Source organism: Limanda limanda, chromosome 12 (assembly GCF_963576545.1).
Source record: "Limanda limanda chromosome 12, fLimLim1.1, whole genome shotgun sequence".
Lineage (NCBI taxonomy): Eukaryota > Metazoa > Chordata > Actinopteri > Pleuronectiformes > Pleuronectidae > Limanda > Limanda limanda.
This window is the reverse complement of record NC_083647.1, coordinates 5,558,956-5,703,134: the sequence shown is the minus strand read 5'-3', so window position 1 is coordinate 5,703,134 and position 144,179 is coordinate 5,558,956. Positions and strand designations below refer to the sequence as shown.

Genomic DNA, 144,179 nt, shown 5'->3' with positions numbered 1-144,179 from the left:
CCATTTCACCTACAACTTACACACGGAACCTTTAATTAACTGACTCCAATGTCCTTCTGTATTTCAGCAGATCCTAATGATGGAAACCAGGCCAGTGTTGAACACCCTGAGGCAGCACCTTTTGGAGCCTGAGGCAAGACAGCCACGGGTTATGTTGACAGCTACAATAATTTCTCATGCTATAGAAATAATACATGAACATACTAAAAAAATATTTATAATCTATAATTCTAAATGTGGATAAGATATGTAACATAACTGTGCCTTCTGTGTTTTAATGGAGGACATTGTTCTGTCCCACAAATGTCTGCTATGTGTAGCTAAGCAACAGCGCCCCCTTGGGGCAGTTCAGATGTATGTTGAGCCGGGGGTCAGTGAGTGATTAACCCGGAAGTGACGCAATTTACCTCTATGTGTTGTTTACAGACGGCAGCTCCACTCAAGTTGTATCACCCTCCTGCGGCTAACGCATCGTCTTTTTACAAAATTCATTAAAGTTCATGAAAATACCCACCGTGGACTTCTTTGAGTGTTTAAGCTGGCTGGATAGCTAGCCCCCGCGCTAGCGAGACCTGCACAGTAAAAAGACGGCATCACAGCCGGTACGGGAAGGACCACATGCAGCTTCGAGAGCTACGCCAGGAGCTAAGTGGCTAACACGCTACGGAGACCAGGCCATCCAGCTTCGGGAGCCACGCCAGGAGCTAAGCGGCTAACACGGAGCCAAACGGCTAACACGGAGCTAGCGGCTAACACGGAGCAGAGTGGCTAACACGGAGCTAGCGGCTAACACGGAGCCACGCGGCTAACACGGAGCTAAGTGGCTAACACGGGGGAAGTGGACAGCCTTCACGCCACCCATCACGCCAGCTTACCCTCCTCATCTGATATCGCCATATCAACACACTTTCACCATAATGGACGACATGGACAACGCAAGTAAAGTGAGCTCAGCGGCAAGCTCCGTGTGCACGCACGCATCACGTGCATCATCCAGCTCAAAGGCAAGTTTAGTGGTGGCCATGGCCAGAGCAAAAGCTGACGGTGCTCAAGCCAGAGCAGCACACTCCAAGAGGGAAATCGAGCTGAAAGTCGAGCAGGCACGCATTCAAGCTACTCTGGAAGCATTAAAGGAAGAAAAGGAAAGGGATGCTGCCATAGCTGAAGCAAACACGTTACAAGCTGGTCTATTAGAACTTGATGTTAATGTGCCCAGCAGAGGCCCTGGTCCAGTGTCTCAAGAAATTAAATACCAGCGCACTGTTGATTATGTTGAATGGCAAACTGGCACAAGCACAGGTGAATTACCTATGAAAATAAATGACATTGTTGCCCCTCATCAAAGCAAATCACAAGTAAACAATGAAGATGATGACATTAAGCCAACACTGCATTCCCAACGCAAAGGTTTTTCCAGAACACAACCTGCTGCTCCTGCCTACACCACGCCTCATCACACATCACAGGCCCCTCAGGATCGTGGATCACCACCACAACAGAACATCGATGATCATTCCCCACTTCCTGAGCAGAGAACCTCTTACGGATCCAGCTATAATCAGCCCCAAACAACTATGGACCTGGCAAAATATCTTGCATGCAGCAACCTAGTAACCTCAGGCCTCACCAAATTTGATGATCAACCAATGAACTATTGGGCGTGGAAAGCATCTTTTCTGACTGCTATTGCTGGTTTAGACTTATCTTCTGGTGAAGAGCTCGACCTGCTATACAAATAACCGGGGAAAGAGTCAGCAGAACATGCAAGAAGAATCAAAGCAGTCAACATCAGAAACCCAAATGCTGGACAGTTAATGGCGTGGGAGAGACTTGAGGAAATCTACGGTTCACCAGAAGCTATTGAACAAGCCCTCTTCAACAAGCTGGAAAGCTTTCCCAAGTTTACCACAAGAGAACCACAGAAACTCAGAGAACTAGCAGACCTGTTGTTAGAGCTGGAAGCCGCAAAGAGAGACGGCTCCCTCCCAGGCCTGCTGTACTTGGACACCTCCAGGGGGGTAAATCCAATCATCGAAAAACTCCCACAACATTCAAGAAAAGTGGATGTCCTTTGGTTCAAAGTTCAAACGTGATCATCGTGTCAGTTTCCCACCGTTCTCTGTACTTTGTTCGCACAGAAGCAAAAACTCGCAATGATCCCAGCTTTAATCTATTCACGCCAGTCTCTATGGAGAGAAAGAATAAATGGGACAGACCTGTGAGAATGCCTGTATATGTGCACAAGACACAAGTTTCACCTTCAGAAAGATCTGAGTTCAGAGATGACAAATCAGCAGATCCAAACAAACATTGTCCCCTGCATAAAAAACCACATCCTTTAAGGAAATGCAGAAGCTTTAGAGAGAAGAGTCTAGAGGAACGCAAACAGCTTTTAAAGGAAAACTATGTATGCTTCCGCTGCTGCTCATCCACAGATCATCTCGCCAGGAACTGCCCAGCTGAAGTCCAATGTATGGAGTGTGGCAGCACCGGTCACGTGACAGCGCTCCACCCAGGACCACCTGCCTGGAAATCCAAGACGTCTCCTCCCTCTTCAGAGTACGGCGGGGAGGAAGACAAAGCGGACATCCAGGAGGTCACATCAAGGTGCACACAAGTGTGTGGTGAAGGAGTAAGCTCCAGAGCGTGCTCCAAGATATGCCTTGTAAGCGTGTATCCAGCCGGACAAAGAGGAGAGGCCAAGAAAATGTATGCAATGCTGGATGAGCAAAGCAACCACTCCTTGGCAAGCTCCAAGTTCTTTGACATTTTCAAAATCTCAGGGTCCTCCTACCCGTACACATTGAAAACATGCGCTGGACAAAAAGAGACAACGGGCAGGAGAGCCTGTGGGTTCACCGTGGAGTCAGCAGATGAGAAACTTAGTTTTCCTCTACCTACACTTCTAGAGTGCAACCAAATTCCTAACAACCGCTCAGAGATACCTACCCCGACTGCAGCTCGCCACCATACTCACCTGAAGCACATCGTCAACATGATACCACCCCTCGATCCGGATGCTGACATACTCCTCCTACTAGGCAGAGACATTCTCAGTGTCCACAAGGCCCGTGAACAGATAAGTGGTCCAGGAAACGCTCCGTTCGCTCAAAGGCTGGACCTGGGATGGGTTGTCGTCGGTGACGTGTGCATTGCAGGAGCCCACAGACCATCAGAGGTGAGCAGCTACAAGACATCAATTTTAGATAATGGTCGGGCCAGCCATCTGCAGCCATGCAACAGCCAAATCAAGGTAAAAGAGATCTTCAGCCAAGCACCTAAGCATCATGCTGCACTGACCCCCACGTACTGATCAACGACACGTCATGATGACAGCTTAGGACAAACGATCTTCACTCTAACTGCTGATGACAATAAACTTGCACCATCAGCGGAGGACACGATGTTTCTCCAGACCATAGAAGCTGAACTCCATCAAGACAGCTCGAACAGCTGGGTGGAGCCATTACCCTTAGGTCAAAGGTCACGAAGAAAGAGACTGCCTCATAAGAAAAAACAGACACACAACCGCCTTGTGTCACTGCGGCGCACAGTCGAAAAACGGCCGCAGATGAAGGCCCATTTCATCGAGTCCATGGAAAACATGCTCAGCAAAGGACACACAGAAGTTGCTCCACCTCTGAAACAAGGACAAGAGTGCTGGTATCTACACCCGTTTGGCGTATATCACCCTAAAGGCCGGCGCATGCTTCTGCGTCGTCAGGGGCCCGCAGGCACGCAGCTGTAACGCAGGACTCGTCATTCATGGTTCTCCAACAGTTGCCCGTGTTGCCATGCAATTCCCCGCCAGAACACTAGGCGCAGTAATGTTTTTTGTCGAAGTCGGCTCTTCTTTGTGTGTTGCACGAAGAAGAGCGATTTATTTACATCGCCACGGCGGCTCCACAGAGCCTTTTTCTGGCGGAAAAATCCGCCGGTTAGTGACGGGTTATACTAGTGGACATAGTGTCGGATCTCTTCTGCCAAGTGCTCTTCTATCTGGTCCATATTCGTTTTTCTAAATCTTCCGTGGTTTCCGGGCATGAACCGGAAATGCGACTCCGGAGATGATGTAGTCAGCAGACCAATCACAGCCCTCGCGGACGGGTGACGCTTGCGGGGCTTTGCCGTCTAGTTAGAAAAATTGGCCGACGCACGTAAGGACGTAGGAAGGGCCGTGAGGGGCCCGGAAGGGCTCTTGCGTCTCCGTTCCCGTGAAAACGCAGAAGCATGCGCCGGCCTTAAGAAGCCAGATAAGATCCGTGTGGGATACATCCACAATAGGACCCAACGCATCCGTCAGTCACCATGTCCTGGCCAATGGAAGTGCATCCATACGGATCAAGATCGGTTCTCTTAAAGCGAAACTGACTCTTGTTAAGTTATATGGGATCTTTAAAGACCCCAGACGGGGAGTGTTCTGTCCCACAAATGTCTGCTTTGTGTAGCTAGGCAACAGCGCCCCCTTGGGGCAGTTCAGATGTATGTTGAGCCAGGGGTCAGTGAGTGATTCCCCCGGAAGTGACGCAATTTACCTCTATGTGTTGTTTACAGACAGCAGCTCCACTCAAGTTGTATCACCCTCCTGCGGCTAACGCATCGTCTTTTTACAAAATTCATTAAAGTTCATGAAAATACCCACCGTGGACTTCTTTGAGTGTTGGCTGGATAGCTAGCCCCCGCGCTAGCGAGACCTGCACAGACATATATAAGGGGCTTTCACATCAGAGACCAGAGACCTGGGCCTACATCTAAGTACACTTAGTGAGTCCAGTTTATTTGATTAGTAGGAACACTCACTACGTTTACATGATGGCATAAACCCGATTTCGGCTGAAGCCCGGTTTCTCTATCCATGGGGGGTTAACTGCTCTATCTCAGGGTACATGGCAGTGAGAAATCCGACTCTTGTCCGAAAGCATTTCATACCCCGCTACGATAGGTGGCACTGTTTTCATTACAGCTAGTGGTGATACAGCCATTTCCGCTTGACCTTGTCACCACTACCAACAAAAAACAACAACGGCCTTCAACTCAGCATGCGAGAAAGATGACGAACGGAGAGCAAGGTGAGGCTACGTCCCTCTACATGATGTTGTGCATGTTTACTCTAGGAGTACTGCGAATGCGAACGGCGCATTTGATTAGAATGGTTTGTTTGTTTGTTTTTGCCGGCCGGCACCGGGCAGCGACATTTTATCTGCCTGTCGACTTCCGGGTCACGGCCAGGGAGGGAGGGAGGGGGGGGGCAGGATCTCAAGCATGCGCAAAGACGTCATCTCCAGTTGTTGTCTAGCTTCCAGAGTTACATGCGCGCGTTGTCCGATATACAGCCAAATCCGATCCACTTATCTGGGGGTGGTTATCCGACTTCAGTCAGACACAAGAAATCTAGATTTGTGGAGTTACATGACATGGATCTTCGATTGAAACCCGACAACGCCAGAAATCGGGTTTCAATCGGACACATGTAACCGCAGTGACTGTTACTATACCTGGGTGTGGATCGAATAACCATGGCCAGGTTGTAGGACAGGTCATGTGTCCTTTGGTACAGTTTACAACAGACATGGAACCGACTGCAACAAAACTCAGGACTGCTAGCTTATAAAGTTAGCACATGTAGTCTTTTCTTTCTATCTACTAGCAGATTGCAAACCACCTCGGTTCTACCACTTATTGTATTGGAATTGTATCTCGTTGGGGACAACTATGTTAACGTGAAAGCTGAGTCACTGTGTTACACATATGTGATTCTTATAGAGTGTTCAATGATATGTTGTTTAACAATGTCAGGGCTGAACAACGGAGATGGAAAGGGTGAAATCATTTAACAATATGTCCTCCTTCTCTTTGGTGCCCTTCGAGCTGGTGGCACATTGTGTGACAGCTCAGCTCTGCCTTAAAACTGTTCTGGCTCTAATGCAGACAGCTCCATCATCCAAATGTGTTCATTTGAATTAATTTAAACCGGTTGTCATTTAATTCATTTGATTATATAAAGCATTACTGCTTTAATGCACTGGGACTAATGTTTATTTATGTTTGTTATATGGCAGTATAAAATCTAATATAAATCTTCTATTCCGACAATTTATCCATGAACCTACTGATATGCTTGGTTTGGTAACTTCCAGCACAACATCTTCCTCTGTTATACTCACACTTACGGCATATTGACTCAGTGTAGTCTTCATATAACAATAGACGCAGAGGTTTTTCCATTGTTTCCCACTGAATGCCACCTCTATACCAACAGTCTCTGTAATCTCCAGCTGCAGGAGCCATCTGGGAATCTATTTGCTTTTGTAGACAGACTTGTTGATGGACTTTTGCATCTGGCTAATCCTAGTTGCAAAGGCCAAGCTGTGCACGCCACAGTTCAAAACGTTGGGAGGTGCACAACTTGCCTAAACATCACAGAGTGCAGGGACAGGAGCGACAGGCTAACTGTTTCGAAAAAATGCACAGTCGGTCTGAGAGGCAGTCGGCCAAATTTCAAACCTTCTGGCATGGTAATCACATGTATTTGGGGATGGATTTGTAGTGTTGACAGAAATATTTTTTAATTATCAAAATTAGAGCTGTCAATAGATTAAAAAAAATTAACTAATTAATCTCACATTTTGAAATTCATTAATCTAGATTAATCACGATTAAAAGTTTGTTTTTCTTCTAAAGACTAAATCTTATAAATTAATGAGTAATCAGTTCAGACAGCCTGTATTTTACACAATGTTGTGTTTTCAAAGAGGCTCAGGCCTATAAAACCTACCTATAAAGTGGCAGCCAGGTCGTTAAATATCATGTATGATAAATTGTGTAAAAAATTTTTTTTAAAAACCAGCTGGAAATATTCTCAATGTCCTTGGAAACAATAACACTGCTTCTTTCTTCATTAAAACATCCAGATTAGTAAAAGGTAAAAAAAAAGAGGTGTATTTGAGACACCGTTGGTACTGTCATCTTTAACAATGAACGACACACACACCAGCATAACAAGTGGCCTTGGTAAACTAAACTGACATTCAAATCTGTCATGTTAAAGTGCAAAAACTTAAAGTGCAAACAAACATGAAAATGTAAAACAGGAAGATCTCTGCTACTTCAAAGGTCCCATCGTATGCCCATTTTACCACAGTTGATATGATTCCTTGGGGTCTTAATGAAATGTCTGAAACATATTTTGGTCAAAATACCACAAGGATCATTTTAAACAGCACCCTTTTTACCCTGTCTAAAACAGCCCTCCTCAGATTGACCTGTTTTGAGTGCTGAAGACGAAGATACAATCTTGCAACCATATTGTTTTGAACCAGAGTCAGGTGGGCCGAAGCCTGGCTGCTAGAGCCCCAGCGCAGGCCCGCAGTGGGAACAGTGGGGGCTGGAGCAGTTAGCTCCAGCTCCACTGCCCATAGCTCCAGTTAGCAGCCCGGTTAGGGTTAGCCGCGCAGACGAACATGCGCACACACACACACACACAGTTCGAGGAAGATAAAAAAAGTGCACATGAGAGGACGGAAAGAGTGGAGTTGCCTGCCTGGTTCAAGTAGCTTCTCCAACTTCTCCAGTTCAGCCAGCTCCGGTGAAATCAACATCGAGATGTTGGTCTTGTGCTGAGCGAGGGCAGCAGCAAGCAACCCTTGTTTCGCTGGATCCGTTTGATAACCTCCAAGGCAGAATTCCACCGGGTGGCAACATCTTGAACTAGCGACTCGTCCTGCTGTCCTTGTCTGCTGTGCTTTCATTCTGACGGGACTTATCTTTTGACGGGCTGTGTTTGAAGTGCGTCGAGGAATTCCTCCGCACAGCTCTCCGCTGTATAACGCGACTGTTTTTTTTTACTTCCAACGCAAAATATCTAGTTTTCCATACATTGTCAATAAAATGAGCTGTGACACCCAGGTGATTGTCATTGCTGAGTGCTGACTGACATACAGTGGTCACCGTTGAGGGCGACGCTGGCAGCTTGCTCGAGAAGCTGAATTTGCTTCCGCACACCGGAAGTAAACAAAGTTGCCTCAACTGCATTAAAATATTTTATCGCATTAATCTCGGGCACAATAATCTCACAGATTAACGCGTTAATTTTGACAGCCTTAATCAAAATACAACTGACAGTATGAGCACAGAAAGGGAAGAAAGGAAGTTTTGGATAACTGAAAGAGGAGGCTAAGGAGGATAAAAAGAAAATATAGCTGGATGTGGGAAGGTCAAATAAATAAAGGAAGTAGGGAGACAGAAGAGATGACGACGGGAAAAGCGAGTGAGGAATTCTTTCTCTCTCCCTGCCTTTCGCAGTCCTGCCAAGGCTTTAAGTTTCCTTTCTACCCTTCTGCTTTTCAATCTCTCCCCTTCCTTCCATCTTAGTCTTCCTCCCTCCAGACCCCTTTGCATTAGAGCTAAACCGTTCATTGATCCCTCTCTAAACAAACACAGATATGTATTCAGCACAGCAATACACCACTGGGACAAGAAGACACAGCTTAAGTTCTTGTGTGTGTGTGTGTGTGTATGTGTGTGGGTGTGGGTGTGTGTGTGCCTTGAGACAGAAAACAGGGGGATCAGTGAACCACGCTTAATAGTTTGTGTGTGTGTTTGTGTGTGTGTGTGAGTGAGAATAAAACAGGCCAAGGATAAATCACTCTTATTTAGTAGTCCCCACAGTGTGTGAGAGTGTTTGTGAGTGTGTGTGACAGCCTCAATGTGAGCAGCTTCTCTCTGGTACGCCTGAAGTCAGAGGGGACGTCTTAGCATTTGGAAAGGTCCACAATCAAAGCACACAATCTCTCTCTCTCTTACTTACTTACTTACTTACACACACACACACACAAACACACACACACACACACACACACACACACACACACACAAACACACACACAAGTATGTGGTACAACTAAATAAGCTCCTCTCAGGATGCACTGATCGTATTTTCCCTGCCTGGTGCTCACACTTACAGAGGAAGCTTCTCCACTCGACCACTGTCTTATTTCTTATTTTCATTTACTGTGGCTTCTAAACACACACATGCATACTCACAGGGGCAGTATGAAATAACTTTGTTTATGAACAAATCCACTCTCAGCAGTATGCATGAGCTCATAACTGTAGGAGCTGCACCGAGTGATTTATGGTTTGCTGTTGAAGTGTTTTTTTAGCATATAAACAGCAGTGACTGATGGGTTGTTTTTTTATTTGGTTCCGTTGAATCTCACATCATTAATTCCCAGTTATTGTCTTTTTCTTTCCTCTGAATATGAGAACTGAACGTATCCGGCTGACTGACTGACTTGCTACTGATGGAAATTGTATGTATGAGGTGAATTAGAAGCAGAAAGGAGACACAAATATCTGCCAGCAGAGTAATAACTACATGTCATCTTGTGAAGAGACCACTTCACCTGTAAAGTCGATCAACATGCTTATTTTCCAACCTATAAGTACTCATTACTACATTATACAGGAGGACTCAGTATGACACCTTTACTTTTACTTGATAAAATACTCACAACGTGAAAAGCATCCTTTATTATTCTGTCAAGAAGTTTATAGCATTTCAAACTTGATGATTCAATAACTACAAAAACATTGATTTGGGATATGATGAACTTCTTCTTTCTGTTGCATTGATTGTTGGTGATTTGGAGTGGAATAAGTACATCAAACACTAAGATCTAAAAAGATGCCAACGTTCACTTGCTTTAATTGCTAGCTGTAATTTGCAAAATGTCACAGAATATCAAACAAGTGAGAGTGTTATCACCAGAAAAGAAGGGGTGTTAATTTTCACTGAAATCCTGCAGAAAGGAAATTGTTTACTTCAGTTATCGGGAAGGACTTTGGTCTAAATAACGGTGCACAAATACACATTCGTACGTATACATATTTACCTCTGAATAAACAAAGAGTTTACTCCAGGGTGTTAAAATCTGAGATATTATGAATTTCTGACCTAACGATATCGCCCACATGGTGAAAAGAACTGAAAGCCTTGTTTAAACTTGAGCGAAACACCATATCATGGGCCTCTGTAGATGGTGCTTGAACTACAAGTATTGACGGGTCAATATGCTCGACACCACTAGTGGCCGTATACAGAAAATAGTCAAGAAAAAAGTAGGTTGTTTAGCAACAATAGTAAACACTGCCAAACATCCCTTTCCAAGAATTAGGCACCATTTGATTGTCATTGCAGGATGAGTTATAGAGATGCTTGTTAAAGAAAACCTGCTCGAACGAGTCTCCCCTCGAAGGCAACTATGTTGAATGATCAATGTTGAAAAATGTTGATGTGAAAGACACCAATGGCGTCACTCCTGGTGCATGCACCTTCACTGTGGCAACTATACACCAACCTTTAGTCATCTACATATTGATGGCTGCAAACGCACCATGCACTGCTGGTAGTTGCACTGAAATAGAAGCCAATGTTAACATTGACCTTCAGTTTGACTTTCCTTAGTTGGTAACTTCATAGTCAATCCTCTCAACACTTTACACATAATGGGTTTCCTGGTTTTATTTGAAGGCATAATAATATAATGATTCTGTTTGCTTTGGAATATCCATGATCTTTTAACCAATTACCAATTTTTCCACCTCAACCTGAAAAGATCCTTTTTTAAAATAATATTTCAGTGGAAAAGGAGGAAATCGAACATGCACAAGAAAACAGTCGAGTGAAAACCCACCTATTATTTCCTTATGTTTCTTTCAGTGGATTTGTCAGTTTGCTAGATGAATTATTCAGCCTTGTTTTACGCATTCTCCCTATCTGAGCTCCCTGTGGCATCTCTTCATCTGTCTTTACCTCTCCTTTTTCCTCATATGTCACTGTCACTTCATATGGTGCATGTCCTTATATTCTTATCACACATTCTATGCGTGACATGTTTTATGCTTCTTTGAATGATTAATCTCCAATGATGTGTGAAATGCCTTCGCTTACAGGATATGTATAAAAATATCTATCGTTTTAGGAGCATTTTTTTTTTAATGTGATCAAGTATTAGACGTGGACTTTCAGAGCTCAGTTATTTAAATAGCTCAGGTAACCTCCATTCAAAGTTGTGCTGAATGAAGAGTGTCAAAGACCAAGTTCCTTCATGATGAACAAATCTTAAACAAGCTTCTGACTTTTCATAAATTGACATGTTCACACATTTAGATGAATACATTTATTTATTATTTTGGTTTCTATTTTGCATGCTGTCAAAGTTACTGAGCATCATTTTTAAAAGCTCACACGCATCTTAACACTTTTTGATCCCATCTTCCTCCTTAAAGGGCTTTCATGATGCATTCCACATGAAACATAAGAATAGAAACATTTCCAGGGGAATCTGTGCAGTTTATACATGAAAGAGAAGATTTTGATTTCCCCCCAGCACATTCCTTGTAGCTTCTAAAAGGCGATGATGCATGGGGAGAAAAATACATGAAGACATCCTTATATTACCCAAATACCCTTGATCCAAATTGAATTTGTCCATTGCAGAATTTTCGCGGTTTTTGCTGCTCTATGCAAGATTTGCTCTTTGCTATCTTATGTGGCCGACTGATCTGATGATAAACAAGCGAGTTGACAACTTCACTTCCAGCCCACCGTCAAGCAAGCAGAACAGAAAAATAAAAGTTATGACTCAAAGCTACATAGCTCTAGGTTGGGAAATGACACACATGTCATTTTCCCTAATATAAGTGTGCGTGCAATCAAAAATATTTGAGGCTCTTATTTATGGGTAAAAAATCTGGTGTCAAAATAAGTTTCATTTTTTTTCACCATATCAGATGTAAGACTAGAATCTATTCCATATACCATTTTATAATAGTTACCTCTCTATAGTAGCTTGCACAGTGACATAGTCTGTATGTGTACACAGGATATTATCCTGGTCTGGATATCATTTAGAGAATTTAGAGCCATTCAAACACACTTATGCAAATTGCATACGCTGTTATTATGTAAGCCAGAGTGCATTACTAGAACAGCTGGAAGAAGGGTTAAAAATTGACCCAGTGAGGGCTGATGTAGCACCCCCACACTGGGTTGATTGTACCTAGTACCGATGAGTCATTTTGGTCTTGTGTCAGTATTATTTTTATATCAATTCAGTGGGATGTTAATGGATCAAAACAACTTATTGTCTCGGGAAGTTTTCTTTCCTTGAGTACAGGATACATTTGACGCTTTATTGTCACAGTTCAATAGGGGCCCATGCATGATCTATTTTTTACTTTTTTTGTTGAGACATAGGAAATAGACAAAAGACACAGCATCTTCATCAAACAATTGGTGAAAAGTAGGCAGGTTTCTCCCAACAACCAATAAAAATGTAATTTGGAAAGCAACTCTGTGACTTAAGACTTTAAAAAATAAATGGAATCTGAGCCTTTTTAAAAAAAAAAACATAGGCCATGATGGTGAATATCCCTTGAATATGTTTAAAGGTCTAGCAGATGTTAACAGCCACCAGCAGATGTTCACAAACACCAGCAGATGTTAACAACCACCAGCAGAAGTTCACAACCACCAGCAGATGTTCACAACCACCAGCAGATGTTACCAACCACCAGCAGGTGTTTACAATCATCAGCAAATGTTAACTAAATAATTTTTAGTTTCGAAATGATTTTTTCGTAGTAGCATGTTTGGAATTGGTTCATACATTTCCAAACACTCACGACTCCACGCTATGATGAAATGAGCACCACCAGACTTTAATCTCATCTCTCTGTTTGCTTGACATTTATTTTGGTCCAGACCTTTTGTCTGACTGACATCAAGGTAATATCCAAACCAGAACATTTCATCTCTGGAATTTCTCCCAGGATAGATGCTTCATTCCCTTATACGAAACTAGAAATACCTATCTGTGTCTAATAATTCTAAAGTCCTCAAAGAAGTGGGTTTTTTTGCACACAATATTACGCTATCTGCAGCGGCCAGAGCACTCAGTACATCACAATGGTCTAAAAGCTGTGTAGCTCAGCTCCATAGATTATTCTCATAATGCCAAAGTTGTAAGAAATGTGGCGATGCCGGCTAGCTAGTTCTGGCAGGCAACTCGAGCTGCGCTGCGCCATCTTGTTACATACATCATGTGACATACATCATGTGACATACCTCACTCTACACAACCATCTATAATACACACCCACCTTATCAGGTGATCTATTTAACCAGATAGACATTTACCATCAACCCCTTTGCTCGCACTGGAGCTGCAGTATTGCCACCAATTTCTTCAGCCCCTCCACCACCCCAGCATCCACCTGTAGGCTCCAACGGGGGGTTACAAGTATTTGCTCATCACTCCCATCATTCCTGTGTAATCATGTTGGGGAGTACTTAAGTTGGAGCCCAGACGCCAAACACCAAATCTGTTGTAATGCTGCACTACATGTTCGAACGTGAGTTGTCTGACTGAAATGGATTTTATCAATATTTTTACTTTCTTTTTTGGTGTTTTCTTTAATCCAAAGTTCAACTCAAATAATTGCGGCAATTGTAGACCCTGTAATTCATAATGGTTATATATTGTCTGACATACTCCTATGGAGCCGCATTCAAGTTCACACTCACAAACCGCACACACCGTACACAAGCTCTTGCCCAAGGGGACATGCAGGCTGCGCTGTAGCATCGCTACTTCCGGTAGCTGATATTACTGCTAAAAACTTCACCTACCTCCCACTGGAAAGTGAACTATCCATTTAAGGTGTGAGGTTCCATATTATTAAGGGCCTGTTATGAGAGGATGGTAATTATAAATTATTTTTCAAGTTTAACAGGAAACCATTGTAGTGAGGCTAATACAGGAGAAGTGTGGTCTCTTTTCCTGTTTCTTGTCAGGACCCGTGAAGCAGCATTTTAGACAATCTGCAGAGTCTTTAACAACTCACTTCTGGAGCCTGGCTATACGAAATTACAATAAACAAGTCTGGATGTAGCAAGGCGTGGACTAATTATTGCTGCATTTTTTTGAGACAGGACATGTCAGATTTTTTAAATGTTACATAAGTGAAAGAAGGCAGTCCTAAAATGTGTTTCAAATTACAATCAAAGGACAAATCTGTATCAAAGATAACTCCCAACTTCCTGACTGTTTCACTGGAAGCAAGAGCAATGCCATATATAACAGCTATATCATAAGATAATGCATCTCTAAGGTGTTTAGGGCCGAGAATAAGAACCTCTGTTTTATCTGTTTAGTAGGAGAAAATTCATGGTCATCCAGGTTTTTCTGTCCTTGAGCGGTTATCGACACTGGAGAAGCGCTATATCATTACAGACCATTTATTAAAAAATCAACTAAAGCTGTAAACTGAAACTGAAAAGACAGAAAGAGAGTTAATGAGTTTCATGATAAGTTGCATGAAGGTTCTCCCCTCAGTCGGATATTGAGTTTTCATAACATTTTTGAAGCACCAATTGAAGAGTGTACACTTTAAGGTTTTAATTGAAAGTGAAACATTTCTCTGTCCATGTAGAATAACAGTGGTGAGTCCGCACAGCTGTCTGTGCAGGTCAGGGACACCATCAGGCTGCAGGATAATTAACCCATTAAAATACGGTCTCCAATCCTCTCTGGCCTTGGTATGAATCTGGCCTTGGTAATTAGAGAGGTAAATAACAGCTACCAAAGCCTGATAGTTGAGCTGTAATTATCTCCTTCAGGGATGATAACAAAGAAAGGTACACATAAGTCAGTGGTAATATTATAGTATTGATTTATATACTTATTCTGCATGGAGCCTCATCGTCAAATGTCCATCTGTTACTACAGCATCTGTTACTATTATAAAACCGCTTGATTTGATTTGACCCATACTTTGGCCAATTACCTACAAATTGGCACAACTAAGAATGTCTTTTTGACTTTTTAGTGGGTTTGTTTGTTTCAAATATGAGAATCTGTACAACGTCCTTGGTTTTCTCATATATAAACACCTGTGATGTCACTGCCAGCTCTCTAATTCTGTCTCTATTTCTGTGCTGTTTCCAGTGACTTTCATGACAAGAGACAAGAGAGGGTCACGGCCATATTATTGTACACCTTGGCCTGTGATCCACACATAATGATGAACTGTTCAGAGTCAAGCTCCTCATTGACATTCAAATGCCTTCCAGACTTATCACAATACAAGGAAATAATTGGAAGTTGAAGAGAGAATGGTGCCTACCAAGGGGGAAACTACAATGACTCGATATAAAGGAGAAGCATTTTGTGTTGGCTGGTTTAAGTAATTTCTACCGTATTAATTTTACCGTATACATTTCTCACACCAAGTCTACATGGACTGTCTTATGTTGCATGTGTTAAACCATGTGACAGGATACCATATATGTGGAAAATTTCTAAACTACCTAGACATGATAAGCATGAAATGAGGAACTTGCAGTATCTACAGGAAAAACAAGATATGGTGTCCCAACCTGACAGCAAATTCCCTCTGGAGAGAAGAGTGGATGGACATGGGGAGGTGTCAGTGCTTCACAAACAATCCAGCAGTTTGTTGAGAGGCAGTGCAAAGGAGAGGGAAGAAGGGGCTGGACAAAGGCAGTCAAAGACAGCCGAAGACCCAAGAGCATGAGTGGGGTTGACCCGCTAATGAAGTATCATTCCATCTACTGAAGAAGAGCTCACTAGTACCACACATTCACTGCGGTTACATGTGTCCGATTGAAACCCGATTTCTGGCGTTGTCCGGTTTCAATCGAAGATCCATTTCATGTAACTCCACAAATCTAGATTTCTTGTGTCCGACTGAAGTCGGATAACCACCCCCAGATAAGTAGATGGGATCGGCCGTATATCGGACAACGCGCGCATGTAACTCTGGAAGCTAGACAACAACTGGAGAAGACGTCTTTGCGCATGCTTGAGATCCTGCCCCCCCTCCCTCCCTGGCCGTGACCCGGAAGTCGACACGTAGATAAAATGTCGCTGCCCGGTGCCGGCCGGCACTCGCCATTACCATTCTAATCAAATGCGCCGTTCGCATTCGCAGTACTCCAAGAGTAAACATGCACAACATCATGTAGAGGGACGTAGCTTCACCTTGCTCTCCGTTCGTCATCTTTCTCGCATGCTGAGTTGAAGGCTGTTGTTGTTTATGGTTGCTAGTGGTGACGAGGTCAAGCGGAAATGGCTGTATCACCACTAGCTGTAATGAAAACAGCGCCACCTATCGTAGCGGGGTATGAAATGCTTTCGGACAAGAGTCGGATTTCTCAGTGCCATGTACCCTGAGATAGAGCAGTTAACCCCCCATGGATAGAGAAACCCGATTTCGGCCGAAATCGGGTTTCTGCCATCATGTAAACGTAGTGATTGTTCCTTCATTTAGTGGACATGGCCACATCAAATGCCTCTATCCTGCACTTTGAAATCTCACAATAGGTACAACACATGACAAACAAGGACCTCTTGGCTAAGCTGGTGTCCCAGCTTTGTGGAGTGGACAAGCTCCCGTCACCAGTAGCACTGACCATCTTCCTGTTGTCATTGCCAATTACAAACGGCAGCGGGAAAGCCAGAGAAGATCACGGGATCTGCCAACACTTTCACCTAGTGGATACAACAAGAAACCTCTTAAGGCTCTTATATACTACTACGTGTCCGTTTCTCGGAGAGTTCTCAGCAGGGGGCAAAGACTCTTTTTGATTTTTACTTCTCCGTCAGTCTACGTCCGGAAAAAATTCACCGCCAAACCCATAGGTGGCGCAACGGAAGACGAGCTCAGAGAAGCCTACCCCATTTGGGAAGAAGAAGTCCACGTGTCTCTGTTGACATGTTAGCTTGCCTCCCACACACTGAACCATGGCAACTAACAGAACTAAATAAAGTGACACCCAGCGGGTCAAAATGCTGACGTAATCGTTTCTTAGCGCAGCGGTTCCCCGGTCTTGTTTCCGAACTGTGTTGCTGATTCCACAGCTTGAATCTGATTGAGGCTACATGTAGCTAGAAGCTACACGGACCTAGCTCCCCCCAGCTTCCACACACAGTCAGCAGGGACTCCCGACACTAACGACTACTATCCAGTGTTTGCTTCTAACCTGACGGTATTATAGAAACAGTGTCATGATAGAAGTGAAATTAAAGTCGTGACGGCGGGTTCTTGCACTGTTACCACCGCAGTTAGCATGGTGGCTAGCCTAGCCCGCTAGCCTAGCCTGCTAGCGCCGTTTTGAAAGCTCGTTATAACCGTCTGTGACCGTGCACACATGCCCTCAGTGCTCGAACGAGCCACCGTCAGCCGGACAACTCCGCTGGCTTAACACACACGTCACATTAATCGTAGAATCATAGTTGTGTTTGGGTTTGATGCTACATGGAAGTAAACAGGAAGTAAACAGGAAGTTTGAGGTCCGGAAATACGGATATGACGTCATACGGAAATTATGTAGTTCGCGGACCAATCACAGCCAAGAGCGGTCCGTCGGGTCTCAAACATGAAGACGGATAGTTAGAAAAATCAGACGTGTACGAAAAGCTGTACGAAGCATTCGGAGAGGGCGTTTCACGACGGATAGGGCGGTCTTATCTGTCCGTAATAGAAGAAACGGAGAGGCATAAATTGGCCTTTACTGTTGAAATGCAATCCGATGATTAAGTCATTGTTTACAGACCATTTTGGGGAGTGGCATTGTTAAAAGAAAAAGAAAAACATGATGATACCCGATTTTTATTGTAAATAGTTTGACAAGTTTTTGAAAGTGACCCCTAATCACAACCAAAGATAGATAGATAGATAGATAGATAGAGTACTTTATTCATCCCCGAAGGGGATATTTGAATACGGTATATTTGAATACAATAAAATACAATACAATACAATAGAATAAAATTAAAAATATTGAGGTAGAAAGAATAAAAAACAGAAGCACAAGATAAAATACAATAAAATAGGTAGATAAGGTGCAGTGTCAAGATGATGGTAATACTGATGATATGATGGTAATGGTATTGTTAGAATACAATAAAATAGGTAGATAAGGTGCATTGGCAAGATGATGGTAAAAAGTACTGATGATATGATGGTATTGTTAGACAGTATATAAGAATAGTACAGTATATATAGTATATAATATAACATAATATATATTTATATATGATAGTAATTATACCAATATAAAAGCAGTATATGGTAATAATGGCAGCAACAGTATATATAATAGTAATGGTGGTATAATAATAGTAATTATAACATGTACACATGTATAAATATGTGTATATAGACTTACGTAAACAAGAATATACAGAGAGTATGATATGATATATAGTAGAAGTATGAATATGAATATATTTTTGACTATACAATAGGTAATATAATATACTAAGAGTCTAAGAATATGTAGACAGAGTGTGCAAAAGACAATATTATTGTATAAAATGATATATAATATCAATATGGTGTATATGTACACATATCACATATGATGTGAAGTAAGTGTATATGGAGTGTTGTACAGGATCCACAGTGCAAGGAGACAGGTTTAGTGCAGTTCAGTGATGGTGGCTCTGACAGAGGGGGAGGAGTTGAACAGTCTTATTGCGGTTGGGAGGAACGATTTCCTGTATCGTTCCTTAGAGCAGCGGGGTTGAATGAGTCTGTGGCTGAAGCTGCTCCTTAGCTTGTCCAGGGTTTTGTAGAGGGGGTGAGAGGGATGGTCCATGATTGCCAGCAGTTTTGCCAGCATCCTGTCCTCCACCACCTCCTCCAGGGTGACAAGCTTAGAGCCAACCACAGACTCTGCCTTCCTGATGAGTTTTCTCAGTTTGTTGGCGTCCTTTGCCTTGATGCCCGCACCCCAGGACACCACAGCAAAGAAGATGGTGCTCGCCACAACAGACTGATAGAACATCTGCAGCATCTTGTTGCAGACGTGGAAGGACCTGAGCCTCCTCAGGAAGCAAAGCCGGCTCAGGCCCTTCTTGTAGACGGCCTGTGTGTTGGTGGACCAGTCCAGTTTATTGTCCAGTGTGACACCCAGGTACTTGTATGCCGACTCCACATCCGTCCCACCGATGCAGACAGAAGAGGGCAGGGGCTTGTTCCTCCTGAAGTCCACCACCATCTCCCTCGTCTTCGCCACGTTGAGCTGCATGCAGTTCTCCCCACACCACTTCACAAAGCGGTCAACCAGGTCCCTGTACTCAGCCTCCCCCCCGCCCTCAACACACCCCACAATGGCCGTGTCATCAGAGAACTTCTGTAGATGACACGACTCAGTGCAGTGCTGAAAGTCAGCAGTGTATGTGGTGAAGAGGAAGGGGGACAGTACAGTTCCCTGGGGGGCCCCGATGTTACTGATCAGACGACCAGACACACAGTTCTGTAATCTCACAAACTGCGGTCTGCCCGTCAGATAGTCATCGACCCAAGTGATGAGGGGAGCACTCACCTGCGTGCCCTCCAGTTTGGCCTTCAGCAGTCTGGGCTGGATGGTGTTGAAGGCGCTGGAGAAGTCGAAGAACATGATCCGGACTGAGGTGTTGGGTCTGTCCAGGGAGGAATAAGCCTTCTGCAGCAGGTAGATGATTGCATCATCAACCCCCACATGGGGCTGATATGCAAACTGCAGGGGGTCTTGTGATGGGAACACCAGCGGCCTGAGGTGTGCCAGGACCAGTCTCTCCATGACCTTCATGATGTGAGAGGTCAGTGCCACCGGCCTGTAGTACTCCAGTGCAGCAGGACGTCCTTTTTTGGGCACTGGGACCAGGCAGGATGTTTTCCAGAGCACTGGCACTCTCTGAAGTTGTAGGCTCAGGTTGAAGAGGTGCTGGAGAACTCCACAGAGCTGGCTGGAGCATCCCTTCAGCACACGAGGGCTGATGCGGTCAGGTCCTGCAGATTTCCTCAGTTTGAGCTTCTCCAGCTCTCTCCTCACCTGGCTGGCTGTGAAGTGGAGTCCAGACTGGGGGGTGGGGGATGTCAGTGGTGGGTTTGAGGGTGGAAGGGATGAGGGTGGTGCAGAGAGGTGTGTGTTGTAGGAGGTGGTGGGGGGCTGTGGGTGATGTGAGGATGTCCTGGGGGTGGGAGGTGTGGGAAGGTCTGTGGTGAAGGCCAGCGGGGGGGTGGGGGGAGGTGATGACGGGGGTGGTGGGGGGCAGGGGGTGATGGGGGGAGGTGGGGGGTTGTTGTTCGGAGAAGCAGAGGAGGCAGTTACACTCAGTCTTGCAGCCCGGATGGGTTTGATGTGTGTTTGAGTTATTTATTTGGTCCATGTCCATTTACTTACATTGAGGAGGCGGGGTTTATCTTTGGGAAGCCATCATGTCAGCCATCTTCATATACAGTCTGTGATCGGATCTGAGACTTGTTAGAGGTTGAGAAAATATTATTTCAACTGCTGCGTTAATGTCAGGTAGACAGAATGCTATGAACAGGAAGAACACCACTAATTTAGGAAAGTGTTCACACATTATTTCCAGGCCATTAGCCCTAGAGCTTGTCTGGTAGCCTAAATTAGTACTAATTACTAGTGCTGTGTTCTGCTTTGGCAGAAGTTAATTATGAAGTGAAACCAGATACAAACAAACAAACCAATGATTGCTGAGAACTGGAAGAGTAACTCGAGGCAGAGAAGTAAAACTGCTTATACTCTTGAGAAAACTCTCAAGATCAACATGAGTGCCCTGCTCAACTTAATCCATATGTTCATTGCATCGGTCATGGTGACAGCTCTCTATACCAGAGAATTGTTAATACCTTTATTTATGCCCCCTTGCCTCAAGGCAAACCTTACATAACCACACACGCACACACATACACAGGATGAAGGATATTAAGACGTGTCTGGACATTGCCGACGGCGTTAGGAGGAAGAGGTTGAGAGACAGGAGCGAGTGAGAGAGACGTTGACAGCAAGAGAATGAGAGAGATATATGAGAAAGATCAGCTTCAAAATAAACTCCCATTCTTCTTCTTTTTAAATTTCTTCTCCGTGGCCTCTGCTGTGCTTCCGCTTTCCCTCGCCCCTTCTTTCTGTCTTTGCTGTCAGTGGTAAAAGGTGCGCCACCTACGCTTGCCATAACAACATCAGTGCCTGCAGCGAGAAGAGAGGGAGGGCGGCGAGGAAGGGGGCAATGAAATGAACGAGATTGAGGTGATCATTCCAGAAGGAAAGGTGGATGAAGAGGCAGGGGGACAACACAGGCTCTGCAGTCGCATCACATGGCTCCCAGAAACAACAGATGGTGCCATTCTGTGGCTACATAGGAGAATATGTTGTGGCTGTTATATCATAAACAACAAACCAAAATGTATATGTGAAACGGTTGGAATGAGTGTGGAAGTATCAAGTGACTGGAGCGAATAATCTTTCCATTTCACACATAACATAATTTGTCTGTATGCACATATATTTATGCATTCAATAGGGATACTGATAATATATGAGTTGAGAGACCAGAATTTAACAAGCCAAGAAATAGTCCTGTACATAATCAATTATCATGTGTCATTTTTTACAACTGCGGTTTATAGATTCATAAAAATGTATACAAGAAACATATTTTGGTTTTGGAGGGAATTAAACTGTAATGAGGGTAGAAAGCAGTGATTTCACACTTAACTTTATTTACAATACTAATTGCTACAGAGTAAACAAGTCACATGTTGACATAATAAATAATGTGGTGAGTCTGCACCATTAATGTCTGTGGCTGCTGCAGAGCAGTTTTACCTATTAAACTGCCAACTGACTGTAAAGGCCAATTTATGCTTGAGCGTATTTTGTAAAACGGATAGATAAGACCGCCCTATCCGTCGTGAAACGCCCTCTCCGAGGGCTTCGGACAGCTTTTCGTACACCTCTGATTTTTCTAACTGTCCGTGTTGTGTCGGAGAGCCCGCGGACAGCTCTTGGCTGTGATTGGTCCGCGAACGACATCATTTCCGTATGACGTCATTTCCGTACGACGTCATTTCTGTTCGATGCATTTCCGGACCTGTAACTTCCTGATTCACAATAAACACATACACAACTACGATTCTACGATTAATGTGACGTGTGTGTTAAGCCAGCAGAGTTGTCCGGCTGACGGTGGCTCGTTAGAGCACTGACGGCATGTGTGCACGGTCACATACGGTTAGAACGAGCTTTCAAAACGGCGCTAGCAGGCTAGCCACCATGCTAACTGCGGTGGTAACAGTGCAAGAACCCGCCGTCACGTCTTTAATTCCACTTCTATCATGACACTGTTTCTATAATACCGCCAGGTTAGAAGTAAATACTGGGTAGTAGTTAGTGTCGGGAGTCCCTGCTGACTTTGTGTGGAAGCTGGGGGAAGCTAGCTGGGAGGGGAGCTAGCTCCGTGTAGCTGCTAGCTCCGTCTAGCTTCAAGCTACAAGCTGTGGAATCAGCAACACAGTTCGGAAACAAGACCGGGGAACCGCTGCGCTAAGAAACGATAACATCAGCATCTTGACACGCTGGGTGTCACTTTATTTAGTTCTGTTAGTTGCCATGGTTCAGTGTGTGGGAGGCAAGCTAACAGAGATAAACAGACACACGTGGACTTCTTCTTCCCAAAATTGGGGTAGGCTTCTCTGAGCTCATCTTCCGTTGCGCCACCTATGGGTTTGGCGGTGAATTTTATCCGACGTACAGTGGTCGGACAAGTAAAAATCAAAAAGACTCTTTGTCTCCCGCTGAGCCCTCTCCGAGAAACGGATACGTAGAAGTATATAAGGGCCTTAAATGTGTAGTTAAAAGCAAAGCAAAATTTTTCTTTGGTGTGATTCTTAGCTGAACAAGTGTATATGCATTAAAGTACCTATATCTGGTCGCCTGAAGATGTTTTTTTGGTTTGGGATTAAAACCATATATTTTAATCCCGTGATATAATAGATTTTATCCATCCTGCCTATAAAGTTTACTGTATGACTAAAATATACTATACAGTTACTAAACTATACAGTTAATCTATTCACAGTTGTTACTCAAGAAAAAGTTACAGCAAGTAAATTGACATCTTGTTTCTGTTCATGCTCAGAAAAAGGAAATAAACACAAAGTTTTATCATCATTTAGCTACACTGGCTGTTGGCTCCACTACAAACAATAAGGTACTCTGATTATCTCCCGACTCAAACACATATTTAAAATGTATATGACAATGATAATATATATATATATATTGATCTGACTCAATAATAAAGCAAATAATCTTATTTCTCAGAGAGCCGAATTGTTCCTGTTAAAACTCACTCACATTTAGATTTCCATTAACGGTTGATAGTTGCTATTTTTTTGGGTACTTATTTTGGCATGGTAGTAGCTTACAAGGTGAAAATGTTCCATTCACTATGCTGTGGATGTTATAATGAAAGTGTATTATGTAACCTAAAGCGCCCATTGGAAGATAATCACTGAAAAATAAATCTTTTTTTGAATTTGATCTCTATTTTAAATTATATATTTATTTATAACAACGAATAAACTCACACCCGAGCTGCTTTCAGACATGCACTTAACTCCTGGCAATTTCACATAATAATTTCAATTGTGTGTAAAAACGCAAAATGTGTGATTCAGTTGTGGCTGTTTCCTGTGAGCCTCTTAGTAGAAACTCTGGATAATGTCCAAAGAGCTCATGTGAGAAAACAGCAGAGGATTAGTCTTAAGATTCACAGCAAGCGAGTGGGTGCGTTAATGATGATTGTAACACAAATGAAAAAGAGGAGCCACGCACTTATATGACACTGATGAAGATGTCAGTTTGGAAAGTCAACGGAAAATGTATTTGTTTGTGTCTGAAAGCAGCTGAGGTCAAAGGGCCCTGGTCCCTGTTCCAAGATAAACAGGTGGTTTTATTTGCCCTGTGTTTTCCATACGTACAGTTCAATATACCTGACTCAGGTTAAAAGTAGGTACTGAATAAGTTATGTTCTCTGCACCAGTGTTAATTTCGTTGACGATAACGATAACGAAATATATTCGTTAACGCCCCTTTTCCCATGACTAAGACGAGACGAAGACGTAACGAAATGGATATTTGAAAATAAAAACTATGACGAAATCTATTTTAATTTTCGTTAACGAGACGAGACGAAACGAAAATGTTGGCGGTTGACTAAGTCACAACAATTTTTAAAAACATAATCGTATCAGGCCGTCATGAAGTACCCGGAGCGGCGAGTGTGTGTGTCTGTGTGTGTGTGTGTGCGTGTGTGTGTGTGTGCTGCCACACAGCGCACCGGTCCCGAGGCTCCGCCCCCGCGCACTCGCTCAGAGAGACAGTGAGATCAGAGCTCGTTCATGTGAAGCAGGCCGGTCACTGACTTCTTAACTATGGAAACAGTGAAAACACAGAGTTTCTCTGGTCTCAGCTGCTCTGAGATCAGCGCCGCAGCTTCTGGATCAGAGCAGAAGCTGCAGCTGGTTTCTACACTTACTTCTGTTTCCTCCTCCGGTCTGATCTGCTTTCACTTTTTGTTTTCACATTTCGCCAAGCCAACTAAAATATATAGGCTGCAGCTATATGTTTTTATTTATTTCAAAATAGGGTACTTCTTATTTCATACATTTCCCACAAATATGGGGATGACTCAAATAACCCTACATAGTTCTGCGTTTAATTTATTTCAAAGTAGGCCTACACTTGCCTGTGTATTTTCTTCTCCTCTTCATAAGCATTTGGTGTTTCCCTTTGTTGTAACAGGTAAAAATAAATAAAATGTCAACAGCTTTCTTTATTGTTGTTCTATAATTTCATAAATGCAATAATCTACAGATTAGTATAGTATAACTTTATATAAAATTTTATCAGCTTTGTTATCAAATATGTTTTGCGGCTCCAGACAAATTTTTGTTGGGGGAAGAGGGGGCAAAATGGCTCTTTTGATAGTAAAGGTTGCCGACCGCTGCTATAGACCTATAGGAGGGACATCTAATGGACAACCTAAGTACTGAAAGCTAGACTAGTACGCAGTTGTAGACACAACACAGGGGGTCCCTGGACCTGAGAAGGGAAGATAAGGAGTTTAATGTGGCTATTAAATGTGACTAAAACTAGACTAAAATGTAATTGTTTTCGTCGACTAAAACTAGACTAAAATGTAATTTGTTTTCGTCGACTAAAACTAGACTAAAACTAAGAAGGATAAAAATGACTAAAACTAGACTAAAACTAATATGCATTTTCGTCAAAAGACTAAGACTAAATCAAAAATAGCTGCCAAAATTAACACTGCTCTGCACCTTGTCCTGTGAATGGACTCAGTTTAAAGCCAGCACCAGGCACCAGTCTGAACTGGATGTGAAACTGATTCATGAGCATGTCACCGACCTCGCCTGTGCCTGCCTCCTCTCCATCATCCCCTTCTGACATCAAGGCAAGCCGGTTGGCTGCTGCTATAATAAACAGAGTTTTTTCTTTTAATACACGTACACAGGATTAATGTGTTTGATAATTAGGTCGCTGATAAATGGACACATCACAGTGTGCTCTGCTTGTTTGCACCCACTGTATTCATGCTTTAATATGCCACTTATAATAGGTGCAGTGATGTGTTCATTCTTCATCCCTATCATTATGAAACATTCAGCGTGTGCTGTGGCTGAACGTGTGTTATCTATCAAACAAATTATGCTTTTAGCCGGTGAGTTTACGCTCTGTGAATCTGTAGATTTCAGGGAGATACTTCTCTGAGATGATGGTTTTTAGATCATTCAGTCACAACACAAAGCTTTGAAAAAAATGTAATCAGAGCAGCTCACTGCATTTGAACTTTATACTCAATTATTCACTTTTCTTTCTAGAGACAATCTTCTCCACACTGAACATAAGCAAATAGCTCCACACAGTTGTAACTTGAGACGGATTGTCAGTCCCATATTGAAGAGAAGAAATCTGAGATTTTGAAGATAAATTCACAATATTATGAGAATAAAGTAGTAATTCAATTTTCTATAACAGAAAAAGGAAAACTTTAAAAAATATATAAATAACAAGTAAGGAGACTTGCTTGAGTTTGACTAAAACCACTGTTATTGTTTCTTGAGAAATTATGTAATCTGTTTATTGATGACCTCAATACTGAGATAACCTCTCAGGCAACACTTACTTAACATTTCCTCCAAGTCTCTGTGGCTCTTTCTTCAGAATAGAAGGAGTTACTTGCACAATCTTCCCAAAGTCCTGATACGTATAATAATATGGTGCTGATAAGCCAAAAGAAGACGAAGTTTTCATTCTCTGTGCACTCTATACCAACTATAACTAAACAAGACTCCTCATTTTAACATAGGCGACAGATCCTCTCATCTTCTGTTAAAATTGATCTATTTGGGGAACGTCTTTATTTCGGATGTACCAGAACACCTCGAACAGACAACGATCAAACAGTGGCTGGCTTTGACTGGCTTTTCACAGACCACAGCTCACTTGACTACAGTAAGTGTCAGTCAACATCCATCGCTAACTTCTGTTTTGATCAGGTTGTGTTGCTTTTGCTTTTGTGTTGTCACTTTTGCATTTTGTTGTTGAGATTTTCACACACATAGAAGAATTTTAAGCTGGTTCAATGTGTATGTCTCAGTGCTAGCAACGGAATTATTCTAGCTCCATTTCTGTATATTATATAATATATTTAATTATCAGTGTTTGGTTTCCATCACAACAAATCAGCAACCGATTTAAGTTTGACTCCTGTCGTTGTAAGTGGGGCTGTGTTTATGTGTTTTTTGTCTTTGCACTCCAAGTGAAAAACTCCAGGCAGCACGTTGCCTGCAGCACGGTGGTGCAGAGTGCGTGTATGTGAAACAAAACACTCCGAAGCCAGATAAGCAACAAAAAACAAAATCCTTCCTGAGGATATTTGTCACCGTGTGTTTCACCATGCACCCCCCCCCCACTTTCCCTCTGTCCCTGCCGCCCCGTGGTCCTCTCTGTCCCTCAACTGCATTATCTGCTAACCAGATAATTTACTGTCTGCAGATGGCCTCCGCTGCTGTCAGTGTGTGTGCTTGTGTGTGTGTGTGAGATTGTGAGTGCGTCAAGGTTATTACAGCCAATTTAAACTAAAATGCAACTCATTCCATACACTTGGGCAGCTGACATGAAACAAGCATTTGACTGTATACCTGTTTTCAGATATTAACTCTAGGACATGTCCACGCAGTTGGGTTCTGTCTCTGGGAGCGGTCACATATAGGCAAATATGTGAGGCAAAATTGCAGGTCAGAGTTCAACAAAGTGGAATTCCATGCTACAAATTGCCTCACCACTCTTCAGTCAGACTCATTAACAACATTGCAGAAAACTCTGTAGTGTTTAGGTGAGGGGTTGCGAAGGAGGAAGGACTAACGTATAAATGTATATGCCGTGTCTTTGTTTACGGCATATCAACACAGGCATAGGCCCCATCATCAAAAGCTCTCGAATCAGGTCAAGTTTCCACCTTGATTTTTTGATCTTTGTTGGCATCTTCTACATGTTTGACACCTCTTTTTCATTTGGAGATTGTTTTATCCTTTTTAAGTTTCTTTCTGTACTGCGTCTGTCCTGTGGTAGAAACATCATCAACATGCCCACTCTATGCCTGTGAATCGTCCAGGGAATCAGACTCTTTACGGCATTATTCAGAGTTCTCAGTAGGGAGCTGGCTGGAGAATGTCTTGGGAATTTGCATTCTCACATTTAGCCCCATTGCATGTATGAAAGCACCTTTGTGTCAATGGTCAAATATCTTTGTGTAAAATGACCTGTGTCAGCTGATAAACATTCCATTACTGGGAAAACAATGCCACTCCGTCATCATTTAACTGTTAAGCCAATAATCTTATCGGCTTGTCAATCAATCTGTTGGTGAACCTTCCACCTTCCATGAAACTTCAGCCAGTAGCTCACGAACATGAACCTTCAACACATGAAGGCAGAAAACAGTGGCGGCGTCGAAAAACAAATGCATCGAGTCCGAATTTCTCACGTGAACACAGACAGCAAAGTGTGTGTGTGTGTGTGTGTGTGTGTGTGTGTGTGTGTGTGTGTGTGTGTGTGTGTGTGTGTGTGTGTGTGTGTGTGTGTGTGTGTGTGTGTGTGTGTGTGTGTGTGTGTGTGTGTGTGTGTGTGTGTGTGTGTGTGTGTGTGTGTGTGTGTGTGTGTGTGTGTGTGTGTGGGGGGTGTATGTTGTAGGGTGGGCAAGCAGGGAGAGACAGCAGGGAAAATACACATAAAAAGATACCAAGCACAGTTGGTAACAGAGAAAGAAACATAAAAACTTAGAGCACGAATCAAAGACAGTTTGTTTCACTTTGTTGTGTATATGTGTGTAACCTCTGGTAGATAAATAAATTGTTCCAGCTATGACTGCAGATATGTTCCATCTGTCAGAGCACAACAGACACTTAGTATTAAAATCATTCAAATTACTTTGGAGAAAAATGCAAGATGAGATAAAACTACTAGAACAGCATTCAAACAGTATTTCTACTCTTGCATATTTTGAAATAAAAGGGAGGACGAAGATGACCTTCTCATGCCTATTATTACAGTCAGTTTGAGTGTCTTTAAGCTTTCCGGAAAAAGGATTGACTACACGATTGAAAATTATATATTTTATATTCTTGCTTTATAACAGCAATTGTGCTCATATGCAAAAGCAGGATGCCCTTTAGATTGAGGAAAAAGTAGCATTCGTAATGAGACACCACAGATATGGTGCTCATGAGATGACCACAGATATTTCAAAAGATAAAATGTTCCAGCACATTTGATGTCAGCTCATTAACCATTCTTTTGATTAAAAGCTTTTTTGCTGTTTATGTATTCATATTCTCTCTCTCAAACAAATATCACGCAGAGAAGTGGGTGTTTTGCTTGCTTATGTACTGTACATTTAGTTTTTCTTGCCCCGTTAAAGCTGCGGTAATCAATATTAAACAATTACTTTGCTAATTTCCCCACTGTCAGCTCATCACTTTGATTCCACCGCTCTCATCGTCCTAATTTCCAGCAACTGCAGGCAATGGTTTGATGTAAAAACAACAATCCGCCCAACTCCATATGGAAGACAGTCAAAAGTTTCTACTAGCTGCTGATATTTGACTGATGAGTTGGTTATTTTTCTGTGTTGAGTATGCATGTTCTCCCTGTGTCTGCGTGTTTAAGGGAACTCCAGCACCCCCCTGCAGTCCAAATACATGCAGACTCTAAATTGACTGTGTGGATGTAAGTGTGAATGGTTGTGTGACTCTAGTTAATCTAGAAATTAGTACATAAAGCATTAAGTACTCAAAAGGCACGTCTGGCAAGAATGAGAGTTATAATATGGGAAATATATTTAAGTGTGTTAGCACTGTCCACTGGGTTTGGTCCCAGCTCCCCATGCGGCTCTCAAAGGATAAACAGTGTAGATAATGGTTGGATGGATGTTCACCATGATAGGATGATGCCAGTGTTGTGCTCATAGTGTTTTCCGTTGCCCTCCAGAGGGTCAGAGGTGAAAGGAAAAACCGACATGATTTCTTGGTGATATTTGTCATCACACAGCTTGTATCAATCGTATAGCTGGAGGTTATGGCCTGTGGTACTTCTTAACCCCTCACACCAGTACCAGCTCTTTTCCGAAGACACGTATCCAAAAGTAAAGGCTGTAGTCACCTGCAGTCTAACTGGAAAAGAACATCTAGTCTACTCCGTGCTCTGTACAGTTGCACATTGCAGTGGTGGAAGTGGTACATGGGTCCTTCCCGTCATAATAACTATTTACTCATGCAGAATTTGGGTGCAAAGTCTGGAGACAGAGACAGTCAGAGGAGAAGTAAACATTAAATGAGAGTTAATGAGACGACATTTACGGCAGCATTACGCTAAGGAAGATTTATCTTTCAGCAGGCCTGTTGCAAACTTAATGTTGCTATTATGGTATGACAATTTGGAGATGAGCTTTGGGATTTTAGTCAGCAACGCAGACTTTGAATGCCATGCAAATTTCCCTGCATGAAACCCATTGCTTAATCACATGATGTTCCCGACTCTGCTGCTGCAACTGAGCATGACAGCGTCACGATAAAGAAAGTGTTAACTTCTTGCTTTGACGGACAAAGTGTTTGACTGTGCTGCTGTCGTAAGAAGACAAATTATAGAGTCCATCTGGTATCTTTCCTTTTCTTTCCACCGACTGATGCAATGAATGACCCCAAAAATGTGTTTTTGAATTTTTAATGAGAAGCCAGAAATGAATAGCCTCTTGCTTCATCCTTGCTTTTGCATGTTTCTACAGCATATCTGAATGAAAGAGAAAATGATTGCAACCTGCTCGGTTTCATTTCCCGACCTGAGGCAATAAAGGAAGGAATTTTCAAAGTGGAGAGACGTTTGATATTGCTTTACATACAACACAATACTTTACACAGGTGCCTAAATTGTCCTGTCTGCAAAATAAAGGAAATCCAATTTTATCCACAGTGCATTCTCTCAAACGTTTTCTCCATCTCTGTGTGTTTTTTCTCTTTCTTGCTCTCGCTGTTACACACATTACACTCACCAACACACACACACACAGAAAAACACAGACACACACATCCAGACAGCAATTACTGTGCAGCAGATGTTGGCTTGCGAGAGGCGCAGCTGATGCACACATGCACATTCACACACCTGTACACGGTGAAAGACCAAGTCAGGATTATAGCCCTTTTCAGCTCTTGTTGGACCCGTAACTCACTGTGTGTAATTGGACTCTTTTACAGGATTTTTATTATCTGATGTCCTATGTCTCTCGACCCCTGCTTCCCCTGTGTCCTTGACCTGCAGGCTAGGAAGGGGTGCTTCAAAATGAAAAGTGTCCTCCAAGCTGCACAGGTGCCAAACTTTCATCCTGCAACACACTGAGCCCTCTGAAGCATGTGACACCTTCTGAGAATGAAATCCCATTATGTAGCACAGCGGGGAAATGTCATCACCTGCCTTGACTGCTGTAAAGATGAAAGCTGGTCATATTTTAATGATGGGGACATCATTATGTAATTGCATCATGGTGATTTGTATTATGGTAATACGATATGGAGCAATCACATTCTCTTTATGTATTATAGTGTGCTAGGATTACTCTGATGACCTTGTCATATATTCTAATTTATGACTATCTGATCTTTTTAGTGAGGGTATGAACTGTAAATTCAGACTTAGAGTCAAGGGCAATGGATTATTGATGAACATTAGATGTGGTGGCTCTCTGGATATTAACATTACCACAAGGTGTCACTCTAGAGCATAATGAAATTCAAATGATTTGTAGATCACACCCCCAACCTCCCTTGGGCCACAATTAGCTTTGACCTTTGTGATAGTATTGCGATAGGACAGCCACAACCATGAGCCTGTGCTTGCATTGCTGTCATACTCCATGGCAATGCTGGCAGTAAGCCTCCTAGCACCAGTAAGCCTCGGAGCACCAGTAAGTCAACATAAGTTAGTGTGTGGCCAGTCATTTACTTGCAGATTGTGCAGAATAAAAGCCAGTTCCAAGTCACAGTTAAGACTTTTAGCAACTTGGAGCTAATTCCATATTGGAAAACGTTCCCCAACCGATCGAGGCAGATGGCCCCCCACACTGAGTCTGTACCTGCTGAGGTTTTTTTCTCTCCACAGTCGCCAAAGGGCTTGCTCATAGTGGAACTGTTTGGTTTCTCTGTCATTTTTAAGGTATCCACCTTATTATATAAAGTGCCTTGAGATAATGTGCAGTAGGTCTAAATTATATATTGAATGTCTTTTTTAGTTGCAGTTTTTTAGCAGAAGAACATGGTTACTTCAGTGAAGGAATGCCTTGCAACTGAGGGCTTTCGACTTTGCAATCTAACTTTACAAGATGACGGTCAAACGTTTCCCAACTGTACCAAGAAGGACGACATGACAGCTCCCCAAAGGTGACAACAACTGAAATCCCCATTGGAGGCTGTCAACCCCCCCTTCACATTAGCAGACAGGACATTACTTAAATAAAGCAATTTGCAAATTCTTTGTCCAAGATGGTCTCTGTCATTTCAGGTGGATCTTATCACACTGATGTATGTTAATGTGCTCATGTTTCAGATAAGTTTGGTTTTGCTTAGGTCAGCAACAACTAACAATGTGTCTATGGGTTTGTTGCAGTGATATAGAGAGCTGTTAAAAAAAAACAACTTCTGGATTATACTCCTCTTAATGCAGTTAACCCATAGGTTGCCGTTATCCATAATCGGTTCTGATTAAATCTATGGAACCAAGTGTTCTCTGAACTGTGGCTCTAGTTCATAGAGAGGAGAGTCTATCTCTCTTTAACTATTCCTTTTTTCTAGTAGGGATGTGTTTTATTCACATTAGCTGCCTTTCAAATTAGTACTGTAATCTATGCATTTCATCTTTCTCTTTATGTGTCACGCCTGCAGTTTAAGTAGAAATCTTGTCTTTATCTCTTAAATGTCGAAGCACAATGCTGATACAATCAGCCGAGTCAATTAAGTTGCTTTCTAAAATCAAGATCCAAAACGTTATCAGAGGACAGATGATACAGTACATGGTAAATCCGAATGAATACTTGTATTAAAATGATGTTAATAGTTAGTGAACTATGTTTTTAGAGAGTGATGATCTGCTCTGGGGGACAGAGGCACGCAGTGGGATCTCACATAGAATTTGCTGTATTGCACTCAAAAGAGCGACAAGGTTTAATTACAGCCTTTAACAATTCATTTGTGTTGGTGTTGCAGTAACCAGGTTATACCCTCTCTCTCTTTTTATAACACACTCACACTCACTTAATTACAACAGAGGCCACCTGAACTTCTGAGTGAGTTTTCATAGCAACACAAAGGAAATGAGTGACTGGACTGCTGACGGCTATCGGCACGGGAGGGCACAGGGCGATGCTCAGCTTGTGGTTTGTGTGAACATGTGTGTTGGCACAAATTTACATTTGCACAGCATCATGTTGCTTATTAGATTTTTTTGTGAAATGCACATGGAATGTCAAGTGAGATGGGTACAAAACATGTAAAACAAGGCATTTTCAGGATTATTTTCTATTATTCATACAACTCTTCTGCCATTGTAACCTTTTTTTAAATTGAGTAACACATTTTTAAAAAGTTAAAAATTTAAGTTAAAAATTTAAGTAAGTGGTTTATTGCAGTGTTACTGATTAGAGTGAAGTTTAAATAAAGAAATGAGTGACCAAAATTATAATATTAATTGGTATAACAGAAAACAAATTGTTGTTACTTTTTCCCTTTAAAGTGAAAAATACAGCTACATTTAAAACATTAATACATTACTTTGCTTGACTGCCCACAACCATGTATTAAATGTTCTAAAGATGCACAGTGGTCTTTACATATCACATGTAAGGATCAAGCAACTAATTCAAGCTCTATAGCCTCCTCCAACTGACTTATTTTATTAAAACTACACCAGATTAATAAATGTGGTCCTGTGACCTGTGTCCATCAGATTCTATTCAGTGCTGCTCTGTTGAATTGGTTTCTGTGGTGATTGAAACGTGGCCCATTGAGTCTCTATGCTATCTAGCAGTCCCCTCCAAGACATCTACAAGTTGCTGCTCTGTTTCCTGATGTTATAACCATCATACAAAATCATCTCTCATCTTACAAAATCACCATAAACACAAGTTAAAGACGTTCAAAGGTTGTGATCTGATTTCAACTTTATTTATTTTTAAATTGATCCCTCAGAGAGAAAGCTATAATATAGATGTTCATGTCTATGTCAACTGATGTTTGGTGACTGAATGAGACTCAGACAGATTAGTCTGTCACTTGTCATGAAATTCTTCTATGGGAAGAAGCTACGATTTGCTTCTAAAGATGTGTTACTTGTGTTCAAAGGGAGGGCCCAGCTGTTGCAAAAGTATCACATTTTTTGTGAGACAAAAAACACATCAAAAAGAAGAGGGATTAGTGGACTTACATTTGTTGAGTGCCTAAACATTCCAGCTGCACGCTGTCCTAGATGTTTTATATCTGTCAAACATGTCACAAACATAAATATTTCCAACAATTCCTGAACAAAGTAAAGCAAGGTAAAAGGAGAAGACATACAGGTTAGTGTTTAATGAATATTTATATAATATTTTAATAAACGAATTATAGCAAATCTAAAATCATACTGGGATTGCAATAGCAACTCTTTAGAAGACATGTTCCCTGTGTAAACAACAGACCTGCACAAGATGCAGCATATTAGTGATACAGCCATCACATGTTGCACAAACACCCCTGGGCCTGGGCCTAAGGTTACAGGCTGTGAACTCAGTGGCCAGACAGGTGCTGGAAGAACACCAGCTCAGATGAATGGATGGTGTTTCAAGAGCTGAGGTCTCTGAGCAGAGTGGGGTACTTTGAAACTCACATGATGGCTAAGTGATGAGATACAGACATCATCATATGTCAAGATAGGTTCCACAGGAATAGACCACAAGACGGGACTGAGTCAAGAGTTTGGCCCTTCACATGGGCAAAAAAGGGAAGCGTCTTAGTACTCATACCTTGTGAGGGGCAGTAAATAAAGTCTGTTGTGAAATTTTAATCACCCTTAAAAAGGTTTTACTGAAAGGGATTTACTGCCTCCCATAAAACCTGATCATTAAAAAGATGAACTGGCGATAATGAGGACAGATCAGCTCTTAATATTAACGACAATAGATGTTTGGAAACTCCTCTAATGTCTGACTAATGTGTTGAAGGGAAATGTGTTTTCGGACTTGACAGTCATCGCAGCACGATCATTACTTTTGAATCCTGTAGAGCGCCGTTATACTGCACATCTAACTGATGGACATCTGATTATCTCTTTGCTTCAGTCCGTCTCGCTCTGTGTTCCCAGGGTCAGTCACAGACAAAACTTTTTGGGGTTTGGCGCTAGTCAGTGGCAGCTGTGACGTTTAACCATAACTTACCAGCTGATCCCCTGTGTGAGTGACTGTGTGCACTTTTCTATCTTTGAAGTCTGTGTCGGTCACTTCCTCCCTGTTATTTCAGGCCAAACAACATCAAACTAGCTACTGGCGAAACAACCTGAATTGTGTATATGTGTGTGTGTGTTTGTGTCACACACACACACACACACACACACACACACACACACACACACACACACACACACACACACACACACACACACACACACACACACACACACACCCACCATGTACCCTGCATGCATGTCACAATTCCTTTTCATCTGGACAATTTGCATATCACAATGTATTTTCCACTTTTTCAACCCAGCAGTTATTACCAGTGATGTCAGTCAGTGTTTCCATAGCAACTGCCTCTCCTTTTACCTGAATTGAATGCAAGTGTCAGTCCGACAGGAATTGCGTATTTGCATATTTGTGTTCGGCTGTTCTGACATTTCATCACACTTTCACTACATCCACTCAGCTAGTAGCAAACTACGTACAGAACAGATACAGAACAATACAAGAAGTAAATATTCACATATTCACATTGATAAGGAAGAAAAAAACGTTCCTCGATTCAAGTCCACAGGTCAGACTCAGCTACAGAGCAGCCGGTTGGTTTTTCAGCTGTCTGGATGTCTGCTTGTTAAATTCTGAGTGCTTCCTCAGAGCTGATGTAATTAATTACCATCAACATTAATGACATACAGTTTTAGTATTTGGGTGGATGACATGACTCATGATTTTTCTGTAATTAAGTGTGAATGTTTATTAAGATGCATTTTATGTTACTTTGTTTTAAACTTATGATTTTGTATAAAATATCTGTTATGTTTTGATTATATTTTCAGGTGAATACGCAAAATGTCCTGCGGTGTGACCATAACATACGTGAAGCATTAAACTTACATATTAACAAAATAAACCAGAAATATCTGGAGCAGGTAATAACTGCCTTGGCATTATATTGTATATAATGACTATATTAATATTAGGTTTTAATATGCACAAAACAAGTATATTAGTTTTTACAGCAAAATAACTTTCGTAACACAAATGGTGTCCTGAGGCGTGACATGGAAAATCAGATTTTTGAAACGGCAGTTACATGGACAACTATAGGGGCCCTTAGTTTATTCCACTACCAGGAAGCCCCCCAGATGTTGGAATGTACTTTGTATGTTGAAAGGTGACTGTTAACCTCTGATTAATTTAATAAATGTCGGTCTTTCTGTCAGACAATGCATGTGTCATTTTTAGAGAGTCCTGTAGTGTGACGGCTGTAGTTAAAAATTTGTAAAAAGAAAATTGTAAAAAAAAAAATTCAAATTTTTTTTTTTTTTAAATTGAATTAAACATATTAAGGTTAAACTGTGTTATTCTTCAGTAAGCATAATAGCTAAGGTCAGTCTTGTATAGCAATGACTCACAAGGATGAAAATCCACGGAACACTAGCAGTTTAAAAAAATTCAGCATTTGAACATTATAATTCCATACAACTGTAATCCTAATTAGAACTTTATTAAAAAAATACTGTTTCACCCTTATTTGTCAACTACCCACTTAATATTTAAGCTTCAATTACCATCAATGTTTTTTGGTTGGTACAGTTTTATCCTATTTTTTGTTTATCATCTTTGAGTTTTATTCACAAATATTAATGCACAACAATGTAAAGATAACACAAATGTTGTGTGTGTGTGTGTGTGTGTGTGTGTGTGTGTGTGTGCATGTGTGTGTGTGTGTGCATGTTGGCGAACATCTCCTATAGAGTTATCAACACCAGGTTGCCTCACCTTTGTTTGGCTTTATTGGAATAAGTTGTTGTTAGCAGATGAGCTTTGTGCTTATTGATACAAATCAATAACCAATTACTGGTCTTTATGCCTGGTGAAGTTACATCGAGCTTGCACCTCTGCCCACAGGGAAAAATATGCACTGATAAGAGAGGGAGTGAGAGGCCTCTGCACTCTCTCACATATCAGAGAGAAAATATACAGACATTACAGAATAATTACGAATACTTCGGGGAAAAGCTTTTGAGGAAGATAAATCGACTCCTGAATTAAATTTAATGTGAATTTTTTAAAATGGTACGCTCTGTGTTAAATGAAATAAGACTATTCAGGCAGAATGTGTTACGTTGAAAAGGTGCAGTGCCTCATCAGGTAGATCATCAGTTTTGACATATTTAAAGGCTTCGAATCATTTGGATCATTGGATATGAAAAGGTCAAAAGGTAAATATGTCTATTTTCAGTTCGGTTTTACTGATTAGTCTAATAAAGGAGTCATATAAAGTCACATGATGGTGGTTGTTCAGTTGTATGGTCACAGATTAGTTCAACTTTGTGCATTTAGTTGCACCTGGTGACTACATAAGGAAGGAGAAAGAGTTTGAAATTGGTTGAGGTGAACATGGGTAACACATTTTCAGCTCTGGAAAAGTTTATTGGAGGAACCACTCCATAATTACCCACTGACATGGTACACATGTGTGGTACACCCTGGAAAGCTTCCTGGTGTATCGCAGGGCTGACATACGGACTCTTCAATTAACTTAACCCCAGGTTTCATGTCTAGGTGGGGAGGCCCCTTTAAGAACAATCTGATCATTTCACACAGGGCTGGAGTGTAGTGTAGTGGAGCGATTGTTTGTCAGGAGCTGAGAGAGCACTCAGTGGTTTTAGACTGCAGACACTGCAGCAGCAGAGACACTGTGTAATCATTAAACATGCCTACTGACACTGGACCATGTGAAAGCTGCTGCTGTGTTGAGCTAACTGGTCCTGAGAGAATAGAGATGGTAGTGATGCTGGTGTGAGGCAATTATACAAGCTGCGTCAGCCACGGTATTATTAGCTGCCTCACTCACACTGTGCCTCTCACTGCCACTGTTAACTGCTGCTGGCTTGGTTGGACTCTAGTTCATACAGAGTTTGGGAGTTACACTCACATGTTCTCTGACAAGTACATATGTTTACCCAACCAAACAGGCCTTGACTCACACACAGACACACACACCACATTGAAATACTGTCAGACTTGCGATGTGATGACGGAATTCTTCCATTATCTCCATTCATATGTGATCATTACTAAGTTCTCTGGTGTCTATGTGAGTTCATAGTTGTGTGACTTATATTCGTGGAGGGCAGGGCTTAAATGCACCATGTTCCACAGTACAGTAATAATTTAATGGGTTGTTATGTGACATGTTTGCAATATATCTGCAGCATGCATGTTTTCTTTTTATAAACTCAATGAAATGAAAGGAATTGAGGTTATAAAAAGGACTGAATTGCAATTGGAAATCTGGCTACACTTAATACATTCAACATGGTTTGCAAATATTATGTCATTTAATCTAATGGTGACCCTCAAAAGTGCTTTCAAAAAATAACGTTGATATGTTATGCTGTGTCGGCAGACAAGACAGAAATACAACAAAACATAGTAATTTCGAGCTATTTACCCTTGAAAGCTCAAAGCCCAAAGACACACTCAGCGCATGACATTGTACTGGGTGGTAGTGCGTAAATATTCTTTTGACAATTTTAATTTCAGGGTTTTTCATCTCAGTCATGTATTGTATTTGTTGGAACCGTAGCCTCTCGTGAAGTCTCTGTTCACTCGATACACTGTGAGAGGAAACAGTGCTGCATCAAGCCCTGAGCGATTTCATTAAATGATTTAATCAGTCACAACCTGGTGTCACAAACAGACTAGCATGAAGTTAGCATACACAAGCAATGCTGAAGTAGATAATGTTGAATAACTCTACTCACTAGACACTGGTTAAAATCACTGCAGATTTGCCCGGCCACTCAGCACCTTGCCCTGTTGTTTCTCACCACCGCTGCCTTTCCCAATCTCCCTAACAACTCACAGGCTCCTGAATGAGGGGACATTTATTATGCTCATTGTGCTAATCAAGACTTTGATTTGAGCGTGACAAGTCATCAGACGGGTTCTGTTCCGGTCTGGCTCAATTTGTGCAGCAGATAAAAACATCCAGTGCATAATATGTGAAGTCTCAATAAGATACTTACAAAACTGTAAATATCAAACAACTATTACTGAAGTTACCTTCAATTTACAGTTTTCACTCATCTCCAATTCCCTTTTTTGAAGGAAGCAGAATTCCCTATGCCTCTCTGTCCGCATGTCCCAAGCCCTGAGCTTTTTTTTTTAACTCCTTTAGACTTTACAGAGGTAAAATAACTGCAGCTAAACTGGTTGTGGAAAATTAAAGTTTGGGTACAAGAACATATTACAGTTTCCAGCAGGATTTGCAGGATGTCTACTACCAGGACTGCAGATATTGCTATCTTGTGCATTTACTGCAGTTTATAATCATTCCTGCCTGGTTTTAGAGTCTGGAGCAAGAATCTGAGTAAGGTGGTGAAAATAGCCTTTATTTAGATTCCATAGCCCACCTTACAGACAGTTTTTAAATTCTCTTGCATTCAAGCTTTTTGTACAGGCAGTGAATTCTCTACATTTTTCCGTTTTCACGTTTGTTCCAGGGATTCATCTTAATTATTCCTCCACTTGAACTCCTTCGCCCCCCTCCTTCATGATGGAATGTTCCTTTTTCTCTGTTTAGAGGTGGGTTTACCAAACTGCCGTACAAAAATTGGATGGCCCATTACATTCCCATCCAGCAGCCAGACTACAAGATACAGAGCCACAGTCGAGAGTGTACTGACTCAATGCATCACTGTTTGGAACTTGTACAGATTCTTGCAAGGCCACATAATGAGGACAGTGGAAACATTATTTAGACCTCCTGACCTATATATTTCACAAAAGTCTGGAAATCGTGATGAAGGACTCACTTTATCCTTCTCTCCACCCTCAGCTTTCCGCTCAGACGGCCCAGACTGAGCAACAGCCAATGTCTTCAAGACAGTTCATGAACCTGAACTGTCCCTATTGAGTCCCTACCCACCCCACCTATGACTGTCCTTGGCAAAGCGCCAGAAGGGTTGAGTGTGCTTCAAACAAACCAGTTTTTATGAAATGCAGTCCTAACATGTCCTTGGCCCAAGTAGTTTATACGCCTGTTGTCATAGAGTCCACTCAGACTTAGTATTAACATCAGTCCTGAGTGATCCTGTGACAAATGGTCAGTGCTAAGTACAACTCAGCACGACCGCTCAGGCCACATTAAGACTTATGTGGCCACATTTTTTTGCTGTTTGAACACAAAAATATCTCGGGCCACATATGAACACTCGTCTTCTCAGCTGACGTCTCTGACCTGCCATACAGTTTCATAATGAATCAAAAGTATTCTTATGCTTTGCAGTGACAATAGTGTGGACAACACGACAATATCAACACAAATATGATTGATACTTTTCTTAAATTGGTAAAATGGTTCTTCATAGCAGAACTGTGTACAGTTCATGGTTTCTCTCAGCTCCTCCGGACTCCTCATGCTGTTTCTCTCTTGCTCACTCGAAACAGATACACACAGACACAATGACATTGGACACATCCGCAAACTCAGACTTTGTAAGAACAAAGTCGTTGGGATCACCAATGACACACATGACTTTTTACATATAAAGCGTGGAAGTGAGATGCGATCACAAGTGGTCACAGGAGACACATTCATGACGCACTTTAATACCAGGTGTAAACAGATGAACTCAACACTAACCTCTTGTGATTGGCTCTATCAGGACAGATGATAATACTGAACAGGGCTGTTGAGTGAGAGATCCTGAATATGTGAATGCAAAGAACATCTGTTTTCAGATCTCTTACCAGCTGACCATTATTCAACTTCTTCTGGGTTTGATATTGTAATAATTAGTTTACACTTTTTTAATTTGAACAATTTGGTATTTCTTTATTTCACTGCTGATCTGTCAGCCACTTCCTTTAGACCAAATTGCCTTTGATGACCGCCTTACCTTCCTCATGCTGATTTTGATTTCACTCTTTGCTTTTATTAACCATCCAGTCTCATATTTACTACCCGTTTGTAAATTTGTATTGTATTTCTATGTGGGTCTTTTTATTTTAGTATGAATACTCTGGGGAAATAAACCCATTATAAACATGAATGAAACACAAGTAAATCGCTAAACTGGTCAAAGTTATGCCAAGATAGTTAAAAAACAGTTGAACCATACCGGACCCAAAGGGGCTCTGGGTCATAGAGACAGAAAGATTGAGGTCCAAAGGTGGAGACCTGGAGAACAAGGTTCGACTTTGGTTTTTGTTTAGAATAAGGATTGAACTATCATGTTAAGCTTTAGGTTAGGAAATGCATTATGTCAATGAGTGAACCAAGTTTATGTTTGTGGATACATTTTTTAAATTCCACATTCAGAAGTCATTTTGGCCCCGTCAATAAAAGACAGGCAAGAGAAGAGTGATAGGATCCTGATCAGCTTTAACTCAGCTACATTCTGTAATGCACATGTCACATTATTGAATGTTGTAAATGTAAAATAATAATGATATTAAAACACTTCACTTTTAGCAATAATTAAGTTTGACTTTGTTAGGCATTTATACTTGGTGAAGATGAAGCCCTGCCACGGGGGTTGAGATACCATGAGAGCACAGAGGAAGGAGATTGAAGTGGATTTATGGCTCTGAGCAAACTGAGCAAATGTTTTTTACCATGACACGAGCCTTCTCCAACCATAATCATTTTGTGTCAACACCAGAGAGCTGATTGATCGTGGATTTTCTCTGACTTGGTCAGGTTTTGGCACTCAAGTCTACATTTAACTGAACATGATCACACTCACAGCCTGGTTTTTACTAAGCAGCAGTGATTTGAAACAGTTTTTTAGGCCATTACAATTGGTTTCATCCAATATGGCATCAATCAGAAAATCACATTTGTTAGAATCAGGCTCATATCCTGTGAACATATGCCAAGCTATGCAAAGGTAAACACTATTTTGAAAATAATCATTTGGAAGTTCGGTGATTGCTAAATAACCAACTGTAGCAATACAACTGTTTTCTTATCAGTCAAAACCATAGCTTCAGCCATTGTTGTATTTACAACACGAGATGTTCTTAAACGTCCTCTTCTGAGATGATTCAGTGGGGCACAAAGTTGGGAAAATATGGGTCAAAGTTCTAGCTAAGGAACTGGATATCCATTGTTTTCAGCAGAATAATGACAAATTCTCTTGTCAATGAAATGGCAAGTATCCATCAAATTGTAATCAGCCGCGTTCTCCATCGAACGAAAAAACTAAAACAACGCAATGAATATTACACAGCTCTCATCCTGTCCCTATCTGGACTCCAGCAAAAACGTCTCTGACAGAAAAAGAAAGGAAAAACATTCAGATTCTGTTTTGGCTGAACTTATCCCATTCTTTTCTTGGCTTCGCTTACTGTTCATTTACACTGGGATTGGCTTCTTATGAGTTCTGCCAGCTCAACGATCCATTTAACGTTTTGAAATGTGCTGCATGATTGAAATATAATGCAAAAAAGTGGGTTTTCGTACTGTTTACTGTTACGGCTGACAGACATCCAACAATACTAACTGGTTTTTCTGTGACTGGAGTGAAACACTTGCAAAGTACAGACACACAGACACACACAGACACAGACACACACACACACACACACACACACACACAACACACACACACACATAAAGGTCTGAGAACTATAACTTTCATTTGGTAATTATATGTTTCAGGCGTGGCATAATTTTCTGTCACAGACGCTAAGCAGCTTCTGGTGTGTGGAAGTGATGTTGGCCTCCCCACACAGCGGTTTCTTTCCCCTGAAACAATTTCCTCTGTCACACACACTCAGCCAAGGTGGCTGTTTTTCAGATCTACATGTAACAGCTAATCCTTTCTGAGTTATCTCTCCTGCACAGACACACCATTACGAGTGTCTGCATATGTGTGTGTGTGTGTATGTGTGTTTGTGAGAGAGAGACAAATTAATGATTGTTCCATTTGCAGTTAGGGGTTTGATCGTTCCTCCCCAAAAAGCTCTGACATTTCTGTATAGGAGCATGAGCTCAGATGGTGAGGGTGTGTGTGTTCTCCGTGTGCGTGTGCACTCTGATGTGAACTCCGAATGTGTTCAAGTGTAATGAATGTGGAGGCCAAACAAAAAAACATTCTAACATTTGAAGAAAAGCTGTATTGAAGCATTTTTGAACAGATTGTGACACTTTTCCTCACTTGGATATTTCTACTGCTCTAACAATAGCCATGTAAGTGGATTTTTGTTTGGAATGTGATTATGGAATTTCTGCAAAAGATAACAATGGACTTTCAATGGCTTCTTTCAATGAGGAAGTGCAACTCAGGATCTCGCCGTTTCTCTCACGCATACACAGAGTCTCGCTCTGTTTCCTCTGTTGCAGTCCCACAGCAACAATAAGTTCACACGCACACACGCACACGCACACGCACACGCACACACACACACACACACACACACACACACACACACACACACACACACACACACACACACACACAGACAGGATGGAGGATGGAATCTGAAAAGCTGATGTGACAGTGGGATTTATTGCATCTTAATTATTCAAAAGTGGGTGCACAGTGAGAGAGAGAGAGAGAGTGAACGAGTGCAAAGTTAAGAGGCAGAGAAGATGAAAAATAAAGGAAGGAGATGTAGAGAGCAAGATGCCACGTTTCTCAGTCAAGTGAAAATTGTTTTATCTTTTGTTTTACTCTTTATCAATCCTGTCAAAATAAGAGTCAAGCAAAAAAAGAATCACATAAACCCATGAAGTATTTAACTTGAGGTTTTCTCACGGAGACGGAGCGCGTTTAGAGCCTGGTGTGACATGAGGGCATTTCCATCTACTATTAATATGTCTCTCTTGCTATTTATCATTCTTGCACATGGGGATTGTTTTGTTCACATTAAGATTCTAATTATTCAGCATTTACACCTTACATTAACATGTCTCTTTATCCATAAGAGATACACACACACACACACACACGCACACACACACACACACACACACACAATAATACCAGAGTGAAATCAACAGTTGGGCCTGTGCTCAACCCTAGTATTGCTTCTAAATTCAAACTTTTGTTGGAAAACATGGTAATAATGTAACATTGTTCAATTTACTGTGAGACAATACTGTTTCCTACCCTGTCGTCCTTTCAGTGAATACAACAGATAAAATGAGTAGTGCTGATTATATCATCACAATACACAGGCTTCGTGGAAGGATTTTGGGCTCTATACTACATGGCTATCAACAAAGTTAAGGCAGTTTGTTGACTTTATACAACATCCTCCTTGCTTTACAACAGTGAAAAGCATTGAGGGGCATTGCACACCCTTGTCTGCGTTGTGTTCTGCACTGTGTTTTCATTAACAACCGAGAGTGTGGCCCCAGTTTCACAATGATTGGAAAATGTTTTACACAACACAAAAAGGTCTGAAACATAGTGTTTGTGCCATTGCTTCATTGTCGCTATGTGCAGCACTTTTTGCCCTATTGTCTCTCTCTCTCTCTCTCTCTCTCTCTCTTCTATTCTTCAGGCTGGCAGGATTCAACATAAACTCTGTTTATACCACTTCCACTGTACTTGCACTGTCTTCAGCAGGAGGACCTCTAGATCAACAGAACCCTGACCCTGTTCTGAAAGAGCAAACACGTGTCCAACTGACTGTTAAGCTCCGAAAGTTATTTATCTAGAGGAACCCTCCTAAGTGATATCCACCATGTTTGCTGAAGATGTGTCCATTGTTGAGTTATCTCATACACATACACCTACAGACAGTGGTGGAGACAACATCCTGCAGGGTAATAAATCTGAGGACCCATCTGCCTGCTTGCAGCCTACCTTAGGCAGCAGCAGCACCCGAACGAGCAACATCAACCAGACAACCTTCTTTTCACCACAATATAAGGTTTTCTGAATAATATTAGAAAATAAAATTTCATGAAGGAAAATATGGTAGACTGTAGTGAAAATCTAAAAACACTGAATACCGATGGATAGATATCATACAGGTGGTTTGAGAAAGAGCATCATGTTATACATCCTAAAACCAGAATAAATGAACATTTTAATTTTTTTATTTCTTGACATAAATCATGTGTCCAGACACTGAATCCAATAACACACTACTCAGGAGTAGCTTTTTTACTTTATTGATAACATTTCTGGCTCATGCAGAATTATCTTTATCTGCCCGAATGCGTTTGTATTCAACATTTTTTTAAAACAATTGTGTTAAACCCCATGGACACCTGGACATCTTTATATTCTTACACTGGAAATCGTCTTTTCAACTGGAGGGTTGAACATATTAGGGAGAAAAACCTACAGGTTATTTAGGTGTCACATTCACAGTGGAAATGGTGAATGAGAAAACTAACCTTTATCAAAAAGTACAGGATGTGGTATAATTTTTCTAACATACTTAAAACAATTCTGTAAATTTGTGAAACCACTCAGAAACTGATTCGGGGTTTAACCATTGTGACAGTGTTTCCAGAATGGCTGTTTGAGTATTGTTGTGATTAATCATGTGACTGTGACCTTCGCGTTGGTGTTTTTTATTTTTCAAATCTTCTTTTTTATTACCATGACTGTAGTGAATGTGTTTTGGCCCCTGAGTGCTGCCAAAATACATTTTTCTTTCACTGTTTGACTGAAGCTCCTGTTATTGTGACCACAGTCCTACAAAATATGACACAGTGGTCCAACCTGACAGTTTCCAGCCATACATTTTTAACTAAGTTCTTTAATTTGCTCCTGGAAGAATCTGCTCTGCTGCCAACAGGCTTTAAAAATCCCTCAGAGACGCAGTGATGTCACTTCCTCTCAATTTATGAAGCAACACACAAAGAATATTGATTTCTGACTCACGGAACGTTGTTGGAGCATCAGAGCAGACGTTGGTGGGAGATATGAGGGAGAGAGAACAGAGAGGGGTTGGGGGTTGAGGGGAAGAAAGGTTTGGACACGCTACGGTTTCAAGTGTGGACTTTGATGATAACAGAGAGCGATTTGGCGGTATGTCTTTGTACTGTTGAGAAAGCTTCCGCCTCTGTGTGTATTTGTGTGCGTGAGGGACCGAGAGGCAAGCACGGAACCAGCAACTACATGGGTCCCACGGGTAATTCAAAATTGATAATGATTGCGATAAATGTCTTCAGACAAACACGCTACCCTCTCTCTCACTGATACACCCACCATAAATGTCTCCACGTCCTCACGGCAGACTAATGTGTCTCTGACAGCTGTGCGTGTCTGTGTGTTGACATGTAACCATGTTTAAGAGCCACACTCCTCTAATGAATGTATACAGTACATGCTCTCAGGCCTTAATGACTGCCGCATCAGATTAAGTCAAAATGAAGGAAAACGTCGATGAACTATGAATAGATGTAGCACTTATATAAATCTAGGGTTAAAGGGAGGCTAAACCAAAAAGGGGGGTTATACGTAGGTAAAAAGTTTGCTCAGTGCAGGGTTGAAACTGCATTTTTGTTCTGTTTTTTGGACTCTTTGGTTTTTGGACATTTTCCTGTTTCCTTGGGTTTAGGTCTGTGTTCAGTTGTTTAATTGAAACTGAGTTCTTTGTTTCCTGTTTTATTTTGTAGTGTTTGCTCCTCGTGATTTTCCACCTGTCTATCATGTTTCACCTCCCCTGTGTACACGTTTCTGTGCTTCCCTTTGACTTAGTCAATCTGTCGTCGTTTGCCATTCAAGCGTTTTCTTCCTAGCAGATCTGATTTGATTCTATTTGATCTTATGTAATGGAAAATGTTACCCTTATAACGCACTATATATTATCTCTGCTTATGCATACTATTTCTCCTTGTGAAACTGTTAAGATGACATTAGAGCCACAAATCTGACCAGGTTTGTTTCCCACCACCAAGACCTCGAGGAAGCATTCAACCTGTGTCCAGGAAGCCTTCAGCATGTGTCTGTGTCCTATCTCCTGGGATTTTAATATTCATTCAGTTCACACAGGTAGTTCTCACAACACATACGTAGTTCACACACACACACACACACACATACACACACGCTCATTGCACACTTTATGACTGTCTGACCTTCCTAGCAAGGAATAAAGTATACTTAAAAGACTATGATTCTCTAGTCTCTTTATTTGTCACCAGGTCAAATGTCCATCACACTGATCTTATTTGTACTATTGGTATTTTGATGTATTGCGTGTTGCCGTCTTATTATTCTACCTTTTATTTTGTAAAGCACTTCGGTCAACAAAGTTGTTTTAAATGTACTATATAAATAAAATCACATTGACAAAGTCATTGGTTCTCCCCTTTTTGCAAATTTTTTATTGCTTGATTAGTTGTGCAACATATTGTTGTCCCACACTAATTTGGTAAATATTAGGGTCCAATTCAACCTTCCCAAATTGAGTCATTAACTGCCCACATGAATTGGTGTGCAAGACACCAGTATTCAGTAATAGGGGAAATCTCTGTGATCAAAGAGATGCAGACTGAAGATGAGGAACTTGCATCCAAAGCTTTTTGTAACCATGTCTCACTCATGGCCGAAGTAGCTCTCCAGGGGCTTGGGCATTAGTTTCCAGTTCACACATCAACACAACAGCATAGTTTTGGCCCCTTTGGAAAACTTTCTCCACTTTTTCTTTCAGCCTCCATTTATTAATATATCTGGACTACTTTTATTTCTTAAATGTATCCTCAGTTGTTCACCGTACCACCCTCACTTGGCCTCCCCAAGATAAACACATTTGGATGAGGTATAGGTACAGATTGAGGATTAAGATTTTTTGGAGCTGAGCCCAGTCAGATAATTCTGGGTTCCAACACTTGGCTAAGAAACACAATTGGTGATCTTTCTGTCTCATTTGGGCATTACACAACGATGTGTGTCAACTATGTTTACAATGGACTCACCTGGAAGCAAATAAAAAGACAAGATCCTCAGGAAGGCATTTTTAAGACACATTTAATCCCTCTGAATCTCTTGCTTCTCTTTCTGTCCAAGCCAACTCCCGAAAGGTCTTAGTGAAGACTTAGTCTGACAGTCTTTGGCTTTACTCACACATGGTGACAGTAAATTTAAAGTGTCCTCAAATTAAAAAGTTTGCAGATCAACTATTAAGAGAATACATTTTATTTTGGAAGTAACAGCAGTCTTATGATACTTTTGATTGTTTCTTTAAAAATTACATAAATGATCTATTGTGCCCTAAAAAGTAACAAGATTGTTAAGTTATTATAGATCCTCACCCCAACAGTGAGTGCCCACTTTTAGAACGGCTAAGGTGCCAGGAGAACCACGAGTTTCTGACATCACAGCAAAGCCCTATAAAACCTTATAATAACTCCTGCGCTGTACATCATTATTTTTTAGTGTAAAGGAACTATGCATTCCATAAACCCCTTGCGAATGATCGTTGAACTAACTCCAGCACACCTCCTCTTGAATTTAACCTAGTTGTGTGTGTATAGTGTTGCAATACATTTTAGTTTGTGTTATGCCAACATGATTTTGGCTGTGGTAAACCTTTCCATGGTAACAGCGAGCTCCACCAATCGAGACATCGCTATTACACCTGAGGATTGTGGGTAGATTTGAACTCCTTGACATAAGAATTGAAACGCCGAATGTTTTTCTTAAAACGTGGTTGGAATAAGTCGAACTTGTGGCTTCTGAAGGAGAATATAACTTTGTTTTACAATCTCATAGCTTGTGCTTATCTACATTGGGAGCGATAGAGGGGGAGAGAGGAAAAGAGTGTCCTTTGTGGGTGAGGGTTATATCTGTGTGTTTGTGAGTATTTACTGTTGGACAATAACTGGTGCTTGTATTGAGGCAACCTGATTAAACAGTGGTGTGTGTGTGTGTGGCCTTTTAAAACCATCACTTCTCACCAGCACAGGGGAAGCTACACAACTACAGTTTTTTTGTTCTTGTCCACCTCTCTCCCACTGCTTGCCTTTGTTCCCTCTTCTATGAGCATAAGTGATCAATTTTGAACTGCAATAAATTTCACTGAATTCTTAATTCACCTAATTTACTTCTGCTTGGTGTCGTTTAATCTGCTGCAGCAAAAGTGTGTTTTATGCATCTCTTTTTACTGACCCTGATTAAATGAATGACTGGCTTTTATGTCAAGTTGTTTTGTCATCTGGAGACGCTCTGCTCTCAAAGTTTATTAATACAGTATTAGTTTTTATGTGCACAGTCTTTCTGTGCGAGTCTCTGTCAAACTGTCTCACTCCAGCTCTCTCCAGCACAATTACCTGCACACACTCTCCCACACGCCGACAGATGCTTGGTTAATGTAGCTGCGAATCCACAGTGTTGCTGACCGTTTACCTCCTCAGATGCTCAGACGATGTGGCTGGCTGACCTTGAGACTGACACCATCACTACACACCAACGCACGCACACACCTTGTCTAAACAAAAGCTGCACTTTGACTTCTTCAACACAAGTCACAGCCAATTATCTGTTGGTGTTTGGAAGGCATCTCTCCGCTGCCCAGTCCTGTAATTACACTGAACGACGGAAAGAAAACTCCCAGGAGACAGGACTGGGGGAAAGTAGCTCTAATTTAAGCCTGTTTTTCCAAGTAGATGAGTCAATACGCAGACATTGTGTTGTTCATAATAGGGCCACTCCAGGAATAGGATCGGTTTCTCACACTAGCGCTCTAAGAAAAGTATATCTAACAACTCTGAATCTGAAAGTTAAAACTTTCGATGAACACTTACAGACTGAAAACATAAAAGGAATTTAAGAAAATCACAGAAATCCTACACAACAGTGTACTCTGCATCTTCTGTAATACAAATCGAACGTATAAATACCTATAATTTTTAAATCCAATTGATGCATGTTAATCCAGTCATATCACCGAGAGTATTACCATCTATCTCGTTCTTTGTCACTGGTCATTTCTTGTTACTGTATAAAAACACAAGAATAATAAAGCAAGTGTTAACATATTTTTAAGGGGAAGGTCATGAGTTTGTAAAAGTTAGCAAGAGCAGGCTACAATTAAAAAATATGCAAATGATACATTGCACCCCCTTGTCCTTTGGCCCTCTCATCAATGCTAAGCCCCCAACACATATGAACGTTCACTGACAACTGCAAGTGGACAACTTTTTCATGACTTGCTCACAAACTCCTGGCTATCGTCTCTTCTTCAGTGGTGTCTCAGCATCTGCAGACTCTGGTCATGTGCAGGGTTTGTACAGGTAGACAGGGAGGTTAGAGTAAGATGGGTACGCCGACCATCATTTAATTCGGTCCTGTGCGAGAGGCACAGACACGGCTTCTTTTCTTTTTCTTGGGACTATTCATTGAAGGCTATCAGGACAATTTCAACAAATAAAATAAAGAGTGTATTGAAAATAAATGATCAACCCGACATTTAATCTCAACCTTATGGAGGAGCTCGAGGAAATGTCAGAGGATCAGCGAAGGATTTCTCCTCTGGGGATTATGAATACCAACTTTCATGGAAATAGTTCTTGAAATATTTCACTCTGGAAGAAGGTGGTGGACCGACTAACCAAAATTGACTTATATAAAGCTGCTGGCCTGAAAGAAACAAATATAAACTTTTTATTTCTGAATTCTTCTAACATGTTGATGAACTTCAAGCTGCTGTCATGGCCACGCTATACTTGCTCAAAGAGAGAGAGAGAGATCTGTCTACTTTTAATTGCTTCTTGTAAAAAGAATTTCATAAAAAAGTATGTATAATTATGCTTTTTGTACAAATTATGCAGTGAGCTGTTGAGGTTGCAGCATATGAGCGGTACAGGGAGAGGAACGAAGTAGACCAGATGGGAGATGTCTAGGGCACAAATTCACAGTTCTGCTTCCATTGTAGTAAAAGCGCTGCTCCCACAACATTTTGTGCTGATTTGAGCTGCTTTGTTTTGATCCATCTCACTCAGCAAACAGTACTTTTAACTCTCTACCAATAAACTCTGCAATATAAGCCACTCTTGCTCCAGAGTTCCACTGTTTTCTTTTAGGTTGTCTTCTTGTACCAGAGCCACTGCCAAGACGTGCCTTTTCAGGGCCTGTACATGTGAAATCCTCAAAGAGCAGCGTGTGTTTCAAACCAGTCGGTACCCGTCCATCTTCAAGCTGCTCCCCATCAACTGTAGGGAACGGGAGGGGAAAAAAGACATGCTGGCAATTTCAACAAAATCTAATGGTGTGAGCACTGCCCCGAAGCGTGAGCTGGTCAGCGTTCATGGTGAGACAGCGTCTGATTTGACAGCTTCTGTGGAGAGAATACCTGCAAGATCAGGATTTGGCTGCAGCATGAGGCCCGCAGCAACAGCATGGCTTTCTAGAATAAGTGCAAGTTCCTGGGCAGCCTGGGCAAGAGTCCCTGCTGCTTTGTCAATTGTGGTAGAGAAAATCATGCAGAAAGTGATGCGTGCTAGGTAGGACGGTCTGATGCAGGGCTGTCGGTGTCAAGCTTTTCAGAGGCTGAGGGCAAATAACCAGCTGAGGGTCTTAGCCGGGGAAACAGCAGAAAGCAACCTCCCCCTCAAAGAAGCGTGACCATGGAGCTGCAGGGTTAGCGACGGCTAAATGAAAAGCCAGCTGAATGCTCAACACAGAATGATACAAACCAAAGAGCATACCTGCAGAGTTAGGATGAACTGTCAATTCCCTTATCAGGTAGGGAACAGATCATATTGGATGTTGCCGTGATCTTGTAAAAAGTAGTGTACAACAGATGGTCAGTAACCAGGCAATATATACCATCATGCATTGCGCTGGGGGCTGAGAGATAATGTGAGGGACAATGTCAATACGAGCAGAGCATCAAGATTCAAGAGTTTATTGTCATATGCACAATAATTACATTTAGCAGTCGCTGGCAATGAAATGCTGGGGTCAAAGGCTCTCTTCTAGTAATGCTCAGAATATTACAAGCAAAAAAGTATAAAACAAAATAATTAAAATAGAATATCAAAAAAATTTAAAATAAAAATATTTAACTAAACTATTTATTCATCAAAAAAACAAGAGTGCAAAAACTGCGTCAATGTTTATTGATACATTCAAAGCTGTCACTCACCTTTTATTTTACCAAAAAGTATTGATACATTTGTCACTATCAAACATTTCAAATTTATGTTGGAATTTTCCAGTTTGTTTTCTAACGGCCGACGTTGCTGTTGTTGTTGTAGGTCATAAACCCACGACAATGACGTAAATACCGGCAGAGTCATCTACATAGAAGTTGATATATAGTAAAGTAGTGGTAAGTGAATGAGTGGGTGATTTCTGACACAGGCTTTGTTAATGGAATGATGTCATGCATACTGGGGTTTTGTACGTGTCAGTTAAAATCCCAACAGAATCTGATCTGACGTCAGCAAATAACAATCATAAAAACAGTCCTTGTGGTACCCGCACTGTGCACTTGTAACTGATGCTATTTCTGTCTTTATAGGGTTTGGTTGTAGCAGTGATCCCTGGATAAACCCTATTCCACTCCACCACTGGTGAGGCTGCAGTGTTAATTGGACTCTTGAGGCATATACACTGTATATGTGAGCAAACTAAATGTGCAGCTGGATGGCTCACAGGAGCCCGAGGTATTCCTACTCAATCACAAAAACAGCTGCTGCTGCTGCAGGTAGTGGAGTCATGATTTTAAAGGTTGCTTGTTGTGTGTCCGTGTGAGGTCTCTTTGGGTGTATGTGTGTGTTAAAGTGTTGCAAGTGTGTACTGTTACCATTGTCTGGGTTTATGTATGATGATAGTTATTTAATTCAAAATTGCTGAAAATTGCACTGCAAGTATTAGGGAAAGATTAAAGAAAGAATCAGAGATTTGGAGAATAATGTTTTAATATTAAAAGAATAAAGTTTTAATTTAAAGTAAACAAATTATGTTATAAAGTCATAATATAATCAATCCTAATTTAACAGTTTGAGAGTTGTAATATTTTCAGATGGTCATCATTCAATGAGAAAAACACAATATATTAGGGGGATAACGTTGTTATTAAACAAACAAATATATTTAATATTAGAAGATAAAATCACAATATTAGAATAATATATAACAAAAATATTTAAAAAATTTAGGAAATCAGCAGCAGGGAGAACCTGTGCTTGCAAGAGGTTCAATCCTTAACAAGTTGACACATTGCCTAAACGATGACTTTAGGTCTGTAAAGTTAGGTTCACTTTTTTCCTTGTTATATTATGGCTTTATTTTGATACACACACTCGTGAGCCACCACCACTTCAGCCTCTTGTGGGCTTACTCCAGCTAAGAAGTGTTATGGCTGCAGTTTCCAAATAGTTGAAAAGCCCTTGGCATACTTTAAAAAGTGTCCCAGTGACACATGGCTGAAGGGAGGCGCTGTTTTAACTTAGTGTTTGGTCACAGTCTGACAACACAGCTCTGGGTGACGGCATAGGGAAACCAACTGTGTCAACAAGTCTTCCAGTTAGACCAGGGGGGACTTATTAATCTGGAACATGTAACGGTTCAGTCACAGGATCAGTGCAATTAACACTGGTGAGATATTTGGAGATTGGGAGTTTCGTGGGAGGATTCTGCAGGGATGTTGTAAAAGGCAATCTGTTCTTATCTGAGCAGGTTCAGAGACTTTTCTAGATGTGGGACAGGTTGAAGGAGTGAAACAGCATCTTGTTTGATCAAGACCTACGGCGGTGGTCTCAGTCAAGATCATGCTGCTTTTGCAGTATGAACTTTTTTTTTTATAGTTCAGACTTTGAAACGAAATAAACCGGTTTATACATTTTATCCATCCAAATGGAAAAACTATTACTCTGACACCAGAACCACACACATCTACAAACTCGGTATAGATGCAGCCCACTTAAGTGTTGATGACAGGACATATGTGTGTCAACAAAAAGTCTTAAGTGCGCTCCCTAAATTTGAGAGCATGACATTCACCATGGTGTCTCCAGGCGCTTGTCACATGTGCTCTGTGTGAACCTGCTCTCATCTGTGAAGAGAACAGGGCGCCAGTGGCAGACCTGCCAATTCTGGTGTTCTCTGGCGAATGCCAATTGAGCTGCACGGTGCTCGTCCCACTCTTCAAAGCTACACCCCCAACTCACATTATAGTGCACTGACAACTGCTAGACACTGACTTTTCTGTGACTCACTCGCTAACGTCATCTCCTTTGCCGTATGTCTCTCTGGCGGAAGACAAGTCATGAGCAGTAAGGCAGGTCGGTGACTGACGGACAGGTATGTCAGCCAATCATTTTGGCCAAAAAAATGATTGGTCATATTCATTACAGTCCTGCGAGGGCCACAGACACAGGCTCCTTCCTCCTTTTTTGTTCTCAGACGACGTTATTTACTGATGGCTATCGGGACGTGAAGAGGACGAGTGTTTCAGAAACAACTTTAATCTTTATAATGAGTAGTGTTTCCTCATTATGCTGATTAGGCTGGGTGGCATAGAATCAGGTTCCCAGATTCAGTGGATTGATTTTCTGTGTTCTGGTGCATGAAATAGACATTAAAAACGAATACTTTAAGTTAATATTAACAGTTATTGAATCAAACAAATATTACACAAGGCCTAATAGACTTGGTATGTTACATAACTCATTCTTGATCATTGTTGTGGAAAATCTGCAGATCAATGTTCAATTCCTCAGTGAAGAAAGCATTCAGGAGGCCTTTGACGTCTTATGCGGAAATATTTATTGAAGCTTGTTCAAGGAGAAAATCTGAATTCATCAATAAAACAACTTCGCATGATGTCCTCTCATATTGTGAACTCTGCTTTCCTGCAGTCACTCTTTAAACCCCTACAGATCATTCAATCTATGGGTCTGCTATTTCCTAAACAATCAAATGCATTTTGTAGTTCAGGAGACAGTATTGCCTGCTGACGCAGTCTCATATCTGTGGTGTCTAGGGAGGGAAGCCTTTGACCTTCGCCAAGCTCTCGCACTTCCCCAAACACGACAGCCAGCTGCACTATGCCCTAGAGAGAGGACAGGAGAAATTCCATAACAATAACCTTTTAAGAAATTGTCTTTACTGCACTTATTATATTACATGAAAAAAAAACGGCATTGTACCAAAGCAGCATGGATGTCACCCTGGATAAACAGCAGAGACATGGACATCAGAAGTCACAAATCACCTCATAGTTGCAAGTGTGCATGTGTTTGTCAACGTGGACGGAGGTAAATACAAGTGAATGAGTAAAGGGTCGGCTCCGATTTGTAGCTTGAAGCTCGCACAAATACGTGTAGGATGATGATTTTAATTGAAATATATCAAGGTCAAATCGCACGTGCGCGCTGACAGTTTTTTGTTCACGGCTGCCTGGTCTGCTGGAATGTGAAGACGTCTGTGTGTGTGTGTGTGTGTGTGTGTGTGTGTGTGTGTGTGTGTGTCCCAGCAGACCATTTTTTCTGAACTAACAGCAATGAAAAGTGGAGCTTGTCATTCGCTGGCCTACTTTTCTCTCTCACACACGTAAAGCCTTGTCAGCAAGAAAGGCAAGTTTCAGGTGATCTCACACAGGAGCACACACACACATACACACACACATACACAAACAGGTCTGCAGAATGTGTTCAAAAATGCATTATGTGTGTTAATTCATAAGGTCCTTCATGTCCACAATTTAATTTAATCTTTTTGCTGTGTTTGTGTCGGTCTTGTCAACTTGATGCATGCAAGCCGAGTGTGTGGGCCTGGTAAAACATTGTGTATGTGTGTATAAGTTTGACAGGACATGTGTGTATGAGAACCCAGCGTGTTGTGTGACCACATGCAGGGTGGCCTGCCACCTTGCATGGATACTCTTTATGAAGCATGTCGGCATTGTGTACTTTTTCCATGACTCTATACGTGTATATAAATGTGTGTACAGTATGTGTGTATGTATGTGTGTGTGTACAAAGAGCTGCTGTGACAGTGAGACAGCTTGCCACTGTGGGGCTGAGTGTGTGTGTGTCTGTGCATTAATGTTCCTGCTGTCAGCACGTCAGGTGCCTTCCTCCCTCACTTAAGAGTCATTTAAACTGTGTCTTGGCATGACTAGTGTGAATGCATGCTGATGTTGTAAATTCATGAGGTGTGTGTTTGTGTGTGTGTGTGTGTGTGTGTGTGTGTGTGTGTGTGTGTGGTCTCCATGCCGAGTGACATGGTGGATGATCAGCACTTAGGGTGGAAGTGTGTGTGTGTCTATACAAGTGTGGGTTTGCTGTGGTTAACAGCTGTCTCACACCAGCCCTTGGCCACTTTATTAAACAGCAGAGTGTGTGCTTGGGGCAAAGCACCCATCCATCACGGCAGGTGCAGATTTCAGTTTATCGGTGGCAGGGACACCGTGCCGTGGAATTTTCCAAAATATCCATTTTTCAAACAGCACTCACACTTTTAGTGGCTGCTCTTCTTCTCCAATGGTTTGCTCGCTTCCCCTGAATAACCTCAGCACTACCAACTGTTCATCGGGACAAACCACCTCCTAATATTTAGATAAGACTTATTAATCCTTTGTGCTAACTTTGGCCGGACTCATGCCTGCTTCTTTAACTGAATGACATGTCTTCTGAATATGCCTTTCGATATTTATGAGTATGTGGTGCCTTTTAATGTGGAGACACAATCAATGGGTTATTTAATTTGTTTTTCCCAAACACTAAATGGGGAAGAAGAAGAAGTAGGATATTTAAACACACAGTGGATGGTGGGAATGCATCTTGACATTGGTTGCCAGCTGCATATAAACTAAACGAAGAAGAAGAAGTCCCCCCCCCCCCCCCCATTGTTGATTATTTTAAATATAGATACATACAGTATATAGTGTCTTGCATGGATCAGCTGTTTGCCGTCTCCTCTTTGTGTTGGTTGTCCTTTTTTTCACTGGCAACATGCACCATACATTGATCACTGCAGCCATTCACTTTCACTGGTTCAAACAACCACATCTCATTTGAGTCATTTGCCTTTACTTACAACACATTTCAGTGTGTGAGGCTGTGTTCATCTCCCTCCTTTGTTGTGGCCCATGAGCTGGCCTGACTTTAACGTGTCACATACACAACTTGTATTGTTTTCTTTCTCCTAAAAAAGATCCATTGTTTCAACTATCGCAGTCTGGACTCTCGGCCTAATTTTCACTTATTTCAGTCCAGGAGCCACAACAACATTCCAGTCACTAGTCTGCAGCTCGAACTCTAAAGTCTCCCTCTGCAGTATGGAGTTTGAGAGTGCTCGAGTACACAGTGTGCACTCCTTTACTGAGCCTCATGAAAAACATTTCCATATGCTCACCCTAAGCTTTTTAAATTAAGAATTCACTTAAGTACAAGTGTGCCACATTGGAGAATTGCATACATTAGTTTTTGATTGCTGGAACTTGATCGTTGCCGCCTGCACACAAGTAGTTGCCTGATGTAAAGAGTTGATCATTAGCATAATTAATTCCCTCAGATCGCTGTTATATCAGTACAAGTATCCTGCTCATTTTGTATCCTTCATGAAGCACTTTAGGGTAAAAAGTGCAACCTCACAAGTTCTAAACTTAATGTGGAGGATATTAATTAATTCTAAGCGCAGATTTTCATTTTAACTCTAACACACACTCACACACTGTGACTGATTTGATGTCCTCTTCTCGTCCACGATCATCAGTCAGGAGATGAGTGTACAGTGAGTGGTGACAGTGACAGAGTCAATGTCATGATAGAAAATAATGAGGTAATAAAGAGCTGCAACTGATGTTTTTTTCTGATTGGATGAAACATTTTAGATTTAAAAAAAGGTTAAAAAAAAGGACTTTTGTCTGTGCTTTGTTTTTGCTGTTCAGGTCTGTGGATCCACTCCCTCTCTCAGTGCTTTTAGCAGAGCCGTATATAGGATTATTTTCAATCAGGGGTCATAAGGGGCCCTCAATTTTCACTTACATTTGCAATAACTAATTCAGTAAGGTTCAGTTAATTAATTACCTCTTTTACTCTGTCTCTTTTTTTTCAAAGACAACTGACAGGACAGGGGCACCTCAGGGGCCAATCAGGTTTCAGCTTGGGCCTCTGGCAATTTTGTCTTCCTTTCTGTTCTCTCTCTCTCTCTCTCTCTCTCTCTCTCTCTCTCTCTCTCTCTCTCTCTCTCTCTCTCTCTCTCTCTCTCTCTCTCTCTCTCTCTCTCTCTCTCTCTCTCTCTCTCTCTCTCTCTCTCTCTCTCTCTCTCTCTCTCTCTCTCTCTCTCTCTCTCTCTCTCTCTCTCTCTCTCTCTCTCTCTCTCTCTCTCTCTCTCTCTCTCTCTCTCTCTCTCTCTCTCTCTCTCTCTCTCTCTCTCTCTCTCTCTCTCTCTCTCTCTCTCTCTCTCTCTTCAGCCATTGCTGTGCAACACAAGCTATTCCCCATGCACCACAGCTCCTGTTAAACCTAAGTGAAACTGATCAGGCAGATACAGATAGCAGTTCTCTTCCCTTTCCCTCCATCTCTCTCCGTTCCGGTTCTGTATTTCTCTTCACCAACCACTCACCATCCTCTCCTCTCTCTCTCTCTCTCTCCCTCTCACGCATGGAATTTAAATTCTCCACCAGTCCTGCCCTAACCCCATGTTCTTCTAACTGAAAGTGATAGGGCAGAACTGCATAGCGTGTGGGAAACGCCATGTTGTTTGGTGAAAATGGACAGATGATATATTCATCACGGCACATGCAACCGCAGCCCTGTGTTACATAGAGAGTCTAATTTTGCTCCGTTCGTTTTGTGGGATGGTTTGTGTGGGTGGACGGATTTGTGTGTGTACGTGTGTGTGTGTGTGTGTGTCACATCATTCAACTCCCTGCTTCCTCAACTGTGACACCTTCCATAAAAGCCCATTGCGTGCCAGAGAGCAGAAACAAAACACACTGCTGCTAATGCACACTCCACGTCTGCCTCTCGCTCTGTCTGTCTTGTTGTTCTCCACGAGTTTCATCATAACAGCCTTTGTTATGGAAAATGTCCCAAATCTAATTTTTGTGTCGTCGAAACATCATAGTAACTATTGCTTACCTTTTAAAATGTATTAATGGCAACATAGTTAAGTGTATAATAATGAGTGACCGTTGGAGAATGCACTGGTAAGAGGGCAGAGGGGGACTCAGTGTGGGGGCTCCTTCCCGGACATCATTCCACTCAAGCTTGACTCTCCCCAAACAGGTGGATCGGGTTTATGTTGGCTTGCCAGGTGATAGAAGGTGTGGTTTGGGTGTGGCCCTACTCCCAATCCTAGTGAAACCTGAAATTGTTACTGTTGTGTAACAATTCACTTTTGAATTGTGACTGTTAATATGTAGACTCCTTGATCAGTCTCAATGTACTTTGAACTAGTCACTTTTTTACAGTAATGGCGCTACATTCACATACCACATCTTCAAACCAAGTGTGAAGGTTGAAGCAAGATCATCTTCTTATAAGACTCGCCACAATAATATTAGCATGCCTTTGTCAGCCAGTTAAAAATATCCTGCAGCCTAAATGATTTGCAGAGATTTGGATTTTTTAAGAATAATGGAAACTAACACAAAAGTCCAGCAATAGATCAGCACCGGTGAAAAGAGATTAACTACAGTGGTTGCATGATAAACATTAGCACCTGGTGAGTAGAAAGGTGAAACTAACTAACTGCCAGAGAAAAGCACCTGTGAGCTCACTTTATTTATAACGTGGAAAATGTGTTTTTATGCAAAGGCCTAAAGTCTTTTGTCTGTTTGTGACTATTCAAGTAGTAAACACAATGACACGCAGTTCAGAACTGATACATTCATATGTACACACAGGCTTGTTTGTAGTGAAATATCTATTTGAATAAAGGCAATGACTTATAGGTAATTAAACAAAGAATAATATCAGTTTGCATCATTTCGCAGCAACTAATTCCACATTAACAAAAATCTTCTCTGAATCATGGCTCATGCATCTTGATACATAATGGATTATCTCAGGGAGAGATGCTGAACCCTGGTAGAGGATGATATAACTGCTCCTGACCAAGACTGAAACTCTTCTTCCACTTTACTGAACTGAACTGAATTAGCTTCATGACTCTTCTTTATGGAGTACAGAAGTCATTATTTTACAGTCTTATTAAGTCTTTCATTATATGCCGCTCCCAGTCACTATCTATGCAGAATAAAACCATATGATTGTTAGCACGTCAATGGAGGTGGGTCGTCAAAGTCAGAGGTTCTCTGTGTTTCTTTTCAATCCAATCACATGAGCTCAAGACTTCATCAAGCAAACCATGGGACGGCCTTTCAGGAGGGGAACAAGACTGTGATTACAAATGCAGATGTACCAAATCAACGCTCTATTAGGTGAGTTGACAGATATCTTGTGATTTTTCTCATGCCACCATGTGCATTCTACATAATAAATAGAGCTATTTTTATTTTCTCTATCCCTTCGTGTCTCACTGTCAGCATGTTTCCCTCTCTCTCTTTCAAAGCTCTCACTGATGGCTCTTAACTTTCTTCCATCTTAATGAGATCATAATTAAGTAATTGCAATTACCTATCAGGGCCAATGTGCCTGTGAGAGCATTGCTTGTCATATTTGTAAGTGTGCTGTGTGTTTGTGTGTTAGACAGTATTTTTTTATGAGGCCTTACATCAGGGAGGATGTGAGCGATACAGACATTCATCATCTCCCCGCTCTCCCTTCTACCTTGAAAGTCAGTCACCATCACAAAAGCTCTGGTGCAAGTGCAACACTTTGTCTAATGTCAGCGAATGAAGCTGCAGCTCAGGCCGACCACCCATGTCGGAAATGTTTATTACAACAGCAGAGCATAGTTTGGGCGACCTCATCACTTCCCGCAGATATGTTTACATAAAGATATTATAGAGTGATGAACAAATATCTCAAACCACCAGCCGGCGCCTGCGGGTGGATGCTGGGGAGGTGGTCGGGCTGAAAGAACAGGCAAGAATACTAATGCAGAGGCACTGACAGGAAGAGGGTAACATGGGAGATATCTGCTGCTGTAAACAGAGGACAGACTTGCAGTGCAGATAGTCAACATGCACAAGCACAACCTGTATGCTGCAGATGTCATCCACCACCAAGATGTGGGAGGGAAAGGTAATAGATGTTTTGAAAGTGCTCTCGTACTCAATCACAACCTCCAACCGGAATACGGACAGTTACTCATATATGCATCAGCCAATAAGGAGATTTGCCCTAACCTGCCCAAAGCGCGTATGGCCACTTCCTCGCCTGATGAGAAATTAAGCCAAAGTATGGTGCATGTGAACAACAATTGTTGTTTTGAAAGCATCAAAACATCATTCAAAGAGTAACTTTACCCCTGCGTTTTGGCTGCAGTGGCTGTCACTGGAAATTTACAAAATACCTTTAGAAAACAGTGCTGGGAGGCGGGGCAAAGAGGATTTAACTATTTGCACAGGTGGCTGTGTGAGCCAGCGGTTCAACATGTGTGAGAGACAGCCTAGGAGCGGGAGAAGATGGGGGACGTCTCTAGACAATGTGGTTTGTTTAGGAGTTTAGTTTCAGCATAGATTTGAAAATCAAGCGCAGCCTTCCAGACTCCCACCCACGAGTGATTACTGGTGACAGGGGCCCGCCCACCTATGCTTAAAAGATGTGAACCTTGTAAAATATATAAATGATATCACATAGACACGTCCCAAGGTTGACACTAAGCCAATAATGGCCATTCAAGTTCCAAAATGGTTTAAAATATAACATTATATAAATTAAGTAAGAAATTTGATTTCAAAACCCCTACTGATGTATTTAATGAAATAACAGTCATATCATTTGCAGCTCAAAATATTTATTTAACATAAAAAGAGCACTTCATTATACATCAGTGTGATAAGAACAAGTCAGCAAAAGGCTAAAATTGTTATTATGGGTAAAGGAGTCTGGCAACTCTGGCAATTCCAATTCATTTTTATAGCCCCAAATCACAACATACATTATCTCAAGGCACCTTACATACAAGGTCAAGGCCTTGACAATTATAGAGAAACAGTTCCCACAATGAGCAGCACTCTGGCAACTGTGGAGAGAAAAAACTTCAACCTCAAATTTACAAAACATTTCAAATGCACATGCATTAGTGTTTAACCTCACGGGTTAAGCTGCACGCATAATGGATGGATTCAAAACTAAAACAAATCTAGAAACCTGCAGCGCGGGATAGTGTATGGCAATATTACTGATCAAAAAAAGGGAATTAATTAATAGTGTACATCACTGTTACAACAGAACAGTATGTTATGGATTCATTCCATAAAGCTTTGGATTTGTCACAGTAACATGTCTGACTTATGTTATGTCTCTGCCTACACTTTACTTTCCCTTATACCATAGTGTATTTTTCAAACTGGCATTGCATCAGCTTCACAGATGTTCGTGGAAACATTGAGAGTTTGAAAGTTCCTCCAACAGTTCTTTCCTGCAAAGCTTTGAGAGGGAGCAGTAGCATGTATGTGACACTGTGACTTATCATTTAAAATCAGTATAAATTTTTCTACTGATCATCTTGGTCAATGTTACTGCCGAGGAGGACTTACCGTGTATTCTGGTGTAGCAAAGAATACTTTCAGATTGTATTCATCGACTTTACATATTTTAAGTTTACCATGTAATCTAAAACCCACGCTTTGCATCTCAGTTTTGCTATTTTCTCATCACATTATTATATTGTCCTTACTGTTGAACACGTTGTAGGGTTCTCTCTACAAAACCTGCAAGAAGTTTGAGAAGTTCAGGAAAATACATGAGTCTACAGCGTGGCCACTGTTTCATACCTCCTGTCAACTTACTGTCTTGTTAGCATGGTGAGGTTCCACTGTTCCTCCTCTCTTTCTCTTCTATTGAAGGAAACTACAAAGAGCATCAAGGCCTGTGTCCACAGGCATCTGTTTTTGCACGGGCAGCATCTATTTTCTATAAGAACCCTATGAAGTTCAGCATTGACAGCGCTCATCTTCCTATAGGCACAAAAACGCCCTTGGTGTACATTTTCCTGTCCAGCAGGCTCATAGTACGTTTGGATGAAAAAGTTCATCTTTCAGAATAACTTCTCGCTCATCAATATCAGTTCTCTCACACCGACCAATCAAATGTAGAAGGGGGTGGGACACTCAATAGTTATTACCGCTGCCAAGGTTGTCATGTTTTCATCTGCATTTGTTTGTTTGTTACCAGGATTATGCAAAGACTACTCTAACTTATTTCCATACGATGTTGTGGAGTGGTGCATGGGGCATCACACAAGGAAGAACCTATTACATTTAGAGCAGGTCTGTATAAATGGGCGGATCCAGGATTTTCTTTTCACTTTCTTTAACATTTTGAGACTGGATCTTTTACAACACTGTCCCTCATTTCTCAGAGAATAGTTCATGGATCATGATGAGAAATCCGACATGTTCAGGGGACTCATATTTATGAGTGTGTGCATCTTGGTGCAGATCCAAATAAATAACCAGATCTACTGAATTTACATGTGGTTTTACAAGGTGACTGTTAGTCTGTAGTTGTTAAAATGTCTGATTGGTGTCCTCTTCTTTGTTAACTGCAGAGACGCTGGAATGATGGAGTTGTATGTTTTGCAAATAAGTGCCTTTCTATAGAGATGGGACTAATACTGCATTAGTGCTTTGTGTCATCTTTCAACTAAAAAATATTTTCGCAATTGGTATCATGATGTTTGGCACGATTTTGGCACTGAATTTATTGGAACTTCAAATATCAAAGGCAGCACCAGTGCCTCATGTAAATGCACCACCCCAGGCAGCATGCTGGAACTCACTGTCTGAGCTGGGATTTGAAGATATGCAGCATCTGAAGTATCTGGATGTCCCCCCCCCCCATCCCATCTCAGTGGGCTCTCTTCAGCTCGCACACCAAACTGTCTATCTTCCCTGTGACTCATTAAAAACAAGTGTGCGCTCGTCCGTCCCACTTTGAGTTGTGTCCCGTAGTTTTAGCAAAGCTGCAACGCTCCGCTACCTTTTAAAGAAATGTTCAAATTGTGACAATACACACCGAAGGAGCGTCTCATGCGTCCTTGCCTGCTGGGCCATCTGGATGGCCTGTACTTATCTGGTAAAACAGGAGGTAACTGTAGGAAAATGACTGGTTTCTCTCATCTCCCACAGTCACCTTCAGGCGAGCATGTGTGGGTGTGTGCATGTGTCTAAGTCTAGTGTGGGACACTAAAAAGCACTGCCTCTGTATGTCGTTGTCCTAGTTTGTTAGGGAGCGGCCAAGCCAGCGCAAGAGAGAGAGAGAGAGTGAGACAGAGAGACAGAAAGACAGAAAAGGGAGCAGCAGGAAACATTGTCATGACCTGCCACTGGGAGCAAGACGTCTCTGAGGCAACGTGACACACGCATGTGCTGATTATTACTGAGGTGTCAGTGTGAAGACAGGTTCATGTCTGGTAACATCTCCAGTATAACCTTCACCTTGTCATCTGAATGTGGTCAGCATGGGATAATAAGAACAGGCTGCAGTTACTCATATAGAGGTTCTGATTTACAGAAAGAAGAAAAAAAATGTATGTCTTGAGCTTTCTGTTTCAAAGTGTGGAAATTACAGTTCTTAGGAAGTCACTGTCCTAAAAGCACATTAGGACACAGTGTCTACAGGCAGATGATTTTGTCCCTGCAGTGTCCATGTCCTCATTTTCAGGGTAACGATGTCAAGTACTTGTTGTTATAGGTGAAAAAAAACTTGTTAACTAACTTAAACTTTGATTAACTGTTTATACATACAACTATGACTGATTTAACCTTTTGACACACAAGCTAATCAAACCCCCTCTAAGGCACAACATGGGTAAAAAATGACCCGTATTGACCTACAATGGTATTTAAATCGAGGCTGGGTGTTTCTACGCTATATTTTTGGAAATCAATTTATTTCATCATTTAATATTCAAAGTATTCATTAAATATCTTGTTTTTGATTACCACAAACCATTATTTTCATTTTATCTTCCTCAATTTATGAACTAAACTATTTTTTGTATTTTTACTTCAAGTTTACACACATGGGTCAAAAATGACCCGATGGAGTTTTAATTGTAAATATCTTTGCAATAAATTTATTTCATCATTCAGAATTCCAGGAATTCCTCAATTAACTTGTTTTTGATCATCACAAATTCTTATTTTCATTTGTCCTTTTTTACTTTTTCAATAAAAATCATTTTTGTATCACTACCCTTCTAAGGCACAACATGGGTCAAAAATGACCCGTATTCATTTTGCATGTTATTTCATGCATGGCTGTGCTTCTTTGCTATATCTTTTAAAATCTATTTATTTAATCATTTAATATTACAGAGTATTCATTAACATATCTTTTTTTTGATTACCACAAATCATTTTTTTCATTTTTTCTGTCTTTATTTTTTAACTAAAATAGTTATTGTATTACTACATCAAGTTTACACACATGGGTCATTCCTGTAAGACCCCTTTTTACTCAGTCTATTGGCCTGGGTCTGAGTTTCCTCTTCAGAGGACTCATCAGACGAGTCTTCGATCTCTTCCAAGGAGTCTTCTTCATCTATGAGAGCTTGATTTCTAGACACGCCCACAACTCCAGCTTGACCCTGTGGCACATAGTCTAGGTCATCAGCATCAGAGATGTCAGACTCAGAATCAGGATCAAGAATTACTTCATCTTCATCCTGTTCTTCATTTAGCATCTCTCTGACCATTTCAGCTGTAAATCTGGAATGACTGTGACGAGCCAAACTAACTGTGGATAAAGAAAATCAATATAGCTAGGTCATGTTGACCTAGCTATCGTTAGCTAGAATTGACCTAGCTAACACAAGCTAACATTAGCTAGCTAAAAGAGAATATGTTAACAGCTAGCTAATAATATTGGACATATTTCTCTTTCCCACCAGTAGAGGGAAGTAGTGTTCAAATGTTATGTGCAGTTATCTTTTCTCAAGATATCAAATATTTTCTTAGGTAAATCAATTGTGAAATAAGACGTACATGAATCAGATGTGCAAAAGCATCCCGTTTAGTTCTGACAAGTAGTTCTGACAAGTGTGGCATGTTAAAAGTTGTCCACAGTAAACATGTTCCTAACTACAAACATTTACAAATCAAAGGTTCCGATCAAATTCACACTTGATGTAGTAATACAAAAACTATTTTAGTTAAAAAATTAAGACAGAGAAAATGAAAATATTAATTTGTGGTAATCAAATACAATATATTTTAATGAATACTTTGTAACATTAAATGATTAAATAAATAAATTTTAAAGATTAAAGATAAGATATACAAAGAAGCACAGCCATGCATGAAATAACATGTGAAATGAATACGGGTCATTTTTGACCAATGTTGTGCCTTAGAAGGGAAGTGATACAAAAATTATTTTAAAGGAGACATATTATGCCCATTTTACCACAAGTTGATATGGTTCCTTGGGGTCTTAATGAAATGTCTGTAACATTTTTTGGACTAAATACCACAAGGATCATTTAAAACAGCAGCCTTCTTACCCTGTCTAAAACAGCCCTCCTCAGATTGACCTGTTTTGAGTGCCCCGCCCCGCCCCCCTCTCACCGCCCCGCCCCCCGTCACTCACACACACACACATCCACTTTTATGTCTTAAATCTCTCCTTAGCATATTTAAGGTTGTTAAAATCATTTTAAGTCACTGTCCTACACACATATTTCTGTATTCGTTTGATGTGTTTCTTCATTGAAGCTACAATTTTCAAACTACTACACCTTCTGATAAAGATGTACATTTATTTAAATACATGCATTAGATATGTGTGCAGTGGCGTTTCTACCTAAGGGGCAGGTGGGGCAGTGCCCCCCCTGGTGGCGCTGGTGTGCACAAAGCTAAATACTGCATATCTGAACTTTGTGGCAAAAATATATTTTATTTTATTTTATATGCAAAAAGAGTGAATGTGTGTGTGAGCTATGTGTCTGTCTAATCTTTTTACTTTGTTGCAATCATTTTACTTTAATGCTGTATTATAGGCAACATCTTTGTGTCGGGCTGAGCGCTAAAGCATGTGAAATGTATTTGAAATAGGATTTCTGCTGCCTGCTGGCACTCAAAATGCAGCCCATAATATATCTTACTAGTGGCCTATATAGGCCTACTGCTTATAATAATCAGCTACCTCTATTTTTGTGATGGTGACATGACGTCATACAAAATTGCCCCACCAGAAATTTCAGGCTAAAATCGCCACTGTATGTGTGTATAGAGTATATAATTGTATGTGTATATTTATTCATACAGGGCATATATTCTGAGCGCGCGCACACACACACAGACACACACACAGACAAAGGGATGTGGGGGCTAGCTTTGGAGGCTAACACTGCTGCAACTTTTGCGGCGAAATGCACTTAAAACCCCAGGTATGAGTCTATTTTAAAGCGAGCGACGGAGGCGGCAACGAGCTGCTGGTGACCGGCACCGGTTCGTGCAGCTCAGTGTGCGTGGAGGAAATCTGTACAAGCCACAAAAGTTATAAGGGGCAGCTCTCTCCCCCCCTCCTCCTACTCCGCTTCGCCACCCGGGCATCACAGGAGAGGCTTTACCGCTGAGCGAGCGCCCAAGCACGGGTGGGTCCTGGAACAAGTTTCGGTGCTATTTTCTAACAAAGACAGACACCCGGGGCTCCCGGGCTCGCGGCCGGGGTCGTCTCCGGGCCGCCGGGCTCGCCGACGCACTCTTGCGTAGTGTTTCTGACAGAGAGGAACCACAACAAATCGCGGGAGTTGTTTTTTCCAGAGTTTTTAGGACGGTAGACATGCCAGATACCCAAATTACCTGTAGAAGCATTACAAAAGTGGAATTTTCATAATATGTCCCCTTTAATTAAAAAAGTACAAAAGGACAAATAAAAATAAGAATTTGTAATGATCAAAAACAAGTTAATTGAGGAATTCCTGGAATTCTGAATGATGAAATAAATTTATTGCAAAGATATTTTCAATTAAAACTCCATCGGGTCACTTTTGACCCATGTCGTGTATCAAAGGGTTAAAATATTGACCATGGCAAACTTTTAATATTTGATCATAAAACCTCCGCCAAGGCCCATTAAACCACACTGAAATTCATTTGATCCAGCTTTTTATTTGGATCTGCATCAAATTTCACACAATAATATCAGTATAATCAAGATAATGAGTTTTCCCTAATCCATACCTCATGCATCCTTCTGCCAGGTTTTGTTGTAATCCATCGCCAGACTTTGCGTCTTATAAACAAACCAAGCAATTAACAAACAGACAGGGGTGAGAACATGGCCCCCTCTTTGTAAGTTATATTGACCGACAATAACTAAAGAATATGAACACTGACTCTTTGTTGCAATACAAAGCTACATAACTTATATAGCTGCCCGACACAGACAAAATTTACAATTTATACTCTACAACAGCCACAAACACACATGTAAATGAGAGGCTGCACAGTTTTTGGCACAATGGAGACTCGTCAGTCTGTTCTCTTCTGCTTCTCCATCCAATCCACATCCATGATTCAGTTCTGTGTGGCTGCACTCCCTCAGATTTTATAACATTGATCTGAATGAGCGCTGCAGTCACAACATGAAAGGAATGGCTTAAAAAAGCACAAAGCGTACATAGAAGTGAGAGCAGGGGATCTACCGCTTCTACTTCTACTGCTTCTACCGCTACCCAGAAATGAAGCCCAAATATCTTGAAAAGAAATATCCCCATGTTTCCCATTTTGAGCAAAGGTCTGAACAGTATAGGGAATACGATCCCAGTGATATGCGCAGTCCACCATCGCCAGTCAGACTCAGCTTTAATTAAGTTTCGTTGATGTTTTTATAGCATCAAATAGATAATTAATACCAAAAAAAAAAAATTTTTTGACTTTTTAGTTTGTTGCATGTCCCCTCTGTTAACATGGAAGATTTATGACCTATACTGCAGCCAGCCACTAGGTTGTAATTCGTCATGTGAGCCATCTTTATATAAAGTATATGAATTCAGCATTTATCACAGATTTTTTTAGCTTGTTTCCTCCATTACAGTCATCACAGTCCATCTGCCGACCAGATGCCCTCACACTTTTTTCCTCTATATTCACCTGTTTCCACTTAAACACATTTTCTTCACACAAGACCTTTTTCCACCGTCAGATTGTCTGCCTGCGTCTCTGTGCATCTCCCCACTGTCGGCCTCCTGTGTGCAGTAACCTGTTGTCTGTAGCTGCTCGTCCAATATTGAGGTTCCTTCACTGCCCTCGCCTGCCTGTGCAGCTTCCACCACTCTCGACAGTGATAAATTAAGTTTTATGCAACCTTTCCTTTTCTTTAACCTATGTCAAGGTAATGCTAATCTCACCATGACCTCCTGACACAACACCACTCTTGATTTTATTGCATCATTGTGCTTTTTTGGTGCTGGTCACACACTGTTTGGCCTGGCTCAAGAGCTGATGTATCCCTCGCACTTACCGAAATAGATTTCTGTCATTGTAATCAGTGGAGGGTTTTTGTGGAGGCAAAGTAAATTGATTCTTCTTGAAGTTATACAACTGGAATCCAACTTCCTGCTATTGAGGAAACAGACTGAACAGGGGAGTCTAGAATGAGCAGGCAAGCTCATTTTAAGTGTTGGTCACACTCTCCAATTTTAAAAATTCTGCTGTGTTAAATAAACCAGTATTTGGTTCTTTCTTGTAACCGTTTGGCATTGAAAGAAAATGTCCTCAGGCTTAAGTATCCACTGTGTGACTTGTTAGTAGTCGCTACACCGGTGGTGCAAATTCAGGGGCGAAGGCCGAACCGAAATGAGACAGTCTGGCTTACAGAGGTTTTCCTTGATTGGTGTCACCAGCTCATCCCGCCATTGTAGCAGAAGCTAAACAAGACAAGAAGGTTTTAGTGCCACTTGGTTTTTCACATACGTACCATTAGCTGTTAAGTTGAGTTGAAGTGTGCCACTCGAGCATTGGACGTCTCCTTGCTGGCAGGTGCCATTACCTCTTTGAAATGCAATGAATCCTGGGCTAAATTGGGCTAGAACCAATCCACCAATTGGAGCTTTCCTTTCTCAGAACTGAAAAGACGCAGTTGTTGGCCACATTTGAAGGAGCCTTAGAAATGGGAGTAGTGTAGCGATTCTGTGACACATTTGATCTTGAAATGCGTCTGTAGAGGTGAGGGGGCTGGGAGAGAACCCTCATCTGCACCAGAGAGGATCAATCAGCGCAGGTGAGAGCTGTTAGCTGATTGGTCCTCCCACTTTAAAAAGGCAGCCACTTCGCTGCCTCAGGGCGACTCAGAGACCTGAGAGGAGCTGGACTGATGCTGCAAAGCTTGTCACTTTGAGTGCGTTAAAGTTTATATGTTTTGATCACGTGTGTGGTGTCGAATAAATATGTTAAAAGTGAATCATTCCGTCTCTGGCTGTGTGTTGGAGAGCCCCGTGGCATGCACCACTGCCACAGCGTCCTAGAAGGATATGGTCTAACGTCCAACATCTAACGTCCGGTAATATGTGATTTGGATAAATGTATTTTCTTTGTGCCACTCTCTGGCATGATTGGCTGCTTGGATTGCTGTGGTTTAACTAGTGATGGTGGATGGTTTTTTATTTGTGAAAATCAACAATTTTAGGGCGTTTACTCCTGAAAAACCAGAACATCAATGCAACACACATAAATGTTCATCAAATCAAATACAGTAAGACTTTTGATCCATTTCTGATAGAGACAAGCTTTAAATTGTGTCGGAAAAATTTGATTATTTTCTTTCCAAGGCAACTAAGGGTGCTTCTATGACAACCAGGGTCAATTTACTCATGGTACGGGAAAATAAACTTTCTGGCTCTCTGGAAAGGACATTTTCCTGCACCCATCACTGTGTTGGTAAGTGTACTGGGACTGAGCCTCCTTTTGTCATTACCCAGAAGTCTCTGAGCTGCACCTATGGAAGATCTGCATTTATAACCATCCCATAGAGTTCCTTGATACAACTTTTCACGTTGAAAAATGTGGTTGTCTATGTACCTATAAGATTTTTTTTGTTTTATAGCGTCCTTACTTTGTCACATACAGTGCTTAGACAAAGTTCAAGCATAATGGTGACTTTACCATGAACCAGATGGACAAGGTAGGTCCCCATGCGATGAACCATATGATGTGATCGAAATGATGAGACATGATGCAGACTGAAACAATAGAATCAGAATTGGCAAAAGTGTAAAACTTTACAGTGACGTGATATCTGGTATCTATTTAACATGCTTAAGGTCATCGTGGGCAAGTCAGGAGATTTATAGTCCTTTAATAATATTAAAAATATAGGCAGTGTCCATTAAATGTATTACAGAAGTATGGAGATAATTTAGCTTTGGACAGATACTTTCTTGTAAAAGAATGTAATAGCAAAGTAGTACTGCCCTACCCATACATTTGGTGGACTCAAGAGGGAGTTAAGAAAAGAAATTCCCAGAGTAATGGAAACTTTTTATTGTAGACTGATATTAGTCAAATTGGTGAGTTTACATTTCATCATAAATAAAACGTTGCAGACAGATTACATTACAAACCCCTTTAATACCCAGGTGCTTTTCCCCAATGTAGCTTAACTGGAACATACAGGACTAGAAGTACACAGTGAATCAAACCTAGCAGTTAATTAAAAGTAGTCAGACTGGACTGTCTCAATGATAGCACGCTCTCACAGCTCAACCAATCAGGGAGTAGATTCTCATTCCTCGGTTAACCAGCTCTGTAATTGGGAAAGATCAACCGTCACTCATAGCAACCATTCACTCCAAATTAAACTGCACTAGCTGACTGAGTGTGTGTGTGTGTGTGAGAGAGAGAGAGAGAGAGAGAAAGAGACAGAGAAAGTCAGGGAGAGAGAAGCTGTCACATCAATTAGTTTGTCTTTGTAGCTGCCAAAAGAACTGTGTGTGTGTGTGTGCGTGTGTGTGATTGTGTGTATGTGTGTCTCCTACTGAAGTAAATATACACGTGTAGGTCAATCAGCTGATACTGAGGAGTCATGACATGGCTGGTGGATGACTGCCATCTCTCTGCTCGCATCATTCACTCTCATTTCAGTCTCTCCCTCTCCACATCTCTTTTTGCTCTCATCTTCCTCTTCATCACCTGTCTACATTCTCCTTCCTTTTCATTCTGTGATCCCTTTACTTTCACCTCATACCTTGCGCTCTCTCCCTCTTAATCAATGTCACACATAATTAACGCTTACAGCTTTAGCTTGGCAGGCCAATTTTAGTCAACTGTGGGATCCAGTGGTTGATGGCCACATACCTGGAAAGAACACGCTTAGACCAAATATGATAACTGGGAGGTTAAACCCCATCCTGACTTGAATACTCATCATTTCCAGGCTAGCGAATGCACTTTGGAGGCCAACAAAAAAAGTCGTAGTTAATATTTGTATAAAAACAACTGATCACACCAAAATATAAATATGAAGATGGATGAAAAAGCCAAATGCTTTGAACTAAACCACCTCCATTGCCCACTGGCAGTGGTGGAGGAAGTACTGAAGTTTGGTACTTTAGTAAAAGTACAAGTACCCAGGAAAATATATACTAAAGTAAAAGTACTACATCAACAATCCTACTTTAGTAAGAGTAAAAAGTACTTACTTTTAAATTTACTTTAAGTATTAAAAGTAAAAGTACTCACGCAATGGGTTGTCTCTCAATGTCTAGTCTGTACCATTTTGGCTGTCTCCTCCTCCTTCACGGAGTGGTCCGGACGCCGTCGGCCCAGTGCTAAACAGAGTAGCTGATGGTTAGATAGTGTCGAGCCCGGTCCCTTCTGGACCAGACAGCGTGTTCGTTGATTCGAGGTTCAAGTGGGAAAGGTTAATAATTTAGACAAGTCCAGTGTTCAAAAGTCTCACAGTAGTACATTTATTGTATAAGAACAATACTTACAGAGAGTCTCTGGAGTTCTCCAGGACACGTCACCAGGTCACTGGATCATGTCGAGAAGAAGCCCCCACTTTTCCAAGTCCACAGTATTTGTAAAAGACACAGAGTGCAACACAGAGGCGGTTCTTTTCTTGAGGGCACGCAGCAATTGGCCAGATGTGTACTGTCTCTCAAAGTGAAGTTTTTTGCAAGCACATCATTGTGAGAGAAGATTTACTCCACCAGGTGTCTCTATCAAGAAGGGAGTTTTTTACAGTGGAGAGACCAAGCAGATTAGACCTTAGAGGAGGATTTCACATGTTTTTCCCATAATAATTCATGAAATGGTTCATTGTTTTAGTCCTCTCTCCTTCCTGAGAATCCGTGCTTTCATTATCTCAAATCACAAGAGGAATTTCCTTCTCAGGCTTTCCCCAAGTTGCACTTTGCAGTCAGTTTAACACTCAAATGGTTACGCTCTGTGTTTGACCCTGTGCCTGAGTCCAGAAGTTATACATTACTCCAGATGAAACAAACAGTTGTAATATTGTTAATTCTATAGACTATACAGCTAATATTGATTCACAGGGTATAAATGTAGGTAAAATATAGTAAAATATATTCATAAGATAGAGAACAAAACATAGATATCTCAACAATAGTCATCAACTATGAACCTCTGAACTTTAACAGGAAGAGTGGAAATGTTTGTTGGCGTGTGTGTGGCTGCGTGTGCGCTTGTGTGACTGTGTGTGCGCGTGTGGACCGCCAGCGGTCAGTGAGGGAGCGGCTCCGTCACAGCAACATTTTGGCGAAACTGTGTTCATTAAATGTAACGAGTAACGACACATATTGTAGAAATGTAGTGAAGTAAAAGTATAGATAATAGCTGCAAAATGTAACAGAATAAAAGTAAAAAGTATGCACTATTATTTTGACTTAAGTAAAGTACAGATACGTAAAAATTTACTTAAGTACAGTAACAAAGTAAAAATACTTTGTTACATTCCACCACTGGTAGCTGGCTGTAGTATAGTATACACAATAAACCCCTATTTCTCTGGTAAGTTTGATACTGTGAAACTGGGTGAAATGTCATGTTTGACAGCTGAGACTGACTCGCGATTGTTCAAGCATGTGTATCACGACCTTGATACAGCTGCTCCATCACTAGATTGCTACTGCGCAGAATCTGGTTCCAAATGACATCGTGGGTGCAAGATGGACGCATGCGTATTTGAGAGATTTCAGCTTATTTTCTGAATATTGGGAGGACGTATAGGTGCGTTGTCCATCTATATAAATAGTGTGTGGTCCTCACAAGGTCAGTTGTAACGACACCTTTATCACCTGATTCTGCTGAGTCCCTCAGTCCTGTGGAGATTTATAGTCTCCCAGCCTTCTGTTTTGCTTTAAAGGTCTGCAACTTTACCAGTCCCCACTGTCACAGTTATTTTTAGCTGCTACAGTCAGTGGTTACCAGCAAAAAAGCTCTTAAAACCCACTGTACTCAACCAAACAACAGAAACACACAGTGGGTAACATAGCAAGTGTTAAGCAGATAAAGACAAAAGTCTGCTAGATCTGCTAACCAAATTTAATCTTAGAATGTTTAAAAACTGGTCCACATGTACATACACCATCTCTTGGAAAGCATTGACATTGTACTAATGCAGGGGCCCTTCTAAATCTACCTGTTTAAAATGGGCTGTTGCTTGGCCTGTGGTAATCCTGGTTAAACATTGCTTTCTGAAACTGTTAGGGTGACCAGCAGTAATTTGAGCCGCATAAAGTAAAGGCCAGCCTCAGGACTCAGTCCACAGAACCCTGAAGCTGCCACACCACTGCTTATTCAAAGATCAGCTCAGTATGCCCCGGAATGGAGAATCAGTTGTTTTTGCTGTTGCCGTGATCGCTTACTTTGATGAGTTCCAGGAAGTAGTATTCCCAAATCCCACTAAATCCGACACTTTAAGGAAATATGCAAGCAACAACCAGACAGAGATTTCTGAAATAATTACTACGGGGGTTTCCACAGGTTTGCTTATGTAACCCAGATCTCCTGGGCCTGAGTTCGTAAACACAAAAAAATTAATAAGATCTCAGAAGAATATTTGAAACTAATCTTATCTTTTGTTTAAATTCCTCTAATTAATATTGAAGACCACCACAACTGTATTTTAAACGTCAAAACCTTAACAGGTGTTTATTTACAATATGAAACAAATGAAATTGCTGTGAGCTCCTCTCTCAGGAAGTAAAATATTTACAAAACAAAATAAATGCACAACAGTTATATGAAAGGTAACTGAACTGATAAACTGTAGACTCAGTTGCAGGCCTGTAGTGATGCTCGGGTGCGGTGAGGCCTGAAAACTGTTATGGCCACTTCACTCAGCCAAGAGCAGAAAATAAAAGCATGTGCATTGTCATATCAGTTCAATACTCACAGGTCCAAACGAGGAGCAATAGGGTAATGTCACAGACAGGGGTGATGATGGCAGTCACAATCCAAATATAGGCAGCATACACAGCAATGAAAATCCAGGGAGGAAGAAAACATCAGGGTCCATCCACCAGCAATCTCAGTTTCTCTCTCTCTCTCTTCACAGACGTCCGTCTCCTTTGGCAGGTTACATAGAAGAGTTTAATACCAGGACCACGAGTAGTCGACCTGGAAGATACTTCTTAAATGTTTCCCACAGCACAACACTTTTCCTCAGGACATCTGGACTCTATCTCTCTCTCTGACCCACCTGCTCAAAGCATGCTGAACCACTACCTGCACAACATGTCCCGCCCCATACAAGACGGATGACTTGGATTGGCTGTGACTTTGCTATTACCCAATGAGAAATGCAGATACTGAATGACTGACACACAACTGAGAAAAAGTTAGATGTCACATTAAAAGCACTCAAATCAATAAGTCTCTCGTCCTCACAATCACAGAGCCTTTTAACCACACATCTATTTATTGATTTACTTTTTAACTGTAAATAGCTAAACTTCTTAACCAACATATTATATTTATTACCTTTTATCCCGTATTTAACGTTATTTTAACTACTATTTTTAATAATATGAACTTATCTAATTATCAGGAACTTTCTCTTTTAATACAACATTTGTTATGCTATTTTGAGATTAATTTTAGGCACTGTATCCTATTGATTTTTATACAGAACTAAACTGGAACTAAAAAAAATATGTAGCAGGTTTTCAAGTGAAGTTTTGCTGTTGTGTTCTTGTGGCTCAAGAGCTCCGTTGTGCATTGTGTAACTGCGTAAAGAGTATTGAACCATCCTAGAGTTCAATAGTTACACTCAAAGGAAAGAGTGATGGATCGTTAGATGGAAAAGAGCTGTGTGAAGAATTTTAGCAGTCAGTAGTCGGCTGTCACTTACTTGATGAGGATTGGCTGCATATTAATGATTAAATAATGTATTTTTCTTAGATTAACACATTTTGGCCAAGTTCAGTTTAATACGTAAAATTATGAAAGTTAATTAAAAAACACTGCAAAAGGGGAAAAATTATTTGCATTTATCAGAATTATTACATCCTCAATCTGGACAAAAGATGTAGCTGCTCCAGGTATATTTAATTAAACATGAACATTAATGTGCTGATATGTGAAGCTTTTACTGAACAGCCACTTGAGCTGCTTAATGTCCTGCCATCCCCACCATGATAAATTCATCATAAACTGTTATGCTAATGAGGTCATTAGCTAGGGTAATTAAGGTAATTAATGCATTGATAAGAGTCTTTTTTTCTGTCAACGCACTTGCCGTTACATACACATTAGTGGCATTATTAGCCATGGTGAGGGATTTAAAAGCGTCTGTTTTGATAGAATCGGTCATTCTATGTTCAGGTTTCCCCAAGAAATGCAAAGAGCATAATACATACACATGAATTTATTTTCTAAAGAAGTCAAGGTTCCATAATGCAATAGTCAAGGTTCCAGAGAATATATATTTTTCTCAGTCTTTTGTTTGAACGCTCACTCAGTCGTCAAACTCTCAAAGTTTTGGCTCAAGAAAATCACCTGAGAGAACCCACCTCAGCTCTTCAGCACAGATATTTATGTTCTCTTTTCCACAAAACCATCGGTTTCTGTTGTGTTTCAAGCTGGAAAGAGCTCTAAAGTACAGGTTGTGTTGTTTAAGGGGAGCAACTTTAAAGTGTTTCTACAAAAAAACTAAAGCTGCATTCACAAGGAATGGGAATATCCTCTGCAGCGTACTTGACAGCTGAAAGCTGCAAACCAGTGCTCATGTATTTTTAACCTGCTTGAGGCTGTCAAACCTTTGGATGTGTATTGAGTGAGCTGATGCACAAGCTTCTCCAACCTCTGGGTCTCCGCCTGGAGGTAAAAAAATGTATGCAAGACTTCTAACCCAGGCACATTGACAATTATCCTGCCAGGATAATGATGTATAATTTAGAGTAATTACTATTTCCCACCTTTAATGTAGAAATAAAGTAATATCTTCATTAATAAGTTGCCATTTCTATCCCTGAACATTCACAAGGAGGCACAGCAGAGAAGAAATGTGTGCTCTGGTCGGGTGTTTAGATTTGTTTAATAAATTTCAGAAAAAAAAGACTCGGAAAATGCAGCTGAGCTGAGCACGGCTGTGTGGTTTAATTCTCACAAGCTCCTAACATGCCAACATATCTTGTGTGATATTGAATGTGTCCCCTGTTATTATTTTCTGCAGCTCTCTCTACAATGACCATTTCTAGTATGTGTGTGTGTGTGTGTCAATTTCTTTCAGAGCACATTCGTCTCTGTGCTCATTTCTAACTTTTAGATTTGAATTACTGACACACATGCACATATAAATACAAGTACACTGATGCAAACACAAAAGTACAAATACTGCAATTAATGACACAGGCCACAAGTTTAAATAAGAACCACAAGTTTATTCCAGACATTTTGATTCAGAAAATCCTGTGTGCGTTTTGTTGCCTTGCTGTGTGTTTAGCTTTGTAAACTACATATTGTTTCAGTAATGTTGGGTCACGTTGTTACAAAATCACAAAGCTTCTCCATTGTTGAATTGTTCTTTTTACCACTTGATAGTAGTTCAAGGTCTTGGTTTGCCTCGTGAATGCGCTATGTCAAGAACAGCTTAAGTGAATCAATTTTGCATAAATGTTCACCTTGACCCACGGATTAACCGAGCTGGTCTGGTGTTATGTCTTGTGTACTCCCTTTTTTCGAAGCTGTTAAAGATACGCCTGAAAAGAAAATCAATGTAGCAGCACTTTTCTATTGTTGTCTGTCCCACTACCGGGGTCACCACATTCACTTAACAAGCACCCCATAAAAACTATGATGGATGTCCACCTGTGGTCAATCTTATATACATTCCATGAACATACAGTTCCTCCAAAGTTAATCAGTAGGTCATCATTGAAGCAAATTCTTTATTTAAGATTTATTAAATTTGAGTTTTTCTGCAAGAAAACTAACAAAAACATAACTTTTTCTAGTAATGCCGTCTGTAATGCATAAATTGGTTGTATAAATGTGCAAATGGGTTGGAAACATCTGTTCCACTGTGGAGGCAATTAGGTATGCAAACAGGAAGTGAACATTTTAGAAGCATCGTCCATGTATCTTTTGTCAATGTAGCAATTTACATCAGCTAACACAGAAAATATGTGTTGTAGTTAGTAGTATTCAAATTATTTGAGTGTAAAATTGCCAATTATAGACAATAACAAACCTCACTGTCTTTAGTTTAACATTTAGTCAAATGTTATTTCAAAAATGTTTAAATATTGGGGTATGCTGTGAGTAATTGGCTTTATTTAAAGTTGTCATTATTTGAATAACTTTTTATTGGCATCCATCCTGTTTCAGCTCAGATGTTTCTAAATCATATTGTTATATATTCCATAGCTCATACATTAACAAGTGAGGTCAGGTTGGACATCTGAGTGGGAAAAGGCCTAATACTTGACCACCTCTACATTGGCCCTTCCCCTAGATATGAAGTGTCCTTGGTCCCCCTCCAAACGGAGCCACAAGGGAGACGACAAGAAAATCTACCCCTAAGAACTGGAACACCACTCGCTCGTCATTGTTACAGTGACAAACAATATCAATTAACTTTATTAAATTATAAACATCATAAGAGTTGTAAAAGTGACACATTTGACAGCTGCAGAACAGACGGGACAGATTGATTTTCTGATCGATACACAGTCAGCCAGTGTAACGTTAGTCCTTTCTATAAAAACTTCTGCCCCGCAATGAAAACGTAACATGAGCCAAGAAGTTTGCATCTTGATAATATTTCAACTTCATGTTGGGACTGTTTATATGCTTGGTTTTTCTGAGACGCTTGTCACAGTGATTCAATTCAATTTTTAATATGCTACTTTTTATGAGCACTTCACACACACACCTACAGTGGTCGCCGTCTTGATTTGCTTCATTCCATTTGTTTTTACGTGGGTTCTGAATACACTATGGTTGAATGGGTGTTTGAAGGGCTACTGTCAACTACCCCTACATCACTTAGAGAAATGGGACAACAATGATGACAAGGGCCAAGTGGTAGGGCTAATTGGTGAATTGGGACATGCCCTTACCCTTGGACAGAGCTGTGCTACTTCTTTTCCTTTTTTCAAGATTCTTTCCCCACGATTTCACCTGATTTGACAGGATATTAAACCTGAAATGGGGAGAGAAAATGAAAAAAGACACAAAGACATGGGTCAGAACCAAACCCACTCAAACCTCCATGCTACAAGGTTAGCTAGCTGGCAGCCCATTCGTTTTCAGTCGTAATGCTAAGCTAAGAAGCTTGTGTTTTTGACAGCTTGTTTACCTCTGAAACATAACAAATAACTGTATTTCTCAAAATGCAGCTTAATTCCCTTAAAATTGTGTAAAATGGAAGATTTAACAAGGTCACCACACACACAACCACTCCACATGTAATGTATCTCATTAAATCTTGATATTGTGATACATTAAATACACTCGAGTGTCTTTGTGTTGCTCTTTGTGAGTCATGTTAGAGGTAATTGTTGCCTACAGGGCAAACAATGGACAAATTTATCTAATTTATCACAATTCACCCAATCAAACACACGCTACTGTTATTGATGGCCTCTGTTGAGCTTGTGCTTACTGAGAGTGTGTGTGTGAGAGAGATAGGAAGAGAGCGAGAGCGACTTGAAAGGAAGTTGCTCTGAAGCTCATTCTTCACAACACACAATGTATATGTGACAGATGGGAGACATGTTCTGTCAAACATTACACGGAGGAAATGGAGGGGTTACACATGTACACTGTTTGCATTGTAGAAGCAGAGAGCTATTTTAGGTGTGTGCGTTTAAGAGACGGCACAAGCTTCATTGTGATTGATGCTGTGCATTAAGAGAAAAGAGAAGGATGGAGGCAAAGGGTGAACAAAGGAACAGTGGAAGGAGGAATAGACCTTGTTTGAAAAAAAATTAGGTTTCATATCCTCGTCCAAGTTTAAATGGACACTCTGATGTTGACGATAACTTTATGAGTGGTCTATTCCTTAGGTGGCAAATATGAGTTCCACATCCTATATGTTACAATCTGGGTGAAAACATATTCTTAACAGTACTATATAAGATGGCGTTAGTACAAATACACAGGAAGCACTCACCATGTTTGTTAATCAGAGTCATATGAAGACAGACGAGCCCTGCTTAGTATGCTTGTTCCCTCTTTTCTCATCTTGCTGCATCATGCAACAACAGGCAACTGTGGAATACTTAATTACATTTACTGTATTACCCTGGGTCAATAATTTACTTAACTCAGTCTAAAGTACTGTGCATCACGCTGTACACTGCTTCTGCTTTATCAATTGCATCAGATCTAAACTGCATCTAGTGCATCATAGTTCGGTATTTGTCATCCACATGTGGCATTTGTCTTTATTTCAATAATATTTTTGAAATTAGCTTTGCAAGCCCTGCTCAACTTGGATTATACTCAAATTAAAGCAAACACAGAGGATCTCTGGGGCATGTTCTGCAGCAAAGACTCTACACTACATCCATTACTGTCTTAATTTTACTGTGTACTGTCTCTTTTTTCTGAAGCTTGTTAATTACATCCTGAGCGCCTGCCTGGTAGAGCAAGAGGAGCAATTGTGTCCCAAGTATTATTAGAGAGAGCAAAGCTGTGGTTTACTAACGACACTTTTTAAAATCTTTTTCAAATAAAATTCATAATTATTATAATAATTATGAACTTTATTTTTATAGCACTGTCACAGGGTTAGCTTGTGCCCTCAAAATACCCAGCCATTATATAGGAGGAGGCTGGAGGTCCTGAGGGGGAGTTGAGATTTGACCATGAATGCTCAAGCCCCTTGAAACTGCAAGGGCCGAACAGATAAAGGGGCATTGCCTAATGCAGATTTTTTGGGGGGGGTTTCACCTAAGTTTTGTTACCAGTATTACTATTCTGCTTTATTTATTTCCTTGTGTCTTTTAGTTTTCTTTAAAATCAGGCCTGCACTGCACTTATTGCTTTATTTATCATATGAAGAGCATCATATCATGTGCTAAATTAGATGAAAATATTTGACTTTTTTGTTATCAAATATTACAGTACTGCTGATTTTATAATTTGAGCAGAGTAGTCAGCCTTCAAAGGCACATACATCAGGGTGTCATCAGTATAGCAGTAAAACAATCTATTACATGACTGCAAATAACTTGGACAATGTGTACAGAGAGAAAACTAACTGACCAAGTATATAGCCTCTGGGGTTCTTCGTATTGCATATCAGAATATGTTGACATTTTTAAAGGTATGTCTTTTCAGATAAGTAGTACTTAAACATCATAAGGGCAAAGCCAGAGACATCACATTTTTGTCCAATCAGTGTTGAGTACACAATGATTTATAATATTGAAACCTGCATCAAGTTCCAAATATATAGAATTTAGCAGAAGATAATTTATCACTTGGAGTTAGAGATGTGTCAGGGGAGTGAGTGTAGGCTCTGAACGCAAACTGAAAAGGTTCAAAAATAGTATTGTAAGACAAATTGTTCAAAAGAAACAAAAACTAAATTTTGACAGAAATGAAAAGTTCAAGACTGGCAGAGAGCTATTCACACACACTGGATCAAGAAAGTAGATACTGTGTATTTGCTTCAGTTAATCTCATTCAAATGGAGAATTTGATATTCTGTGGTAGTGTCAGAATTAGTGTCAACAAATAATAACTTCTTAGTCTAACAACTTCCTATACATTAAAAGAAAAACTATATTTTGACATGATTTATTTTCATATTCAGCTTCTTAATTCCTTATACACTTCCGGTTGAGTTCCATTAATTGCTGCCTTCAAATTCTCAAATCTTGGTCTGCATATATCTTTAGAGAAATGAAAATATGACAGCATATAAAAAAACTTCCTGTTCACATTATATTTAGATCACATGACAGCTGAATAAAGAACAATATTCATCTCTGGAGTGCTGCTGGAGAGGAAAACATACATTTTTTACAGCCGTGGTGAGAGCTCCCATATTTACACACACAGTGAAAAAAAGAAGAGACGGAGTAAACAGGCCATGAAACAACCCAGATATTGAATTAGAGACGCAAAATGCCGAGAAACAATTGCAGCGTTAAGCTCCATACTAGTAGACATAATAGGTGTATGCTGCTGTTTTCTTATTAGATTTAAACGCCTCATTAAATTCAGTACCTACTGCGTACTTTCTGTTGTGTGTGTATGTTTATGCTGAAAAACACTTATAAAAGAGAACATTTCACTTTCAATTTTGTCAATTTTTTACAATGTCAATCTAAACCATAGAAGTGAGGACAAGTAACCCATTTTCTTTTTCAATGTCAATTTCGTCGTGAAGACATTTCTGCATTATGTAGACATTAAGTTTTTTTTAATTTTTTTGTCATTTCAAGTTTTTTTCCCCCCAAATTTTGTTTCGAGCTGTCTAAGTGAGGACATTTCTACATTGTGCAAAAATTTTAGCTAGAGTTGAAGGACTAATTAAAGGATGAAAGTTGGTATAAAGGTTCAATCTATGTAAAGGTTGGGGTCGGCTATATATTTAGGGGTTCACAGTATCAGTACGCAGTTGAGGCTACCTCACAAATATAGAAAGTCAAAGGTGTGTGTGCGCTTATATAGCAATGATTGTGTGGGGAAATCCCACGTTTTTGTTTACAGCACATCAACCCTTCCTCATCACCAAGACCTGTAGAATTTTGTTATCTTTCCCAGATGACATCTTTATTGGTGTCATCTATGTGTATAGCACCTATTACATGAGTTTTAGCATGCATGTGGCACATATGGCATATATCCAGCGAAGGGTTTCTTTACATGCTATTGTCACAAATACACAACATCTAGAAGGGCAATGTTGTTTTATGCAAACGTTAACTGTGAGGGGAATTCCATGCTTTAAGCCTATGCTGAAAGTTGCTTTTGAAAACACATGGGCCACATCTTTCAACCTGCAGCTAGATTTGTCCTCATTTAGGATCAACAATGCAGCTAGATGCAGTTTCCCAGTGGAATATGTCACGTTGGTTGCCAGAGCTGTTTGAAAAAAGTTTGCATTGTAAGGCTGTCAGTCACATACAGAACAAAGTCACCTTTCAACAGTAATTTCATGGGTTTCCAGCAAGCATCTTTAGTTTTAAAATGCTGGAAATTTTCATTGATAAGCTATTGAAGAAATGTGTCACAATAACAACAAGTCTTGTGCAGACTGAGCTGGAAACGGTTGCTTGCTGCTTGCTGTTTGAAATCAACTGGACAGTTCTGTAATGAGTACGGCAGAGGGGTTTTCACTGCAGGCATTTGAAGGATAGGCTGAGAGTCTTTAAACCTCCCCCCTTAAGTAACCACTGTTAAAGTCTTAATGCAGTGCACATCTCAAACTTTTTCTGGCATTGCCTCTTCTGAGGTCAGAAAAAGTTCAACACCCCACCCACATAAGTTTTATCAATTGCTACCAATAATTAGGATAAGCAAATATTAAAATGGCAGTTGGTTTTGTGCCTGCCCCAAGATTGAGAACAGCGGCCCAACTGAGACACAGATTATCATAACTGTCACCAAGAAGAAGTCAAATTAATTGAGACCATAAATTATTCTTAACTGACCAAGCATTTCAAGAAACAGGTCAGCACTTTTCCAAGGGATCTGCATAGAAGAGATTTTTGGTGCCAACATCTTGCTGACGATAGGAAGCCACTGTGCAACTGAATAATATATATGTAGTTGGATAATTTTTTTATTAAAGGCCCGATCACATAACATTTGTGAGTTTAAGAAGTCTTTACTATAAGAAATCCTCACAGATTGAGGTGGGATTGTGTCCATATGTCCATTTAATTGCAAAAAAAATACAAAAATAGCTGCTCTCAGTCATTTATATATCATGTAATAAAAGCTAATGAGAGGAAACTGCTTAATTTTATTGTCCCACGGGCGACATACCTTTAAGACACACAGTGCCACTTGTTATTGCCTGAATGTGACAGTTGGAGGAAATTAACCCTGAAAGTGAGTCTGATGGTCCTGATGGTGAAGTTGGCCGCATGCCTTCTGTAATCCATACAGCTCTGACCTGCTGCTGTGTTCCTGACAGCCCAGACTGTGCAAACACTTCAAACAGTCCGAGCAGGCCGACTGACCCAAACACAACAAGACACACATCCAGGGGCCGATGAGACGTTGCCTTCGGACAACAGATGGTCTGGGAGTTCTAGCACATTAAAAGCAGGGACCGTGCATTCACTCAAAAAGGTTTAATTTCCCGGGATTGAGAAGTCGTTGCGACTTTGGTGTGTCCATGTGAAAGTTGGAATGTTGAATAAAGGCTGTAAACAAAATGTGTTATATGTATGTGAACATTTAAACAACACACACACACCCAGCACCTTTTTGCAATATTTGTATGACAACAAAGAGTTAAAAAAAATACGATCAGGTGTGACAGGAATATCAATCATTCATAATATGTGCACATTAATCCAAAAAGCATGTTTATTGGCTATAAAGTCTGGTGTTAGGTGTCTTTGAGAGATTGACCTACAGTATGTAAGAGACTTAAAGCCCCTACCATGAGTTTTTAACTGGTTATGAAACGGTTTTATTTGAATATCGCCGCCTCATCATGACTTACCACAGCAAATGAGACAATCAGGAAGAAATTTATATTCTCAATGTTTGTGTTCGGGTTGGATTACCCACAAGGTCAGTAACAACGATTTCTTCTTCTTGTTTAATGGCGATTGGCATCCAGCTGATGGTGCATGACCGGCACCTACTGCACCTGTCGGTTTCAACACTTCTTATATCCCCCTAAGATCCTCCGTACACCAGAGACCACCAGCATTACCATCCCACCAGCAAAACCACGCAGGCAGGTAAAGAAAACAGAAAAGGGGGTGAGTGAGACGGGCTGCTCCTGAGTCTGTCCTTGTCAACTCCAGGGCTCCAACACACAAGATGGATGCGATCAGAATGAGAATTACACCTCATTCTGTGACTATTGATTGAAGTAGCTGGCTGCTCTGGAGGTGTGTGTCTTTAAGTGAACAGCGCACAGCCATAAAGATTGTTTACTGACACTGTATTTAGACCTGCACTGTACCTCACCGTAAAGTACAGACTGTTCTTTTTACCGAATGAATTTACAATAATAATAAATATAGCAGTATACTTTCCCCAACATGCTAAGTTAGATCTCAAACTGGTCAGACGCTCAAAAGTCATAAAAAAGTGAGATTCCCAAATAGAGAAAAAAGCTTTAACAATCAAACAGCAACAACAAGATATATTACCTCATTGCACCACATTCCAAAACAAATACACATGCTGGCTTCACCAAGGTTTGTAAACACGACTGCTTTTGTCCAAATAGGCGCAAAACACATTCAGTTCCTTCTAAGGACTTTAAGTTTCACATGGGACATGGTCACATTAAAGGCTACTATCTGAAGCTGGTAAAATTATGTAAAGTTGTGTTAATTGGTTTTTATGTCAGCAAGTAATGTATCAGTTTTCCGAGTAGTTATGATTTGCGATGGCTTTAATTTCACTTAAGAAATGTTTCCAAGTACTCAGACGCCACATGAACTCAGGGGTGGTGTAGGCACCTATTTCCACAAAGAAGAGGAATCTGTTGAATATAAAATGATTAAATCAAGCGGGAAAAAAGCCAGAAATAATTTTGGGTATATAAATACAGTATCTGCCTCCTGCTGGGCTCAATAACAAGACTATATTTTTTGAATGTAGGCGCACGCTTCTGTGTTCTGCCGAGACGTAGCAGCACCTCAACGACTGAATGCACAGCCAGGCATATCTGAGGCGCACATATCTATAACACAAGTCATAATTTCTGTCAACTCTTTGTACCACCCACTTTGTTCTAAAATAGGAACAAAACCAGAAAGAAAAGAACAGGCTGACCTACTTTTCCCCCCAGAAACACTTTTTACAGTGTTACTATCTGAATAAATTAAAGGGAATATAAAGGCAGGCGCATTCCAGCAGTGCATTAATGAGACGAGATCCATGCGGGTGTGAGCTTGAATGTGTACTACTGTTAAATGCAAGTGGCCAAAAATATTTTTATCCTTCCAATAACAGAAGTTGAAAAGACAAATTTCTTTGAATGAAGTTTAAAGTGATTAAAGTGATTGGCATACTCTCTTTTTCCTCTTTTCTTTTTTCAACGAACAGATATGTTACTTTTGATTTTTGAGGCTATATTTTATTTCACATAAGACAAAAAAAAAAGACATGCACAACAATATTGGGACTCATTAACTCCAATCAAGCTCTTTATGTAGCTCTTAATGAGACATCTACATTGTTAACTGGCAGCGTTTGCATTACACAGTGGCTTTCAAGGGAGCCCTATTTTCTGTTGGCATTTCCAACACACACATGCACGCATGCACGCACACACACACACACATACACACTAAAAAGTGAGCAGAGTATTCAGTGTTGCTCTCCATCCGGCGTCGTCTCTTTCCCGTCCTTTCCCTTCTGTCTTACAACCACAAATAGCAAGCGGGCACCTGTCTTTCTGTCTCTGTCTATCTGTGCAACCCACACACCCAGAACAAACACTGCAGCTGTGCCGCCTCAACATAAGCTCTAGAGATGACGTAACATTATCTGATTTCAGACCTCCAGGTATTTCCCGAAGTTTCTCCTGCCAGTCACATAGTTTAAAACTCTGGATAATGTCAGAGTGAGCAAATGTTCAAACACAGCAGGAAATTACCTGGAGGATTAAACGTGATCAGCCGGGGATGTTGATGAAGTTTCTAACATGTCAATTTAGAAAGACAATGTGATGCGGGAGTTCCGCCCGGCTGTCTGAATGCTCACTTATTGATGTATGAAAATGGCTATTAATACAGGGATGGCCACAGCGGGAACAAAAACTAAATTAATGGAGCCATTTTCTAAATTTTTTTATGATAAAAAACAACATACATTGACATATATTTTCTACTATTTATTTGAGGAACCTCATGGTTTAGAAAATCTAAAAAGTCTCGACAAAAAAAAAATCAGACTTCAGAGGTCCCCCTCAAAATCTCAAACGCTTTCGGTGGACCCCATGTCAGCTGGAAGTTTATCCCTCTCTTCTTGAACAAACTGTTCTAGTTCTCACAGGTTCTCTCTGTCATTTTATCACGAGTCTCAGCTGTTTTCACAAATGTCTAATTGGACTGAGATCAGGACTCACAGCGGGACACTTCTGAGCTGTCCAGTGATTCCTCCTCATCCATTCTCGTCTGCCATTAGATGTATGTTTTGGATAAATGTCCTGGATAGATTGAAGGCTTCCTGTGTCGGAAAGAGCAACACCCCAACATAACTGAGGCCTCTTTGGTTTCACAGCAGGAATCTATTTTTTTTTGGTAGACATTGATCTGATGCGATTTTACCAATGAGCTTTCTCTTTTTGTTCAATCCTTCTGCAGGGCATTTTCCCATAAACTGTTTTGCTCTGTCAATATGCACTTAAACAATCTCCAGTCAGGCCTTTTTATATTTGCTTTCTATAGTGTTTTTTCGCCCAAGGCCCACTTTTTACAAGTAATGTAAAGAGTGATAGGAAAATGATGTACACTGAGTTTGGAGTTTTCTTTTCTCCATAAAAACAGTGCTTTTTTTTTTTAGGTTGTACATTATTGTCTTGGGTATAGTTTCCCACGGTTATGGTTATAAAATAAGTTATAAATCAGTGAACTCTACTTTTGGCAGTCCTCGTTGTCGGCTTCTTCAACTTCACTTTAATTCAACTGCTGATCTTTTCTGATTCTGCTCTTCCTTTGCTACCAGATTTATAAAAGTCTACAACAGGGCACTTGTGGTAGGAGGATAAAATGTTACTTTTGATCTTTAATCAAGTACACTGCATTTCATTATGTAGGTGTTGAGTCGGGGTGTGATCCACTGAGGGCTTGTTGTAATTTTAATCAGCAGCATAAACACAGTTACAGATAAAATGATTCACAAAGTACAAACAAGTGCAGCAACAGAAATTAATACTAAATTAGGTGGTTACACGATAGAGATGTTAACAAACGTTTCTAAGACCAGATTTCAAACTGAGGCAGTTTCAACGGACCAAAGCAGAAGTGCCTGACCAGCAAAAGCTCAATCACCCTTCAGTACTATGCTAGACCCTTGATCAGCCAAAACACCAAACCCAGCAGAGCAGACAGGCTTCCTGGGGATAGTAAGGAGTTGACTTTTTTTCTGCTGCTTTGCCATGAAAAACCTGCAGTAGGTTTTAAAATGGATCAGGACTTATGTGTTGTTTAAGTGATGCAGTGTAGTTGTTTGATGTCAGTATCTTTAAATGTTCACGTGTTACTGATTCATGACTTTCTTATTTGTAGATAGTTTAGTTTTTATAAATACTTTTTGGCTCATATTTTTTTTGTCATTACACCTTATCTAGACTAATGTAACATATGATTAACAGCCTCTACATATTCAGCTCACATTGTGACGAGCTCCCCCTTTAACGACTGACCTCCCCACGATGCACACACCCCTAACTCATTGACTGGCTAATTTCAAATAGAGAAAGACCCTCCAATCATTAACCTCTTTGGCATTGTGAAAACCAGTCTGCTTCTTGCTGGGTTGCCCTTTTTTTTTCAATAAGGGTTCCAGATCCCAACTATGCATTTCATTAATTCTCAGTCCATTGGCAGACTGATCATCCCATGGAGTTCGCTACGCATTTTAATTAATTGTGTGTGATTTTTTTGGGTTTAGCTTTTACTTGAAGATGTCTTTGGTATATGCTGGAGGTTAAGGGGTTGGTCTGAGAATAATCTCTTTTGTAGGGTTTTTTGGCTGCTATTCTAAATCACAATTTGACTATGACCTTGACTTGAACCCTGGCTCAACAGCCCTTGACCACTACAACCTGCAGAACAACAACCCCAAACATTACAATTGCACACAGTCAGATAAATACACAGTGAGTATCTCTTATAGCTCAGTTATTAAAATGGTAGTGCGCCACAGATGGGCTCTGGTTCAGAATGAGTTCAGGCAACTTTGCACGTACACAACACAGGAAGTGACAGCGTTGGAGCAGACACACAAAGGGGTCTCTCTGCTCTCCGTTAACTTTGGTAATTACTGAGACAAGACTTGGTTTGTAAGAGTTGTTGTTTTCCTGCATTGCTCTGTGCTAAAAAGAAAACTGCACTCATTAGACTGTGACAAAATACGAGTCAACTCGGGACTTCTCACTAAAGTTTATTTTCAGCAAGTGTAAAGTTGTACCAAATCAAGTTTAATAACAATAATACAATTTATTTATTAATTTATTTATATAACAGTTTTGATCAAGCCCCTTACCCAGATCAACTGTCAGCAGTGCATTCACAGTAACAATGGCGTTGCTTCTCATGGAGTACCAGTTGGATTTTTAAAGTCGTATTTGCCACATTAACAACGCAAGAATTAACAACTTAACAAAAAAGTGGTGAGGTTTTATTTGTTGAGCTCATATTTTATATCCAGCATAATGATAGTATAATAATAAATGTTTGACCTTATATATAAATGATGTGTTATATTGTACACATTTTTATCAAAGCGAAACATAATTTCAATTGAGCACACAAAAATCGATTTAATGAATAATAATCACATTTGCATGTTTACCATTATACATCTTAGTGTGCAAAAGTAATCCCCCTCACGCAGTTTCCTACATTTACACTCACACAAAATATTTGCTTTGTTTCGCTCTCCCTAAGGTATCCAATTGGTTGATGCCGTGGAGCTCACTCAAAAATATATCTTGAAAGTCTTCGGCTTTTGTTACTCAATTCAGTTAGAGTAGCACCATACCACAACCTACATAATAAGGTCTCTACCCCAACACTGAGTAACACACAATCAATACTTTTCTTAAATTGGTCAAATCTCTCTTCACAGCAGCTGCATGAGATTCATTCAGCCCTTCCTGACTTCTCTGTTTCTCGCTCACGCCAACACACCTGTAAACTCAGTCAGGCAAAGTCAACATAATTTGGTCCTTACGAAAAAAAGGATTGTTTGTGATTATTTGCATATGCGGGTAGTTGGGATGGGATCACAAGTGGTCATAGGAGACACATTCAGGATTTATTTTAATATCAGATGTGAACACATGTACTTAAACGCTAGTGATAGGATCTGTCACGCCCCGTACTCACCTGGTATTAACATGTGGTTTTTGTAATCCGCACTTAAAAAGTCCAGTGTGTAAGATTTAGGTGTGAAAGGGATCTATTGACAGAAGTTTCATATAAAATAATCCTAGTGATATTTTCATGAGTGTATTTCATCTAAATTATAAACATTTTATTTTTATTTACCCTAGAATGGGCCCTTTATATTAAAATACCTTATAAGGGGGGTCCTCTCTATGGAGGCCGCCATGTTTCTTGTAGTAGCTCAGACTGGATAAACTAAACATCGTTTGAGTTTTTATGAAAACTGAAGGTTACCACAGGTTCTCTGTCACGTTTGAAAGGCGAGGGTGAGGTGACGGGTATTCAGGTGCAACATGCAATCTCACCACATTATGTCACTAAATTATACATATAAAGTATTCAAAAAATGATAAGGATTCATTTTAAAAATTATTTTAAACATAGCCTCTTTACTCAGAGATTGGAAATGAACGGGAGGCAAAGGCTCACCACTAATACATCTACATATGGACGACTGCCCTTGAGTCTGCTCATTGTCTGTACAGACAGTCGATCATTTTCAGGTTCTATTATTCAGTTTTTAAATTACAAAGGAGCTTCTGAGTCTCTCCTAAAAACTGATGATTCATTTATTCTATTCACGTCTGTATGAACATGTACTGTATATTTAATAGCATTTCATCACGACTATAAAATGAATCATCCTAAACCACATTGTTCAGGCAGATGATTAACATGATGTTTGCCTAACCTGAACATTGTGCAGAAGTAAAGTAGAGTTAAAACGGCAAACCATTAAAGGTTCACAGCCTTTCATATTAAATAGATCTGTCCAATCTATTTACTCTCAGTTAGTGCTCTCCGCCTTTTGCAGGTCCAAGGTCACCTGTCCACTACCAACAGCTCTGCTGAGTTATTCATAATCTAACAGAAACTTGGTCGTCTTCCTTCCCTGCCAGGTCATTAATGTTGCTTCATAACCTTTGCAGTCGTGCCATTTTCTGCCCTTAACGTGTCTTTGCAATTCAATTTCAACAGGTTTATGCATCGCTTAATTCAAAGCACTTTTTTAGCTTAAGAAATTTAGAACAAAATACTGGAGTTTAAATGCTTTGTTAAATCAGTTGAACAAAATCCTCTCTCACAAACAGTTTTTACTGCTACACAGAAGGCTCCTAACAACTGAATCGCTGCAGAAATGTTTTGGGGAAACAAACTCTCGTGAAGCACAAAAATGGATGCAAGTGCACCAACCAAAGCAAAAAAGCAACTCCTAATCTCTGAGGCAGGAGTAGAAAATCACAGTCAATGTTTACTGATTTGATGAGGTCTGATTTGATGTGAAATAAAACTTCATTTGGTTATCTTTGTTCTAGTTTGTCACGTATAAAAAGATGGAATTTTAAAATACCAAAAAGTTAAATTTCATTAATCTGTATGTTGTATTTTACACACTCGTTACATTTGATTCTCCTTTTGCTTCTTACAGTTTACTCACAGGTTTGCCCAGCTATTTTTATTAGGTCACTGCATTGACAGCCTAACCTTAACCATACCATACATGATACATAATTTGATTTTAACACAATTTCTGGGTTGCACAACTAACTTTGAAGGCTGATTTTGTTCTCTGTTGTGCGTCAGACGTACTTTGGTTCCTGTCTCTAAAACAGCTTAGCCAAAATTTTCACACTGCCTCTTAAAAAAGCAATTAGAATTCTGTAAGGTCGTAAAGACTGCCTTTGAATGCGACTACAAAAATCTCTATATCTGTTTGTGCCAAAATCTTCCAAGAGATGTGCTGATACCTCTTTTATGGGATGTTTTGGCAAACCGAATGATACATATGATCAACTTAGCATGATTCTCCCTTGTGAGAATTGATTACAAACAAACTCCAATTGTTCTTCTTTGACAAGAACACACTGGCTTGAGCTGGTCCTGAGTGGCTGATGCAACATACAGTGTCGTACATTGTGAGTGCATGAATCAAGAGTTTATTTTTTCCATCTCAGATGGTTAAGCAGTAGACGACAGTGTGTGGTGTAATTTAACACGATTTCGAAAGTCGCACAGTGTGCGCTCAGCTTAACCATAACTAGGACCTCAGAAATAAAAAAAACACACACACACGCACACACACAGTACAGTAATGTCATACACACAGACAGTATAAAAGTCAACCACTGAAGCATACACTGTACAAGTCTAAGTCATTATGACAGAGTACACTCGTACCTTTGCAGGTCAGTTTCTCAAGAAGATACTGTAGCATCAGATTGAAAAAGGTGATGACACACACGCACACACAGTAAATGCACACAGAGACTATCATTCACCCACACAACAAGTGGGTGCAGTCGGCAGCACTACAAGATGAGACACAGAGTGGGTTCAATAACTCAAGCATACTCAATGGAAGATGACTGTTTGCATGCAAATGTCGCAGTGCCACATTGCAGATGATTAGAATGCCTGAGTAGTCATATCAACCAAAGTTACACATATGCACACGCATCATGGAGCAAATGCCCACGCACTCATGGAATCACAGGTGGAAAATTCTTATGGGAGGTGTTTACGTCATTTCGGGGCCGATAATATACTGTATGCTAATGGAACGAGCTTAGCATGAGCGATGATAGTGTGCATATAACTGCCTGAGAGAGATGAGCACCTCGTGTGCATAAAGTTCCAGTTCAATGGAGGACTCATATAACACTCTCTCTCACATACAGACATACAGACACACACACACACACAACCGAGCTGTCATGCTGTGAGCCACCAAAGTCAAGGCACTGCGCAGCATTTATTCTTCACACAGTAAGGCTGGATTCTGTTGCAATCCAGTGTAATGCTGTGAAATAAAGGCCTTCAGCTACTGTACCGGAGTCAAGGTAATGTGCTGTAGCATTATGGTCAGAAAGCTTACACCTGATAAATGTTAAAGCTTGTTTTAATAAAACTGGACAATATCATGTATGCCAGTGGTTTTTATCCAGTTTAAAAACATTATTAACAGCCATTAGTCCTTGAGAGTTGGTTGCTCAAACTAAGCTTCAGAAAAACATACATTGAGCAAATTTCCAGCTTAATAAGCTACAAATCCCATTGGAGCATTGGAGGGTTCAACACTGCTCCTTTACTTCGTATGGGGTGACATGCAGTGCAGAACTACATTGTGGTTCTGTTGCTTCACAAGCACATGCCAATGTGGGTGACTCACATGTACGTGCATGAAGACAAATTGATTCCGAGTGACAGGTACACAGACTAAAGAGTAAAAGACAAGTTGTTACTTGAAAGACAGAACTGCATCGCATGCTACTGACGAGTAGCATGCACGAGTAAACTGCAGCTGAAACTATGCAGACTCACTATGGATGGTAAAAAATGTTGTGATAATAGTGCAAGCACATGATAGTGTGATAGTATGAGCAAGCACACAGCAAACAGCACTGCTCAGCTAAACAATGAAATAATGAATTAAAACACCATGTAAGAGATCTCTAATGCTATTATGAGCAGTGTTCACATAGTTTTTGATTCATTATGAAACTGTAGTGTGACAAATCGGGATATGGCGGGCTGCAAACGCTAGATAATTGATGACTAACTTTACACTTTACTTATCTCACGTGGGGAGATAAGGCATTAGCCTCAGGGGAGACAGGCTCCCTCAGAGCGCTTCTAGTTTACCATGGTGTCACATGGACAGCATTATCAATAAAGATGTCTATGTTGGGTCCCAAGCAGAAACATGTGATTGGCCGTTGTTGTTGCAATGATCCATCAGTACCAAGCATCAGCCACGACATGAGTGCTCTGTAACAAACTGTGTGGTTTTCAAGTGCAAAACACCCTCAACAAACTTACAGTATTTTGCATTGCAGTTCTAACAGTATCTGTTATACACAGCAGCTTTATAGTGTATGACAAGCTTCACCTTCAGTTGCATAAACCCCTGTAAACCTAAAAAGGGCGCTGTTTTAAATGATCCTTGTGGTATTTTGACCAAATATGTTTCAGACATTTCATTAAGACCCCAATGAACCATATCAACTGCGGTTAAATGGGTATAATATGTCACCTTTAAATCACAAGCAGATGACAACAAGCTGCTGCAAAGGAATCCCCATACAATACTACAGGCATCAGACTGGTCCATTACGGCTTTGTGCTGTTGTTTAGGAGTTGGCAGTTTACAGCAGCTCATCAATCCTGTGCATCACTGCCTCCTTTCTAACAGCATGTGATGTTTTATTCCTGCGTGCTGTGTGAATGCTGTTGTGTCAGATTTTATGGTTGGATTGGACCATTTATGACATGAGATACAGAGGAAATAAAACTGAAACCATGTCGGATATATGCGGTTATATAAACGTTCTCATCAACGTTTCTTTTTATTATTTATTTCCATCATCATTGTTCAAGTCAAATAAAAGTGCAAACCATCTGCTCAGGATTTGAGGAGCCGTGTATTCAGGATGTGTCGCTCAGCACCATCCAGATAGCACTATGATTTCCAATATGATTTCCTTTCCATTTGTTAATGCGTCACTGTGAGTGGCTCAGCTGCAAAGGGATGAGGCCAATGCTGTGACTATAGAGTGCCTTTATGAATCACCGCCCCCTCTGACTCACTGCATCTTCCACCACATGCTGTTACAATAGGGCCCTTAGTCTGTTTAGAGTAAAAACTCTGTTAATAGAATTTTGAAAGCAGGCTAATCATATGCATGTCATTTTGAGCTACCTCAATACCGGCCTTGTTTTGGTCAAACCAGAAGAGATGGACTCAATCTGGATCTAACTGAACCTTGGTACTACAGTCACCTTACATTCAAAGTGTATTAATTCACGCTTGTTTACCTGACACATCTATGTCCATGATATGTGTCATCTTTACATTGTCATAGAATTGGATGGACACTGAAGAGAAAGAAAATAATCTAAACATGGATATATTGGGAAAAACACATAGTAGTTACATATTAGCATATTAGCTACAGATGTAGCTAATGCCTTCTATGTTTCATGCAGCAATAAAGTGTTTCCCTTTCCCCTGCTGATCGGTATCTCAAGAGACAGGAAAGTATTTCTCATTCACTGGGGCTGAATGGAGGCTATTGACATTTTGCATCTGCCCTGTCAGACAGCACAGAGGGAGGAATCATTATGTGACTGGCCCACTATGACAACTATAGACACTGTACAGCAACTGCAAATCAATGCATTGTTGAGCTAAAATAGGTTCACCTTCTGCAGTGGGAGGGAAGAGTAATAGCAAAGAAAGGGACAAAGAGCCAGTAACACAAACAGATATAGAGATTTTTGTAGTCGCATTCAAAGGCAGTCTCTACGACCTTAAAGAATTCTAACTGCTTTTTGAAAAGGCAGTGTGAAAAAAAGCAAAGGAACAAAAATGAATTAAATGGAGGAAAAAGAAATAGCTGCATACTTTCTTTATAAGGGTGATGTCATCGCATACGTCTCCTACGTCTCTACCTATACTTGACATTGGATGGTTTATAGAAGAGCGTGCGTCTGATGTTGGCGAAGCACCCGACACTAGTTGGAATACTCAAAGTGAAAGTCCTCATCATTCAGACATTATGTTGATGGAGACAAAGACTGCCAGCAATTGTGTGAGCCTGTGAAAATCTGTCTCAGCCTGGCTTGGTCCAAAACCTCTGACTTTTAAGTATTATCTGAACCAAACTCAGAGGTATGATAATTAACCACTTTTCTGTTGCTTCATCTGGGTATGACTTAATCAGAAAAACAACAGCATTTGATTGGTCAAATTCTAAGAACAGCGTCTGTTAGGTTTTTTTGCAGGCCGAACTAACCACCATCTCTCAATTTTCATGTCTTATGCACAAAAAGAAATTCAAACAAGTCCGTTTATCAAACGACTCTGAAGGAGCCAGTTTGAAATTGGTGAGGTGAGTCTTCTAAGATCAGAGTGACTGGAGCAGAGGAGACTGACAAAACATCCTTGTACAACAGATCTAACCAGTAGTTTCTCAGTGTTGATTTATTCCAAAAGATTGGATGAATAAATGATTATCAGGCACAACTCTGACCATACAGCATAAGAGCTGTTCAAATTCAACATGTTGTTTTCAATTTGTTGAATATCTCAAAACAGGCAAAATAACTGACTCCTATAATGTTAAAAGATGAAACTGATGCAAACACATAGCAGAGACAGGTGCTAATTAATCAGAGCTTCTCTCTCATTGACATGCGCACCATGCGCACAAATATTTGGCGAGTATTCTGGCTCTTTCAGTAAGTTTTTGTATGCTTGTATGGCGCCCTGGATGACACCCCCCACCCCCCCTATTTATATACGTATATTGGATTCTATAATCTCAGGAGAGCTGCCCTTGAAAAGCTGACTGTAACATCAGGAAATAGGGAGCATGCGAAGATCGAGGATTCCATTGATTGAAAGAACCACAGGACAGATGCAGGAGGTGAAATACAATGTGATCCCTGTGGTAGAAGGAGCATTAGGACCTGTGACCCTCAAACAGGGGGAGTGGGTCCAACAGATCCCAGGTAAACATGAAGCATGAAGCCCTAGAAACTAAGGTTTGTACCGAACTCTGTACTTTAAGGGTACCAAAAAAATTACGTCAGTACCACCGGGTACCAATTCATGTTGAATCAATCTTTGCAAAATGACGGTACCTGTGAGCGCATCTGGGTGAAAGTATTTGTGAGCGAGAGTGAAAGAGTGTATGTTAGATGAAGATAGAGAAAGAGAGCAGGAATATGTGACTCACTAATTCTATCAGTGCACACAGCCAGAACAATGGCGAATCAATGGTCCAGGGGGGCATGCACAGCTCCACTATGTTCACTTTCAGTGATCATCCGGGTCTGTTCTTAGATGTTTGGATGGTAAAAAAGTTACTTTTAACGGTTGTCACAGACTCAGTGATTTACTGCTCCTCTCTGTGTCTATCATTCATACTGCCATCTCCTCTGACTTTCCATACATTGACAAAGTTTCTTACCCAGTCTGAGTTTAAACATGTGTCTATGGCGAGAGACAAGCCAAATTTTGAATGAATGAGCAGCTATGAAAAAAGATTTGACTCAATAATAATTTTTGTAAAAAGATACGGTTGGGAACCGTTACCGAATTCCAGGTTCAAATGTGAATTCCCAGAAACACTGAGTGCTGAAATCTGTTTTTATTAGTTTCATTATCAGGCTAGGACAGAGTTTCCTCTCAGCCAGCAAGACATTATCAGTAAAATGTATGTCAAATTATCAAGAGTGAACATTTTCTTAATGCAAATGAAATTTATTCGTCAAAGTGGATTATAATCACAGAAGCAATAAAATGTAAGCAGCATTTAGCTTAACCCAGTTGTGAAAGGTGCTCAAATTAAAGGGGCCCTGAGGATTTTTCTCTTAAACACAAATATAGCACGGACCCACTCCTGAAAATAGTGCTGCAGAGCACTGCTTCATACCTAACCATTGGTGGTTGGAAGAACAGAAAGTCTAGATTTGAATTAGGTTTGTAACTGTCATGTTTATTTAAGGGTTAGGACACTGATAAGTCAGCAGTTTAGTTTAGTTGAGGCATAAAGACTAATTAGTTTCTGGTCTTGTGTTTTGTGTTTATCATCATTTGTAATTTTTTTGATTATTTCACTTATTTTGAAGGCCATGGCTACACACAATATCTGTCTTTAAACCTTTCACTCCCTGCTACTCAATTTGGCCGAAGAAAAATGTCTAAACAGTCTTACTTATTCCCTTTGAAATGTATCTGCCACATTAAAAAATCAATTTATTATCTACTACATATTATTTTTATTGGAGCCCGTCTCAGGAATAAAATATGGGTGAGCTAAGGTCTGCTCCTCAGTGTAACTTTAAATTAATTAAGGCTTGAGGTAATAGAACACAGAGTCATGAGATTAAAACTGCACATTTTCAATATGTACCCTCATCTTAATAATTATTGGATCATAAATAATTTAAAAAAAAAATGTTTTGAAGTTAATTTTAAAACCATAAAAACTTTAAAATCCAATCATGAACCAAAGGTCTGTGTGGAACAGGTTTGTTAAACGACATCAAAATTATTAAATCAAACTTTAAATGTACCAACGATTACTCTGTAACATGTCGTAACCTGTGGTTGAGTTGTAACCATGAACATGTGGGGTTCTGATAACTGTTTTCAAGTGAAGACAGGATGAATAAAATAATAAAATATGACAAAAAGAATGACATCCACTAAAGTGATTAAACAGAGAATTATTAACAAACTCTGTAGCTCCTCTCGGCTTTACAGAGCTTTGGGATAACTAACAGGTAATTGACTAACTGTCTGGCTTGCAACATTTTGGTTCAGTCTTGTGGCACTAAAAATAAGAAAATGGCATCAGATGGCAAACACACTCAACTTGCTACTACTAGAAGCAGATTAAGTAGCAGGAAAATCAATTTTACCCGAGGGCCAGAAGTGATAATCCAAAACAACGCTAACATCGCTCTATAACTGCTGGATGTGTAAGCTGCTTGCTAACAAGTTCTCCATTTCTACTTCAAAGTTGATTCAACTGCCCCCAAAAAAGCTGTTGATTCAGTTTGCAAGTGCAATTAAGAGTTAACAATGAAAATGCTAGTAGCAAAATGCACGTTAATAATAATCATAATAGTTATAACAACGTGAATTATATAGAACCTTCCAAGAGACCAAATAACGCTTTGCATGTGTCAGTGCAGACAAAAAGAGAAAATAAAAGAAAGTTAATGTTAAGCCTAAGCCTTCCAGTTAGCTACTTAGCTGAAGCGTCAGCATAAAAGTTCACCTGTACAGCACACAGCTGTAGCGTCACTGACTTTGTGAAGTTTTGTGAAGGTAAATGCCGAAAGGTTAGCTTAGATCAAATAAATGAATTAGTTAAGTTAATTAGGGTCGTAAGAGTGGGAGTCATAAGACTAATTAAAACCCATACATCTTTATATTATCAAGGATGACAGGTCCAAGGCCTTTTTCAATGTGGTGAAGGTGGAAGACGGCATATTGTTCATGTTGAAAAGTACGTGTCTGTGAACTGTGAAGTCAAATGAGCTGATTTACTTCATTAGGGTTCTTGCTATGACCTGTTTACAAAAGTTACAACGCTCCAATAATTGTTTTAAGCCTTTCCACAGGTCGTCCTGTATTTTAACTAATGGTCATCATTTCTATTGGTTCTGTTGACACTGTATTTACCTTTGTATTTGCGGATATCTGATATTACAGCAACATCTTAAAAACAACTTCCAATGGCTCGGAAACCCTAGATTCAAAGCTTGTGATCATCATCAAGACTGGTGCCTAGTGCTCATAAGACCAAGTTGACCTAAATTGACGGATTTTGTTAACAAATGACAGCAGTGATGATGAACTGCTAGTCAGAGACACATTAACTTCATAGCTGATTGTGAGACGGACATAACAGTCACTTGGGTTTAAAGGCTGAAGCAAACAATGTGAATCCAGTCTCAGCTCCAGACAGCGTCTCCTGACACGATTATAACTGTGCAGTATTGGCTCAGTTGCCCATTGCTTCGGGTGCGATGTGTTCTGTTTCTCAGCGACATGAAATCCACTTTGTCTGTGACAGCTGTGTGTGCTGTAAGACATGCTGCCCACACATAGCATGCTGCCCCACACAGTCACCCATGTTAGACAGGCTCCGACACACAGACATGTTGTGATATGAGAAGCCTGTAGCTCTAAAGACAAGTTAAGAAGTATGTCTGCACTCTTGAGTAAAACCACACATGCTCACAATAGCACATGGTCAAGATACACATGTTTCCATTTCAATAGCTGATAATTCAGACTTTTCGCCGAACAAACAAATCCTCATGTTTTAGATATATTGACATTATTTACAGTACTGTAATATTTAATATACCAACATGATGTTGTGGATGATCAGTGTAAATAACAACTTCCATTCTTTCTAGCCTCTATTGCCCTAGAGGGCTTGAAATTCATCTAATCTTAATTGTATCTTCATTAAAATTTTATTAAATTTTTTTAATCAAAACATTAGCACAAAATCTTTTTTTGTCATAGTGTTACGCCCTTGGCTTGTGTCTCCTTTCCCCACTAGAAAGGAGCAAGGATCTTCTCTTTCTTTATGTGTCTGTGACATTCAAAATCACAGGAGAGGCGTCAGGTGTTCAGGTGTTGCGCCTCTGCCACAGTTCAAGTCGGCCAAGATGTCAGATCATAGCCTCAGCAACACAGTTTTGTTCCAGTGTTTTATTTTATCAGGTAAAATAAAACACTCAGTAAGATACCTGCTTCCTGACAAAACATCAGTAAAAAGGTAGCAAAAAATCATTTAGCTAACGTTTTCATCTAAAGCAACTTCGAAATTACTGCAATGAACATCTATGTGTGGCCATTCGGGGTTCAGCATTTCGCCCGAGAACACTTGGGCATGGGTTGGGATTGGGTACTGACCTTCTGGTTGGAGGACGATCCTTACTGTTTTCTGATTTTTTGAGCAAGCAGTTGCTTGGAGGTAGCTGTCACAACTATTCAGTTTGTCATTTGCCAATTTGATCAAGGTCCTCTAAGGTCATACAAGCCCAACTCACTTAAAAGATTGGGAAGTATTTTTACAAACTGATATTTAAAATGCATTAGAATATGAGTATCTTTTGTTGCTGGCCCTGTATGTTTTGTTTGGTTGGGTAAAAGTCCAGGCAAAGTAGCGTTTTACGACCGACTAATTGAAAAGAATTTTTTTCAGCATAGATCCTTTCTATGAGGTGTCCAGAACAACATACTAAAAGTCCTAAGAAATCCTAGTTGAGGAAATATGTTTAATTCTCATCAATGTGTGCCAATAAGGCCAGGCAACAATACACCCCAAAAGGGCTATTTTTTTCCTTTACTCCTATCAAATGAAAACTTTACACAATGAAAGTAACCATGAAACGTAACATTTTTTGTATTACAAGTTTCTTTGAAAATGAATTTGAATATGCAAATGAGCTATACACTTATCGAATATGCCCCAAATACACCCAAATAGGCCTAATTCTTTCCTTTACTCCTACCACAATAAAACTTTACATAGTAAAAGTATTCATGAGAAGTAACTTTTTTTGTATTACAAGTTTATTATAATGTTGGCATGAATATGCTGGTAATTAACTGGTGATGTCCTTTTATGATGATCTGGTGATATATCAGGTCGGCATACTGTTCATGAAAAAGATCAGCTGACGTCATCTTGACAACAAGAGGGGGAATACAAAACTCAGCAGACACTGTGGCCAGCCGTCAAACTGGAATACTGTCTTTACTATCAAATGAAACTGAGGTGAACTGTGAAGCAAGTCACACTCTGGTCCCACAACAATCAAAAAGTTGATGGCATTAAAGTTGGCGAGTCTCAGCAGCCTCCAGTCTAGACAGTGGGGTTCCTTCATCAAAATTAACAATACAGCAGCAAATGCATTGGTTTCCTATCTTACTTGAACTGTGAAGCTATTGTGTCTAAGCTGGTTACTGAGGGTGTAAATCAACAGTTTCATCATGATACACTTTAATTCTTTGGACATCAACACGATATTTGCTGATTTAAAAAAATTGTGCCATGATGGCATTTGATACGATTCAGGGGCCTTAGATTGATATGAAATGTTATTATAAGCCCATTTCACACATTCAGTTCCATTTATAAAAACTCACAGAAAGCATAAAAAATATGATTTGGCAATTTTATTTAACTTCAGGCTTGACTTCAGCTCCATTTTAATTGTAATTTTTGATTATTTTGCAGCATTTCACTGTGGCAACTGGCCTTGCTCTCTTTCCTTGTTCTACCTTTTCTTTGTCCAAGGCTGTCCATTTGCAGGTAGAGCTTGTGTGTGTCGCTATGGAATGCCGCCAGTGTGGAGATGTCAATTTTGAAGTATGCATCCCCAGAAGGGGATGTGGTGGCGAGCTTTGCACGGCTCGTGAGGCATTCGGCTGGAAACCATGGAAAAATACCGGTTTACAGGTCAGAGTATGGAGAAGATAGCACTTAATCCTCGCGCCTCAATGGTCACTACACCACACAGGCATGTCAAAATAGGTGCACATGGACAATCAACGATGTCTCCATCCAGATGAATGAATCATTTTACTTTTACCGGTCACAATAGACACAGATGCAGAATCTGTGCTTAAGGGGCTTTGAAAGATTGATAGAATGTCACCTTTTAGCTGTCACATGTGTCGTCGGCCTGTGTAGTTGTGCTTTATATTGAGTTTCATTAAATGATGTCTTTTATCAATGCTACACTATGCACACTGAGTATGTACACGTTTTAGTCAAATTACACATTTTCCTTTTTTACGCCATCAATTATTTTCAGATGACCTGTGTGACTTTGATTCTAAACCGCTTCTAAAACTAACACTTGGTTACAGTTTATTTAATTTGCCTCTGTTAAGGAACAGCTGGCCGAGGTCTGTCCCCTCACTTTACAAATGCTCGTCGTTGAGTTTTACAGTATGGTGATCTCAGTATATTTTTGTTTGTGTTGGTGTGTCTGTGTGCAGAGGTGTGGACTCGAGTCACATGACTTGGACTCGAGTCAGACTCGAGTCATGAATTTGATGACTTTAGACTCGACTTGACAAAATGTAAAGAGACTTGCAACTCGACTTGGACTTGGACATCAATGACTCGTGACTTCACTTGGACTTGAGCCTTTTGACTTGATAAGACTTGCTCCTTTCCCCAAAACCCAAAGATTAAAAAGTATGTTATTAAGGAACGCTCTGTATCTTTCATTGTGTATGTGTGCGTCAGGGGTGTAAAGTAACGAAAGGCAAGGCAATTCTCACTGCAGTGGTAGATGCTGCATAGAGTGGATGACGTTCCCTAACGTGCACATTCAACATATGAAAACTGATCATAAAGTTCACTTTTCGCGAAAAATATGCGCGACATGCACAACACTGCACAGGGATCCACTGCGGAGGGGCTGCAGAGCCGCGGGTTGCAGACCACTGGCTACAGCGAAAGAGTGATTTGTTTACTGCTCCGCCATTAAAGAGAAGAGTCAAAACATTAGTTCGGCTATAATATTAGATCCGCCTCGCATTTTCTCCTCCTGGTCGCACCTGTTATGCCTCCGCGCCGCACCGATGGGGTGCACCACACAGAGAATCACTGCGCTACACAGGGGCGGCCCTAGCATATTTGGGGCTCTATGCAAGAGCCCCCCCCTCAACAAAAAAAGTTGAAAAACGGAATTGCAACTTTCAGACGGTATTTTGCCCAGTAAGACTGCATTTAATTTCAAATAAACACAACAACCGTCACAACGACATGGTGCAAGCATTCGTTTTAGACAGCGTCTCTCCTCAGGAGAAGGAAAACATTACGTAACGTTTCAGCTTGACCTCAGACAATATGAACGTGTTTGCCGTTCAAATTCATTATTTGTCATTAAGTTGCGTTTAGTTTTCTCATAAAAATGAACGCGTTCATGGACAACACTGCCTGAAACTCAGTAGCCTACTGGCCTACCTGCCTCGGCCGCCTGCGGGTGACTCTTCAGCTGTGCTGGATTGCTGTTCACTGCAAAGTGAACCAGGATGAGCTCAACGCACCTTGAAAATCAGCTGCTGCTCAAACTCAACAAGATGTTTGTAGACTAGTGCTCGAAAGATGGACCAAAGTTTAACCAAAAGTTTAAATATACAGTGGGACAGCGGCATTTTAACTTTTTATTTTAGCTGTCATGTGGTTCATGTCTTGACATGTCCTCCCAAAAGATTTTAAATGTTGTGTTGACATGTTAAATGTTTAATGTTTGACATGTTTAATGTCATTGCATTTAAATTTGTAAAGATCTCCTTTATTTAAAAATAACTGTTTTTGGATTGGATTTATGAGCCGTTGTCCTTTTTTGCACTGCATAGGAGCGGCTCCCGCAAGTTTTAATAAATAAATAAAGATTTTAAAAGCATACATGATCTGTGTAAATATATTATTACTCTGTGATCAAAAGGACTTGAAAGGACTCGAAACTCAAACTGCAGGACTTGGACTTGACTTGAGACTTGTCAGTCTTGACTTTGGACTTGACTCGGGACTTGCCTGTCTTGACTTGGGACTTGACTCGGGACTTGAGGGCAAAGACTTGAGACTTACTTGGGACTTGCAAAAAAATGACTTGGTCCCACCTCTGTCTGTGTGTGTGTTAGAGTGTGTTTGTAGTTGTAGAAGAAGCATGCAAATCCTTTATTAAAAGTACCAACACGGCAATGAAAAAAATGATCAATAATCCTACTGAAGGAAAAGTATAATTCACAAACTAACACAGACTGATGTTATACACAACATTCTTAGATTGTTAAAAATAATACATCAGAGTGTAAGAAATATTTCAATTGTTCAAACCTGGTGCTAGTATTGTCATTGATTTGGGTCACAGGGTAATTCTGAGGTTTCATAGGGAGTATATGAAGATGGATGATGTGTCTTCACTTCATTCAACCCAGAAACAAAGCCAAACTATCTGTGTGTCAAATACACACACTTGAGCAAACATGAATGTCTCAGCTGTCAATCATGACATTTTTAATAGCATGACATGACAGAAATCTTCGAGAAAACATTTGTATTTTAGATTGGTTTGGTCCATGTTCCAACTACAAACATGGAGATGCCTAGGTTTATGACCGCTACTACAACTGGCCTCCAGGGGTGATTCAGAGGCTTTGGATTCAGTCATGGCTCGTTTATAGTGCGTCAGCTTTCTTTATTCCAGCTTCCAAACAGACCTGCATTCGGTGTGTGTGTTTGTGTGTGTGTGTGTGTGTGTGTCATTGTCTGAGTGCCGACAGGTGCAGGAGTGAGAGCAGCGCTCCACCAGCTGCATCCCATCCTATAATCACGACTCGGCCTCTACCACCTTTTTAGATTGCAGGAGTTGCTCACTACAATCAGTCTGTGGACAAGTCTGGGTGCCATTCAAACCAGATTGAACCTGTTCTCCACTTCTCCTTGGGACGTTTGGGGGCTCCTCCTGTCCGTCCTGCTCCTCTGCTCGGCCCAGTCCCTGCTCTCTGCCCTTCTCTCACCTGTACATCTGTATAGAATGTCCTTAGAGACATAATTACCAAACACAGTTTATCAGACCATCCGTCAATATTTTGCATTGGTGCAGTAAGAGGCCTCTTTTATTTTGCCACTGTATGGTACAGTTATGGATCAATAACTAGCACAGTCACAGTGCAAATGCAAAGATTTGTGTTTCCCTCCCAGAGGATTCAAGCAGCTACGACTTAATTTCAATTTTGTGACAGTGAAATCTCATCAGGCAGTCACTCTGATTTCCCAGAATGCCACCACAGCTTCAATCACCAACTGCAAAACACTTCACACTTTGATTCCTTCATCAGAGTCAAGGAAGCCTTGATCCCCTGTTGACGCATTAAACAAGACAATTTAATAATTTTTAATTCAATTTTACATCCAAGTCCATATTTCTTCTATCAGGAGCGAGCATTTATATATATATATACAGAATATATATGTGTATGTGTTGATGAGTACATATGAACTGGATTTGTAACACTAAATAAGTGTTAATTAAACCATTTATGTATTGAAAAGCTTTTAAAATCAAGACTTGTAGTTTAGAGTTACATGTTCATAGTTTGTTTTAACTGAGATCAGCATTTCCATTCAACCTTTATTGTAACTATACATTGAGGTAGCAGAATGCAGAAAATCTACAAATATTTCAAGAAACCAAGAAATACAAAAGAGTAAAATTTGCCAAATAGCAAATAAGGACAGATAAAAAAAAGTTAAGTTTCTCTAAAGATGAAATTTAGTTGAGTCCCAGATTGTTCTTAGTTTTTTCCATGTTTCAGGTGCATGATGGGAAAAACTGATGGGATTATCTAACCTCAGTAAACACAGTTGCCTACCTTCAGCTTCATGAACCTCAGTTTGTCCAGTCAACGTGCAGAAAAGCACCACCCACTGACCAATCAATTCTCTTGGAAAATAGCATCACCATTCGTAGAAGATCCCGTGGAGTTCGGTGTGGATTGTGAGAGGATCTCTTAAAAGGGCAGGAGTTTCAGACACCAGCAAACCCCCTTTTGACCTTCTGACTATTTTTTTGTGTGAATTGCCCTCATTATTGCAGAGGGCCGGCTCCTCAGCAGGAGTGCCCTCCTGTGTAGGAGGCCCCCTCCTGTCTTCTTCATTTCTTTTTTTTCTCTTTTGGCTTCAGTAACGTCAAAGGCATTTCTTTGTGCTATTGTATCGGACCTCATGCTACAGGACTTTTTTTTATCTTTTTAGGGGACTGAGGCAAAATATTGTCCGCCAGGCACCTCCACAGGTGTGTAGTTTGGGAACAGCAAGACACTGCTGTTAAACACTAAAGTCACGCAGTCTTCCACCAAGTGTCCTTACCAGTAGTTTTTGCATCATTCTTCATATTAATTTTTTTATAATTATGGTCTGATCTACCTGTTCCCTTATGCTGAACGGCGATATTTTAAGCCTACTGAATTAACAAATACACATAGGATTTAACTCAATTCACATTAGAGACAGTGTCTTTCGAAGTGGCTGACTTTCATGGGCTGCATTGACTACAGAGGCTGAACCAAAATGAGATGTTCAGGAACACATGGATTCCATGAATTGTGTCATTAGCTTGTCCGTCCCTTGCAGCTGACACCAAGCACTGGTGTGTACCATCTATTACCAGATATTCATCTAAGCAGAACAATGATACTTTCATTTTGTTTGGAAAACGATTAGTCATCAAAGCCAAATGAATCCTGGAATAGGTTGCCCCCAGGAGGCAGGATGCAGCCCCTTCCTTGAGACACAGCTACAGATGAAATGATTTTTGGGTCCATCTGTGGTGTCTCATGGTCACCTCATCAAGCTCAACTCGAGAACCGAGCTTTACTACCACTCATCTCCAGATTGTTCAGCCTGTTCAGTGGTACCTTCTCTCTGGGCCGCTCAGTATTTTCCTCATGTTAATTCCCGATGTTCTTTGCTGTGCCTGTCACTATACTGCTCATTTACCTGGATCTAGTATGCCTTTGCCAGTTCACCAGCCATGCCATGCATCATTTCACGCTACTGCAATCCCACTCATCCCACCACCTGCCAGACTCCACCATTCCATCCACACTACAGTCTGCCTACGCCTCACCATCTCGCCAAGTATCTCCCTTCACCAAAAACAGACCACCAATCAATTTTGTTCACTTTTATTGACAGTGTCTGCTTGTGGAAAAATCTCACCATTACAGTTTGCTCTCAATGTTAAAAATAGGATACTCTGCAGCCAGTAGACTTCTCCATGTTTGGGTACATGCCTGCTTGTATTGTGGCTTGGCAAAGACAACTATGATTAAAGCCTGAGCTTCTGCAGCTGGCAGCAAAGGAGTTTAATTTCTTGCTTGGTGTGGTCGAACCCCATACAACCGAGCAGACAGCGAAATGAGAGCGGCCATTTCCACAAGAGATCGCTGCTTCGCTCTTTGACCCTGTGATTCTAAGTATATCAAAGCAGCAAGTGAATTGAGCTTTTGTTCATCGATGTGTTTCTGTATATTGACTACTTTAATTATCATGTAGTTTAACAATGTATACATATTACTGTTCTTATAATGTATAAACATTAATGTATAATGTCAGTCTCTGTCAGTAATTTACTGCTCCTCTCTAAGTCTTTGTCATTCGTGCTGCGCACTGCCTTCCACTTGCAGCCAAATAGTGCAAGCCCCACCAGCTCTCCATACATTGTCTAATTTTACTAATTCTGTTGTTTTTACCCATCCTGAAATTACGAATGTGTGTGTTTGTGTCAGCGTTAGAGAGTGAGAGAGGGGAAGAGAGCGAGCGGGACAAGCAGATGAATGTGCGTGCAGCTATGAAGAAGGATTTTACTCATTTAGAAAAGTATTGATCATTATCTGGTGTTGATACTGTGGCGTCATTTCAAGTTTAAACTTGAATTTGTCAGAGGCGTCAGCGCAGGCGGTTTGTGTTTGTATGTTCAACTGCTTAAAGTGATCATTTAAGCTTGAGTACAAATATTTCAACTTGAGTGTTGGACGCATTTGAGGCATCAAATTTGCATCTAGACTTTGTATGTAATCTCGACGCGTGAATGATCTGCAGTTCGTTATGAACACACCATTACAGCTGAAAGAGCAGGTGCAACTGTTGGCGAGGCTCATTTGTCTAACAACTCACAGGAGGAGGCAGAACATAGCATAGTGTACTGGGTGGTGTTTCAGGTGTTGTAGGTTCGTGGGAGCAGTGACCGTTCAAATGAGTCTGATTGAACCTCCTGCTCTTGTGTCATTCTGTGAGCAGGATGACACATCGAACTGGGGGAGAGGTGAAACAACCTCAATGTGCATCACAGTTGTACTGAAATATAAAATTATGTTAAATATTCTGAACATTAACAATGTAATATATTTTACGACTTAATAACTTAATGTTTGAATGTTAAATTTTAAGTGGCTCCTACGGAAACTTAACCAAGGTGTACTACTAAAAAATGTTCTGTTGTACAATGCACAGTCACTATGTATAAGTCTTGGGTCCCGCACCACTAAATTTAAAGTAGTTTATAATACTTTTGTTTATTGTTGCTTAAGAATGTGTTACTTGCAGTGGTCTCACATGGACGATGCACAATAGGTTTATAAAATCCATGACCATGAGGAAACCTTGTTGCCAAGGCGTCCGGGAGAACTGACTAAGAAGAGGTAAAAAATCGGATTATATATCAGATGGGCCACATAACCAGATTACCACAAGGATTACAACCTCAGCCAAGTAGTTATTTTGACATTGCTGTTTGTGTCTCCATTAGCAGGATTATGCAAAAACCTACTCACCTGATTTTATTGAATCCTAGTGGAAGGCCGGGGTATAAGCCAAGAAAGAACCCACTGCCTTTTGGCACAGATCTGGTCAAAGGGATCAAAGATTATTTATCACCTTTTAGCCTTCTTCACATAAAGGTGAATCTGGCCTGTTTAAGGGACTGATAACGATAGAAAAACTCATTTGGTGCTGTTCCAAATGAAAATCTGGATAGTGAATTTAAATGCTGAGCCTTGGCGGAGGTACACGCTCTACTGAGTGCCCTTCTGCTTATTTATAGGATTACTGGTTCAAGTTCAAGATTCCTATTTGAATGCACAACAGCATGTGAATCCGTGAGCTTGTGAGTGTGGATGTGTGTGTGTGCATCCATGTGATGGTGGGAAAGAGCGAGGATACGTGAGGCTAATTCCGTACAGCCGGATTGTAGGGTTACAGGGGTTAGAAAATAAATTAACTCTATTTACTTTAATTAACTTAAGGCCTCTCCATCTCTCTTTCTCGCTCACGCACACAAGCAGAAGTAAAAAAAGACTCTGACTGCCTGTCTTACCCCTGAACTAATTTACATTAGCAGTTTTCCCCGATTTTTCATATTCATTTTACAGATTCATATCAACAGTCGGAGACTCCTCAGTCGACTGAGATTTTTCTATTAGAGCATATTGATCTACACTGCACTACATCAGGGCGTCCTGTCCCCTTGGCGAACATGTGTGGAAAACTCGGCTTGGTTACAAAATTATGTCAACGTTGCGGTTACCCGGTACATCCTGTCACACCATGTTAAATACATCTTGCAGTTCAGTAAAGGATTGCCTGAATAAATTGTCCAAAAAAAACAATATTGTTGAATATTCGTCTTTAGCCAAATCCGATTTGATAAAAGGGTATATCTCTAAACTTAACTCAATGAAATGATGCATTTATTTTTTGATTTAGTGGGATTACTTACTAATGTGTATTCATATAAACATCTAAATTCAAAGAAAAACTCTCCTTATGATGCTACAACTTGCCTGAGTATCATCGAGTTTCAAAGTTAACCTGCTAATAACAAATTTAGCGTACTTCTAGTTATACCGGTTTTAAAAGTTGTGCGTGATTATAATAATTCATCCACAGCTAACTCACTGACTCGATGGAAACATTAAAATTAGGGATGTCCGATATTGACTTTTTTCCGATATCCGATAGCCGATATTCTCCAAATTCTTAATTTCCGATACCGATTTTAACCGATATGGTATACCGATATACATATGCAGGCGTTTTTTCCCCCAGGCTAATTTTAGGTCCCATCACATTATTTTCTGCCATACATTGTCTATAAAAAAATAAGGAAACTACTTCAACTTATGGAAAAGTTCCATATTTATTAACATTTTGTCAACAGATTGGATCATCATACTTTTCCTGAGATCATCCTGACAATGCCCATTACAACTAGGACAAATCTGATTTCTTCACAAATTGTAAAAAAACAAAACAACAACATTGTTGTCCTGTACAACTTCATACAGCATTTAAAGTAAACATGTGTAGTGTAGGACAGCCTACTGAAAACAAATTTCTATGAGGTACAACAAACAACACTTTTGGAATGAGGTAAAGTGCACACAAAGGAAATAAAAGTGCAAAGACATAGCCTGGAGACAGACTCAGTCCTTAGCCCATTACTTGGACTAATACAGTATTTGTCAATTTAAAATATAAACTGGGCTCAATCAGCCCTGCTAAACATGAGCAAAAACACAACCTGTAATATTAATGTGGTGTGCAATAAAAACAAGAAAGGCACACAGTTCAGTTCAAACCTTCCAGAGTAGTAAACAAAGTTCTCCTTTTGTCCAGAAAATGATGCTGAAAGATTGATGGGCCATATGTAACTGTCCATAACTTGGCTAAAACAATCATTACAAATATAAACCGTTTCTTTCTGCCCTCTCTTTCATAATGAATAACAAAAAATGTGCAAATAAAAAAGGCACAAAACTAAAAACAGCTTCAGTTGAAAGAAGCAAACATAAATTAGAGTGCAACGACTTAAAGTGCTCTAATTCTCATCCTCGTACTACTGTTTAAGAGGGAGATTTTTCTGAATGAAAATAAGCATCTCAGCATTGTCGCAATGTATACGATTCCTCTTCTCGTCGATGACATGCGAGACAGCACTGAACAGCCGTTCGCTGTCTACACTGGTGCAGGGTGCAGTGAGGTACTTGCGTGCTACACGGGCAAGAGCAGGGAAGCGGGCCTGGTTGCTCTTCCAGTAGCTCAAAGGGCATTCTTTCTTGAGGATGAGGACTTCTCCCAGGTATGTATGCACCTAAAGAAAAAGTAAACACAAAAATAGAATTTTCTATTAACTATTCTTCAAAGCACTGACAGACAAATGTTTGTTTTTCTTCATCTAATGTACACTTCAATATGAAGCAGAATGAAAATAGTTTATTATTTACTCACCTGTGAAGCTGTTTCGCCTGTAGTTGCTTGAGTGATGATATCATTCTCTCCCAGGATTTCTTGGTACATGTCCTGCAGGCTTTCATTTCGGGCCTTCTTAGGTGGTGGGTTCCCGTCCTCCTGTCTTGGGTTCCCGTCCTCCTGTCTTGGGTTCCTTTCCTCTTGTCTTGGGTCCCCGTCCTCCTGGCTTGGGTCATCTGCACTGGCACCAGCAGTCTCTTCCTGCTGATCGTTACCACCACCAGCCATTTCATCCACAACACTCAGCAGCATATTCAGTGCTTCCCCCTTCTTGTCTGAGTCAAAATACCGATCTTTGTAACGAGCATCAACCAAGGTTGCAATGGCATACAGTGGTTCACTTTGAACACCATTAAAGCGATTACAGACAGCTTCGAGTAGAGTACGTTTGGCCGTTTGCACACCCTTGTCTGACTCATCAACCCTGGCCAGCAGCTGTGTGAGGGACATCACAGCAGGGATGACATCTGCAGCAGTGGCCTCCGCAGAGCTGATGTCTTTGGTAAGTTGTTCAAATGGTTCCAGGAGGTTGGTCATCTTCTCCAGAATCCCCCACTGAGTTGCATTCAATGTTGCTGGGAGTTCATAATCTGCAGCATATGCACTCAATGCTCTCTTCTGCTCCACCAGTCTCTGCATCATATAATAGGTGGAATTCCACCTAGTGGATACATCCTGTTGCAGCTTTTTCACAGGCATGTTGAGTTCTTTTTGTATGTCTTCAAAACGACTGCAAGCCAGTGGTGAGTGTTTGAAGTGGCCTATCACACGTCTACCCACAGCCAGAGCATCTGCTATGTTGCGTTGAGACAGGGCACCTCCGTTCACTGCCAGCTGCAAGGTGTGTGCCATGCAGGGCAGACTTAGCACACCAAACTCCGACGTAGCTTTAGCCATGTTGCGTGCGTTGTCCCGAACTATTACATGCACCCTCTCCTTGGAGATTTTCCATGTTTCAAACATCTTTTCAAAGGCACATGTGATCGCTTGTGCCGTGTGAGACCCACGGCACTCTTGAGAATGAAGCACAGTCTTGACGAGCTTAAAGTCCGGGTCCAGCCATTGAGCCGTCAAGCTCAGCATGCTAACCTGGCTAACGCTTGAAGACCAGATATCTGTCGTGAAGCTAATGGCTACAGCATCAGAAATTAGCTTCTCGACGTGTTCATAAACAACACTGTACAACTCGGGGAGGCAAACATCAGAGAAATACTTGCGACTGGGCATGGCAAAGCGCGGCTCGAGGAACTCCACAAGTTTGCTGAATCCGGCGTCTTGCGCGATTGAAAACGGCTGATTATCCAGTGCAATGCACTCCATGATTTTTTGGCTGATAGCTTTCGCTCTCGGGTGTTCCTTGTTGTATTTCATTTTTTTTTCTGCTGACTGTTTGAGCGACAGTTGCGTTGTTTTCTGCAGGGAGTCCTTTCCTCGTTGTTGTTTTGCCTTACTTTGCTGCAAAAACGCTTCGTGTGCCTCGGGGTGGTTCTTCTTAATGTGACAGATTAAATTCGAAGTGTTGAATGACGAAGCCTTGCTCCCCCCTCGCATGACATGCGCCTCACAATCTTTACAAACCGCAAATCTGCTATCCGCAGGTGAAACGTTAAAAAAATTCCAGACCGCAGACATTTTGTGAAGCAACTAGCGGGCAACCTGTTAGCCACACTAACCACACTCTTCTGTTGTTGTTTTGGTTCCAGGTGCGGTTTGATGATGTCATCAATTGCGCGCCGGTAAATGTCTGGACCCAACAAGCAGCAGCGGCAGCACAACCCAGGCATTATAATCGGTTTTCATTATCGGTGGAAAATCCGATAACGATATGAACAGATATTAAAAAAATAGGCTAATATCGGCCGATATTATCGGCCGACCGATATTATCGGACATCCCTAATTAAAATTCCCCAACTTTAAAACCCCCAAAGCTCCAAGATTATGGTAACTTTAAGCCCAAAACTTAAAGGGATAATCAGGAGACCTTTCATTGAAATAAATGTCCGCAGAGTCACTATCTCTTGCTGAGATAACCCAGTGGTGAGTGAGCCAGTGGCCTAATGATCAAAGTATTTTAATGTTAAATATTTGCAGTATTCTAAGCTGGTTTCTGTGGTGACAATTTTGTTAGGATGCCTCTAATGCAAACTGAACACTTCCTACTGCTGCAGCTTCGCATTAGAAACATTTAACTGACAACATAAGTTTACTCTATTATTAAGCTGTCACAGGAAATGCAGTGTTGGTCAGTGAGCTCAGCAGTTAATGCTAATCAGACAAAAACAAATCAGACAAAACAAGTTGCAGATATTTTTTTGAATATTCCAGTGAGTGATTTAGGAAGAAGGAGCAGTGAGATAAAGAGCTGCAGGCAACAGACTGCCAAGTAGAACTTATCAGTAAGGTATTGACTCTTCCCTGTGTCCTGCTTTCTGCACCCCTGTGCTGTGTGAAGCTTGAAATCAGATCAGACTGATGTGTGAGTTGTAGGAGTCAAGAAACGACACCTCCAGTTGATACCATCCTAGAATAAATTGTACAAATGTGTAAAAAAAAAGAGAGAAGCTCAAGTATGATTATCCTCCAGATTTAAATGGTACAAAGTAGGGTTCTCTAAAAGTGAGGAATTATAGATGTAACCAAATTCACTCATATTAATACTGTGTTTCTATAAGTAGTTGTCCAGGCCTTCATTTACCTCAAGTGCACAAGATAACAAGCTTGTTCTGGACGCAGGCCTTTATTTCTAATTCCCTTGGTTTGGTTCAGTATAATTGGTCAGAGTTTAATGTGAAGCCTTGTTTTGATATGCTCCAGTTTACCTTGTTAAAGTGACTGCATTACACTTTTAATACAAACTCTGACTCTTTCAAAATAAAGGCCCTCTAGCCTCCTTCTTAAGAGGCCTCTTTCTTTATAAACTGAAACATTAGCATGCATATCGAATGCAACAACGGCATGCACTGCATGAAAAGAAGCGTTTGTGTCAATCTGTGTCGCAGAGAAGTGTTGGCACATCCTTCGGTTAACGACTTTCACACGTATCTGCAGGCAGCAAAGGAAACGCTCAGGGTTCCTGCAGTTGTCAAGCCTGTGAGCTGTTGAGATTTGACCCCCCTGCTCCAACGCCTAGAGGACGCTTTCACATGCAAATGACAATGCTCTGAGCTTCACAAATGCAAATCAGTTTCCCTGAGAGCAGATAACACCTTTGTGTAAGAGGCACCAACAAACTATCTGGCTGAGTAAACCAGGCTTAAAATAAATATTAAACCTGAAATTTTAAATTGTTCTTAAGTAGGTAAGTGTGCTATAATGAATTATATTGTATACCACGAACAAAGGTCAATGCAGTCAAAAGAAATGAAACAATGCACTTTATTTCAAATTTTTATTGTCATCCAAAACAATCCTAAATCTCAACAACTGTACAGAGTGGCATGATTACAGTCACTTTTTCAATTGTGCTGGTTAAATGCACAGAGGAAGTGTTAACCACACCTCTACCAGCAAATAAATGATGCTGGGTATGGTCATCTGTGTCCTGTAAGCTCCAAACTTCTACTGGCTTTCCATAAAAATATCTGTCCTCCCAAAATACTGGCATTAAATTCACATGTCAATGGCAAACTAAGCTGTTCCATGAATTATAAATGGTACCTTTTCACCACTACTTTCAAAATTGCTATGAAACATTCATTGATTTAATGATTTATTTTTTCAGTGTAATATTTAATCCCCCATGGACTGCACAGTGACAAAACACAGCAGCCGGCTGTTTGGCTACAACATACATCTCCACTCAGTTTGATTATTATTTTAAATATAAAGAAGACACAATATAGAGCTTAAATTCCTTCATAGTTTGAACTTCAATTGTCTAATTGTTGTTATTAAACTTTCTCAGTATTCCATTAAAACAGTCAACACTTTTATCCAAAGCGACTTAAAATAAGTGCATTCAACTATAAGGTTACGAACACAGAACAGCAAGAATCATGTGTGTAAATTTACTAAACACCAGAAAAAATAAACCTGGCCTCAGTCACAGTCATCCCATATGAAGTAACCGCTGCTCACGTCACCCGCTCGCGTCATCAGCTGATGGACTCGTCCAATCAGAGCCTCGTAAACGCCGTGCAGCAGCGTCGACTGTCCCGCAGACAGGAAGCGGGTCGTGTTTAGCTTGTCCCGTACGAGTGACTCTGTCTTCGGGGTCAATAACTTGCTGAAGTCGACACAACGCTGTTCCCTGGAGGAGAAGATGAGTGCGTGTGGAGGCAGAGCCGCGGGCCCGGTGTGGACGAGTCGAGGCGGAGAAGACGGGCGCACAGTCCCTGAGTTACGGTGAGAGCTAAGCTAGAGACGCCATGCTAACCACTAAGCTAACCCTACATCTGAAAAGCATGTCCGCCACTTTGGGATAGCGAGAAAGTTGCTAAAATACGAATACAGCATCGAGTGTTGGAGCAGATCTAGTGCATGTGTAAATATTTATGAATTACTTAGATGTAACAGTTTGTTCTCGTTAAGTTTTTTCATCAACGTGACTTTTTTCTCTTATGTTTTCACAGCCTCAGCCCCCCCCCACACACACAAACAAAGAGGCGTTAGGCTGAGACGCTGAAAGTCCGGATTTAAAGTGCAGAAAATTAAGCCATTGAATGTAAGTAACTGTTTATGAATTGTTTTGGTGTTTTTTTGCTGTGGATCTTCCAACAGTGATGCAGCGCGGCTATTTCCGTTTATTAATAATAAACTCATGTTACATGTGTTGTTTTCCAGCTGCCTGTCCATGACGTAGTAAGACACACTGTGAGCCAGTATGATCCGACCAGACCTTACATCAGCATTGAGGAGTTGTCGGAGAAGAAAGAGGGTAAGGTTATATTCATTAAATAATTTTCCAGTTACATGTAAAGGTGTATGTTGTCATTGAACTGTGCTAATTTTACTGAATGTGTTTACAGCTGATTGAAGCGGGACAGATGACATGGATCCATCCTTCCACAGCCAGGAGCGCACCGACCTGTGTGCCACACTTCATATAAGACTGGAAGCTACACTGATCTCACAGCTACACACCACAGACGTCTACACACTGGAGAAGATTCAGACAGAGTCCCACAAAGAAGTCATGACCCAGAGGCTGCAGAGAAATATTTCAAGCCTCATCTGAGTTTTTGTACAATATTTTTGCTGTATGTAAATAAAGCTTACCTGTAACATCAAGCATCACATGAATGTTTAGTTTTAATTAACTGCAGTGCTTTTGGTAAAGGCTTACTTATAAATAATAATAAATATTACTATATACATTTTTATTATTAATATTGTGTGGGAGGGGCTTACCCCACGTGCGGAATGCTGTGACCCCACGTGTGCACTGCAATGACCCATAAGGTGACCAATAGCAACACTTCTACCAGCCAATCACGAGAGACATTAGTTTCAAGGGTCTGTGGTTTCCTCCAATGGTGAGTAGAGAGAGGTTCTAGCCAGCGGCTGGACTCCCATTCATATGCTAATTAGATCACACGTCGCGATCGGTCCGCAAGGCTCAGGAGCCCCCCCGCGGCTCTCTCCTTTGTTCTCCATATCCCCCTTAAGGTCCGCAAACGCCGATAGACCCACCTTGTCTTCACTGGCGAACGCCGAGGTAACATCATGGAAACAGTTGGTTTCAGCAGGGGATTAGGCCTGTCCGAAGAGGTTCACACTGACAATAATACTGCTTTTCGTCTAGTGATGGGACACAAAGAATAGATGATCATGAATGAACATATTAATAAAATATTAGTTAGTGACGTTCTTTCTGCTAAGCTAGGCTAGTTTTATATTTGGCTTACAGTTTTATGACAGTGTTGTTGTGCAGTTGTGATAATGTATGAGCTAGCACAACACAAAATAAGACTGTGATGGACTGATGAGTAATTGAGACTCACACACACACGCACACACACACACACTCACATGGATGTAATGTGTCAGGTGGTTATAATCTGTTGTTTGGCTTTGACCTGCTGTTGAGGTCAAGCAACTGAGAAATGTTTGTCCTGAAGGTATTAACTGCATTAACAGCTATACTGAGAACACATGGTGCCGCTATCATGTTTGGCACCATGTCTGTGTGTGTGTGTGTGTGTGTTTTTGTGTGTGTGTGTGTGTGTGTGTGTGTTCTCCTTTCCATCTTCAGCTCCTTAAAGGGTCAACTCTGTCCAAACCGCAGTCTCCGGATCTTAAGACGTAGTGTGTGTGTGTGTGCTCCTTTCAATGTACAGCTCCTTAAAGGGTCAACTCTGTCCAAACCACAGTTGGTTAGGACTTTAAGACACTCCTGTGTGAGTGTGTGTGCACACTTGCATTTATGATGAACTTGGCTTAGTTTCCCAGCATGTGCAGGTTAGTAGGGTTATGCCGTCTGTTCTTAAGCTGTCATTTGTTAGTGGTAAACAACTTTACAGGGTGATGTGGGAACAAACTGAAGCACCTGTGGGTGAAAACAAGGCCAGATGAGCCAGTGCTGGTAACTTCCACTGTTTACCGCACACCGCACGACCACAAATGTAAAATCTTCCCAGTGAAAAACAGGTGCTGGATTCTGGTCTGTTAAATATAGATTACGAAGGCAACTCCTCTCCCAGAATACAGGATGAAACCGGGAGATCCCAAACTTAAACCAGAGGTGTCATTGGGTAACAAATTTTACCTGAGAAAGGATCCCATAGTCATTTTCCCCCCAAAAAATTTGCATTTTCTATTCTCCCTAACTATCCTCCAAAATTAACATGCAGGTGAATCAACACCCTTCTAAAAAAATTTCAGCATAAAACAAAGGGCTATAAATTAATTTCTTGAAGGAGAATTTATTGCAGGACTTTTGTGTGCCACACTAACAAGTGCAAGTGTGAGCGTTATGGGCTCTTCACGTATTTACCTGCACCTGCATCATCATCTATAGAGTGTTTACCTGCACTTGTATTTGTTTCTGTATTTGTTTCTGTTGTCAGACAAAGAAAGCTCACAAAGCTAAATAAGGAAGGGAAACTCAAGCATTATGCATTGCCTTGTTAATGAAAGGTGCTATATACAATGTTCTGTGTTCAGTTCCCAGAATTCCTTGGTGGGAGTGATTGTTTATCGGACTAACGGGGGGGGGGAAGCAGTGATTCTCCATTTAGGCCTTTCCTTAACTATAATAATCAAACTCATAAAACTTGGAAAGGACAGACTGAGAAAAGTAAAGAAAACATTTTAAAGCTCAAAGGAAAACTTTAAATGGAAATACTGTCCTTCCGAAACCAGGAAAGGTGAACAACAAACCAAAGTACAAGAAATGCAAGCTGTGATTTCAGATGCATATCAAATTTCTTTGCATTTCACATTAAAACTCTGTCCTATTTTTGAACTGCACTAATTTAGGTAGCTGTTTTTGTTGGCTGGTCTGTGATTATCCCCTGCAGTCACCACAAATGTTGCCATTGTCATTTGTTTCCTTGTAACTTGAATTTAATTATCAAAGTTAGTGATATATTTCATCCCCACAGGTCAGTGGACATTATTTATTGATATTGTATACATCCAGGCATCTTGGTTCACCAGTCAGTTGGCTTTTCCGTCTCCCTCAGTTGCACTACACCACTCTTATCCTTCCTGTTTTTTCTAAGCTCGCAGAGTGGTTTGTTCCTGTTCACAAATCTAGTCAAAACTTTGGAAAGTCTCCAACTGTCACAGAAGTTAGATAATCCCTCTAAAATCATCCTGGGTCCTGTCACAGTGTCCACAAAGCCAGTTTCCATTCGCTGTCGACTGCTCTCTATCACTGACGCTGTGGGGGGCTAAGCTGACACACACACACACACACCATCATCATCTCTGCTCAGGGCAATCTGTTATGCTTGTTAGCCTGAGAACATGCGAAACTGATGTCTACCCCGTTTTCCTGCGAGTGTGTATAGTTGTGTGAGTGTGTGTCTGTGGCCTCCAGAAGCAGAACCACTGCAGCTCCACATGCTATAGATCAGATTCCTGCTCACTTGTCTTAAATGGTGGCCTGCAGCTGCTTAACAGCACTAAAAGGAGGAGAATCAGTCACTGAATAAGTGACGTAGATCCACTGAGGCCAACTACAAGACCTTCACGGCCCACGAAGGAGGCGGCCTTAGTGGGCTGCGTCGACTGCCACGGTGTAACGGTAATGAGACTGTTTGGTTTATGGGGGATTTCCGTTATTTCCCATCGCCAGCTTGTCCCGCCATGTCCGCTGTCACCTAGCAACAGAGCTGCAGTTGGACACAATGAAAGGCCCCCTGGTTTATTAACAAGTGTTCTATCCGCTGTTTAATTGAGCTGAAGCCTGCTACTTGATTCAGGAAGGACCATTTCATTTAGGGGGGACTTTTGCCGGAAATATGTGGACCATTGCATTGTGAAAACATTATGACTTCATCAGGCCAATGGTGGCACTCACTACTCTGCATGACCACATCGAGTCACGTGTATGTACCGAGCTTTGTCCCCATTCAGGGGCTGCCTCATTTTGAGGATGCAGTCTATACTTCCCACATAGGATTTTTGGAATATGCATTACCAGCTTGTTCCTCCCTACAAGTTGTAGTTGGACCCCACAAGGTGCCTTCTTTAACATGTGGAGTGTTAACTGTTTTGATGAGTTGAAGCATGGTAAAAAACAGTAACCAACAGATGTCTCATCGCTTGCTGGCGCCATAGTTTCTTTTGAAAAAGAGTTTGTCACCAAAGTGCAATGAATCCCGGTGTACGTCGGCCCTGAGAAGGATCCACCTGTTGGAGCCTCGGTTTCTCTGGGATGAAAGGATTCCGTATTTGGAGGAGCTTTCGAAAATGGAACAGCTTTGTTTTTCCCATATCACGCAATGGGTCTTTAAAATAAGGATTCAGCTTGTATGTCTGTGAGCTTCCCAGGTGTGTTTCTGTGTTTTCTCCTGCTTCATTCATTAGAGCCGTAATATCATCACATTGACAACCCATCTGGATCAGTGCCTCTGATCCCACCGTCACACACGTCGAAGGCTGTGATTATACTTGCATCCTGTATTTCCCCAACCAAGTCAAAGCTCCATCTGAACCTCCTTTAATGAATCCATGCAGTTTTGGTTAAATTTTATGATCAACAATGTTTTTCATTAATTCTATAGAGAACTTGTTGACTATTCTTATGTTGGTGCTTTGTGCTACCAATGTTCCAGACCTCTGATATTATATAGAAATCATATATTGACCTGTTACTGAAAAGGTCTGAGCTTTTCTTGTGTAAAGTTAAATAAAATGGTAAGCCTTAGTTAATATTCATGGTGGGATACCTGCCAAAGTCTTTATGACAGAGCTTTGTAAAAGCTTGTCTCTCTTGAAAGACTAAGAGAGGTTGTGCAAGGCCAAGGAGGGAACAGGGATTTCTTACCTGCGTGACATTTCCCTCCAAACTCCCAAAACTTTACAGAGCAGTTTTGGAACGTCTGAAATTAAAAAAGGTGAAATATAATGTAGTGACACACCCGACTCCCTAATGTGCTCTGGAATTAATATTTAAGACTGAATGACAAAACAAACATTCATCAAATTTGACATTCACAAAATTTACATTTGACAACTATAAATTATCGTTAGACATATGAATCTTTTGTATACGTTTTAATGACAGGAACAAGTTCAGGAAGAAAAACATAGCCCTCTCCATCACACACACACACACACACACACACACACACACCACACACCACACACAACACACAACACACACGTAACAAAAAGGCAATTTAATTGCAGCAGGCAGGGCAGGAATCTAAAGGGGCTGAAAAATAAATGTGAGTACTGCCTTCTCTCACAGGATCTCTCTCTCTCTCTCACACACACAGAAAGAAAGCGAAGACACACACACCACCTTTCATGGCTCATCAGTTTACAGAATGCTGAGTGCTGCACACAGCACAGTAATAAAGAATCATTTACAATCATTTATTATCTCTAGCTCTCTGTGTGTCTCTCTCTGCGGACCAACATGTCTTTCTATTCATCTTGGTGCCCCCCTTCCTTTCCTTTCTCATGTTCATCCTCTCTGTTAACAATTTACATCTATGTGTTTGTTTTTATTTTATCTTTTTGTGGTCACCCTTTTCCCCAACATTCTCCGTCCTCCATTTTACACCTCCCCCCAGGCGCTGTCTCATTTTAGGCCTAAATGGAGTTATCTTAATGGAAACATGCAGGACGTTTGAGTGCCAGCCTGCGGCAGTGAGCTTATTGGAATGATGCTTCAACAGGGACAAAAAGCTGTGACTGGCTATATTTAAATGCATGCAAATAATATGATTTTAAATAAATCAAGGCAGTAATTTACAGTGGTATCGATGGAACCAAGAGCTAAATAGAGCACAGTTAATTCAAAAAGAGGAGCCAGAAGAAGTGATTGGATGAGATTGCCTTGGGTATTGGTTTTTGACTATGCACAAACATTAATATAACCCTTATCTCTATGTTCATATAAAGAGATGTACAAACTAGTTTTGAATGTCTTGCTGAATGTCACTTGCAGCCATTTAGATGGAATGCGACATAGGACAGAGGTTATTGGATGTTTATTTGCTGTAATTTTAGGACCAGAGTGAATGTCAATATTGGATGACTCAATAGCAGCAGTTCAGTGGGCCACCGGGGATGGTAATGGTGTTCAGGCAATCATTTGGTTCTTTCACTTTTTGGGTTCGGACTGAAATATAATATCGCTCGTTAGTTGGTTTGTTCGGTGAACACTTTGGTGACAGGTATTCATGAACCCCAGTGAAAGATGCTTGCTGACTTTAGAGATCAACTGATCACCAGCAAGTCATAGTTGTCACTTATCCAGTGCATATCTAAGCATCTACTTTATGGATTATCACAATATGGTACAGAAAAGAATGGTTCCCAGATGTTGAAAACTAATGATTTTGGGGATCCCTTAACTTCCCTGCTATCACCACCATGAGGATGACATCAGTGTTAATAACTGAACTACGGAGTATGTTTGAATGCTAGGCATTGCATTTATTTTAAAGAATCTCTGTGCCTAAGAATGCTTAGCACTAGGGTTTTAGAGCGCGAGTGCTAGAACCGACACTTGCAGACTCACAGAACTGCTAGTGGGTTTCAAGTTGTTTCACGTTATGAACCAATGTTTGACAATAAAAGGCATTCTAAGAAAATCGAATATTCACATTCCATATAATCTGGTTGAAATCCATATAGATCTTTTAAGCCATTGAAGATCCAGCCATGAAAAAAGTATACATCAGGCAAGAAAGTTAATTAAGAAGTTGGGCAGTCAATTGACATTTAATTTCAAGTAAATTAATAGATTTAAAACAAACTACCATCATTGACTCACCTATATTGCCTTGCAAAGTGAAATACTACATCCATTGTATCATCTAATAATACCCTCATCACCACCAGCTAGACTTCGAAGAAGTTTCCTTCATATTCTAGGAACCTAATTCATATGATCGATTCGATGCTGTTCTACTTCCTGTCGTGGTCTAAGTGCCAAAGTCTGTTCCTAATGTTCCAATAAATTGAATTTGTTCTAATCTTCCCTCTCTCTCTTCAGTTTCTCCTGCTTGAAATGTATGTAAACTTGCCCCTGTAGGGAAAGTGGTTTCATACTTTATCACAAGTACATGGCACAAACAAAAAGCCCTATGCACTTACCCTGCTTGATAAAAAAAATGCAAAGCATACACTTAAAATGGGCATGAAGAATCACATTTTAACACAATTTTGTGGGAGACTGGGCTTCTTTTTTACACTGTACACTCAATGCTACACCTGTTCACTTCTATGCTGCACTCTGGATTTGCAATCAGGCCTGAATGCATGATGAAGGCACTTATTAAGCCATCTGCTTGGTTTTCCTTTACACAGTTACACACGTTGCTGCACAGCCGGGCTGTAAGCTGTCATTTAACATCACAAGTAATTGAAAAAAACCTCTGCAGGTTGTCAGGTCATCATTACTACATGCTACTGCAGTTAAATCATTAGTTCTAACAGGCTCTGACATGCATTTTGTTCCCACAATTTTTGATTGACGGTGTAATGTTTTTTTGTAATGCTATAGAGCAGGGGTCTTCAACGTTTTTCAGGCCAAGGACTCCCAAACTGGTGGTGAGATGGAGCAGGGACCCCATAGTACACTGCTCAAAAAAATTTAAGGAACACTTTCTTATCAGGGTATGGCATGAATTCAATTGCACTTTTTTGATAATTATCTGGTCAGTTAAGTAGCAGAGGGGGTTGTAAATCAGTTTCAGCTGCATTGGCGTTGATGGAATTAACAACAGATGCACTAGAGGGGCAACAATGAGACGACCCCCAAAATAGGAGTGGTTTTGCATGTGGAGGCCATTTCAAGTTTCTCCCTCTTAATCACTTCGACTGGTTTTCCATTAGTGTTGGCTTTAGCTAGAGTCATTATCTCGACTGGGAGCATGAGGCGATTTCTTAACCCTACAGAAGTTGCACAGATTGTCCAACTCCTCCAGGATGGCACATCCATGCGTGCTGTTGCAAGGAGATTTGATGTGTCTCCCAGCATAATCTCCAGAACATGGAGGAGATTCCAGGAGACAGGCAGTTACTCTAGGAGAGCTGGACAGGGCCGTAGAAGGTCCTCAACCCATCAGCAGGGCCGTAGAAGGTCCTCAACCCATCAGCAGGACCGATATCTGCTGCTTTGTGCAAGGAGGAACAGGTTGAGCACTGCCCGAGCCCTACAGAATGACCTCCGGCAGGCCACTGGTGTGAATGTCTCTGCCCAAACAGTCAGAAACAGACTTCATGAGGGTGGCCTCAGGGTGCGACGTCCTGTAGTGTGCCCTGTGCTCACTGCCCAGCACCGTGGAGCTCAATTGGCATTTGCTATAGAACACCAGAATTGGCATGTCCGCCACTGGCGCCCTGTGCTTTTCACAGATGAGAGCAGGTTCACCCTGAGCACCTGTGATAGACGTGAAAGGGTCTGGAGAAGCCAAGGAGAATGCTATGCTGCCTGCAACATCGTTCAGCATGACCGGTTTGGTGGTGGGTCAGTGATGGTTTGAGGAGGCATATCCATGAAGGGACGCACAGACCTCTACAGGCTAGAGAACGGCAGTCTTACTGCCATTAGGTATCGGGATGAAATCCTTGAACCCATGGTCAGACCCTACGCTGGTGCAGTACGTCCTGGGTTCCTCCTGATGCACGATAATGCCCGGCCTCATGTGGCAAGGGTATGCAGGCAGTACCTGGAGGATGAAGAAATTGATGCAATTGAATGGCCCTCACGATCACCTGACCTAAACCCGATAGAACACCTCTGGGACATTATGTTTCAGTCAATCAGACGCCGCCAGGTTGCTCCTCAGACTTTACAGGAGCTCACTGATGCTCTTAGACAGATCTGGGAGGACATCCCACAAGACACCATCCGTTGTCTCATTAGGAGCATGCCGCGACGTTGTCCAGCATGCATACAAGCAGGTGGGGGCCACACAAGATATTGAGTAGCATTTTGAGTTGCAGAAATTGAATTTTGGCAAAATGGACAAGCCTGCCACATCACTTTTTCACTATGATTTTCGGGGTGTCTATAAAATTGAGCCCTCTGTAGGCTGAAAACTTTTATTTCCATCAAAGATGTGGCATCCTTTTGTTACTAAGACAATAAACTGTCCATATCAGTATAAATATAATATAAAAATATTCATGTTTTTAAGTTAAACATGTGAAAGGAACAGGCTGGCCATGCCACACTTTTATAAACCTACGTCTTGCATACAACACTGAGCTTTTACAATAATTCACAGATTCATGTTTTTTATTAAACATACATGTAGAAGAGACAGTGAATCCTCAAGCCATCTGTGGATGGCACAAATACTCCCACATCAGTGAGATGTCGGACCCTGATGGGTAGCACACAACTTATCTAACCTTGGACGGATGGCAATTGTCAGGCAGAGGGTCAAATCAGCCTCACAATATGTAGGATGCATGTTAATATGTATTTTAAGACATTTAAATTTGTGGAAAAAAAAATTGGTTGGAAAGTAAATACAAAATTATTAAAAAAAATTTAAAATTGTCTCAACCAACAATTTCGCTAGGGCTTCAACAGGGGGTCCGCGACCCAATGTTCCAGACCCCTGATTGTATGTAGAAATCATATGTTGACGTGTTAATGAAAAGGTCTGAGTTATTATTTAAAATAAATGGCAAGCCTTACTAAATATCATTTTTTGTTTTAAATGCACAGTTGTCGTGATTGACGACATATCTCTTTAAGTGTTTGCGCACTGAAAGTTGTGTGCAGAGCGTTTTATGAACAGTCTGTGATGCAGTGAAGTCATCGTGCATCCACGTTAAAAATGTTTTTCATAAACTGAAACTGAATTTGCTTTATTATCTGTTTTATATATAAGTTTGAATGATGTACTTAGCTGCTGTTACTTTTTTTATAGATTGAACGCCAGCTTTTCCAGAGATGTTCATTGCCTTGCAGTCAGTAGGCAAATTCGACACCACTTCCTGGGGCTGTTAACAATGCTTATGCCAAGTGTGAGATACGCGTTTCACAAACAGATAGACAGATATGTTTGAATTAGTGGATAGATAGATAGATAGACAGATATATAGATAGATAGATAGATAGATAGATAGATATATGGAATCCACATTGTCAAAGTCATATTATCAGTCAGTTGTCCCGCTTTTTCCAAATATTTCCATTTTATACGCTTGGTTATACTGTAAAATGTAAATGGTAGTAAGTCACCTATGGATTAGATGTTCAATTTACTGGAGCTCCATACAAAGTTAATATGTTCCTAATTAAACAATTATATTATTCTGCTCATCAACTTAATTAGTAATTTTATTACTTGGGAGTATAAATAATTTTACTGACTTAATCAGTTTTAAGCATCTATCCTCTCTATCTACCACATTGTGTCCACAATAACACAGGAACAAATTGTTCTTTTACATTATTGGATGATGTGAAATTTGTCGACCGCTACGCCTTAATTTGAATAATCTTAAACCTTGTCGCCATATCAGAGTAATACCACTCTATTAAAATTTATAGCCCAGTGTTTTACTCTCGCTGTTATCTGCACGGCTTTACACATAAAAATTCACGTCCTTTACATTATCAGATGAAGTGAATTTTGCGTGCCCTCTCTCAAAGTGAGGCTCCAGTTTAAATTATTCCGCACTGTGTAGGAGTAATGGGCAGAGAGATGGATTGAGGTACAGCGGCGCACAGTGCTCCATTCACCTTAATTGTTACAGCCATGCATATTAAATACAGAGATGGGGGGGGGGGGGGGGGGAGTGGCGACGGGAGATGGCTGAGTCCACGCTCCATTCCACTTTAATCGCCCTTATGGATAGAGAGGCTTTTAAATACGGACCTAATGGGAGGGTGAGAGACGGGTTTTGTGAGATGAGATGGAAAGATGCAAACGATATGGCTGCAGAGAGACGCCGAGAAAAGAGCAGCAGGGGGAGAAAAGGAGGTGGAGGGGGTCTCATCCTCTGCAGTGACCTCCACAGGCATATTGCTGATGACAAACTTAATGGAGCCTCATTTCCTCGGCACTGTTCACCTCACTACACCTGTCTGGACCTTCCTCCTTCCCCCTCCTGCCCCCCATCTCCCTCTTTGTCCGGGTACTATAGTAATTATGAACGCTTGAAGGAGACTGATGATTGTGCCCGCTGACCGTGTTAACATTAATAAAAACTATCTTCTCCCCTCTCTTCCTCTCCTCTGCCCGAGCATCTTGTTAATACGCTGCGATTACGACTAAACAATCCAAATGGAGAGGGACGAGTCCGCCGCACTTAATTTAGCTTGTGACGAATGTGGGTCTAGAAGAAATGAGGGAGAGAGCTCAGCCACCATGTGAAGATTTCCAAATCCATCTGAAAGCATGCAAATGAATACAGTCAGCGAGCTGAGAGGAAGCAGACATTGAGTTGGAGGTGATACCTGACCTGACCTCCGATTGATTTAAAAAAAACCTGAGCGAGAGAGGAGGGGTTTGAAGAAGGTAGTGGAAAAGATATTCCTGAGGCTGAATACATCAAGAGATTATATATTTAGAGAGACTGTTCAATCTGACCTTTCACATTCCTTTAAATGGTTACAAGGATCCCAAACTTTTACAATGGGTGATTGTAGCTGAGGTAATTGTAGCTGGTAGCAAAGTCTGCATTTGATTTACAGATTTAACGTCTTTTTTCCAGTTCCATTCTCATGTCTATTTTATGTTCACATAAAATTCAACTAATGACGATACGCAAAAAAAAAAATCATAAAAAAGGAAAGTCCTGTTAGTGCAGACTGCAACTTGCTGGTCAAAAATATTGATGGGAATTTAAATACGCAGTCAGGTGTTGATGTGCATACAGGTTACCACGGTTATAGACTAACAATCATAGACTGTATCATTTACCTCTGATACACCAAAAAGTCATGCTACTGGACTAGTTCTAGGTTCTGAGGAGTGGGGTGAAAATAAAAAAAAAAGCCAGAGACCAGGTACTTTAAATTTAAAGCCGGCACTTTACTAAACACACTAACCCTAACCCAAAAAACATAATAAATAAAAAGTACTATGAACATAATAAACTTAATAAATATATATACACATAATTCAAACAATAAAGGAGGGTTTAGATGAGTGGAGCTCACTCTCCTTCCTGTCTTTTCAAAATAAAGTTCAGCTTGAAGTCCTTATTCAGTTCAATTCAAAAAAGTTAAAGAAAATGCTGATACTCCTACCACTCTGGCAGTGAGTACCCAAAGTACTGAGGAGTTAGTTTCTGCAAGTGATTCTGTGAATACATCACTTAAACTCTGAAACAGAGACTGGACTATTGTAACTAATGGATTTCCTAATTCAGGGTAGGTCAGTCGTTTAATAGGCTTTCTGTCTCTGGTGGATCTTCTCAGGGGTTCTGTCTCAGTGTCAGGTTGGTCTATAGTCATTTCAATGTCATTTTTTGACACAACGTGCCCTAGATACTTGACAGAGGTCTGAAAGAATCTGCATTTGTCAGGATACAACTTCAGGTCATACTCTCTCAATCTGTTGAGGATATTTATTAGCCTTTCCTCATGTTCCTCCAAAGTCGAAGAGAAAATGATGAGGTCGTCGATGAAAACAAGGACTTGCTTCAGGTTTAGCTCTCCCATGCAACGCTCCATGATTCTTTGGAATGTGCTAGGGGCATTGGTTATTCCCTGTGGCATCCTTTTAAATTCAAATAATCCAACTGGGCAGACAAATGCAGTCTTGTTTTTATCTGACTCAATTTCAATCTGGTAAAAGCCAGACTTCAGATCTAGAACAGAAAACCATTTTGATCCATTCGAGGCTGAGAATGGCTCTTCCACATTGGGTAGGACATATGAGTCCTTTACCGTCTGGAGGTTGAGCTTCCTGTAGTCTATGCAGAGCCTGATGTCACCATTCTTTTTCTTGGCGACTACGATCGGTGAGCAGAAAGGTGACTCTGATTCACGGATGCATTCTACATCGAGCGGTTCATGGAGATGTCTACGTACAGCCTCAATGTCTTGTGGATGTATGGGTCTCGCTCTGTGTTTGAATGGAGTTTCGTCCCTGAGCTTTATGTGATGTTTCATCTTGTCAGTGCGTCCAAAGTCGAGATCCGGCTGTGCAAACACAACTGGCATTGACTTCAGCTTTTCTGTTAGTCATTCCGTCCACTCATTAGGGACTGGAGCAGGGACTGGAGCTGGCACCGCGAAGACCTCCGACGCCAGATCCAGAGTGACGTCTGCCGGGACCCTCCGGCGCGGGACAGGTGCTGGAGCAGGCGACGCGAGGACCCCTGACGCCCGAAGAGGGGAGACGTCAGCCGGGAACCTCCGACGCGGAGCAGGAACCGGGGCTGGTGATGCTGTGAGGACCTCTGACGTCAGAAGACCAGGGACGTCGGAAGGGAACCTCTGGCGCGGAGCAGGTACTGGGGCTGGGGAAGCAAGGACCCCTGCCGCCCGAAGAGGGGAGACGTCAGCCAGGACTGGAGGCTGGTTCCAGGGAGCCCACTGTGGAGAGGAGAGGATCCTGCTGTGGATGCCCCCTCTCCAATGTCCGTAACCTGCCACAGGAACCCTCTTGAGGTTGCGGGGTCCCCAAAAACCCCCACCGCTTCCACAGTACAGGACTACGGCTGGGGCTGGAGGGTGGTGCCTGCGAGCTGGCCTTAGAGATGCGGGGGCACTGCTCCGACCTCTGCCACCAACCGCAGACCTCTACTGCAGGCTGCGGGGTCCACCAAGGGTCAGGCGGGTTCCCTCAAACGGGTTAAAGAGTGGGACTGCAGTGCTGCGCATCTTCCTCAACCTCTCCTGCACCTCCACCAGGTATGGCACGGTGTGGCTCACCCAAGGGCGATCTTTAAGCCAGGCCTCCATCACCAAGATCTCCTCCAGGGTCTGCACAGTGTCTGGGCCTCCCCACTCCAGCTCAGACACCAGACAATCAAAATAATAAACTAACCTCTGCTGGGTCCATATTTTGGTCGATTCATTCTGTCACGGTTAGTTGGAGATGTACCCAGGATGCAGAGGTATAAACAGAAAGGGTATTTAATATAACAAGAGTCTTTTAACAAGACAAAAACAAAACATAAACACTAACAGGTAACACTGGAGGGAACAAGAACACGAGGAGCATAATCCAAGCGACAAGAACTCAGAAGATCCGGGACGGGAAAGCTGGACGAGACAGCAAGACAAGACAAACCATATATGACAACCAGTAAAACGAGTAACAAACCGACAAGGGACAAAGGTTTACACAGAGGCTTATAAAGAGACACAGGGAAGGCAGGGGTAATTAGCCACAGGTGCAACACATGAGGATTTGGGAAGACAACCTCCAAGACAGGAAGTGACACACCCAAGAAGCTGGAACAACACACAAGGAAAGCGAGACGACAAAATAAAACAGGAAACAGAAAACACAGAGACTGAAATGAACAAACTAAAATGACAGGACGTCACACATTTGATGCTAAAAAAAGGGGTGAAATATCAAAATTGATAGTTGACAGTGACTCGCAATTGGTTGAGCACAAGTATCGGGGGGGGGACTCCAGACAGACTCTAATTGTGCAAGACGGCAGTGTTTTTATCTAGAATATTTTGGCTTCATTTCTGGATAGTTGGAGGAATTGAAGACTTGTCATCCATCTTTAAAGGTTTTTGAAACACCAAGTCATGTATATTATATATTGGCACATCAACATGCTACTGTTGATCTGCACTTGATTTCCTGAGAACCTCTGATTTGCCAAAACGAACCAGTGTCAACAACTCCTGGAAATATTTGGTTGCAACTTCATCACTCAGCAACAACCACTAGACGAAAAGCAGTATTATTGTCACAGTGAACCTCTACGGACAGGCCTAATCCCCTGCTGTAACCAACTGTTTCCATGATGTTACCTCGGCGTTCGCCAGTGAAGACAAGGTGGGTCTATCGGCGTTTGCGGACCTTAAGGGGGATTTGGAGAACAAAGGAGAGAGCCGCGGGGGGGCTCGCTGAGCCTCGCGGACCGATCGCGACGTGTGATCTAATTAGCATATGAATCGGAGTCCAGCCGCTGGCTAGAACCTCTCTCTACTCACCATTGGAGGAAACCACAGACCCTTGAAACTAATGTCACTCGTGATTGGTTGGTAGAAGTGTTGCTATTGGTCACCTTATGGGTCATTGCAGTGCACACGTGGGGTCACAGCATTCCGCACGTGGGGTAAGCCCCTCCCACACAATATTTATAATAAAAATGTATATATTAATATTTATTATTATTTATAAGTAAGCCTTTACCAAAAGCACTGCAGTTAATTAAAACTAAACATTCATGTGATGCTTGATGTTATAGGTGAACATATTGTACAGGGAACAAATGTGAACAAGGTATATGTGGAGTGAAAGCTTTATTTACATACAGCAAAAATATTGTACAAAAACTCAGATGAGGCTTGAAATGTTTCTCTGCAGCCTCTGGGTCATGACTTCTTTGTGGGACTCTTCTCCAGTGTGTAGACGTCTGTGGTGTGTAGCTGTGAGATCAGTGTAGCTTCCAGTCTTATATGAAGTGTGGGACACAGGTCGGTGCGCTCCTGGCTGTGGAAGGATGGATCCATGTCATCTGTCCCGCTTCAATCAGCTGTAAACACATTCAGTAAAATTAGCACAGTTCAATTACAACATACACCTTTACATGTAACTGGAAAATTATTTAATGAATATAACCTTACCCTCTTTCTTCTCCGACAACTCCTCAATGCTGATGTAAGGTCTGGTCGGATCATACTGGCTCATAGTGTGTCTTTGTACGTCATGGACAGGCAGCTGGAAAACAACACATGTAACATGACTTTATTATTAATAAACGGAAATAGCCGCGCTGCATCACCGTTGGAAGATCCACAGCAAATAAACACCAAAACAATTCAAAAACAGTTACTTACATTCAATGGCTTAATTTTCTGCACTTTAAATCCGGACTTTCAGCGTCTCAGCCTAACGCCTCTTTGTTTGTGTGTGTGTGTGTGTGTGTGTGTGTGGAGGGGGGGGGGGCTGAGGCTGTGAAAACATACAGAAAAAAGTCACGTTGATGAAAAAACTTAACGAGAACAAACTGTTACATCTAAGTAATTCATACATATTTACACATGCACTAGATCTGCTCCAGCACTCGATGCTGTATTCGTATTTTAGCAACTTTCTCGCTATCCCAAAGAGTGGCGGACATGCTTTCAGATGTAGGGTTAGCTTAGTGGTTAGCATGGCGTCTCTAGCTCACCGTAACTCAGGGACTGTGCTTCCGTCTTCTCCGCCTCGACTCGTCCACACCGGGCCCGCGGCTCTGCCTCCACACGCACTCATCTTCTCCTCCAGGGAACAGTGTCGTGTCGACTTCAGCAAGTTATTTACCCCGAAGACAGAGTCACTCGTACGGGACAAGCTAAACACGACCCGCTTCCTGTCTGCGGGACACTCGACGCTGCTGCACGGCGTTTACGAGGCTCTGATTGGACGAGTCCATCAGCTGATGACGCGAGCGGGTGACGTGAGCAGCGGTGTTTAGTACATTTACACACATGATTCACGCTGTTCTGTGTTCGTAACCTTATAGTTGAATGCACTTATCGTAAGTCGCTTTGGATAAAAGTGTTGACTGTTTTAATGGAATACTGAGAAAGTTTAATAACAACAATTAGACAATTGAAGTTCAAATTATGAAGGAATTTAAGCTCTATATTGTGTCTCCTTTATATTTAAAATAATAATCAAACTGAGTGGAGATGTATGTTGTATCCAAACAGCCGGCTGCTGTGTTTTGTCACTGTGCAGTCCATGGGGGATTAAATATTACACTGAAAAAATAAATCATTAAATCAATGAATGTTTCATAGCAATTTTGAAAGTAGTGGTGAAAAGGTACCATTTATAATTCATGGAACAGCTTAGTTTGCCATTGACATGTGAATTTGATGCCAGTATTTTGGGAGGACAGATATTTTTATGGAAAGCCAGTAGAAGTTTGGAGCTTACAGGACACAGATGATCATACCCAGCATCATTTATTTGCTGGAAGAGGTGTGGTTTACACTTCCTCTGTGCATTTAACCAGCACAATTGAAAAAGTGACTGTAATCATGCCACTCTGTACAGTTGTTGAGATTTAGGATTGGATGACAATAAAAATTTGAAATAAAGTGCATTGTTTCATTTCTTTTGACTGCATTGACCTTTGTTCGTGGTATACAATATAATTCATTATAGCACACTTACTTACTTAAGAACAATTTAAAATTTCAGGTTTAATATTTATTTTAAGCCTGGTTTACTCAGCCAGATAGTTTGTTGGTGCCTCTTACATATTGGTGTTATCTGCTCTCAGGGAAACTGATTTGCATTTGTGAAGCTCAGAGCATTGTCATTTGCATGTGAAAGCGTCCTCTAGGAGTTGGAGCAGGGGGGGTCAAATCTCAACAGCTCACAGGCTTGACAACTGCAGGAACCCTGAGCGTTTCCTTTGCTGCCTGCAGATACGTGTGAAAGTCGTTAACCGAAGGATGTGCCAACACTTCTCTGCGACACAGATTGACACAAACGCTTCTTTTCATGCAGTGAACTCAATGTCAAATACTTTTAAAGGACAGAGGTCATGGTTTTTCGAATCTGGTCTCATGTTCAGTGCTTATGAGTTGATGTTGGCATGGTCCCATCACTGTTTTCTATGAACTAGGAGACTGGAATTCCCAGCGCAAAAAAGTGAGTCACAATCAGCTTCTGAAACAGACAATAACATGTTTGTTTTTTGATCTTGTGTGTTCTACATACTGATCATGCTTTTCTAATTAGCAGCTAGATGCTTTAAAACTGATCCATCACCACTTGCCTGTGCACAAACTGTGATTACATTTCATTAGACTGAATTCGAATGGATTGTCTCTAGCCACCCCCCCGACCCTCAGGGGATAAGCTGTAGAGATAATGGATGGATAGATGGCTGAATTAAAATGGGGCCATACCTTGACATGAAAACAGGAAATTACAGCAACAATTTGGGATGAAATCTGCTTATATTATTGCCCATCAGTTAATAAGCTGTTCATGTAACTCTGAGCCTTTTCCCATCTTCGTCATCTCATCAGGCGAACTTCCCCATCACGCAGTTCGTGAATTACACATGATTGCATTTTTAACAGTTAAATGAAATTGAGTTCAATTCAACTGCACATTTTTAAATGAATGTTTTTTCCCCTGTTCGATGCCCCTTGGTTAAACAAAATAAATGACAAAACGCTAAAAATACGTTTTTTTCTTGACTTCCCAAACCTTTGAGATTTGGAGCTAAGAGAATACCAGAGTCAACCATCGCTTAGATAATGAATATTGGCGTGCAGCATCCAGAGACACCATCACAGCCCCCATTGATTCACCTCCAGGACGTTAAAGGAAGACGTTTTAACCTCTCTGCAGGACCAAGGGCTGCAATCAAAGAAGCATTACTCCTCCGAGGTGCAGCAATCCGTTCACCCTGGGATCTAAATGTCAACAATTACATTAAAGCCTGTAAGCAAAGCTTCTGAAAAGCTCAAAACGACAACAGTACAGTGCTGAAGTGGTTTCCTGCTCACTTCAGGGGAGGTGGACACACGGCTGTCACTGTCGCCTCTTTAAGTCACATTTACAGGTCATAGGATGGCAGTGGAACCCCTCAGAGACCGAGACGCCTGTAATGATTAGGAGGACACGGACAGCCTGGCTCTTTAGCAACCACACATGGGTGGTATTTTATCCAAACCAGGGGCTGAGGGGGGAGGCCATCTAAATATACACGTATAAAATGTGTTAAACATGTTTGTGCTTGATGTATTTTAAATGAATTATAAATGATAAAAATAGGAAATTGCATCCGTAAATAATTTCTAAAGGAATTTGTTGAAAACAGAGTAATATTTTCATCAAGATTACTTATGTGTTTTGTGATGCTGTTCTCCAATCACTCTTTGCCCGAAGTGAAGCTTTAAATTCCTGACCACTTAAGGAGACGTCTGGTATGCAGGGCCAGAGCCAAACAGAGATTAAGGAGGAGAAAGTCTAAACCCTGTCTACCTCGTGTCATTATGGGAATTGTCCCTGAAGAATAAAAATGGATGAGTTCAGTGCGCTGACTCAAACCTACAGGGAATATGGGGAATGCAGCTGTGTGCTTATTGAGACACGGCTGCAGGAACATATTCCAGACTCCAACTCTATCAGCAGCTTTCCGACCGTACGGACCGACAGAGGCTGCAGGCAGAGCCATAGGAAGAAAGGGGGGGGCAGCTGCTTGTGAACAACAGATGGTGTAATCCAGGACATGTTACTGTGAAAGAGTCCCTGTATCCAAGAAACTGAAACTGTGATGATGAATAGGGAGTTGACCTATGCCACAAGTGTTTATATATATATATATATATATATATATATATAGTGTGTGCGTAGTATTCCTGTATTCCTGCCTAGGTTTATCACCCATCCATTCCACCATAATATATACTACATATCCTTTGAGCATGTTGGGGAAGCAGGAGATTGCTTTATGTACAGTATGTACGACATAGACAGATTCTCAGTGTATCACAGGGCCAACTTACAGAAAAATACAATCCTTCACAGTCACATCTATGGTCTATTATGATCAATATGAGTATCAATTTAGTCTCCAATTAACCTAACCCCAATCAGCATGTCTTTGGACTGTTGAAGGAAGGAAAACCCACAAAAAAACACAGGGGGAACCTTCCAACTCCACAGAAGAGAGAGAGAGGGAACCCTCTTGCTGTGAGGCAGTTGAACCATAACAACACATTCACTGAAGGCCTCCTTTTCCTCTTGAAACACGTTTGATTGCTGCAAAGCATCATGATCCACTTCAGCGCCATCATGAATGCGTCCAAATCTGTCGTGCTTGACACAATGTTAATTATATTGCTGTGTAGCCATTGTTTAGGAAAGGCAAATTATACATTGTCAGCGACGGGCTTACTTTTTTTAATTGAATCACTAGATTATGATATATTGTTACTTTAATTGTGTCTTGGGTCAAGTGCATGAAGAGTGTTTGAATAAGCACAATGTGTTGTTAAAAAGTGACTTCAGAACTGCATCCTAATTTGTCGACACAGGAAAGACAGCTGGTGCAGTTTAATCAGCTTACTTATACTTTCAGTCATCTGCTGAAGTGTAGATCTGCACCTGAAGACTTGCTGGCAGTCGTTTCACTGGATTGGTTGAATGTTTATTATATCATGGAATTTTCATCAAGGTTGTTATAAAACCAGCACAATTTTCTCTTTATTTGAAAATCGGTCAGTAGATGAATTAAGTTACTTCCTTATAGGGAAGCTATTTGGGGTTTTGTGTGGGAGGTAGAGAACTAAAAAGAACCAATGCAGGTTAATTACATTTTTTTTAAGCGTAAAGGAGGAAAGAATTTAAGAAGGAAACAATGTCAGAGAACAAAACAAAGAGAGGCCCTGGGAAAATAAATGGAGAAGGCGAGGAGACACGACTGGGAGAGAGGAGATGACAAACTTGTGTGAAACTAGAATGGGGCTCAGCGGAGCAAAACTAACACAAAGCACATTGTAAGCTTTCTGTGTAAACACAGGCCTGAGCTTTACAGGCTGACAACATCATACACCCTACAAGGCACACAGTTATTCCTCTCAGATCCAGCTTTGACATGATGAGCTAGTCGTCAGCATGATTTTTATGTAACCAGAAGCCCCGAAAATACTTTATGTCCAAATATAAGCTTTTCTTTCAAACTTTCAAGGTATGACTTTATATTCCACACTCTCTAAAAAGTTGGATGTGGAAGTCTTTGACGTTAACTACTGTACGTAAAACTCTAATTGTCCCCGAAAGATGAGAGTGGACAGGGGAAGGAAATAAATGTATAAATACAGATATTATTAAACATGTTGAAATGAATTAATAAATAAATATAAAACAACCCATTTCAGTGCATATTAAGTATTTTGTGGTATTATTCATCTATTTCATAATTTATTTATTTATTTAGCATTTATTTTATTTTCATTTTTGTCCTTCATATGTTACAGTAAGCAACTGCAAAAAAGCTTGATATAGATAAGAACGCAAGTATGATGCAAGAAGGTCAACCAGACGATATGCATCACAATGCTGACATTAGAGGATGGTTGAAATACAATTTCATTTGATACTCTTGTCAAATCCATAACTTTCAATTGCTTTTCTCTATTTGGTTTTATGCTGTCGTAACTGTTAACTACCTACAGGAGATGTCTGCAGTGAGCAATCTAGTAATTCACTAGTAAAATCTATGGTTTGTATATTCTGGTTCAAAACAGTGCTAAATTCAAGTGGGATCGAGGATTTGAATCGTGTTCTCTGTTGCCCTGAGCTGTTCTGGATAAAAGTCTCAACTGATTGCCTAAAATTTAAATGTTAAGTGGTTCAGGCCTCTAACAAGCACAAAGCCACCACAACTGTGCTGCATAATATGTTTAAGCAGTGAACACTGCAACACTTAATATAACTGCTCTCCATGTATTCTAATGTACTGCACTCATTACACTTGAGTTTGAGACATAAAATGGGCCATGGACCTAACCGAGCTAGTTCCTCAAATGCTTAGAGCTGCAATGTGTTTTAATGAGCCGAGGTCCCACAGTGGGACTGTTTTGTCAGTATTTATTATTTTGCCAACACTGATGAGAGAAAGATGGAACACTTTATGAATTTTAAAGATAAATAAATTAAATTAAAGCATCATCAGGAATCATATTTCAGGCTCATCAGGGGAAACCTTGAGAACACACCAGGTGAAGCACTACATTACAGGATTGGTCGGTTGATCCTTCACTTTGTTTCAGACTGAAATATCTCACAAATTGGATTGTCATTCAATTTGTTCTCAAATATTCATTGGTCCTCACCTGATTATAATACGACCGTTAAGTCTCCAGAACTATATTGGAATAATTGCTATGACATTTTATGGACTGGGGTCACTAGGGTCACATTGTCAGGTTTACATTTTAATGACATCATTAATGACCTTTCAAACAGCATTAACTGTTCTATGAGTTAGAATTGACATTTTGAACTTTTTAACATGCTGATATTAGCACTCAGCTCAAGATACAAGATACATTTATTAATCCCACACACATGCACAGATTACACTACATGCAGATTACACTAAATGCAAATGGGGGAAATTTGTCCTCTGCTTTTGACACATCTGGTAAACACAGCAGGACACACAGAGCAGTGGGCAGCCATGCACGGCGCCCGGTGAGCAGATGTTTGGGGAGTAAGGTGCCTTGCTCAGGGGCACTTAGACAGTGGGGTAGGGAGAGTCCTCTTGGACTTTTTTGAACAGATCCAGATGTTGTCCATCCAGGTATGGTTCTTTTTGTTGTCACTCCGTAGGGTCGAACCAGAGACCTTCCAGTCTGATATCTTCCCAATTTTTGCCCATAGTCCAGTTTTTCTGCCACTAGTCCACCGCCTCTCAAAGTCATCAATGACACATCTTAGATCTCCCCAACACTTCCCTCCCTCTTGTATATCACCCACACTTTGTCCCATAAATGCTTACATTTTAAGGGTTGTTGCCGAAGTTTCACATGATTCAGTACCATTAACAGTAATACTGAGCCAGAGCCTACACTTTGTGCTTTTCATTGTTACACCAGCTTGAAGACATTTGAATGGTGAAAGCACCACAGCTGCTTTTATGTTGGCAGGAATCAGCAGCAGTTCTTCCTCAAACCGTTTCTTAGGTTCCGTACTGAAAAAAGATCTGCTCTGCTTCCATGATGTCAGGATACGTTCCCCCCAACTTTAGCTTAGCAACAGAAACTTACCACTACACGAAAAAAGGCTCCCCCCAAAAATAAACTGACAAATAATCGGACATTACAAGTAAGTCCGTTTACTATAGGAGTCACCTCAGGCAGTGGTAGTTTTTGTTATGCGGTCACTTTGAGTGCCACACAGTTTAGTTGTTGCAGACAGGGAAATGAAAGATGTGTCCATGCCACAGTAGTCCATGGAAGGGGAAATAAAGTTTTTATTGCCCAATATAACAAAATGTCCTTGATGTATCTGTCAGGGTTGGCAGCACTGCGGATCAATACCAGTGACTCATTCATCACTTCGTCAGGAGCTTGGGTTTTGAGATCATACAATATACGCGCCTGATAAACTACCGAAAATTACAGAAACCAACTTTGGAAACATTTATTTTTCACTTAGATTTCAAATGTCCCATCTGCTAACATGAAGGAAGCAGAATGTATGACCTCTGCTACAGGCAGCAACTATTTGATGAACAAAATGACTTGTCTTTTTAGTTTATGTTTCAAACTAAAAAGTTTGAAGTCCACACACAGCAGTATTTTAAGCTAAATGCTAATGTCATAATGCTGATATGCTAATCCCCACACTCCTAACACAGATGTTTTTGATTTCTATGTAGTACACCATCTTAATTTAGCATGGATTGTATTTGGAGATGTGTTATTGGTACTCTTTTTTTTCTATGTGAAAAAATAACACCAATCAAATCAATCATGCAAACATGGTTTTGATCATAAAAAATGTAAGCCAATTTAAAATGATGACCTAATGATTGTGCCTTGAATTCCAATTCATGGGGAATATGTAATGCAAATGGAATAAAGATAATGAGTCAAGCAAAAACAAATGACATACGAAAAAACATAACCAGCATCAGGGACAGTTTTGATAATTAATTTAATTCAAAATCAGCCATTTATTATATTCGAGGCAAAATTCAGTTAATTTGGAAAGCAGTGATAGGTAGTCTATTAGGTCCACTACTTACCCTTGGGGTAAGTGGATTTAAACAGGCCTCAAGTCTGGTTTGATGAGCATCAAGGTTAAATTTGTGAAGTGAAGTGATGTACTGATGCAGCTCGAGCAGGAGAACTAATAAATAAAGGACAGAATTCACTTCTCGTCTTGTTGCTGGTGCTGGACAGTCCACTTTTCATGTGGCACAAAGATATGAGTTATGATATTTATCTCTTGTAATGAAGCGCAAAGCAAAGAGCGAGCAGTGTGAGAATAAAGGAATGCGTCCATATGGAGAGCACAGACAGGACTGCATGTTTTTATTCTCAAGCCTGAAACATGGTTTACTCTGATATAAGAAACCAATTTATTTTATCTTTAGTTTCTCTGCCGGTTGCTCCACATGTTTTTGCCCCATTGTTTGTCACATTGGACAAGATGATGCAACCTAGAATCACAAGTTCTAAAAATATATATATATATATTTTGTCTAGTCAGTTTTTAGTACAAATTTGACATTATGCAGAGATGTCCTGTCCAGTCGCTCACACATTTCATCGACTGTTCAGAGATATCAACCTTAAAGGGATAGTTTACTCAAAAAAAATGTAATCCACTCATTATCTACTCTCCACTATGGGGGATGGAGGGGTGACTGAAGTGTTTGAGTCCACAAAACATTTCTGGAGTCTCAGAGATAAACTTTGTTGGACTTAATATGTAATATCTGTAGCAAGTTTCATGACAATACATCCGGGTGTTAATATGTCTCCTATTACCAGAAATGTCTGTCTGACTCTCTGTATGTGGAACATATCATAAGAACTGTTCATCTTATCGGCACAACATTTGAAAAATGGCTTTTTGTATTGACACATCAAATGTTAACTCCTGTAAAATTTGCATTGAAAGGTAAACAACACTTTATTTCCTGCTCCTCAATGACTGCAGGTCACTCTCAAGGTTTCAGAAAGAAAACTGCAACCAGCATCACCACAGGCCAAAAAAACAACACATTTCAAAGAGGCATGTTTTGGACAGGCACCGCGCTCGATGACTACAAACCAGAAATGCCAAGTTTGAAGAGAAGGAAAATAAAAGAATCACCTGAATGTGGATGCTTAATCTGCTGGGGACCGCTGTATATGTGCAGAATTACATGCTGCTCCTAGATCAAAATGTTGGACTGACTTACGAACATTTCCAGCCCTAGAGCCATGTATCCAGCCTAGAGCTAGTGTGGTATTTTCGATTAGACATATAGAGATTACTTAATGATGGATTCATTCATAGAATTCATATAAAGATTTCTGAGCCTTTTTTTTTGTCCGCCTCCACCTTCTCTCCCTCTCTTTCTCTCTCTCTTTAAAAACAGTGTTAACAAGCACATAGCCAAGGGCCTGTGTAGTAAATGAAAAGCAGAATTTGCAATCTGAATTGCTCTGTGCTGCAGAGATGTGACACACACACAAGCTACGTGTATGCTAAATTACACTGCACACACACACAGACACACACACACGAATGAAAGTTAAATTCTAATACACACACATAACTGCCTCCTTTAAGTTTCTGCTGACAAGTTCTCACTTGGCAAAAAGTTTGGATTTCCCTTGAGTATACGCATCAGCTCACACATGCACACACACGCACATGTTAGTGCGCCTTTAGCATCTTACAGTTAGGCTGGCCGAGTGATGAACCGACTCCCCGCTTGGATCCCAGTGTGTGCCTATCTGTGACTGAAAGAGCGTGTGCAGCGCAATTCTTTCCTATAATTTTGATAAATGGTGTATTCAGTCTGGCACCTCCAGCTCTTTCCATCTCTCTCTCTCTCTCTCTCTCTCTCTCTCTCTCTCTCTCTCTCTCTCTCTCTCTCTCTCTCTCTCTCTCTCTCTCTCTCTCTCTCTCTCTCTCTCTCTCTCTCTCTCTCTCTCTCTCTCTCTCTCTCTCTCTCTCTCTCTCTCTCTCTCTCTCTCTCTCTCTCTCTCTCTCTCTCTCTCTCTCGATTTGTCTGCCACGTACTCTCTCTCGCAAATGAGGTTTAATCAGTTGAACGCTGTGAGTGTCATTAGAGCTGCGGTGATAGTTAACCCAACAAGACTCTTTCTACCCCCACCTCCCACCTCTCTCTCTCTCTGTTTAATGTAATGGGTGCCATTAAGGCCTATAGGCATAGTGCTGCTAACAAGACAACATTAAGCTTTTCTCTCAGGCCATAAAACACCATACTGATGCTTTTACTATTTTAATTGTAGATCCTAATGATTTTGTATTTGTAAAACCACAACTTTCCCAGTGTGAGAAGATCCACGTTTAACCCGCTAAGACCTAAGGCACTGGATAAAAACACGTTATAAAACCTAACCATTGTTTCAAAACGACTTCCTACAACCTGAGGGTTTTCTGAAAACCATAACAAATTGTAGATGTTCACAAAAACTTTAATTTATCTGCCACTGAAGCACTCATGGCTGTATCCCTGAACTTAATGTACTCATATAGCTGATATACCCTCTTCTTCCTCCTCATTACAAAAGGTCTTGTAATTGATTGAGTCTTGGCCGGCGGGTCAGCAGGCAGGAATAAAAGGTGTCTTCTACACTATTGTTACGTCCAGTCCGGATTATTGAGGTTATGTTGGCCTGATATTTATCGTTTATTCTTCTGTTCTGTGTTGTTATTGCAGACTCCTCATTCCCTCCCCTTGGGTGTGTTCTCCCGCCTTGTTGATTATCGGCCCCGCCTGGATTGTTTTCACCAGTTTCGTATTTACCTTGTGTATATAGTCTGCGTGTCCCTGTCGTCTCGTTGCCAGTTCGTCTTAGTTCTTCCATGTGTCTAGCGTCCCAGCATTTACTCCTGATAGCTCTCCTGTTGCCGACCACTGCTTTGTTTAACGGATTACGTCTTGCCTCTCCCTTTCCGGATACTCTGCACTATCTTGGACTGCCTGCCTGTGTGCTGTGTTCTCTACAAACCCCGTCGCTGCCTGTTTACCTTTAAATTGTTGTACTCGTGTTTGGACTGCCTACTCCTGTACCGATACCAAACAGTAAAGCTTTTCTTTGCACTCACCTCTGTCTCCGAGTTGTGCGATTGAATCCTCAGACTCTACTGCACCCGTTACAACTATGACTTATTATGTATGTCTGCTTTGCACAATAAATAAGACATATGATGACCTATTTTTAATACCCACAGAAATATGGAAACAAACAACAGTACCAACATTGTCAGTCTGTTCCAAAACTTTAAACAGTGCCTAACTATTTTGCCGGGGTTGTGTTATTACTGCAAAAATAAATGCATATTTTTCCATACTTATAAAGCTTATGTATCATCCTTTAAAATGAGACATTTCACATAGAATGAAGAGGATATAAAGGGCAGAGGTAAATGGGTTTGTTTAACCAGTCTGTACCAGGAATAATTTTTCACACGTCAGTGTATGTAATCAGGTTTTAACACTGCATATTTACTGGCTCGGTAGGTGCGTCATCAACAGCTACTCATTGGATGGTGGCTCCTTAGCTTTGAGTTGAATAAACAACAGTAGCTATCACACAGCAGAAGGAATGATGATGATGATGATGATGATGATGATGATGATGATGATGGTTGTTCAATCTGC

General features: G+C 40.8%; 1 protein-coding gene and 2 long non-coding RNA genes across 3 annotated transcripts; 1 reads left to right on the top strand and 2 right to left on the bottom strand.

The window, feature by feature from the left end:
* Positions 1-65,380: 65,380 nt before the first annotated feature.
* LOC133015692 (zinc finger BED domain-containing protein 4-like) lies at positions 65,381-113,391 on the bottom strand. Its single transcript, XM_061082957.1, has 3 exons — positions 112,051-113,391; positions 111,724-111,913; positions 65,381-65,697 (listed from the first exon to the last, which is right to left on the bottom strand). The coding sequence occupies exons 1-3, from the start codon at positions 113,389-113,391 to the stop codon at positions 65,381-65,383; spliced, it is 1,848 nt and encodes a 615-aa protein (XP_060938940.1).
* A 2,929-nt stretch (positions 113,392-116,320) lies between these two features.
* LOC133016089 (uncharacterized) lies at positions 116,321-116,880 on the top strand. Its single transcript, XR_009681552.1, has 3 exons — positions 116,321-116,417; positions 116,645-116,736; positions 116,856-116,880. It is a non-coding gene; the product is annotated as an uncharacterized LOC133016089 (long non-coding RNA).
* Positions 116,881-132,091: 15,211 nt separating this feature from the next.
* LOC133015516 (uncharacterized) lies at positions 132,092-133,336 on the bottom strand. Its single transcript, XR_009681533.1, has 4 exons — positions 132,981-133,336; positions 132,646-132,760; positions 132,433-132,526; positions 132,092-132,341 (listed from the first exon to the last, which is right to left on the bottom strand). It is a non-coding gene; the product is annotated as an uncharacterized LOC133015516 (long non-coding RNA).
* Positions 133,337-144,179: the final 10,843 nt, after the last annotated feature.

Coding starts and splice junctions, on each gene's coding strand:
- LOC133015692 (XM_061082957.1), bottom strand. CDS start 113,391: ATGGAGTGCATTGCACTGGATAATCAGCCGTTTTCAATCGCGCAAGAC. Junction 111,914..112,050: donor CAGGCGAAACAGCTTCACAG/GTGAGTAAATAA, acceptor CTTTTTCTTTAG/GTGCATACATACCTGGGAGA. Junction 65,698..111,723: donor CATCGACGAGAAGAGGAATC/GTATACATTGCG, acceptor CTTTATCCACAG/TTAGTTTGGCTCGTCACAGT.